The following is a 142,653-nucleotide window of genomic DNA, read 5'->3' as shown; positions in this document are numbered from 1 at the left end:
GAGTCTGGTCATGAGAAACAACCAACTTGGATTTTGTGTTCATGTCTTTCCAGTCTCCTCCAATCTGGAATGAATTCTCATTATTTCCCTACCTTTCATGTCCTCAACAAATCTGTAGGATGACCCTCCACCCAGCCCATCTGATGTGTATATTGACAGGATGTCCATATGTTCAGCCTCAGTAGAAATCACCTGGGAGTTTTCCAAAAAGGTTATATTTGATATGCACTCCTGCTAGGAGTCACTGCACATCCTTATCAACACTTGTTATTTTCTGTTTTGTTTCATTTTAGCCACTCTGGGTGGGGGGTAGTAGAATCTCAACTAGTTTGAATTTGCATTTCCCTGATGACTAATGATGTTGAACACCTTTTCATGTACTTATTGGCCATTTGGATGTCCTCTTTTGAAAATCCTATTCGATAATTTTACTCATTTAAAAAATAGGTTTGCATGGGGGCGTCTGGCTGGTTCAGTGGGTAGAACATGTGACTTTTGATCTCAGGGTTTTGAGTTTGAGCCCCATGTTGGGTGTAGAGATTACTTAAACATAATATCTTTAAAAAAAATTTTTTTTTAAATGTTTGTCTTTTTCTTATTGATTTGTGTGAGTTCATTAAATATGTTCAAGACGAGTTCTTAAATGTTAAAAATCATACAATAAAGCATGCAAAGAAAACATAGGGGAATATCTTTATGATTTTTGCATAAGCAAAGATTTCTTTAACTGAATACAAAGAACACTAACTACAAAGAAAAAGACTGATAAATTGGATTTTATTAAAATCAAGAACTTCCGGTCACCAAAAGACACTTTAAAAAGCACCAAAAGGCAAGCCATAAAGTGGGAGACCCTTGTAGTACATATGTCCAATAATCACGTTTTTTGGCGATATCTACTAAAGTAGACTATACAAACATCTAATGAATATATATATACATGTTCCTGGGTATGTATCTAACAGAAATGCTTACATATGTGTGTCAAAAAACATGAAAAAAATATTATTAGTAGGATTTTTATTAATAGCCTTAAGCTGGAAACTACTTAAATGTCCATTAATAATAAAATGGATAAAAAAATTAAGTAATAGTATATAATGGCATGCTATATAGTGATGGGGGAAAAAAGAACCTAATTGCTACATGTAAGGATATGGATGATTCTCCCAGACAAGTTTGATCAAAAGAAGACAGGCACAAAGAAATATATACTGTCTAATTCCATTTATATACAGTTCAAAATAGGCAAAACTCACATTTCACTGTAAACATTTATCACTCGTGTATACTGAATTTTTGTGTACTTTATTGTATGCAATATACTTTGATGATTAAAATTAAAATAAAGATAAATAGCTCCCCGGTGGCTTCTCATCACACTCATTAGTCCAAATTCTTATCAAGGCCATATATGATATAGCCCTGCCCGGGTCGTTGACCTCAAATCCTACCTCTCTGCTCTTCGTTCATTCTAGCCACACTGGCCTATGGCTGATACTCAAACACACAAAGCTGGTTCCCATCTGTTCCCAGTTCTTCACCCTTCCCTCTCTGTACTTGGCAGGTGCACCCACTAGAGGTAGAGTCTACTTCTCTGCCCCATTGGTGTTAAGCTTGACCATGTGATGTGCTTTGGTCCATGAAGTATGGATAGAAGCCCCATTGTGCTAGCTCCAAGCCTAAGCTCTTAGAGAGCTCCCCTCTTTCTGCTTGTCCTATTCTCTCCTGCCTCCAAATTGAGAACATATCCTCCCTAGCATGCTGATCCAAAGAGGATGAGAGACACAGGTTTACAGCATGGAGCCAAGCCTGGCTGAGGCCACCCTAGATCAGCCAACCATTGACTGATCTGCAAAAGCATCTTCAAGAGTAAGTAATTGTTGTCTTAAGCCACTGAGTTTGGGGATGTTTGTTACACGACATTATTGTGACAATAGCTGACCAGTTCCTCATCTCTGGATCATTACCTTCTGCCAGAAAAGCTTTCCCCCCAAATACTCACATGGTTCACATCCGCATTCTCTTCTTGGTTCCAGTGTCACTTCTTCAGAGAGTCCTTGCCTAGCCACTCTATCCACAGAGCCCCATCCCATCCCCTCATTCCGCTTTACCCCCTTACTCTACTTTATATTTCTTCATGGTTCTTATTGCCACCGACATTTTATTAACTCTGTATGCATTTGTTCATGCTGCCTTCCACAAGAGAATATAAGCCCCGTGAGAGCAGGATCTTCATCTTTCCATTACTGGATCTCCAGTGTCTAGCACAGTGTTTAGCACTAACTAGGAACTCAGTAAATATTTGCTGTGACCTTGCCCTTGTCCCCACACACAACATTGCTGGCACATGGAGGAAAAGACGGACTCAAAGGTCATATCCTTTGTGGGGCTAACCCAGAAACACAAAGTGACCAGCCACTGGTTTGGTGGAGGGGGAAAAAAAAAATGGAAGCAGAGAATCTGCAAGATCCACAAGCTGCCACACCAGCCCCTGGGAAAACTTCTCCATCGTGACGGTGATTGGGTGTGAGCTCGCGGGGCCCGTAAGAGCACACTTGCTCACTTCATCCCTGGGGAGGCCTTTCTGGGGCCTCGCTGCAGGAGAACATACCCCAGGCAGGAAGCAGCCACCCATCGGCGTGGCGCTGGGCGTCTGTCAAACGCCACCCCCACACCTGATGTTTCCAGAGTCTCCCCACAGTCCACAGAGGGGGCTCAGGGCCAACTATGTGTCCGGCTCTGTGCTCCACCCTTTGTGGGCTTTATGACATCAATCCTTCCAAGCCCAGGCCAGGGAAACATCATCCTCATTACTATTTACCAAGGAAACTGCAGCTAGGGCAATTAAGAAGTTTGCCCAAGGAGCTGACGGCGCAGGGTTTGAATCCCAAGCCTGCTGATGCTGAAGCCCTTACTGTTTCCACCACGTTACTGGGTGCCCCTGCCCAGAGAGGGGGCCCCGGGGCCACAGTGGACCCCCACGGCACCGTCAACACATTGAGTTTCACCACATGTGCCTGGGTCTGGAATGTGATTTTGCGGAAGCATCCCGTTGAACCTGCTGGCTGTGAATTATTTTGGGGGTTACTTAGGTGGATAAACAGACAGCCCTTGCTTGGAGCTTTAGATCCCTGCCTCCTCCTGAAATGCTGAAATAAAGGCAGGAGCAGAGTACCTACATTCCACTATAAATATGGGTGCAGATGTAGTTATAAAGACATATCATTATAAAAAAAAAAAAAAGGAAGGAGGAAGTGGCCACAGAAATATTTAGAGGGAATTGAAATAGAAGGAGGAAGAGGAATAAAAATTGCTTAGCCTTCTACAAGGAAACAGCATAGCAGAATTTGCAGAATTATGTATGCAGAAGCCTCTGGCAGGAGAGAAAGAAAGATGCAGAAAGTTTCTCATTAAATAACTTTTCCATCTGCAGTGCAAAGGTCTCAGGGTGTGTGCCTGGCAGCCGGGATGGCAGCAACAGGCAGGGCAGGGGGAGGGGGGCAAGGGCAGGACAAACCCATGGGAACGAGCCCTTCAGCTCAGTGTGGTGCTCACCCACCTAAAACACCTAGAAGATGAGAGGCGGTGTGGGTCCTGAATCAGCCCTGGGAGAATTAAATCCACGCGTGATCTCTTGGCAGCTCTGCAAGCCTCCCAGGTTGGTGGCCCGGTGTCATGGCTGAAAGCAGGTACTCGGGTGATAAGGAGATCTGGTATGAATCTTGGGACTGCCCTTAGCTGGCTGGGACACTAAGCAAGTGGCTTCACCCCGCCCCCGCCGGGCCTGGAAAATGTAGACAATAGTATGTACCTTGCAGGACCACACAGGGAAGGAGTGATATCTTCACATAACACTCATGGGACTCAGAGCCCCAGAAAGCCGAGGGTGGTTAGGGCTGAGCTGCTGCTGATTTGGATCTCTTGCAGTTGGAGCAGACCTTCGTTAGTTCAAGCCAATATTAAAAATGATTTGCATCTTTTGGGCTTGCACAGGTGGATCAGGAAGAAACTGGTGCAGATATTTATTTTTGCATACTAAATAATAACACTCTTTCCACTGCTCCCCAAGAGCCTTCTCATTTGCATACTTGCTAATTATCTGTCGACCCTGCTGGAATATGTTTCATAAAGGGAGCAAGGATGTTGAGCCCTAAGAACCTGCCCAGGGTCAGCACACCGGAAGGAGCACGAGAGAGATTTGACGGTGTGAACGTGTGCACACCCGGAAGCTGGGTTAGACCCTTTGGTGGGATCAGCCTTCAGGGGACCCTCACCAGTGTGCCGCCGGCAGGCAGTGCTCTGCCAGTCCATGACGGCACCCTAGATGGATTCAGGGTTCAAAGCTTAGCAAGCAATGACACCTCCTCCTGGAAGCCTTCCTATACCCCAGACAGAATCGATCCCCCTACCCTGTGATTCCACGGCCCACGCTATAGGCCTTTTTCATTCCACTGATGGTGGCGGTCCCTTTGCAGGGATGCCAGGCATTATGTCAATGAACCCCAGCGCATCCCCATGGGGGAGTGAGGAGCGGCAGGACGGTTGGAGCAGAAAAGCAACATTATCTGAATTATTTGCAGGATCCATCCAGCTGCTGGGCTGAGCCTGCCGTGCAGTGGGGGAGCAAGGGACAGATGGCGGGGGATTAGTCAGGACGAGATTGCAATAATCTCCGCCAGAGGTGATGGTGGCCGGGAAGGTGGGGTGAAATTGTTGGACTGCAGACTTTTTTTTCTAAGGTAACACTGACAGGATGTCCCAGAGAACCCAAACATGAAGATCTGGAAGACCGCAGGCGGAGCTGGTTTGGGGTAACCCGAGGACGTCAGTTTGGGACGTAGTGAATCGGAGGTGTCTATTAGACATCCAGTGGAGACATCACATAGGCAGTTGGATGTATGTGACAGAAACATGGGAGGTGTCAGGCTATACATGATATCTCAAAGCCAGGAGTCTGGATGACATCCCTGAGAAGGGAATGTGAGAGAAAAAAGAAGACAAGGGACTCATCCCCACGTCGACTCCACTAGGCTGAGCGTTTGCACCGTGGTGGGCTCTGTGGGGGAGGCACGGATTCAAATGAGACCCGATCCCTGTCCTCAGGGAGCTCCAAGCCTGGTGGGGAAGAGGGAGCCTGCATCTCGCCCACAGGTCCAAGGAGCTGGGCAATGTGGAAAGTCTCTGACCAGAGCCAGGCAGGCCTGGGCTGGACCCCCGCCGCCACCCCCACCCACCAGCCACGGCTTTTCTCTGAGCCTCAGCGTCCTCCTCTGTAAAATGGGGATAATTATACGTCCTGGCAGAGGCCACGCTGAGAGCTTTAGAGGGAAGAGATGTGCTTGGCACAGAGGTGCTTGGGAACCTGTGCTCTTTATTATTTGCTAGCACGTTCCACACCCCTCCACCCCCGCACCCTCTGCCCTGGGGTCCCCCTGTCACACAATGTCCGCTGGGCTTTCCAGGAAGGGAGCTGGGGACTTCCCTCCCCTACCACCCAGCCTCCCTCCTCCAAGGCTACTGTTGCCTTGTGCAGGCTGGGGACGAGCCATGGCAAGGTCAAGGCCATGCTACCCCTTGCAGAAATTGGACATGACAACAGCATTTTGTCTCTCCAGCAGACGGGCAGAGATCAAAGCCGGCATGAAGGAGCGGCTGCGACAGGCAGGAATGCCCCCGCAAATGTCACCAATTACCGAAAATTGGCTGCAGTTAAGACTATTACCATTAAGGGCTGCCTGGCTTCCCCCCTTCTGCCCCAGCAGCGCATTCCTGACGGCAGGGCTGAGAGCATCCCACGGGGCTGGTGGGAGGGCAGGCAGAATGCCAAGGGTTTCCACTGACCACGACTCAGGCTTCAGGACGGATTACTGGCCAGGAGACAGGCAAAAGGGGAGTCTGGGAATGTTCCCCGGGCAAAGAGGAAGCGGGGGTCCTAGAGAAGTATGTGGGGAGAGAAAGTGAGCTCTAGAGACCAGTGAGGAGTAGACCCGTGGGCTCTGGGCTCTCTAACCCCAGCTACTGCTGTGCTTGGCAGAGAGGTGGGCATCAGCCCTCTGCCCTCCGGGTCCTGAGCACAGGGTACAGCTGTGTGGCGTGCCAGCCAAAGGCCTTCCTTGGGCATGAGAACAAAGCAAAGACAGGAAGCAGGACCCTGAGCCAAACTCCAGGGCCCTGCTGATGTCTGATGCCCACTCACTGCCTTCTTGTTCCAGCAACAACTTTGGGGAGAGAGTCCTGAGGACGATGGGCAGCCAGACAGTGACCCCCGGAACAACACAGGGCACACGGGAGAATTCCAGCAGTTTCCAGGGACGAGAGGAGGAAGCCGTGAAGGAACCAGTTATCCCTTCAAGAGAGACTGATATGGAGTGGAAAGACCGTTCATTGTCTTTCTAGCTGGGAAATATGGATCTGATCTCTGCCTCCAGCACTTAGGAGCTGTGTGACCTTAAACAAATGACTTAACCTCTCCGAGCCTCAAAGTCCACGTCTGAAAAGTGAGGAAAGTAATCCTGACATCAGAATCGTATAAAATGGCACTTCGAAATGAGTCATGACATTATTTTTGCTGTTAATAAAAAGTCCAAGGCTAACCGCTGCTTGGCGATGTGCGTGGGTACACGGCCGTCTCGTGCACGATCACCCAGCTCCTCAGTGGGGCCCTAAAGCATCATCCTGAGAGTAAAAAAATAAAACAACTCTGCGTTAGGATGCTTTTGGCAGCAAGTAACAAGGTGTCCACCTGACAGCGGCTTCAACAATGAAGAGAATCATCTCGACCAACAGCTGCGGGGGGCTCTTGCAGGTTTGGTTTAACAGTTCACCTAATCGAGAATCCAGTTTCTTTCTCTCCTTTGTCTCTGCCACGGCGCCAACCTGTCCTCTCAGCCTGCAAGGCCCAGTGTAACAAAAACAAAGGGCCCGTGGTTTAAAAAGCGGGATAAAAGTGCTGTGAAATGTGCTAAAATATAAAACATTTTCTTTTTTGCTCTTGTCTCTTTCTCGACCTGTCACAGGTTTTTTGTTTTTTTTTTTGCTATTTAATGATACACAGGTGGCCAGGGGCGTCCCACCCTGCAATCGGGCACGCTGGTGGCTGGTCCCCTCTCGCGCCGATCGCGGGACTGACATGCGGTGGCCCTGCTGGGGTCTAGAGCGCCAGGAGGTGGGGAGCAGGCAGCCGAGCCCCCTCAGGGGTGGTGGGGAGGCGGCGGGAGGCAGGACCACGGGTGAACGAAGGGAGGCTCTGTGTCTCCAACACATGCTCCGTTGTCCCATCAGACTTCACTTACAAAACACAAATTCATAGATAAAATTAATGTCATTTATTTAAATAATTTTAAGACGGTGACCCCAGAGCGTTAGATCCCAAGCGCGGGGCACTTCCGAGCGCCTGCACTGGCCGCCCCCCGCCCCCGCCCCCGCCGGCCGGCCCTGCTTCTGCTCTACATCGCACAGCCTGGTGGTCACAGGGATGACACCAGCAGGTGGGAGGAAAGGGGCTTTACCCACAGCGCCTCACCCCTTTTATAGGGGCCAGTGGGACACTTCGACTGTCATCTCTTTGGTCAGGGCCGGGCATGAGGCCACTGATAGCCACAAAGGAGTCTGGGAAAGTGAGGATCTAGAACTTGGACTTTCCGCAGGACGAGACCGGCCAGGCAGAAGGAGGCCGGCCATAGCTGCTGCAGACAATCAGCATCGTGGGCCCCAGGCTGGCATGGGAAGGGTTCCGAGCTGGTTCCTGTGACCTTGAGCCGCACTGGACTGTTGGATGACCAGCTGTTAGGAGTTCAGACCCATCGACCTGCAGAGGGACAGCATGGGAGACCGGATGGCGGCCACGCAAACAGGCTCCTGGACACAGAGCATCCCCTCTCACCCCAGCCTACAGGAAGGGGGTGTTAATCCCACTTTCCGAAGATTAGGAGCCTGACACCATTTTCGGTACATTGTCCTGTGTCACACAGGAAGTGAGTTCAATGAAAGGGTGAGAATGTGAACCCGAGCGTACCCAGCTGTGAAAACTCTGTCCCAGCCCTGGCCGGGCCCAGTGCTCTCTGCGGATGAGGGCATGGGGGCGACTTGCCCAGGGTGGGGCAGGGGCTGGACTGCAAACCAGGCAGGCGCCTGCTGTACTCTGGACTGCCTCAGGTCCTTGCAGGTGGGCTGCGAGGGAGTGGTCCTCTCCCAGAAGGTCACGGCTGAGTCCGTTTCGAACCGTTAGTAAGGAAAATGAGGAAACCCAGTTGAGGAAGGTCTCCACATTGCCTGTGACAATACCCGGTGAACTGGGGGCTTGAAGAGCAGACCAGTTTGCTTGACAGGAGCGGCAAAGACATCCCATTAAATATGACTAAAGAGGGTGAGTGGCCACCCTGTGCGCATGGATATAGAGGCTCTCGGGCTTCACAGGATGCTTTCAGAGCTCCGCTCCAGCACCTGAGCCTCCCAGCCAGCTCCACCGGCACGAGGCTGCACGAGTCTGGCTAATTTGTGCAGAAAAGGCCAGGCCCAAGAGGGAAAGTGAAGGACCAGACTCTGAACGTAGAATAAGGCTGCCTGGGGGTGGCAATGGGGCAAAGGAGGTGGCTAGGCAGCAGGAACCAACGAGGGAGGGGGTCTCTTCCCACACTCCCCCACCCTCTTCCCTGGGACAAATCGGCCTCAGCTGTCTTTAGTGCTTCCATCCTTGTGCATGAGATCGAAACTCCAGAGATGAGAGACAGAGCCTCTGAGGGGCTGAGCTAGGTCCCAGACCCACTCCTTGGCCAGAGGATGCGGGCCCCTCGATTGAGAATCCCACCAGCCAGCCCATCGGGAGGAGGCAATTCCCCTCAAGGAAGTCAGGGCAGTATTTATCAGAAGGAGCGGGGATCAGTGTTGGACAGGAAAAATGAACACATTTCTACTACACTGCCCCTTCCGAGGGCTCAGGTTCCTCTTGCATAAAATGGAAACGGTGATATCCATCTGACGTGAAGGTGGTGCTGATTCCATGCAGCTGTGTGTGCTGACCCAGGGCACCCAGCGGCTGTGTTCCTCTCACAGCCCACGGGCCTCCCACGCGATCAAGACCATCCCTCGTGTCAACTGCATGGTCGTGCCGTTGGAACTGATGAAGGACTAGATGTTCATGGCTGCTCCTGGGAGTCCGGAAGGTGTTTCCTCCACCAGGGAAAGGGGCGGGCCATGCAGGCGTCCAGGCTCATTTAATCCCCCAGCCAGCCCATTTTCCGGATGGGAGCCGAGCCTCGGGGAAGCTAGATAGCTTGCTAGTGGTGGGCACCGCTGAGTCTGGCTCAGGTGTCTATGCGGCTCTGAAGTCATGATGGCGGTCACAGTTCGGGGTCTGATTCACAGGCACTCACCGGGGACAATGTCTTCCCTCCGGGAGGGCCTTGTATGAAATCCCTCCATGAGTTTTAGGCCCCCTGAGCTCCGCAGATGGTTCTGCTTTGCCTCTGAAAGAGTATTACGTGGATTCACTTGAAGTCACTTTTGGGGTGAACGAGGTACCAGATGCTGGCATACGACTGCCCCCTCACTCTTCTTGAGAGGTATGAAGCTTTAATTTTTGCTTTTCTTAAGAAATAATGGTTCTGGGGGCAGGAGGACACGTAAAATGAATAGGAAATTATAGGCAACGTGCAGACAATTCTTAGTTTCCAGATGCATGTCAAGCAACGTCAGAAAATAGGCCCTCCTCACAGGTATGGGCTGCCAGAAACCCTCTCCCACTTCTGAACATCCCGCCGGAGAGTTAGCAAGAACTCTACCTTCTCATCTGGGACCCGTCACTATAGTTAGCAGCATTTAAGAAACAATCCCCCCCCCCCCCCATCACTGCTGATTAAGAGGAACATCAATTCTAATGGAGAGGTGTTCCCAAAGCCTGGTCATATGCCCTAACTGGAAAGGCCACCTTTCTCAGAGTGTCTGCCCTCCATTCCTTCCCAAATTAGGCACGGGTATGTGGGAGGGGGCCGGCCTTTTCTACTGAGTGCCTGGCCTCTATCACCTCCCAGGACCAGGGATCCTCCCAGCAAAGATATCGGGTGGCAAGTAGAGTCCACTTGTTTATACAAGGTTGTGGGTCAGGAGTGGGGTTACAGATTTTTTCTGGTACTGAGGCCCCACCTAGAAACTCTGGGAAACATGATCATCCCACCCCGAGCCATCTTCTTCTGTGTGCTATTTCATGCCTGTGTGCATTTCCAGCAACCCAGCAAATTAGGTACACACAAATTGCAACTTGTAAAAGCAGAGAAGTTGGGCATTTGCAAGGAGGCCCACTTCCCTTGGGCTGCAGGGTCTCTGCCCAGCCTCTTTCCCAAAGATTCCCTGAGGCTGGGGGGGTGGGGAGACTGGATGGGCTTCTAGCGAGCAAGGAATGGAGGAGAAAGGTCATAAGGTGCCTATCAGTCTTGCTTAAGTTCCATGGAAAGCTCTGTGCAAGTTGATCTGATGCATTGGTTATACTATTATATCTTATAGAGCAAAAAACAAGGTATCGATAAGATTCATTCTACAGTCATTCTTGAGTCTACACCCATGCAGGCCATGGAGCCAAGCTGGCGGGGGGGGGGGGGGGGTGAGGAGATTGAAGAGTAAGTCCAATGCAGGAGATGCACCTGGATTCTTTTGTTCACTCATTTTCCCCAACCAATTTTAATCAGGGGCCTCCCAAGTGCCGGGCAGCATTCTAAATGTTGAAATCCAGCAATGAGCAGGACGGACCAGATCCCTGCCTCCAGGGAGCCATGCCTCAGGGTGCAGCAACAGGGAAGGGAGGGGAGAGAAGGAACAGAAGCAAGTAAACAATACCAGCTTGTGAGAAGTGCTAATAAGGAAAGGCCAAGACTCATGGAGAGTAGCTGAGGCTTCTTAAAATTGCAGGTCAACGCGCATGGACGTTATAGGGACAGAGGTACGTGTGTATAGGGTCCAGTGTTACTGAGGAAATGGGGCAGGAAGAGCTCCCCGAAAATAAGTACCATTTTTTGAACTCCTATTACGTGGCAGAAGCTATATCAGGTGACTGGTGTGTGTTTTCTCTAACCCATACGACAACCAGGAGGAAAACTTGATTGTCCTACTGCGTAGATGGGGAAAACGGAGGTTTCAGAGAAGTTGAGTCACTTGTTCAAGGTCACACAGCAAAGTGAGGCCAAGCGAGGATGGACCCCAAGCTGGTCTGTCACAAAGGGTTGTCCAGTCTCACTGTCTTTGTAGAGGTGGTGAGGTCTGAGTGGAGTCATTTTAAGATTTATTTATTTATTTTGAGAGAGGGAGAGAGAGAGAGAGAGGATGAGCCGGAGAAACAGAGGAAGCGGGTGAGAGAATCCCAAGCAGACTCTGTGCTCAGCATGGAGCCCAATGTGGGACTCGATCTCAGGATCCTGAGATCACCACCTGAGCCAAAACCAAGAGCTGGATGCTTAACCAGCTGTGCCACCGAGGTGCCCCCTCTGAGTGGGGTCCTGAGAGAGAAGTCAGGGTTTACCTGGACAGGGGTGGCGGAGGGGGAGGGAAGGGCAGCAGAGGGCGAGCCAGGTGAGCCAAGAGGCTGAGTGTGAAGCCACCCGGTGTGACCGGGAGCAGAAGCTCGGTGTCGCCGGGGAACAGGGAGGTAAGGCTAGAGGGTCCAGCCTGGTCTTCCTGGTCCCGAGCAAGAGCCATGGAGGGTACAAAGCAAGGGGGGGGGACATGTGTAGGCCCCTCCCAGGGATCTCAGCCACTTGTACCCGATTTCCCACTGGCCAGCAGTTCCCCACCATAGGACGTTTTGCCGCCCAGGCCCTGCACTCAGACAACCTGGGTTCAAATCCCAGCCCTACCCCTTCCTCCCTGTGAGGCCTTGGTGAAGGGACTTACCCACTCTGTGCCATAGGGTCCCAGTGAGGTTTTTTTTTTTTTAATAGACTGCATTTTAGAGTAGTTTTAGGTTCACAGCAAAATGAAGCAGGGAGCAGAGATCTCCCATACGCCCCCTGTTGCCCCCTAACACAGCCTCCCCACAATCAACGTCCCCCACCAGAGGGGTGCATTTGTTACACTTAGTGAAACTGCACGGACACCTCATTGTCACCCAAAGTCCATACTTTATATTTGGGCCCATCCGTGGCCTGGTACATTCTGTGTTTTGACAAAGGTGTCATGATGCATGTCCACCATCGTGGTGGCAAACAGAATGATGTCACTGTCCTGACCATCCTCAGTGCTCTGCCTGTTCATCCCTCCCCACCACAAACCCTCAGCAACCGCTCTTCTTTTTACTGTCTGTGTAGTTTTGCCTTTTCTAGAATGTTACACAGTTAAAACGTACAGTATGCAGTCTTTCCTGATCTAAGTTTCCCCCATGGCTTTTTATGGCTTGATACCACCTTCCTTTTCTTTTCTTTCTTTCCACTGAATACTATTCCTTGTATGGGTATACCACAGTCGATTCATTCACTGACCACGGTAAGTTTTCAACAAGGTAATATATGAACGGCATCAAGAACTGTCCCTACCATATAGAAGGCTCGCAGCAAGGACCACTCGCTGTCCTTCGGGGCATCTGATAAGCACCTTGAAGGCCCATGTTGCTCTAAGGCAAGGGCAGCCCTCTTCCAAAATCAAGACCCCTTATGAAGGCAGGACCCCCGGTGAAGACAAGGTCCCCAGGTTTCTAGTGGTCTCAGAGTCCCCATTCAGTGGTGACAAGGGCCCCGTTGGAGCTGTGGTGTGAGGTGTGAGGCTCCGGGGCTCCCAGGATCCTTGAACTTGGTTCACAGAGAGAGAAAGGGCTTGTGTGGCCTTGGTCGTGGACCACATTTCCTGCACACGGCTCCTTTTACCAGTGAGAAAGCATTTGTAACATCTCCTCTGCTATTTAGCCAAGCCCTTTGGTGCCAATTTAGCAAAGCCGTATCTGAAGCTCTGTGTGCCATGGAGCGGCATTCACGACTGTGTTACTTCAAACACCAGCGCCGAGGGTTAAAGTGAACTAGCGCACCCACACTCACCAGCAGCTTCTACGGAAGCCCGCTTCTAAAGATGGTCACCGACGTGTGACAAAGGCGTATCATGGGTTGCATCTCAGCCACTCCCCTTCTGTCCTGGGCCTCCGGAACTGGCCTTCTCGGTAACTAGTCTCATTCCCTTGGGTTGGTCACAGACCCGGCTGGAAGCTGGGGGTGGAGGGGGGAAGAGGGGCTGGGAAGGCAGTAAGGAAGGACAGGCTGCGACAGAAAGATCGCTGGCCTCAATTGGAAGCCCCAGGCTGCCCTAATTTGCGGTGTAGGATTGGAAGTCCCTTTGCCTCTTGAGAATCGGGCTTATCTTTTCTCTGAGCAAGTGGGTTGGGCTGGTCCTGACCTTCCTTGGAAAATGTGGCCGCGCGCTGCCATGCTGATCATTCCAGGACAGCCCCGTGCTAGCCCGGAGAAGGCGGCTTCCTCCTCGTCCTCTTGGCTCCCCTCCATCTGCTATTGCCCAGAGGTCAGAACCCCGGATCCTCCAGCTCCAGCATCCATGAGGGCAAACTGCTTGTGCCCCAAGCCCCCCAGCTCCAAGACCTCTTTCAGCTCCCATTACCCTCCCACACTCCCCAAAGCCACTCCCATCCGGACAAAATTCTCATCCCTTTAATGGAAACATTGGTATACCCATCCCAGATTTTGCATGGGACTGGTGGGGTGTTCAGTTGAAATTATGAAGAAACATGTGTTCACCACACTGTGGGCATCGAATGTCAGGGATGCAGATACCCAGGAGGAGGGGATGGAGGGGAAGTTTACAGGAGTGGGATGGGTAGACGTTGAGCTGCCCACTGAAGGATCCAAGGCCTGGGCAAGCAGAAGAAAGAAGGTAGGAGGGCAGCCCAGTGGAAGGAACAGGGAGAGCTAAGTTGCAAAAGCTAAAATAGGAATAGGGCATTTGGGGGGGGGTGGAGGATATGTGGGTACTTAGCCTCCCAGAGATTGCCTAGTCTGTTCTCTGCCAAGGAAGTGCCTCCATTTTTCTAGGACTTCTCCCACCTTCCTTCTTTTCCTTCCTGCCCCCCCCCTTTTTTCTTTTCTTCTTTTGACTTTCTTCATCAAATATTTATTAGTACGCATCCTGTGTCAGCCACTGTTCTGGGCATGAGGTGCACACACCAGCCCTTGTGCACAGAGTTATAGGGATGTGAGGGAGGAAGATAATGAACTAGCCACTCTACAAATAGTCAGTTATGGGGGGGTGAGTGCCATGGAGGGAAATCTCGGGCGGGGGTAACAGGGAAGTTGTTCTCTGCAAGGAGTTGGGGAAGGCAGCAGTGGTGGGATGTTTAGAAGACATAGCCATAAGGCCATAAGAATTCCTCCTATCCAGAGGTGGAGCTCTTTGCTTTAGCTCTTGAATCTGGGCTTGGCTCTGTCGTTTTGGCCAATGAACATTAGCAAATGTGACACAAGCAGAGGCTTAAGAAGAGCTTGTGCATTGAGGCTGGCCCTCTTTGATGGGGGCCTTGGAATCCTGAGCCCATCATGTGACAAGCCCAACTAGCCCACTGGAGAAGCCACGTGGAGGAGGATTGAGGTGCCCCCACCAACACTGGGCCAGCCGTCACACATGTGAGCCCATCCTAGAGCCATCCGGCCCAGCCGAGGTGCAGAGACATGAGCAAACCCAGATGAGACTCACACAAACCCCCCCAAACTGGCAACCATAGAGTCACCAGCTAATTAACGACTGTTGCTGTAAGTCACTATGTTTCCGGGTGGTTTGTTACACAGCCAAGACTGACTGATACAACAGGAAAAGGATTCCCCAAGGAAGGAAGATCTAAGCTGGATCTGAACAACGGGCAGGAATTCACCAGAGAAAGGCTAACAGAGGGTGGAGAATTCCAGGTGGAGCAAAGACCATGTGCTGTTTGGCAGGAGGCAGAACTGTGCTTTTATTTTGTAACACTTCATTAAACATACGAGAAAAATGTACAAATTGGTAGACTATCATGTAATGAGTAAACACAGTGTAACCAGACCCATATAAGAAACAAAACATGACCCGCAGTCCAGAGGACCCCCTTCTGCCCTTTCCCAGGACCGCCTCCCTCCCAGGCTGACCACTACCCTGACTTGTATCACCACCGAGAAGAGTGGTTTTGAACTTCATAGATTGTTCTTGAACTTTTTACTGGTGGAATCCTATAGGACACATTCTTCTCTCTCTGGTTGCTTCTGCGCCACGTCATGGTTCTGAGACTCATCCGTGTTGTTCTTTCATCCTCATTGATGAATTCCATTATTCATCCATTCTCCTCCTGGCCGACATTTGGGTTATTTTAGCTACTAAGAGAAAACCTGCTATGAATGCTTTTGGACACGAATTTTGAGCAATCTGTGTGCATTTGTGTTTAGTATAGACCAGAAATGGAATTGTTGGGCCATGAAGCTTGCATATAGAGCAATTCTTTTGAGGAAGTGAAAGGGACAGGTGGATTGCACGGGGCGGGGTTGCTTAGGGGAGGAGTGAGACCCTGCAGAGCACTGCGGACATAGGAAAGTGAACATCGGACACTGGCTACAAGCATGGATTTGGGGAGATCACAGAAAATTGACAGACCTGTTGCTGGCTTGGATAAGACTTCTTCCCTTTCTCCTTTGGAATCTGCATGTTCAAATCCATGTGGATAGCCTGAAATACTTTTCCAGCAGAGCCACACTGAGGGATCTTTACAAAGGTAAGTTGCCATTAGAGATGCGCAGGGGTTGGAAGTGAAAATGCCTGCCAGCATTTCACATAAACCCAAGAATCGTCCCTACAGAGGGCAAAGGAGAGAGTATTTTTATTCCTGACCTACTAGGGAAAACATGTTCCTGGTGGTCTTGTTTCCTTAAGGACAAAAATTGGCTGGATTTTTTTTTTTTTTTTTTTACAGTGAATCTCCAACATGAAGGGCTCCACTTAGTGACCTGGGCTCCTTCCAAAAGGTCAACAGTTGCTGACATGGAGCAGAAAGATCAGACTTGGTTTCTGCATAATATTTGGGGTCAAGTCCCTTCTCTGTTAACCTACGACCTGTGTGACCTTGGGGATATTGCTGAACTTCTTTTTATCCTTAGTTTCCATCACTAAAGAGGATGATAGGACCTCCTTCAAAGGGTTGTTGGATTAAATGAGATAATGCAAAACGCTTGACACAGCCCTTGGCAAATAGTGAGCTCTGGGCAACTGTTAGCTGCCCTGCAGAGCAAAGATACACAGTAACTTTGTTGAGCTTCACTTGCTTGTGCTGGGAACATGGGCGTGAGGGGCTGGCCCAGGGATTTTATTGGCACCAAGCTTTGGCTTTTAAATCCCCCTCCTGGGTGGCTCAGTCGTTAAGCATCTGCCTCTGGCTCGGGTCATAATCCCAGGGTCCTGGGATCGAGCCCCACATCGGGCTCCCTGCTCTGCGGGAAGCCTGCTTCTCCCTCTCCCGCTCCCCCTGCTTGTGTTCCTGCTCTCACTGTGTCTCTCTCTGTCAAATAAATAAATAAAATCTTAAAAATAAAATAAAATAAATCCCCCTTCTTGGGATTATCATCAACAAAGTTTGCCTTTGATTCCAAAATGTTAAAAAATTATATATATTTCTGCAGTATCGTTGCAAACAACAATCCGGGGTGTTTTTGCTCTGTCCATAACAACCCCTCTCTCCCCACATCTTCGCATGGCCAACACCTTACATGTTCCATTTGCTTTACTGGAAAATCTACTGTCCTTAAATAGTGTTCTAATGCCTGCAAAAAAAAAAAAAAAAAAAAATTAGCAACACTGTCTCCAGGGAAGCAGCCTTTGACTATTCAAACCTGGAAGAAATGAAGGGTTTTATTTGTGGAAATTGGGACATCCGGTGCTGTCTACTTAGGGAAGCAGGTTTTTTTGTTTTTTTTTTTTAAACCACCCATCAACACCTACACATACCCCAAAAAATTAATAAAATCCCAGAGAACACATTAATATTTTACATTATAGGTAATCTCCCAAGTTCAGGGGCAATTTTTCTTCTGAGTGTGGTTCATTTTATGCCATAGAAATGATCTGAATCTTACTGAAGAATCTTACTGAAAAATCTTACTGAAGCATCTCTTCTCTATATGCATATCTTGGATCTCACAACAATCCTGCCCAGGTAGGGACTCTGGGCCCCCTCTTACAGATGAAAGCACAGAGGCCCAGAGAGGTTAAGAGCTTGCCTGAGGTCACACAGATCAGACCATTACTCTCTGCCCACTATCCACCTTCCCTCCTTTTTGCTTGAGCCTGATTCCTTCCATTTCTCAGCATCTCTCTCTGCCACCAGCCTTTGCATCATGTCCTGCAGGATTCCTGGGGGCAGGTAGCAATCAATGGGGAATATTTAGCAGGAAAAAATTGGCAGACGGGTAGACACCTGGCATTCCTAAGGCACAGAGGAGACCCTTCTTGGGGGAGCCCAGGGCTCAAAAAGTTTTAAGAATTACTGCTTGGTGGAGTTTCAGTATAATTTGTTTACTCACACACACCACTAACCCTTACTGAGCACCTACTACATGCCCAGCACACGGACAGGTGCTGCATTAGTCTGTGCCCGCCGCAAGTGCTGTCAATCCCACCGTCCGAACGGCTGGAGAATCTGCCTTCACGGCCACCACCCCCTCACACCTGCCTCACTGAGACAGACCCCGAGCTCCTGCCCACACCTCTCACCCTCCCTCCACTCCACAACAAAAGGGACAGGCTGACCCGTTTTAGTCCTCCGAAGGCTCCTCTTACAACCAAGTCCAAACCTCTGAACAGGGACCCTGTCCTCGCAGGCAGATTCTGGGTCTTGTCCATTGTTGGGTCCTGGCACAGGGCCAGGCCATGGGTAGGTACTCGACCAACGTTTGTTAAGTGAATAAATGAGGCTGGGGTTGTTCACACTACAGGGCAGCCTTGTGACATCATAATGCAGACCCCCGTGCCCAGGAAGTGGTCTTGGGCTTTTTGAAGAATCATTATCGGTGAATCTAGCTAGAATCCACTACAGCCTCTTAACTGGACTTAATGAAATCCAATAGTTTTTTTTTTTTTTTAAGATTTTATTTATTTATTTGAGAGGGAGAGAAAGAGACACAGAGAGAAAGCACGAGTGGGGAGCAGAGGGAGAAGCAGGCTCCCCGCTGAGCAGGGAGCCCGACGCGGGGCTCGATCCCAGGACCCTGGGATCATGACCTGAGCAGAAGGCAGACGCTTAACCGACTGAGCCACCCAGGCGCCCCTCCCCAAGTTTTTACATGCTGATGAGCTAAGTCTTTTTAAAAATGTCAAGTAAACACGACAGTACATAAGTACACATGACTAATACCAAATTGCTAAGTGTTTGTCTGGTCCACAGCATAAGTCCAGCCGTACTTGGGATGGATGTGGGCAGGCAGTGAGAAGTACAGTTCGAACTCTGTGACCTCGGGCAGGTATCTGAGCAGCTTTAAGCCCCACCTAAAAATGAGCCTGCTTTGTTGGCCTCATGATGTTATTGTGAAGACGGGCTGAGGACTAGCCGGAGGGCTGTCCAAACCTCAAGTGCCGTGCACAAATACAGGATCGTGACAATGACCAGAGAAGGCAACTTCCCACTGGCTGGAGCCCTCATCACTCCCCTCTCCTACAAGAGGCTGGGGGTAACACTGGGGTTATCTCAGTTGTCCTTATTCTTTTCCAAAGGGGGTCTAGGATGTGGACATGCAAACCTGCTGTCCAGATCATCTGCCTGAAGTCATCTGTCCCCATAAACAGAGGCAAGAAGATGACTGGGCCAGATGTTTTAGAACTCCTTACATAGGGAGGGATGTTGGACTTGATCTCTGAGGTCCTATCCAGGGACTCTTTGAGATTCTCTGACTCCACGTCCTTTCCCTTGGCAGAAGTCAGCTTTAAACAATGGCACAGATTCTAGTGAAATTGGGTAATTTCTAGAAAATCCGTTTCTGGAAACTCCCGGGAAGCCAAGCCTTCAGGCTGAGTACTTTTCCTTCCCAAAAATAAAAATGCAAAAGAAAAATAGTACTGTTAATTCAGGCAAGAGGGCAAATAGCCTAACCCCCATGGAAGTCACATGCCCTTCTCTCCCCAATGGACTTCCAGAACCGGGAGGCTGGATCCACCCAAAGAAGGTACAGTGTGGTCCTTGCCTGGGGCCCAGCTTTGCCCATTGCCAGTATGTGAACACTTTTTTTGACTGCCTCTTGGGCCCAGGACATGGGAATCAACTATTTGTCATTTGGTCCTTGCTTTGTGAGTTCAGGCCCTCTAATGAGCCATTCATTCATCCATCCACTCAATATTGAGAACTCTCTCTGTGCCAGGCACTGTGCTAAGTGCTCAGATAGACACATTCATGAGACAGCCTTGTTCTCAAGTACTTCAGCTTCTGTGGGAAACCATCAAGTAAATAATTATAATGTAACATGTTAAGATAGGGGTTCATGGGATACCATGAGCTTGTACTGGATATTATGGGAATTGTAGAAGATGGGCACTCAGCTGGGCTTAGGGGTTTTGGAGGAGCTTCTCTTGAGACGAACATGAGTTAGCAGTGGTGTGCTAGGTAAAGGGGAAGTGCAGGGAACAGGGGAGGGGAAGGGCATTTCAAAGGGAACAGAATGAGCAAAGGCCTAGAGGTGACCCGGATGCAGCCAGGACCTGTATTTCCACATTTGGGGTAGAAAAGCGTAAAACCAGGATTGATGGGCAAGGAGGTGGCACAGGGATCAGTCTGGGAGGGCCAGAGTTCAGGAAGAATGAAGGAAAGAGAAGTGATAGTGACACAGTAGCTCAGTGAATATTCGAGTACCTGTTAGGGGCTAGCCTTATGATTAGTGCCAGCTCAAGTTCCTACAACATCTTGGAAACCTCCCTAAAATTCTCTATACCTTGGTACAAAGAATTTCTGTCCACCAACATTTAGTACACAGTTGGTGCTCAATCAATGGTGATCGCAGCCCCTCTCTGCCAGGGAGTTGTTATTGCCTACACAATGTTCCTCGAACGACACAGCCTTCCATTCACAGGACAGTCATCTTTGTGTCCTGAAAAAGGGCCCATCCCTGCAGCTGACATCCGCGTGCCACATCGTTTAAAGCCTTCTGCTCCCTGAGACCCGCCTGAGGAAGGCTGATTCTCTCTTGGCTCTTTGCTTTGTGAAGAAAGTGATTTTCAGGCTCACTCCCCTATCCACAGCAATTATGGAAAATAAATTGAAGTGTAAAAACGGGAGATGGCTAGCAGATGGGCCAAAATGAAGTGATGCCTGGCTACTAGCACCCAGCTCCCTGGAGTGTGAAATGAACGCGTGTGTTCAGACCCAGGCAGAGAGGAGGGAGGTCCTGCCTCAAGCCGGGGGGGGGGGGGGGGGGGGGGGGGGGGGGGGGGGGGGGCTGCACCCAGGCACCCAGGATCCCTCGGTGGCTCCACTGGCCTCCACCAGGCGTCTCAACCCGCAGATGAGGAGAGCTTGGAAATACAGGACCTTGAGAGGTTAAAGGAGAACTTGTTGGTTTTCTGCCTGATTATAAAAATATGTGCTCATGGTGAGAAACTTGGCCAACAGAACAAGAAGAAAGAAAAGCAATCCAGAGCTTTGCACCTTGACATTATAGTCCTGTTTATCCTCCAGTTAAATTTCCCCACTGTTATGGTCAGCTCAGTGGGCTGCAATGTCCGGTCCCTGATTATGCCTCTGGCATCTAGAAAGGGGCAGCGCACAGGACGCCACCCCGGGCCTGCATCCATGGCCCCTGCCCAAGTTGCTTACCCAGTGGTGGCTCCCTTCATCCTCTGGGTTCAGCTCCAAGGTCAGTCCTCCTGATCTTCCTGGACCCCTACCCCATCCCTGCTACCTACCCCAGTGGATTTTCTCTGTTCTGGAAGCGACTTCCATCTGTATTATTTTGTTTCTTGGTTGCTGTTCCCCCTCCCCCCAGGAGTCTGAGTCTGAGGGTAGCTTCACTCACCTTAAGGCCCTGCCTCAAGAGCACAGGATCTGTTAACCAGTAGGGGCTGCATAGTTATGAGTTAATGAGGAAGTAGCCCATCCATCTGGGTTTCTAGTAGTTCTGTAGCATGAACATGGCAATGAGGAACACAACCTATATTTAAATGCTCAGGGAGACCTGCCTACCATTTTTTTCTTGGAATACCCCATATATAAGCCATTCTGTGTGTGTGTGTGTGTGTGTGTGTTGTGTGTGTGTGTGTGTGTGTGGCAAGCCTGTCCCAGCACTCCGGAAAGGGTCAAAGTACTGAGCGAGGGGCTTGGATCTCATGCCCCTAACTCATTCTTCAGCCTTGGGTAAATTCCAAGATCCCAGGACCTCACTTTTTCCGTGTTTGTGAAACCAGTTAAGAACTTTACTTGATGTGGTAATGAGCCCCAAACAAGATAAGATCCTGCAACTCTTCAAGAGTTAAAAGAAATAGTGAAGAACCATCACCCGCCCCCTCCCCAACACACACACAGCGCCCCCCCACCACCCGGAAGGGCCACACTCATTTTCAGTAAAGCCCCAGAGAGGGTCACTTGGAGATTCAGTGGCCCCGGACTGCACAGGGTGGGAGTGGGGCTCGGGCTGCTTTTCCTTCCCTCCCAGAATCTGGAGTCATCTCTGGACGGGATCCCCAGGGAAAAGGTTTCCAATATCAAAACCCAGGAAATAAGTCCTTCCTGCTACGGCTCGCCAATCTGGAGGCAGACGAAAGAGACTCCCCCTAACTCCATCTCTGCATTCTTTCGCCCCCTACCCAGGTCCTCGCCGCTCCCCCAGATGCCCCCAGGGGCGCCTGGCCTCAGCCCGGGTCCCTCCCCTCTGCAGGGGTGGCCTCTCAGAATCGTGCGGAGCCAGGGGACCTGAGGTGGAGGGGTGTCTGCGGGGGTCGTACCCCGCTCGGGGGTGCGCGGAGGCGCCGGCAGCTGGGTGGGAGGGGGACCCGGCGCTGGGACCCGCGGGCTCTCCCCGGCTGGCGTCGCCCCGCCCACCGCCCCCTGAGACATCACAATCTGGGGGCCGGGACCCCTTGCCTCATCACCGGCCGTTTGCAACCAAACAATCCACCCAACAAACACCCCCGGGGGGGAAGAAAAAAAAAAGAAACCGGCCCGAGCCCAGCCTCCCTACCCCCCCCTCCGCCCCGCCCCTCGCCCCCCGGGGCCCCCGCCTCCGGATGGGGGAGTGAGCGCCAGCCGGGCGCCCCGCACCCGCCGCCCCGCGCCCGCCCGCTGCCCGCCCGCGGCGGGGGCGGCCCGACCGCGCGCCCGCCCCGCCCGCCGCCGCCCGCTGCCGCCGCCGCCGCCGCTCCGGCTCCGCGGCGCCCTCGCCCGCCAGGCTCTCCGCCCGCCGCCCGCGCCCGGCCCCGGCGCCCCGGCCCGCCGCCCGCGCTTCATGGCTGCGCACGAGTGGGACTGGTTCCAACGCGAGGAGCTCATCGGGCAGATCAGCGACATCCGCGTCCAGAACCTGCAAGGTAAGGCGCCCCAGCGCCCCCCAGCCCCCTCCGGGGGGGACGCCCGGTCGGGTGGCCCCGGGAGCCCCGGCGCCGCTCCCGCCCGGGACAGCGCCGCCCCGCGCCGCCCCCTGGCCCCGCCTGACCCCGCTCAGGTCGCCCGCTGGGGGGGGGAGGGGGCTGAGACGGCCGCCCCCCCACCACCACCCCGAGCCCCCAGCGGGGCCTCCCGGCCAGATTCGCGGTCGCCCAGGGGGTGGGGCGGCACACGTGCGTGTGTGTGTGTTGGGGGGGTCCCGCTTTCTTTGGGGGGGACGTCACGACTCCCCTGCAGCCACTGCTGCGAGTTTGGCCAAGTTTGAACGTGTGGGCTCTTAGGGGCAGTGGCCCAGGTCAGGGAGGGAGGAGAAAGTGCGACTGCGTGTGTGTGTGTGTGTGTGTGTGTGTGTGCGCGCGCGCGCGTGTGAGCTTGCACACCTCCCAAGTACCTCTGAGGCTAGGGGATTGGAGCGCGGGGCGGCGCATGAGGGGGTGGGCTGGGGAGCAGCGCCCAGGGGCGCGGATCCGGGGGCTGGGCGGCTCAGCCACTGGCCACAGGGAGCGGCCCCTCCTGTGGCCCCCGGCTCCACTGGGGAGGGGGCGACAGGCCCCGCCCCCTGGACGCCGGACGCTGGGACCGGCGCCTACCTTGACACAAGGTGAAAGAGAAACTCGGGAGGCCCGCGCGTCCGACCAGGGCTAGGGGTGGCTCCCGCCACACACGAAGTGTATTAACCTTTCAAGAGTTTATTCATTGTGGAAACTTGGAAAGCACAACCATGTTTAAAGGGAAAAAGTCACCCACAACCACCGTCAAGCCCACCCACCCAAAGAAAGCTGCTTTTCCTGGAGGTGTATTTCTCGTCTCTCTCTTTGCGTACGTGGGCTTTGCAGAACTAGACAGAGTTCCACTTCCGGCCTCTCTTCAGGCACAGAGACCTGGCTGGGTTGGGCTGGGGAAGTTTCTTTAGTTTCCTGGGCAGGCTTGGGTTTCTAGAGATTCCAAGGTGGGGGGCGCTGCAGAGAGAGCTGGGAGCCCTGGACGGAGAGATGATGGGGTGGTGGGTGCCCTCCTACTGGGTACCTGCCTTTACTGCTGGAGGGTAGGGAGTCCCAGCGTGGAGGGTGCAGGGGGGAGGGGTGCGGGGGGGGTGGGGATGGCCAGGCAGTCAAGTTTAAACATTATACCTGAGAGACTGTTTCCTGGCAGTCCATGTGGACCTGCTCCACCCCTAGGCTATGCAAGGACAGTGCAAGCAAAGGTGACCTCACATGGGGTGGGGGAGCCTGGTGCAGTGGGCACTGGAAACTGAGTTTGCGCTGGGCTCCCTGATCTCTTCTGGCTGTGATTTGTATAAAAGGAGGAGGATCAGGCTGGAGATGTTGCAAATGATCCCTTTTGATAATAAGCCTCGTATCTGGATCCTGTTGCCCCAGAACTGGCATCCTATTTGGGGGTGGGAATTAGCATCTCTTGCCGAGATGGCATGTGGTTTGGGCTGTCATGGTGTGTGTGTGTGTGTGTGTGTGTATGTGTGTTAGGCAATCAGTGGGTATTTAATAAACACTTGCTAACCAATCCTTACTGCAGCAACTGCCTGCATTCCTCAGAGCCCAGCTCCCAGTGTAAAGGGGATCGACTTTTGTGAAAGGGATGCTCAGCAATATGAGCAGTTACACCTGGAACTCTGAGAGAAGGCTTCACTACATGGGGACCATTTGAGATGGGTCCTGAAGGTTGGGTAGGAGTTCACTGAATGGGTTCTCCCCTCAGCTCCCAGTGAACTGTCCTCACTTTTAGGCAATGCCAGTTGAGCATCAATGGGCTTTGCCATTTAAAAAGATAAGCTTTTAAATTTGTGTCGATATATTATGTATACATCACATGTATGGTTATATATGTGTAGAAAATGTGCATTAATCTTTGGTGCCAGCCCAACAAATTTTTACCTATGGATAACCCAGGTAACCACCATCCAGATCAAGATGTAGATGATTTCCAGTGCCCTGGATGGATGCCTCGTCTCCCTTCCCAGGCAGTGACTCCCTCCCCTGATACACACACAAACACACACACACACACACAGCAACTACTATTCTGAGCTTTATCACTATAGTTTTACCTCTAGAACATCCTATAAAATGGAAGAGTACAATACATACTCTTTTGAACTGACTTGCTTTGCTCCGCATGATGTTGGTGCAATTCATCCATGTCCTTGCCTATATTTTTTAAGAGGTTTTGTAGACTGCTTTATTAAAGTATAATTTACATATCATAAAGTCCACCTGATTTAAGTTTACAATGCAATGATTTTTAGCAAGTCGACAGAATTGGGCAAACCTCCCAACCATCTAGTTTTGGAACATTTTCACCACTTGAAAAAGCTACCTGGTAGTTGGCGTATATGCATCTCTCAGCCCTGGGCCCAGGCAACATGCAGTTCCTTGTTCCTGTGAAGACAGTTCTGTTCGGTGGATGCACCCCTCTTTGTGGGGCTGCTCATCGGCGAGGGACATTTGGGTTGTTTGCAGTTCGGGGCTATTGTGCGGCTGTTTGTCCTTGCGGTGGTGGGAAGGCATTTGCACTGTGGAGGTTCCTGTCGTGGCTTTGTGGCTGTTGGGGCAGGAATCCATCTTCTGTCCATTTCTCCTTTGGCTTCCCTGTCTTTGGACTGGATGCTTCACGGAGATTTTCTCTCCTCATCTCCGTGGTCCTCAGAAAGTCCCAACCGAAGGGTCAAGTCTAGAAGGCGCTGCTCACCGTGCTTTGAGCGTCTGCCCAGACCAGCTGGTCAGTGTCGCTGGGCCTGGACATGGGTGGATGACCAGCTCTTCAGGCCATAGGCAGGGGATGGGGGACCTTGCTCCTCCAAACTCCGCGTGGGTGGTAGTCAAGGAAGCAGGAAGAGCCCAGGCAGAAGGGTTGTTTTTTGAATAAAGCTGTGTGCTTGCTTAGAGCACAGGTAGTCAGCAGTTGTCGTGGTGATGGGAGGCTGCATACGGCGGGATTTCATGAATCTGTAATCCTAGGGACCAAGGAGGACGCCCAGCCTCCCATCTGCAGGTGGTGGTTGCTGTTCCGGTCAGGCAGTCCTGTTCTGTTCACAAAGCTTTGACTCTTGTGGTCCTGGGACCAGGCGCTTGCCCCAAAATGTCAGTCTGGAGGACACTGCATTTCAGGGAAGAATAGCTCAGTGGCATGCCCGTGTGTTTACATCTTTCTCCATATGTGTATTTCTTAGTTGACTTGGAGGTATGGTGGCTTCTGCTCATTTGCTCCTTGAAGCCTTTATCTATGGCCCTGAACTGTGGGGTTCTGGAGTCCAAGCAGATACGATTGTGATGTCACCCGATCATCCCCCGCAGACCCCTGGAACGAAGACTTACTTCCTGGCCTGTCTTTGGAGACCAGGGTGAGCCAGGCAGAAAGCATGGTTTCTCCCAGGAGGCCTGTCCCTCAGCTTGCTGTAGCTGCCACAGGGGCAGATGAAGTCCTCATTGACTCTGATGGCTCATAAAGCATTTGTTAATGAAGGGCAAGCTGGTAGAGAGCACGGGTGTCCCTCTGGGCCAAGGCTGCCAGTGCCACCCTCACGGGGTCCCTTTCAGGGAAATGGAGGTGGCCCAAGCAGTCGACCAGAGAGGAGAGAGCAGAGTTGCAGGATGTTGGCAGCCTCCACCTGGTGGCCCCACTTCCCTGGAGCTTTGTGGGGTAGCCCTGAGGTCAGAGGTGGTCAGTAAACTGTCTGTGCCTTAGTTCTTGGCCTGGCTGCGGGTGGCAGGGGCTCCCGGTGCCTTTCCCATGACAAGTCTACTTTGGCTGTCCCCTGTCCCTCTTTGACTTGGCCTCAGGGTCCAGCTGAGTGCTCCAGCGGGTCTGACTGTTGGTCAAAGGGGAGGGTGGGTGTTGGGAGTCTGGTAGGAAGCCTCCACCATCCTCAGAATTCCCCGTACTTTTCTGTTCTGTATAACAAATGTGTGCAGACAACAAGAAATGCAGTTGGTCCTTGTTCCTGCCTTTAAAGCAGCATGAAGCTAGACTGGGGCTCAAATGTCCTCCTTCCGGCCGTCTCCTACTGCTCCGGCGCCCTGTTCCGCCTGATGCGGTGAACCTTGACCTGTGAAGCTTGGCCAAGACCCAGTCCCCAGAGCTCAAGGTGGATCCGGGCAGGCAGGAGACCATCCCCACTGCTGCTCTGGGTGTGTGGGGGGGGGCGCCCACCACTGCCAGCTGGCCCTGCTGGCTGGTCCTCCCTGAGCTGTGTCCTCACCCCTGCTTCAGTGTCTCCCTCCGTCAGAACGCGTTGGGAAGCCATACTGCCCAGGGTTGACACACACAAATTGCGATTTGGGGCCCTTGGACTTGACTGCTAGACAGCGGTGGTGCCGGGCACGGTGCTAACTGCCTCCTTAAGGTTTCCCACAGGCCTTTGAGGTGGGGTGCTTGTTTCGGAAATGGAGAAGTCAAATGACCTGCCCACGGTCATGGGCTTCTGAGTGGAGCTGGGATGTGAACCCAGGTCCCACTGAGCCCATGCGTCCTGTCGCACTAGCTCCTCGGATCGAGTGTGATGGGCGTCCCCGGGAGGAGAGGAGCTGGGCAGGCCTCTCAGAGGAGGGGCCGTTGGAGTCAGGCCTCGAGGGCTGAGCAGAATGTGACTGCGTGAAATCCCCATTTCACAGCATCAGAAGCAGGACCGTGGTGAGGAGAACCTGAAGGCAGGCTCCGGGTGGGACGGTGCCCGTGTGGTTAAAAAGATCAGCCCTTGCCGTGTTCTCCACCTCCTCCTCTGATTCCCCTGGCTCAGCTCCAGGAGCAGTCCTCCCCGTGCTTGCCTGGACTCTGTGGTCACCTCTTTATGGCTCTGGGCCTTGGGTCACTTCTTCCCATCTATCTGCCACTCAGCCACGCCTCACGAGTCCCTGCTAATCTCTTCGGTGGGTCTCCACGACCAACCTGTGGGCTGAGGGCGGCCCCTGGGTCCATCATGGTCCACGGACATCACGATGTGAAAAATGCTGGGCCGCACTGGCTTATGGGATCAAGTCCAAGCCCCTTAGCCTGGCACGCGAGATCCTCTGTGGTCTGGTTTGAGATGCCAGCCAGCCTCCCCTCGCTCCCAGCCCCCAGCACCCTCCCCTCCTGGCTCGTGTCCGCATACCTGGAGACCTCCTGTGCATAAAGCAGAGGGCTCAGGGATGTCACTGTGGTCCAGGTTACCCAGCAGCGAGGAGGAATCATTCCCCCAGCTCCTGGAGGGCGCAGCAGATGTGCTGGAGGTTTCTGTATGAAAACAAAGAAAATCAAATGCAGAGGTTTCCTGGCCTATAGAAACTTGCTGCCCGTAAGGCCCCAGCCCAGGTCTGTCTGTGTGCCTGGTTCTAAAGGGTAAATCCTCCCGTAAAACATTTTTTCCAGGCTCCCTGCCGGAGTCAGTACACAGGCTTTGAGTTAACTCTGGATTTTGCCCCCCAGCGACCACCCTGCAGTCGAGGCTCCATCCCTAACTTGGGGTGTGGATTCTTCTCCAGGGGCTTTCTGGGTGGAGCATTTTGTGCAGCTTGAGAAGCCATAGCCAGGACCCGGAGGCTGACGCCCTGGGTCTGAGTCCTGGCTCTGTCGCTCCCTTGCTGTGCGATCCTGGGAAATCTCTTGCCCTGGCTGTGCCTCAGTTTTCTCGCTGCAAAACAAGAGGGCTGGACTGTCGGGTTCCAATGGGCCCCCTGGAAGGTGGCGTGAGGAGTGGCATGGCCTGGACAGAGCGTGCCCACATAAAGGCACCTGAGTTCCAGTCCCTGGCACGCTTGGGCGGCCAGCATGCGACAGCTGGACACACTCCTGGACTATTTTCACTGTTAAGTGCTAGACACTCAGCCCCACTGAGGAGCCCCCATAGGAAAGGTTGCAGTTGGTAAGTTTGTTATAGAAGTACACCGCAGTAAATGGTGTGCATTCTTGGTCTGTTCTGGGCTGATCAGTTATGGCTTGTATGAAAAGCCCAGGGAAGGTCTGGGACGCCTGCTCTGAACCAGCTGGGCAGAGTTGGAGGTGGCCCGGTGGGTGTGGTGACCCGCCCACAGTCAGGGCAAACGAGGGGATCCTGCCTTCACCCATGTTACATTTGTGCTGAGGAACAAGAGCGGTCAGGGGCCAAGTAGAATGGAGGTCAGTACCGAGGGGGGGCCCCCCGGTCAGTTGGCCACAGACCTAGGACGAGGTGTCGCCAAAGGGTTACTTATTAGTGGCCCCAGCTCCTGGTTGGCCTTGACTCCAGCCCAGCAGCCTCACGGGAGAGGCAGAACTTCTGACTCGATTGAGCGCTCCGGGGAAGCGGCCAAAGAGGCCCAGATTGCATTAACTGCCCTCCCTGACCTGTGGAACACTCTGGCATTTAATTTTTGACTGGAACAGCTGAGGCCCAGGGCACAGTCCTCCCGCCCGCCCGACCAGCCGGAGGTCCCGCCTGCCCTGCTTCAGAGGGGAAGTGAGAAAAATAAAGTAATTGTCTTTTTAGTGATTGAACCATTAAAAGTGAACTCCCTGTTCCCATAGAAACCTTTTCTGATTTCTCCCACCCCCTCCCTGCGTGTCTTTTTTTTTTTTTTTCTTCCGGTGGTAGATTGTGTCAGTCACAGAAGGAATTAGAGGCAACATCAAAAATCACAAGTGTGGCTTTAAAGAATCCTCGGTGGGCTTTTTTTACCTCACCGGCCTGTGTCCTTTTCTTTCAATAATTGTTTTTATCAGGGCGGGGAGTGGCAGACTCTGGTTTGCAGGCTGAATCTCTCCCACTGCCTGTTTTTGTGAATAAAGTTTTATTGGAACACAGCTGTGCTTGTAATTTGCATATTGTCCAGGCCTACTTCTGCACTCCAAGGGCAATTGAGTAGTTGTGTCAAAGAAGTACCCACGAAACTGGGAATATTTACTGTTTGGTTATTTACTCTTTGGGGCGTGGGAATTCAGAGGGCTTTCTGTGGGATGGCAGCGGCCTTAAACCCAGACTCGGCACTTGACCGGTAGGAGATGCTCCTGATGACCTCAGTGGAAGATGCTTGTTCCATGTGTAATAGGCCCAGCCTTGTTTCTGGAAGGTCGATGCGCGCCGAGGTGGGTTCTGGCCCTGCCTTACAAAAACCACTTGCCCTCCGGGAGCCTGGCCATTCAGCCAAATAGCAGTTGTTGAGTCCTCCTGAAATCCTGGGAGCTGGTGTGGAGTGGTGAAGGGGCCACTGCAGGAGTCCCCAGGGCATAGAGGACTTGCATAGCATGAGGCTAAGATGAAACATGTTAGGACTGAGGGTGCTCAGAGTGGGTGCTGCAGGAGTATGGGGGTGAGGGAAGGTCCCATCCGACCTTAAGGGTGGGGACATCCTGGGGGGACGGGGAAAAGATCTGTAATTGCAAATCTCCATCTGTAGTGTGAAACCAGGGAGTAGGGGAGTGTATGGTGGTGGGCAGGTGGGGGCTCTTGGGGAGGATTGTGGCCAGGGTTGGGGTGCAGGGCATACAGGGAGGTGGGTTCCAGAAGTAGCCTGTGCACCTGACAATTTCCTTTTCATCTTGCCCTCCTGGAGCACTGTGATCCACTGCTTCCGGGAGATTATAGCCCCAAGCCCCCAGGACGAGGACAAGGATGAGGACGAGCCAGGGAGGATCTGGGGAATTTGCAGAAGCCCTAGAGTCATTTGTCCAGTCTTGGAGAACTAGAGGTCTCATTGGAAGGACCTTTAGGGCTCTGATGATGTCATGCCCCACTCCTGCCTCCCTCTCCTAGGGGCTCTCCATGCAGGCAGGAACCTTTGCGGTATTTATATCCCTCTCCTCTTTTAAACTATTTTCAATCCTCTAGGGTATGACATACTTAAAAAGCAGGGTTCTGAGGCCTTCTAGCTGGGAACTGGGACGGGGCGGGGGGGAGGGCACGGCGATGACCTGCCCGTTTGGCAGTGCAGTAGCTTGGCCCGCCCAGGGCATCCTCCACTCACCCTCCCTCCCCTCCCGCGTCAGTCCCGGTCCCGAAGTGGCTCTCCCCTCTTGCCTTTCTGTTCTTGCCTGCTTTTGCCAGGACCACTGTTTTCCTGCCTCCAGCACCTCTGACCCCATTTCATCCCTGCAACCCCAGAGATCTTTCTCTGTCTTGGTAGAAGACACCTCTTTGCCCTCAGGAAGAAGCTGTGCTGTGTGCTCTCACTCCCTCACTTCTCCTGTCCTTCCTGGAATGAACCAGACCCAGCTGCACCCACCCCTTGACCCTGTACCTCTGTGTGCATGACTCCTGCAGAGAATGACCACGACCCAACCTAGAGCAGCCTCCCTGAACCCCACCTGCACCTGCCCAGGGGAAAAATCACAGCCGCCTCTTCTGGACTCCCAGGGGCCCCCACGAGTAAGTCCCTGAGAAGAGTGCATGTATCTTTGTCCCATGAGCCCCTCCTATGGACTGGGTCTTCAGAACCGTCCGCTGAATTGTTGGAGGCTGAGCCCTGGACCCTCAAAGATGGCCACGTCCTGATCTCCAGAACCTGCAGTTGGTTATGTTACTTTGCGTGGTCAAGGGACTTTGCAGATGTGATTACATGAAAGATGTTGAGATGGGAGATTATCCTGGATTATCCAGCTGGGTCCAGTCAATTCCAAGCATCCTTAGGGAAGGAGGAGGCTTAGAGAGAGAGGAGAGGTGACAGGGGAAGCCGAGGTCATAGTGATGCCGTTGCTGGAAGGGGCCGTGAGCTGAAGAGTGCAAGTGGCTTCTGGAAGCTGGGGAAGAGAAGGAGATGGCTTCTCCCCTGAGCATCTCCAGAAGGAGCACAGTCCTGCTGATAACTTCGATTTTAGCCCATCAAACCCATCTCGGGCTTCTGACCCCCAGAAATGAAAGATAATTAATTTGTGGTGTTTTCAGCCACGAAGTATGTGGTAACTTGTAACAACAACAATAGGAAATGAACACACAAATGAATTACAAGTGGGTATCAAGCCTGGTAGACATCCAGGTGGTGGCATGGAACCCGAACTGGGAGTGCAGAGACCAGGGCTCTGGCCACAGGGCTGCCACCACTTGGCTCTGGAACCTGGAGAGGCTACCTGGCAGAGGGAAGGAGAGCAGGGTTTGAGGGGACAGGAGAGGGGGCTGGCCTGGGCCTGCAGGGACTCCCCCCAGGAGTCCACAGGCAGTGGTGTGATCTGAGATACACGCTGTGGACTGTGAGTGACCCCAGGGATGACATCATGGAGCCTGATCTCTGCTCTGGGGCCTGGGCGGTGTGGATGGCTGTGGCATGAAGAGGGTGACATCACAGTGGCCTCTAGGTACCAACCCTGTTGGGTGGGCCCTGGGATTCAACACCTTCTGGCAACTGTAACACCTCCCTTCTAATCCTCATGTTCTTTTAGGATCAAGATACACAAACCCTGGAAATGCTGTTAACCGAGAGCAGGTCCAGTCCCAGGTGTTTGAAACGGTCTTCTATTTCATGTGAAATATTAGTCTGTTTAGAAACCAAGAGAACAGGGGCGCCTGGGTGGCTCAGTCAGTTAAGTGTCTGCCTTCGGCTCAGGTCATGATCCCAGGGTCCTGGGATTGAGCCCCGCATTGGGCTCCCTGCTCGGCGGGAAGCCTGCTTCTCCCTCTCTCACTCCCCCTGCTTGTGTTCCCTCTCTTGCTGTGTCTCTCTTTGTCAAATAAATAAATAAAATCTTAAAAAAAAAAAAAAAAGAAAGAAACCAAGAGAACATTCTTAGGGTATTGGCTTATGGGTAGTTCTCAACTTCTGGTAGCATTAAAAGTCCAAGGCTAGACATACAAGTTATGAGAAAGTTAAATTCCCAGAGAATGGAAGAAAAATCCTAATCAAGCCTCATGATTGGAGCATGGTCGAATGCCTCCATATTGTATTCTACCATTTTACCCATTTTCCCCTTCCTTCTTAGTTGAAGGGCACCCTCCAACTTAAATTGCTCTGGTTCCATCATCTTTGTGGTATTAAGTATGAAACCAATAGTAATCACTGATAATGACACTTTTTTTTCTGATTCTACTATTTTTATAAAACAAGGATGAAATGCAATCAGATGTTCCGGTAATTTCTGAAATGTGGTACCGTAAAGAAGGCAGTGTAGCTAAAGGGCTCCCCTGTGCTGTGGCTCAGCCCCTTCATTGTCAGGCTGACTTCGAGAAGACCTGACTTGAGTAACAGAAAATAATTTGGCATGTCATTGTTGTAAAGTGTGTAATATAGAGTACAGGTTGTGTAAAATCAACTAAGTCAAGGATTGTCTTAATTGGTTATAGGGCATTGATGTTGTGATTATGGGGAATATGGGGGGAAGTGGCCACTTGCTGGACACTATACATGTCTTCCAAACAGCCCCCATAGTGGGCATTATTATCTGTCCCCCAAGCACTAAGGCTGAGCAAGAATGCCGAGTGACTGAGCTAACAAGTGGTAGAAACCAGGAATCAGAAGTAAGTCTGAGAGGATGGAATGAGTTGGGGGGACAGGGTATGAAGAAGGGGTGCTGGTGAGACTTGAGTTTGGGGTGGGGGAGAGACTTGGTGAACACTGGCTCCAGGCCCAGTTGGCTATGGAGGGTGCAGTTGGCTTGGAACCCAGGAAGAGAGCTGGACCAGGCTGAAGGATGTTGGGCAAGAAGTCAGCCAGCCTTGGGTATTGAGCCTTATCCGAGGGGACTCAGCAACTCAGCTGTTTATGGTCACGTACCTACCAGGTTCTTCACACTGTGACAAAATCAAGTCTAAATTCCTAACTGATGATTCCTGACTAGTGATTCCCAGGGGCAGAGCTGAGAAGAATAGGGACAGGTCCCATTTTAAGAGGTTGACAAAATGAAATCCCTGTGACCTTGAATTATGGCAGAACTGACTGGAGGCAGCCATGGGAAACCATCCTGTCATCCCCATCATGGGTTGTGATAAGGGCAGTGTCAGATTATAAAGCATGGTTACCTTCACAGTATCATTTAATTCTACTGTAACCCCTGAGATTAGTGTTATATCCCCTCTACAGATGCAGACACTGAGGCCCAGAGGAGGTCAGCATAGCTAGAAAGCTCATGCCTGGGCTTTCATGTCATACTGTGGCATCTGAGACGTTCCCCTGGCCCTCCAGACCCACCAGCGCTTGCTGAGAGCCAGTCTAAACAAGGGATTCACTTTCCTTTCATGTACACAAGGGACTGTGTGGAACTCTCCCTTGGAGAGCTGGTCTGGCCTTTGAGCTTGACTCTGTCCTAAAACAAAACAAAAAGTGATACTTTCCAAATCAAAGCTGAGGGCCTTGGGCCCCAGTGGCAGGGTGTTGGCAGACCTGGACAATGGCCTGTCAAGTTCCCAGAATTGCTGTGGGCAAGTGCCACGAAATGGCATGTGATGGCTTACCTGTGGAGGGAATGTGGGGGAGAAGGCGCCATGTTGCCACAGGACTGATGATGGGCGAGCAGAGGAGGAGGCCAGGAATCAGTCAAGAGTTGCCCTTGATAGACTGTGTTTGCCAGGGTTGGGCACTGCTCTACTGGGATTTGTTATTAGTGAGCCCTGGTGAACCAGAAGGCTCATTGAGTTGGGCACTGGGGTCCATCCTGGCCACCACTGTGTCCCAGGGCTTAGCTTTCTGTTCCAGGCTCAGCATGTGCTCAGTGTATATCTTAGATATATGAATGTAGACTCGAAAGTGTAGATTCCAGGATCTGGCAGAGCTGGGTTTTTAGTTTTAGTCTCTTTTCTATTGACTAGCTGTAGCTATCTGAGCCTTACAACATCTTTTTGGTGAAAAATCCCACCTTCTCTTGGTTGTTAGAACATTCGGTGGCATCACATGTCTTTAACATGTTTCCCTGTACCTTGCTTTTTCTAAATCATACATAACTATAGTTTTCTAAGGTTTGTATGAAAAACAGTGGTTGCCCCCTTTCCCAGAAGCAATCGCTTGCAAATTTTTTTAGCTGATGATTTTGGTATTTTCCTCATCTCTGAATAACATGCATGTATTCCTTTGTCTTGATGTTTTTGTTCAAGGCTCTGACTTCCGACCCTAGAAAGTAAGGCTATAGATCTCCTCTTTATCTCTTCTAACCTCAGATCTTTCCCTTCCTCCCAACTGCCTGATATGTTTTCATTATACTTTTGGAAGATTAGTAATTGGGGTTAACATCATTATGACTAGGCCAGCACTGTTCAGAGCTAAGTCATGTAGTAACTTATGATCACTCTTCCTTTCCTGTTCTACTTTTTGTTTCCTTGGAGTAGAACTGTCCATTGTTATTGGCACATGTGCTTATTAATTCATCCCCAAACTCTATTCGTGTTCTGGATATCCCCTCAACTTGTTTGGTTGCATCAGATAAATTCTCTGTTTCCTCTTCTTGAGCACATCAGGGTCCTTTGATCTACTCCAGTCTGGACTCATTACCCTCCATACTTGGGGCCTGGCTGTCACTTGGGCCCTCTGTCACAGTCACGTGTGCCCCCCCTCACCTCTCTCCTGGGTTCAATCTCCCATTCCTGTCTCTTGAAGTCTCTTTAGTCTCTTGAATACAGGGGCACATCCTTCCTGAGAAAGTGTGCCTGAGTGGCCAATTTTCTGAGAACTTGCCCAATGGAAAATGAATTTATTCTCTTCTGACTTTTGATTGCTAGTTTAGCTGGGTATCAAATTCAAGGTTGGAAATCATTTTCCTTTGGAAATGGAGCCTTGCTCCATTGTCTTCTAGCTCCCAGGGTGGCAGTTGAGAAGTGTGAAGCCATTCTCGATCCTTTGTGTGACCTGTTTTGATCTCTCTGGAAGCTTATAGGATCCTCTTTTTGTCCCCAGTGCCCTGAGACTTCAGGGTGGCCTGCCTGGGTGCTGGTCTCTCCATGCTGATCATTTAGGGAGGCATTTCCCTCTGGAACTGTGTCCTTCTGTTCTGGGAAATTTTCTTGTGTTTTTTTTTTTAAATCATGATTTCTGCTAATGGTTTTCTCTAATCTTCTAGAACTCCTTTTATTTGGATATTGGTCCTTTTGGACTAATCCTCTAATTTTCTATTTTCCATCCCCATTGCTTTTTGCTCTACTTTCTGGGAGATTTCCTCAATTTTATATTCTGTATTTTAATCTGCCACATTCTTAATTTACGGGAGCTCTTTCTTATTCTTTAGAGAAGTCCTATTTCAGGCCTGTGGTACCTTCTCCTACACGCTGGGAATATTAATGATGGACAGTGACAGCTGAGGTGGTGCTTTGAAAGGCAACAGCAAGAGCACAGAGGCAGACGGCCTGGTTCGAATCCCAGCTCTGCCACTCACTTGCTTTGTGAGCTTGGGCAAGTTACTCAACCTTGTTATTCCTCGAACACCTTGTCTGTAAAATGAAAGTGATAATATTGAGACCTGCCTCAAGACTTGTGATGATGGCATGAGCTGCTGGAGGCAAAGGGCACAGAGCCATTGGATGTGCCATGTGGTCTATGTTATATCTGCCGTTTTCTTTGTTTACATGGGTTGGTTTGGTCTGGAGCTTTCGCATTAGAGGCTTCTTTGTTTAGCTGGCTCATAGTCCTTGATTGTTTTCTCATATTTAAGAGCTGGGGACTGAAAGGTGTTCTATGAGCTCGGAGCACAGGGGGCGGGGCTTCTTGAGGGGAGTCTCTCTGATGGGCACCCTGCTGGGTTGTGTCACGGGGAACCCCTATGTCAGTATCCTGAGGTCTTTCCTCCTGGCTGGTCAGATTAAGAGAGTCTTACAGTCTTCTGTCCGGAGGGCCAGGGTGCTGGGGGTGAGGGGTGGGGGGTCTGGGAGCTGGAGGAAGGGAGAGGCATTAGGGGTGAGGAGTTCCTCTGCATCCAGTGTGTAGAAATCACTTACTGTGCCGTTTTTCAGCTCAATTCACACTCAGACCTTCTGTTTTATCTTCTTTATAAAACAGACTCCCAGTCTTGTGCCTGATGGAGGGTGGGACCGTCACCTGCGAGGAGACATGGGGGAAGGGATAAAGGGACTCATCATCATCTTATTGCCTTTCCCCGCCCCAGCCTCATGTCCAGAGATACCTGTCACCACTAATTCCCGAGAACCTTTGAGACTTCTGGGTTGTAAATTGGGCTGTTTTTTCCCTTCCTCGCCGCCACATTAAGGTGTGGATTTCTCGAGATGCTAATCAGTTACTACAGGTCTGTCTTCTCTCCACCCTTTGGGATTTTCTGCTGTTTTTCCTCCTTCTGTTCTCTCCGTCCTTGTGGATTTATATTCTAAATACATAGCGCATGTCATAAACAAGGCCCCTTTACTCTAGGTTTTAGTAGGATTCCGAGATGGACTAAAATCAGAAGCCCGTGCTGAGTAAAAAGCCGACTTCTGTTCTGCAGGAAGTCACTCCCTCGCCTCTCCAAGTGTCTCAGAGTAGCTGGGGAGGAAGCCAGCGCGTGCCGCGTCCACCCCAGCCTTGAAGGTTTGAAGTGTGAGTATACTTGCCTGGCTGTGTTCCCTTCCATTTTGACTGTTTTCCAGAGACTGCTGCTGAATACTGGTTACCAGCAGAGATCAGGGAAATTGCAGAGGGGTTTGGTCACCCTTGGTGGCTATTTTCCCAGCCGCACACTTGGTTACCTGGAGTTTCGAGGCCTGGGGATCAGGGATCCAGGTAGGGGTGCAGCTCTAGGAACAGAGGGACCTCCTCTAACAAACTTGCCCCTGATGTCCTCCCAGGTCTCAAATCCCCAGCCAGCAGGCTAAAGGCTCCTCTCGGCTGGGCGGGTGGGGTTTTCACTGCCCCCCCCCCCCAGTGCTAATCATCATACACATGCTGTGGGGCGTAATGCAGAACTGTAGCCTGTGCCATCCACGGGGTGCACTGGCCCCTCAGGAGAGAAAAACCAACCAGGGAAGGAACGGGTTGTTTGGTTTTTACATTGTTTGATGTTGGAGCCCTGCCTGCTTTTATAAAACATCCCAAGCCCAAAGCCACAGGCTACCTAGGGGAGAATTGGCTGGTGCCAAGCTTTGAAAGTTAAGCTATTCTTCTTGGCAAGATTAAAGATTATCCTGCCTGAGCCTCCATGAGACACTGGCAGGACGACTGTACTTGATCTTCTAGATTTTTGAGTGGGTTGTATTACCCAGGAGGTGGAACACCATGGAAGCACCTTGGAGATAACCAGGAAAGGCAGAATCAACACATGACCCTCCAGGCCCCCTGATGCTTTTTTATCCTACAGCCCTGATGGAGGAAACAGAGTTGGTGAATAAGAACAAAACCAGAGAAAGGAGAGCCTGCCTGATCTCCAGTGGAAAGAAGTGTTTGAGGCCAGGTGTGAACTTGAATTTTAGCTCCTTCGCTTTGTGCCTGTGGAACTTTAGTCAAGTTATGGGTCCCTGTGGAATTTTGATCTTTTCTATCTGTAATGTGACTTTAATAATAGGAATGCCCTCCCAGGGTTGTTTGGAGGACTCAGTGAAGTCATGAATGCCCAGTGCCCAACGCTCATCAGGACATTTTAAGTAAATGTTTCTTTCTTTAGACGAGCAATTTCTTTTTTGGTATGGTGATGGAGATTTTGATAGGGGTCCACCTGAACCGTGTGAATGAATCGATTGCTTAGTCCATATTTCAAGGTCAGATTGGTGTCTATACTTGGGATGATACTGTGAAGACCACAGGGCACTAGCTGACTCTAAGTCAGTGGTCTGGTTGGAGGCCTGGCATCCTTTGGGGATGGGAGAGCTGATTGGGGTTGAGCCATCCAGCAAGATGCAGAGAGTAGCACCTTGTGTTGGGAAGGGATTTAGGATGGGTAGGTGGAGATGAGCCGGGATGACCCTCTAGGTGAGTGAGGAAGTTGGTGTGAGCCAAGGTGCAGAGGCAGGAATGTGCCCGAGTGTTCAGAAGGTGAGTGGTCCAGCCTGGGTGAGAAAGGGGACCAGAGTGGAGCAGTGTTTGTGGGTGCTCATTAATAATCAAGTGACCTTTTTGACTCATTTCCTCCCCCCACCACCATTTCACCCTGGGGACATGACCTAGGCTGGCTTGTGGCCAGCATTCCTCGGTGAGTGAGTAGTAGGGGGGACGCTATTGGTTTTTGGAGCAAGATGGTCTTCCTTGGATGGGATGTTCCAAATGTTGCAGGTGGTTTAGTATCCTCGAGTGAGCCTGCAAAATGCTAATCAGGCAACAATCAAAATCTCCCTCCACATTTCTCCCCGGGAGTGGTAACCACCCATTTGAGACTAATAGGGTACCGTGGATGCAAATGAAGGGGGAAACTGTACTTCTCCAGAGCTGTCTCCACTTGTGTACACACAAGAGTCATAGCTACATGTGCCCCTCACTCAAAAGACTCTTTGATATGAAGCTCCAGCTCTGGGGCTCTTGGAAAATCAGTAGTTGATGTAATAGTCATTCTGTGAATTGTGTCCATTATAACCAAGTACTCTCCAGCTGTCGGAAGAATCCAGCAGAGTGATGCAATAATGCATGACCCTTTTGGATTATTCCATGGAAAATTACTTACTGCATCAGGTGCAGAAGCTGCAATTTTTATTTCTGTTTTCTAAAATGTTGGCCTGTTTTCTCTCCGTGTCAGACCAAGTGGAGCCCTTCTGGTTCCTGAGTTAACTTCATGCAAGGACAACGTCCAGCAGGTAGTTATGGAGTATCTGCTTGGTGTCGGGCGGCCTCCCAGGCGCCAGGGAGATCCAGGCCTGCCTCTGTCCGGTGGCAGGTAGTCAGTCCCCAGGGTCCCATTGGGATATAACGATGACCGTGATGGGGAACTATTGTGAGCGCCTAACAAGGGAGCCCTGTATAGGCGTCATGAAGGACTTTTGGGACGAGGTGACATTTTCAGTTGAGATGAGAAGAATAAATGGAAATTAGCCAGATGGAAGGGGGAGAGGAACATTCCATGCTGAGGGGTCAACTCATCCAGAAGCTGAGGTGGGCAGGAGCATGGCTCAAAGACGCAGGTCTACCGACCGGGGCCCACAGAGATTGGCACAGGGGCTGTGTTGGATCCGGGCACCTGTCGTGCAGAGCCCTTGGGCCCCGCCCTGGGTGAAGATGGGCGTGTCTTTGGAGTTGGAGGTAGAGCCTCTGGGTTTTTTCCGTGCAACGAAGCTCATGGGCCTTTGGGCCATTATCAGAGGGATCAAAAGGTCTGTGATTCACTTCCTTTCAATAGGCTCAGCTCTGAAGACCTGCTCCCCACCACTGACAGTGCACCAGTTGGCTTTGGGCCACAGAGCTGGGGTGGCTTTTGTCTTATTCCTCGGTGTGCTTTGGGGCGCAGCGAGCCCTGAGGGTCTAGTGCCCTGGGGGTGTGTCCTCTCCTCTCCCCATGTCATCTCATTTCCTCTTTCTGCCCCTGTCCCAGGCCACACAGATCTGTCCCCCAGCCAGGAGGGGCTGCTCTGTTCAAGCACCATTTTTCTGTGTTGGGAAGGATTAAAATGTAGATGGTGATGGCCATACAGTCATCGTCTATATCACATTATGTCCCCGTATTGACTTCTTACTGTGTGCCAAGAAACTCTGTTGGGTATTTTATATTTAATTCTCCATAAACTGTGTGAGGAGGGGAAGTGCTCGTTTTTTTATATAGGATATTGAGGCTCAGAGAGGTCCAACACACAGCTCATGGTCACACAGCTGGTTAGAGTTGCAGGTTCAGAAATTGGCTTTGGATATTTCTTGCTCCAAAACCTGTGCTCTTTCCACTAAGCCACACCAGGCCCCCACCAAAGCTGAGTTTACAGCGTGGTTTACAAGCCTGTGGCTCTGGCCGCATTGAGTCCCCCGTTTTGACCTCAGTATGTGCAGTGAACCCTGAGCACCTCGATGTGCGCTGTCCTCTGTGGTCGCCACCACTCACCTGAGGCTCCCGGGGACTTGCGTCTAATCCAAGTTGAGATGTGCTAGGAGTGGGAAGCATGCGCCACATTTGAAGACCCGCCATGAAAAAAGGATGTAAACATCTCATTAGTGGTCTTTAAATATTGCTTGCATGTTGAAATGAAAATGCTTTGGATATAGTCGGTTAAATAAGGTACATTGTTAAAGTGAATTTCACCCACGTCACCTGACATCCTACAATATGGCTCCTAGAAATTTGCAGCATAACTTGTGTGGCTCGCATTATATTTTGACTCAGCAGGACTTCGGTGAGACTGTGATTTCTAAGGACCTTTTAATGCTTCCATCTGCATTTCTCCTCTTCCCGTGCAATGTCCTTGAGCCCCAAGCCCCCTTCTGAATTACTTGCCCCATGTGTGTCCCTGAGACTCTCCAGGGGGACTCCTCTCCTACCTGACCTCTGACCCCATCACAGGAAATGCTGTTCCAGCATCACCTGCCACCCTGGACAAGTCAGTCCACCTTTCTGAGTCTCAAATGCCTCGTCTATAAACTGGAAGTGACTCTTGCCCTCCTCGTGGGGTTGTTCAGATACGAGGATATCCATCAGGCCCCCACACCTAGTAGGGACCTTCTGTAGATGACACCTGTCACCCTCATGACAGACAGCAGGTGATGGAATGCTGCAGGGCAGATAGGGTGGTGCTGTCCCGTCCTGTGTCCTGGAGGCCAGGCCCGTGGGTTGGAGGCCTAGCTTTGACGTTGTGCACCTGGCGCAGGGAAATCAGAGAGAGGCCTCTGAGCAAATCGGTCAAGTACCCACCCATAATCCTGTCTCTAGTGGCCTTAGGTCCCTCACTGGTCCGTCTGTTCCCTCACCTGGGCTCGGATCTAGAGACCCTGGGGTCAAAGAGTTAAAGCTAAGGTGATTCACGGTGCTGGTGGGGCCATCCTGGCTGGTGGCGGTGACGAGGGGCCGGGTAGAACAGAGGGCAGGGCAGAAGGGAGGGAAGGCTCACCTGCCCTTAGAGAGTGTTCTCTCTGAAAACAGAGCCCTCGTAGGCCGTGAAAGCCGCCGACTCCAGAGCGAGCCCCTGACCGCCCTGGCCCATTTCCTCGTCTGTACTTGGAGGAAAGCAGTGCCTTGACTTACCAGTACTGCACGGGGTGCCCGCGGTGTGGTCTGCAGGGGTGTCCCCTGGGGTACTAGTCTGTAGCAATTGCTGGTTTTGTTTTCACGTGGTTATACAAGTCCTGTAACCACATTTGGGGCCCCCACCCTCACACTTCCGCCACCCAGATTTCTGTATCGTCCCTCCAGTCTTTTTCCTGAGTTCCTATTTCCACACTTGTATCCATTACCCCTTTGAGCCCTGCTCTGTGCTTTTCCGTGTCACGAGTGAGCGAGTGGGAGCCAGGAATAAAGATGAAACAGAACAGTCTAACTGAATCTTGGGCTCCTCCCAGCCCCTCCCCATCTGGCAGAGGTCGGGCAGGGGGGTGATTTAGGGTGGTCCCGGGAGAGCTGGGCATGAAAGCAACCCCCCCCCCCCAGGGTGGCCTGCCTGGACGGAGCCTCACGGGTCAGCTCTCTGAGGAAGGGGGTTGTCCAGAGGGGAGAGGGAAGGAGGGGAGATAGTCAGCGAGTGCTGTGGGATAAGGAGGATCACAGCACAGAGCCCGGGGGCGTGGGCCGAACCCTGTACTGCTCCTCAGATCAATTCCCCTGGAAGTTCCTGGAGGGAGGGTATCGGCCTCGTGCTCTGGAGAACAGCGGTTCTCAAACCTGAGGTCCCTTGTCCTCAGCGCAGGGCGATTTTGCCCCCAGGAGACATCTGACAAGGTCTGGAGACATTTCTGGTTGTCACAGCTGCGAGGATGCTTCTGGCATCTGGTGGGGGGAGCCCAGGGATGCTGTTAACATCCTATGATGCACAGGACGGCCTTCAGCACAGAGAATGACTCAGCCCAGAATGTGCACCCTGCTGGGGCTGAGAAACCCTGCCTTAGGCCCATCAGAATTGCTTGGAGGGCTTGCTGAATCACAGCTGTCCGGCCCCACCCCAGTAGGTCTGGTTGGGGCTGAGAATTTGCATGCCTAGCCAGTCCCCAGGTACTACTGGTCCCTCAAGATGGATCGATGACCCCTGGGCACATTCATCCCCTCTGCTCCTGCCTAAGGCTGTTTTCAGTGCTTGCGAGAACTTGCCAGGCACTTTGTGAACAGATTACCTGCATATCACAACTATCCTGGGAGAGGGCTACTTTTGTCATCTCCCCCATTTTCCGGAGGAAGAAACTGAGGCTCACAAAATATGATTCGCACTAAGTACCTGCATGCATCAGCCCCCAGCGGGGTGAGCTCCCCCTCGGGAAGGACACAGGCCAGCCCAGCGGCAGCGTCCTGGTCCAGCGCTGCTGGGAGTTGAGATCAGCGTGCTCCTTCCCCTTTCTCCCTTCCCAGTCCAAGTTCTGCTCATTAGCTTCACAGGGTGGGAGGGAAGGGTCCCTGGGCTTTGGTCCGCTGTCCTAGAGAAGAGTAGCGAGGGCAGGCTGCCCAGGACTGCCAGCTCTGGGGACCTGTCTCCCGCCCAGAAGTGGATGGACAGGACCTTGGAACTCGGCGGGGGTGGGGCGTTAAGCCCCCTCCTGCCCCTTCCTGCCTGTGGGACTTGGTGTGGGAGCTGAGGCCTGACGGGCCCGTGGAGGGCAGGGGGAGACCCAGGTCTGTGGGATGGCCATGCTGGGTGTTGGGCCCCCACCCTCCTGAAGCCAGGCCTTGAATCTTGGCTCCTCCCCTGACTTTGCACAAGGCCCTTTTTCACGAGAAATGGGGGAAATTCTCCTACCCCAGTCAGAACTGTGGTGCTGATGCCCGCCGTGCGTGTAACCAGACCCAATGCACAGCAGCCCTTCTAGAACCAGCAGCTGTTGGTTCTAGGCTGCCGAGGAGCCACCAGACCCTGACCGGCCTCCCGGTCTCGGTCTCCTCAGCTGAGAAGGAGGTTTGAACTGCTTGGCCTATCTTCCTCACAGTGCCAGAGAGGGCCCCATGAAGCCTGGGTGAGGAATGTTGCTCCCTCCACGCCCCGTCTGTCTACCTTTGCCGCTCACCACCTCTAGGCAGCCTTCCTTGATTCTCCACCTCCTGTTTCCAGCACCCCAGCACTTAGCCCTCTGCCCCCTAACGAGTCTTGACAGCTCTGCTCTGTGAGGTGTGAGTCCCCCCGGGCAGGGGCTCTGTTGTGGTCCCCTGTGTCCCCAGTGCCTGGTGCAGAGTGGGTGCTCAGCAAACACCGGAACGAATGCACGGAATGGCGTGTGCTCGGGGAGCACTGTCGCTCCCGCTTTCAGAGCACTTCCCCTCTGATGTGGATCTCAATGGGGCTGGGCACCAGGAAACCCAGAATATTCTCTACGGGCTCTGGGTTTCCCTGGCTGTTCACTCCTGACTTGGGCGAGCCTCTTTGGGTTGGGAGAGAACCCAAAGGGGGAACCACGGGGAGGACCCCGGGCAGCCCAGGTCTCCCAGGGGGCTCCACCCACTGGCTCATTAGACCATAAGTTCTGCCAAGGCAGGATTTGGTCTAGTTCATTCATGGATGTGTCCCAAGTGTCTGGAACGGCTTCTGGCACAGAGAGGGCACTCAATAAACATTTGCATGAATGAATGAATGAATTCTAGAAGGTGCTGGAAGGCTTTTTGTGAGGCATTAAAATACCTGGAACCTGGTGGTAACATAGGAGCTTTTAAAATAAGCTTCCTTCCAAAGATATGTTGGAGTCGGGAAAGCTGAGATGGACTCGCAAACTGGCCACTCGGGCTGTGTGACCCAAGCAGGTTATTGTGTGTCTCTGGGCTCTCTTTCCTCTTCTGCAAAGTGAGGATGATGACACCCAAGTCACGGGGCGGGGGGGTTAGGTCGGATATGCTTCTCTGTGTGCATCCTGTTCCGTTTTATGTTAGCGTGCGCCAAGCCTGCTGCCCCGCCCTGCAGGTATAAATGCACCTTTTATTTTTTAAACATTTATTTATTTGAGAGAGAGAGCATGCACGTGAGCACAAGGGGGAGGAGGGGCAGAGGGAGAGAGAGAACCTCAAGCAGACTCCCCGCTGAGCACGGGCCCCCCCCCCCCCCCCCAGTGCAGGGCTGGATCTCATGACCCTGAGATCGTGACCTGAGCTGAAATCAAGAGTCGGACGCTCATCTGACGGAGCCCCCCAGGCGCCCCTTAAATGCACCTTTCTGAGTGGAACAGTGCCTGCTCACCAGGGATCCTCCTGGTTCACACTTGGCCCGGTGTTCAGGCCCAAGATCTCCTTAGCCTGGGTGGAAAGCTTCTTTCTCCCTCATACAGATGGTGTGTTTTTGGGGAGGGGGCTGACAAGTTGGGGAGACACATTGCTTTCGCCGAGGTTACCATCTCTTTGCACGAGTGACCCTCCCTTGTCAGGGGCCCCTGGGCCGGCAGCCGTGTGGCCCCATGAGCAATCTCTGATTCCATGGCCCGGCCTGACTCCAGGGGTGGCAGACAAGATGGCGGGAGAAGGTCCTGATGGCTAGAGGGGGGCTCCTGTGATGCAGCGGGTGGGGGGGCTGCCTGGTGCAGGCTGAACAGAATCCATCAGCTAGCTCTGCCTCAGGCAGGTCTTTCTGTCCATGATGACAAGAGAGAGGCAGGCTTCGTGCTCTGTGGTCAGCTGGGGTACCAAACCCGTTGCGGGGGGTGGTGGGAGAGGAGAGCGAGCTGCAGGCGGGTCCCAGTCGGGAGCTGGGCACAGTGGTGGTGGTGGTCAGGTGGGCTGGGGCAGGGATGATCACTGGCGTCTACAACACTCTGACTTTACGGTAGTTCTCAGCAAGGGCTGGTGAGGCGGGGAGCACCCGGAACGCCCTCACTGCTGGCAGGCATGCAGGATGGTCCCGCTCCTTCGGAAGACTTCGGTGGTTTCTTATAAAGCGATACACACACTCCAGTTCGCCTCCGTCGTTCCCCTTCTGGGTATTTCCCAGGAGAAATGGAAACATGTTCACACACACAACACTGTCTCTCTCTATATATAGTCTCACATTGTTGTGTGTGCTCTATTCCCAGTAGTCAAAAAGTGGAAACAAGCCACATGTCCCCGGGCTGGTGAATGGCTTCCCAGACCGTGGTGCTTCCCACAGAGGAGTCCTGCTCAGCCATGAGAAAGGGCATAAGACCCAGGGTGGATCGCCCAAACGTGCTAAGTGGGGGAAGCCAGATTCTGAAGGCTCTACGTGGGATTCCATTTATAGAACATTCTGGAAAAGCGGAAATTATAGGACAAAAAAAATGGACCTGTGGTTGTCAGGGGCCGAGGAGTGGGGAAGGGAATTGACTACAGTGGGGGCACAAAGGAACTTTTTTGGGGGATACACTATTCTGTATCTTGAATGTGGTGGTTACTCAATTTTATTCATCACAACTCATAGAACTGTATACAAGAAAGGGTGAATTTTACTATATGTAAGTCAGGCCTCAATAAATCTGACTTTAAAAGTGGGGGGAGGGAGGGAGAGAGAGAGACCACTAACAAGCGGAGTCTCTTTATCACAGTTGTTTTCATGTTTATCACAGTTGTTTTCAGGATGCTGGCATGTCTGTTGAAACGGGACACTGCACAACAGTGGCCTTTCTTGGTCCTGGGACCATTGATGTAAGTTAGCACTTTCTAAACTGATCTTTGAAATCTCTTCCTCGTAAAAGCCACGGGAACCCCACTGAGCCCCGGGCATAGATTTCCCTTGTAAATGAGACTTTGCAGACTTCTTTCAAGCCTAGTGAAGTGAGACCTGCAGGGAGAGCCACAGGTAGGAGTCTGGCAACCACCCTTTCACTCTGGCCCCAGCAGGCACCAAGCCCAGAGCCGTCTCTGGGAGCACACTAACCGGACTGCCTTTGCCTTCTCCACTTCCAAGAGAGGCCGACTGAGGGGCGATTCTGGATCAGTCTTCATTAGGTTTGGCTGTGCATTACAGAGAGCCCCAAATAATAGTGTCATAAACAGGTGTGCATTTCTGCACAGGCAATCCAAAGCTGGTAGGGCAACTGTGCACCACAAAATCTGAGGGACCCAGGCTTCCTTTAGCTCACCATGCTGCCATCTCCTGGTCTAGCTCTTGGCCTCATGATCCAGCGTGGCTGCTAGAGCTCCAGCCATTACCTTTAGTGTTTCAGGCAGCAGGGTGGAGGGAGGGACAATAAATAAGGGTCAAGCAAGGGGTGAGTGCTAGATCTCTGTTAGCAGAAGTTTCAAGAAGCTGTTTCTTGGCATTTCTGCTGACATCTCATTGGCCAGCACTTGGTCACATAGTTGCAGTGTACTTTGAGGCAGGCCGGGAAGTAGAACCTGTGGTGCCCACCTAAGAATGGGGCTCTAGTTCTATGGAGAGAAGAGAGAATGGATATTTGGGATGGAAAAGGCAACCCCTGGTTTCCACCACAGCTCCCAGCTCTGCCATGGTTTTGCTGTGGGGCCCTGGACCAGTGTCAAAGCTCTTTAGGTCTTATTTTCCTTCTGTAAAGTGAGCACAAGTCCTTCTGCTCTTGCTTGTTACGGGAATTAAACAAGATGATTATAATACCCGCGCCCCCCCCCCCGCCCCGGGGCACTCAGTTTCCCCATGGTAACCATATTTATTACTCCTACTGTGTTTTCTCTAAGTGGCCTCTGGTCACTAAGGGGACACTTCAGGGAATACCATACAGAGAGCACACACTTTGAAGATACCCAGAATCCAGCCATCCAAACCTATTTACCCAGCAGTTAACTCTAATAGGCCCGCAGGACCAAGCCCCTAGCTTCTGGTATCACCGCGAGCTTTCCTCTGTAGCGCCCCGAGCTCAGTGCCTTTTGGTGAGCTGGAGTGATGCTGCTGTCATTCCTGTTTAGCCCGAGGCACTGAGAGGCTCAGAGACCTGCCCGAGGTGGCACGGTCAGTGAGAGGCAGGCTGAGATTTGAGCCCAGGCAGCGTGGGGCCGAGCCTGGGCTCCCTCGCTGAACCGCAGGTACCCACGGCTCCGTGCAGGGACTGACTGTGCGCACTGGGGCAGGATGGGCAGACATGTTACAGGGGGCCATGGGCTCCCCGAAATTGATGCCCCCTTGAAAGCATAGCAGTGCAGTAGAGATGGAGGGAGGGGACCATGCCAGGCAGAGGGAAATGCTGCTGAAGGTGGAGAGTGGGCTGTGTCCATCGGGAATGATCTAGATGAGGTCATGGTGGGATTTATTCCATTTGCCATTGAACTGTTGGTCTTCAGAATAAGTCCTGCACGTGCGGGGCTGGGGGGCGGGGGGCTGCCGTTGACCCTGAGTTTACAGGGTGATGTGAATCCCAGCTGTGTAACCTCTCTGAGCTTCTGCTTTGTTTTTCCCCATATCACGGGCCTGACGCCAGGCCTGCCTGAGGAGACTGGACATATCCACTCAGGAAGTGCCTGGCACCTGTCTGCAGCGGCCTGTCCTCCCCTTGACCCGTCCTGACCGTGGCCTTCACAGGCTCTGTGGCCTCCACTCACCCTGGCTGAGGGTCTGCTCTGCAGAGCAGCCCCCCTTCAATGTCAGGATCTGTCATGCCCTCTTCCTTGGGAGTGGAAGGAACCCCCTGTCCTGCCTCCGAACAAGGCTGCCGTGCTTGGGGGAGGGGTGGTCAGCGCCCCGGTGGTCACGGTGGGAGGAGGGGCCCGAGCCGCTCATGGTCACATCTGATTGCCACAGGTGCCTTTTCTCTGTGACTCGTGCACGCAGCAGAGGGGAGGGGAGCAGGTTGCCGCCTTGAAAAGCCCCTGGCTGGACCTCAGGCTGGGAACAGAGGCGCTCTCCCCGTGGCAGACCAGTGGGCGTCTGATGTTTTCCTCTCTTGGCTTTGCGTAGTCCCTAATTTTTCTACAAACAATATGTTGAGTTTTACTAATCAGAAAACCGGTTTTTAAAGAATGAGCTTCCAAGCCTTCCACCTGGTGCATGGGCGGCACCCAGACGGGCTTCCCAGACCTGCCCCCAGCCCTGCCTTCCCTGCAGACACATCCACCCCGCTCGCGCTTTCTTTGTCTCCATCTCAACCTACTCAACAATGAGAAGTAGCAGCTTTACAAAGCTTTTTAGTGAAAAGTACCTTGGAAAGAGGAAACAGCAAGTGCAAGGGTCCTGGGGCAAGGATTTGTTTGCCGGTTGCTCTTCTGTTGTGGCCAGATGTCACTTTCAATGACCTGGTCCTTTGGGTAACACGAGAAGCTGACTTTTGTCCCCCTGAGGCCTCTCCTCTCCTTGTCTTTGCTCACGTTTTCCCCTCTGCCCTGAGTGCTCCTTCAGCCCCGCAAACTCCTACACATGCAAAGAGGCCCAGCCCAGTGTCACTTCTGAGAAGCCTCTCCTGATTACCACCCCAATGCAGACTAACAGCCCCGCCCCTTGCAGTCCCCGGCTCTGCTCATACTTAGCCCATTGTGCAACGGACATTTGTTTACCCATGTGTCGCCTCTGCTGGGCCATTTCTCAGGAGTAGAGGCTCTTAGTCACCCACCCGTCTTCAGCACCTGGCCCAGTGCCGGCCTGCAGGACTGCAGTGTTTGTCGAGATAGCTCTGACCTCAGAACGGATTGTAGCCTCCTGCTTAGCCTTTCCAGCTACCAACTCCTTAGATGAGACTGAACTAACCAGCTTGTGAGCCTTGCAGCCTGAACACATTTCCCGCCCCCACCATGTCCTCCACCCTCCCATCATGACCAGATGGATCGAGCTTGTCACAGGGCTTGATCAGGCAGGAGCCCAGCAGGGGACTCACAGAAGTGAGTGCAGGGTTGGAAGAAGGGCTGTTTCTGAGGTGGGGGCAGGAGGAGGGCCCCTGCAGGGAGCGTGCAGCACTGGGAGGGGAGGGGGGCTCATAGCAGTGGGGAGTCATTGTGGGCACAGAGAGGGGGTGAGGGGTCCCCTGGCAGGAACTAGGGGCCAGGGTGGTTGAATGCAGCCCTGGCCAGAACCACAGCTGGGGAGGTGAGGGTGGCAGCAGTGGGATCAATCCTCTGCCCCCTCTGCCCAGCGGTCCTGCCAGCATCGCCCATGGGCTGAACCCAGTGGGTGGCCAGAGGATGAGGGTGCCCAGTGATGCAGCCTATGGAGGGACTGGCCTCCCGGACGGGGGGGTGAATTGGTGGGAGGGAATGTGCAAGTGGAGACTGAGCCCTACAGGGACTTACATTCTCCTCCTCAACAGGGCACTTGAAAATGAGTGTCTTTCTGTGTGTTTTTATAGACCATGAAGTAACTTACAAGCTCACGCTGCTCGGAAGGGACTGGTGAGGGAGAGGGAGCTGGGACGTGGATGCAGGTCTGTCTCCAGGCTCTTTCTGCTCTCCTGATCCTTCCGTCCAAAAGCTGGTGGGCTTGCGTCAACTTCCCATAGGTCCCTGAGCGCTGGCTGTGTGCAGGGCCCACCCCGTGCATGCCAGCCAAGCACCCCATCCCTTCTCCTTCCAGAGGCATGCTGGGCTTTCATCCCCAGGAGCCTAGCTTTCTTCTCCTTTATTGCAACCATCACAGTAATTCCGTGGTTGGGTTTCTTGATTCATACCTGCTTCCCCATGGCAAGCAGGGGGCCATGCATCTTAACTTATCACTGTAGCCTAGTCCGGGGCCCGGAACATTTGCTTAGCAGATACCTCTAGAAATATGGGTGACTCCTACCTGTTCATTTTCAGTTCTTCAGCAGGCAGGCTGACCACTCTCCTGGCCATTTGGGGAAGGGGTTGCCTGGAGAGTTGCCTCCCCCCGCCCCCTCAGCATCCCATCCCTCTGTCTCCATGCAGGGTGCAGAGAGCACCTGCTTTCTGGTCTGTGGCCCACACCCCCCACACCCCCCCCCCCCCAGCCAGGATGGGACTGGCTCCTTCCCTGCCTGCATTCTGCAAGCTGTAGCTGCAGCTTTGGGGGAGAGACCGAGGAGGGAGTGGGCTTTTTCCTTTCTCTCTTTCCGCTGCCTCCTTTCTAGCCATTTCCAACACCAGGCCCGGTTTCTAGAGCCCGTAGGTTGGTCTCACGGCCCCAAGGAGGGAGGGAGGGGCCTGGAGCCCACTCTCAGCCTCACAGGGAAAGCTCAGCCAGGCGATTTGTTGTTGCCACAGATTTATGTCTTCATTTCACAAACCAGACGGGGCCCCGTCGGGGGCAGCGCACCGGCTTGGTTCTGCCGTTGTGCGCTGGTGCCGGGGTTTGTATGGTCTCCTCCTGCCTGCAAGGTCAGGCACTCAGAACCCACTGGAGACTGCTCCTGGCCTCGGGTCCAAAGAGGACAGTGAAGACTGGATCCTGGCAGACTTCCCAGGAGGGCTTCAGAAACATGTATGTTTATTTGATCTGATTTAAAGACAAATTAGAGAAAACGTGGGAGTATAGGGTAGGGGTAGAGAAAGAAAAGTATCTTCCAGAGCATTCACTGTGACGTCCTTATTGTCGTGTTATGTATTTGTTTATTTTGATCATCTCTCAAATACATTTATGTTCATTCTCACAGCCATGAGAGGCTACTTGCAAAACTGCCTTCTGCTCTGTGTCACTTACCTACCCCTTTTCCTGCTGCTTGCTTGCCCCTGTTGGGTCACGTTCAGTCGCTGGCTGGCGGCCCTGGGGTTGAATTAACCATGTCCTTGGAGGTGCACAGACTCCGGACCTCCTGTTCCCCACGCCCCCGCTGGTATCCTGTGCTCCCACAGGCCTGTCCTTTCCCAGCCTTATCTAGCCCTCCCAAGCTTGCTTGTGTTAATCCTTGATGCTTTCTCTCTAGCTCCCAGAGAAAATCCTGGCTCCTGGGAAAGCTGGTGTTTTTAGTGGGGGACACAAGCTCGGTGACCCCCACCTCCTGCCCTGCCACCAGCCCAGGAATCCAGAGAGCAGGTGCAGAGGGTCCCCCGTACCCCCTGAGAAGGCGGAAGGGGAGAGCTGTTCTCAGGCTCTTGACCTGAAGCTATTTAAAGTCAAGGGCATGGTTTCCCAGGAAGGAAAATCAATGTGTAAGACAGTACGGTTATTGCTCCTCCTGCCCAGGGGTAGGGGGTAGGGGGAGCCCTGGGAGGGCAGATCTCCTCGCATTACTGGTCTTTGTTTGTGTTGTTATTTAAACCATTCTAGGGAAGGTTATGAAATCTCTGGAGCCTTATAAAAATAGCATGGTTTCTGGTTTTAAAAGTAGTCCTTGTGCCCTGGATAAAATATGGAAAATACCCAACATATAAAGAACTTTGAAAATAAAAATCATCTCACATGGCACCACCCAGAGATGACTACCATTAACGTTTTGATACATTGACTCTTCAGGCTGTTTTTTTCCTTTAAATGTGTTGATGGCTTTAACATAAATGTCATCACACGCTGTATTCTGGACCTGCAAACTGGTCCCAAAGTCACTGCTTAGTGATCTTAGGGCCTAGTGCTGTCGAGCTAATGTATTCTCTCCGTGCCTCCACCCCTTCATCTGTGAAATGGGCCTGAGGTTAGACCTTTCTCACAGGCTTGCGGCAAGGCTAGACGCAGCCCAGCCCCAGGCACGGGTACCCAGTGAGCTCACGATAAATGCTCCTAGTCACCATTCGCGATTTCAGTTGGTCGCATGTACAATTTGGGACCCTACTCTTTTTCATGTTATATTAGGCTCTCAGAATTTTCCCAGGTCTGAAATGTCGGGTGAACATCGTCCTGTGGCTATGGGAGAATTCTCCTTACGATGTCTTTAGCCACTGTCTACAATTCAGTTCTCTGCTTTTCCATTCCTTCCTATAGATCCTGTGATGATGCATTTCCCTGCACGTTGCCTCTCATCCCCGTTTCTGATGACCTTTTAGGACAGACACCGAGAGGGAGACATACTGGGTCACAGGCTATGGGAATTGATTTCTGGGGCTCCGGACAGAGACCAGATTGCTCTGCAGAAGGGTGATAGCCCCTCGTGTTCCCCCCCGCACCGGATTCACCCGGGCTGCCTCACCCCTCCCTCGCCCACATTCTGGTTGGGTTGATGTTTATTTGCAAAAGTGATCAGCCCTGGCCATGCCTGTAACCAGGAGCCTCTGGGATGAAAGGCGGCTACTCTGGCCAGTGACATTTCCAGGGAGGACGTGGGTGGCCGGGTTTTGTGTTTCTGGCGTGGGCAGCCCGCAGTCCTAGTTGTCAGGCAGCTCTGAGAAGGGAAGGAGCTGTAGCATGCAGATTGGTGTGGGCAGGAAGAGGAATCTGTTTACAGAGCCATTGCTAGGCTGCTGGGTTCCCGCTGAACATGGGCCTGCAGCAGGTGGTTTCCTGGATGGCGAGCCAAGCCCCAGGCAGACAGGAAAGCGCCACGCCTCCCGCTCAACTTGGAAATGTTTCGTCAGTAACCAGGGACACCTTCGTCACTCTGGTTCTGCTCCAGCCAGTTAAAGCCTTTGCCACGGCCGTTTTTCTTTTAATTGTCTTGGTTCTTTGGGGGAGGAAGAAAGTCCGAATGTGACCCCAGAGCTCGGTCAGGTCAGAGCCTAGCAGGTGGCTAGGAGGATGGTCATACTGATGAGGATAATAACTACGGCCTCGGTAACTGGTGGTGTTCAGAGAGCCATGCTCTTGCCATGCACCTGCTCATGTGACTCCGGCGACATCCAGGTGGGTTCCCCACCTTGTTTCTCTGCACCCCTGTTCCTGGGCCGCCCGGAGGAGGTACCTAGAGGAGAAAGGGGTCCTCCCCCTCCAGACTCTTCATCTTCACACGTTTAGCTCCTGCGTATTTTATTATGATTTTTTTTATTTGGGAAAGCAAATTTTTTTATTTTGGGGCAAACCCTTTTTTTAAACAAAGTGCATAAATCAACCACTTTAAAGTGTAGAAATCAGGGGCGCCTGGGTGGCTCAGTCGGTTAAGGGTCTGACTCTTGGTTTCAGCTCAGGTCATGATCTCGGGGTCATGGGGTCGAGACCCTGTTTTGGGCTCCGCGCTCAGCGTGGAGTTTCCTTGCAATTCTCTCTCTCCCTCCCTCTTTGCCCCTACCCCTGCTCGCGTGCACGTGCTGTCTCTCAAATAAATAAATCTTAAAGTCTACAAATCAGTGGCATTTAACATGTTCAAAGTGTTGTCCATCTGTCACCTCTCTCTAGTTCCAAAAAGGAGATCCCCATGCCCGGTAGCAGTTTGTCCCCGTGCCTCCCCCAACCCTAATCCCAGTAAGCACTAATCTGCTTTCCGTCTCTATGGATTACCGTTCTGGATACTTCATTTAAATGGAATCATACAATATGTGGCCTTTGTGTCTGGCTTTTTTCATTTTGCAGGATGTTGTCTGGGTTCATCCATGTTGTAGGGTGGGTCAGCACTTCATTCCTTTTTTATGGACAAATAATGCTCTGTGACATGGATATTACCCATGTGACAGATATTACCTTTTCCCCCTCTTGATTCTCCCGCCTCCCTCTCTGGGACTTAGTATTTTATTTTATTTTTTAATTTTTTATATTTTTATTTATTTATTTGAGAGAGAGCACAAGCAGGGGGAGAGGCAGAAGAAAAAGGAGAAGCAGACTCACTGCTGAGCAGGGAGCCCGATGCGGGGCTCGATCCCAGGACCTTGGGATCATGACCTGAGCCGAAGGCAGACGCTTAGCCGATTGGGCCACCCAGGCGACCCTGGGACTTAGTATTTTAAAGTGAATTTCAGACATTGCACTGGTCCATCCATAAATATTTTAGTATGTTTCTTTACGAGATAAGGACTCTTTTAAAAAGCGTGGCCACACTTAAACCAATGAATGATAGTTTCTGAATATCGCCAAACAGCCGGAAGAAGAAGTTTCTCAGCCTGGCCCTTGGCACCCAGACCTGCCTCGTCTTCTCTCCTCCTCCTCCCGCAGATCGGAGAGCTCACGAGACTTGATCACATGGTCCCACGTGGATCGATTGTTAGTGGCTGTCTGGAGCACTTGGCAAAAAAGAATTTGGAGGTCAAGTGCGGGATGGGTGGGAAGGCAGGCCGTGGTTCATTAGCAGTGCCCACCGTGGGCACGGAGGGGGCCTCTGCCTTAGGTGCAGAGTCCAGCGATTGTCTCTGCATTCATTCAGGAACCCAGTCACCTGTGCGCTCTCCCTGACATTCCACCTGCGCACCCCTCCTCCACGTCCCCCCGCCCCCCCCCCAGATCTCGTCCTGTTGAGTACCCGGCGCAGATGTGCATTCTTCCAAAAGACCTTCCCAGTTCGTCCGGTCGTTGTTAATCTTTCCCTCTGTTGCACTTCGTGGTCCTGTCGTGTGTCTCCAGAGGAGGAAGGCACATTTTACAGCTCACTCCGTGTTTACCAGGCACTGTGTCCACCACACAGAAGTGGCCTTCCTGTTTCCCAGCAGCCCCAGCATTCCGACGTGGGCCCTGCCTTCCCGGGCTGATTCATTCTCTCTCTCTCTCTCTCTCTCTCTCTCTCTCTCTCTCTCACACACACACACACACACAAACATACTTGAATTTCATGCTCTCATTTCCTGGAGAGGAATTCAGTGCCCTGAAGGAGTGATTCGAATGGGTGTAGTTTCAGGCACCCATGAAGGATGGCTGGTGTTAGGGCTTGATTCTCCACCCAGGTCAAAATCAAACTCGGAAAGCCATGGCATCCTGCAACAGAAAACAGCCCTGGAGCCGAAGCCGCAAGCATTGCTGCAGCTCAGCTCCGCTCCGGGACCTTGGGTGACCTTGGGTGGGTCGTTGTCCCTCCCCTGGTCCTGCGCTGTCCTGCGTACACCAGGGCCGTGGGCTCCATCATGGCTGATCCCTCTGCCGGCCTGGCGTCTGACGGCCGCACTCCTGTTCCAGCCAGACCTGCTGAAGAGAGGACTTGAAGCAGAGAGGAAGCAGGAATTGCCGCTGTTGTTCCTCTCGGGGCCCTGTTCTGGCCTCTGCTCAGGACAGTAACCCTGCCAGTGCCCAGGTGGGAAGTGCCTTGGGAGTCGGCTCTCGGCTCTGCCCTGGGGTGGGATCTTGCCCGGTGCCTGCAACCTGGACTCCGCTGCGTGTGTAAACCTGGCCCCACCTTACTCCCTGCTGCCTCATGGTCAGCTCCGAATGAATCATCGGCTCTTTCCTCAGATCTGAGCCTTCCCACCTCACCCCCAGCTCCTGCCCTCGTTCAAGCCCCCAGCACTGGTGTCTGGATTAATCTTGCTTCCTAAATGGCTCCTGTTCAATCTCCTCTCCATATGCTGCCAGAATAACATTCGTAAAAATTAAGTCTGATCTAGCCATTTGGTTCTCTAGAAGTCCAGATCTTAGTGCAAGAAAAACCATTCAAGATCTGGTATTTGTCCTCTGCTCCTGGAGAACCAAACTGTTCGTGCTTTTTTGCACATGCTGTTTCCTGGAGATTCTCTTCTCCAGCAACTGTGCCTGGTGAACTCCTATTCATCCTTCAGAACCCAGTTCACATCTTCTCACCTCCCATACAGCTGATGCTCTGAGGAAAACCACTAACCATGATCAGGGAGGGACACACAGCCAAACCCAGAAGGTCTGGCCCACAGCAGATGAGAATGGAGCCATTCTTTGGCAAATTGGGGGATGGTGGAGCAGGTGCCTACCCGCTTCTCTCTCTCCCTTCATCTGCCAGTGTTGGAGTGGCCCATCTCTGTGCAAGAATAGCACGTTGTCACAAAGGATCATGGGCGGTCGCCAGTCAGATTTTCTTAAACTTGCTTCCAACTTTCCATACGTAGATGGCCTCGATGGGACCATCTTCATCTCAAGCCAGGAAGTGTTGTCATAACAGATTACAAGAAATGTCAAAACTGTTTCCCAGTGATAGACTTGATTCTGGCTCTGGGTACTAGTAGATTACACCTGTGGAAGCATGAAGTATCTGGCACCGTCTTTCCCCCCAGTCCTGATGGAGTACCTCTGAGCAGAGAGACCACTTTGCCTTTGCAAGGCCAAGGGATCCCAGCATACAAAGGTCTCCTATCGATGCCGGCAGTTCCACGCTGCCCCGGAACTCTGTCCAGGGAAGTACGTACATATCCATAGCGCCACCAGGCATCACCTCCTCAGGGAGCCCTCCTTGATACCCCCAGTCAAGGGGGTTAGGAGCTTACTGCTAACCAGAGTTTGTAGCTGGGGCTTATTTGCCTCTAGACCACAAGCTCCTGGAGGGCAGGGATGGTGCATTTCCATCCTGTTTTTTCCTGTGTCTAACACAGTGCTGGGTGCAGAGGTGATGCTCAGGGTTTGTTGAATGAATGAGTGAATGATCACTCACTGATTGATCATTCTGGATTTGGGGGAGACCGCCTGACTGTCCACCACAACCTGGTTCTCTGGGTTTTGCTCTCATTTCCCTATTTCAGTTTTTCCTTTGTTTCTCTTCTCTCAATTAGCCTAACCTTCTCTAGGCCCGGCCCTGAACAGCTGTTCCATGGTGTCTGCCTGCATTATATTTGAAACATCAAAGGGAAGTGTGTTTACAGAGGTTTCCATCAAAAGGAGTTTGTTTGGATCATGAAGAGATAAGTTTTGGTCATCTAGAATCTTCTCTGCCCCAGCGACCACCTAAATGAAGTGCCGTGCCTTGAAATGATTCATAGGGGTCACAGGTGGGCCATGAGCTTGCACCCAAGTCTTTGGCTCCTGATATGTTTGCATTGCCAGAATGTAAACTAATCAGGAGTCTGATAGCTTGGCTTGGTTATTCTTCTTTGGCCTGGCCGAGGTCCCCGTCTGTAAGTTGTTCACGGTGGCGTGGGATGGGGAGAGGTTTCTGGGCACTTGGCAAAGGCTTCTTGGCACAAAGTCCATTTTATTCCGAGGCCACCTTGAGATGGGCTGCCCGAACAGCCAGCCCATGGTGAAGGACTTGCTCAGCCGGGAAGGGAATGAAGGGTCCCAGTGGCAGGGGCCTCAGCACTGTGACAAGCCCCCCCTCCTGTGTCCCTGTATTTATGGCACCAGAAGGACCAGGTCAGGACCCTGGGGTCGATGCCCTCACCGACTTCCACCTGCCAGAGGGGACGGTAAAATTAGGGCTACTATATACCTTAAATCCTATTCATTTTAAAAACATGGTGATGGACTATCTCAAGCATTCAGCAACATAGAGAGAACGGGACAGTGACCCCCCCTGCCTCCTTCACGCTTCAGCGGTAACGGAGTTGTGACCACTCTTGTGTCACCGGTGACCCGCCCGCCCACCTGGGCTATTTTGCAGCAGATCTTGGACATTATATCATTTTATCCACACGTATAGAGGAGAAACACTTTTAAAACTTTAACTACAACAACATCATCACACCTGAAAACCAAACCAAAACCCTTTAGTTAATTATCAGATACCATGAGCGTGCGCATTTCCCTGCGGCCTCAGCATTGGGTTTTGGTTTTGCTTTTTGCCCTTGTTGCTCACGTGGGGATCCAAACAAGGGCTGCACCTTATACTCGGTTGCTCTGTCTTCCAGGTCTTTTTAAGTTAGAGGTGTTTTGCGAGGGGGCTTGGAAATTCTCAGAGGGTTTTGAGCGACAGGGTCCCTGCCCACGCCCCCCCCCCAACCTCCACGCCCCCCCCAACCTCCTAGAGCTTCTGCTTCCGTCTGTCCTTCCACCCTCCACGCTTCCATATTCCTGTGTTTATTTTAGTGTGTCCTAAATGTCCCCCGCCCCTCAAGGTTTGTGGTCTGAGCTAGACACAAGGATGAGTCTCACCAAAAAGACATGGGTGAGGTGCCCAGTATCAGAGTCTGTTCACCTGTGTGTGCGTGTGCATGTGCGTGTGTGATCACATAAATCTGGTGCTCCTTGTTTCCCTCGGGTCTTTACCCTGATGCTACCTTCTCAGTAAGGCCCTCCCAAGACACTGTATTTAAATCAGGGTTTCTCGACCTCAGTGCCGAGGACGTGTTGGCTGGGGGATTCCATGTCGTGGGGGTGCTGCCCTGTGCATTGCAGGATGTTGAGCAGCCTTCCTGGCTTGTCCCCCCTGGATGCCGGTAGCTCCCTCCTCTCCATTGTGACCATCAAAACCACGTCTAGGAATTGCCAAATTAGTTCTCAGATTGAGAACTAATTTAAATATAAATTGGGGAAAATAAAAATCACCTGTTGCCCACCCATTTCCACCCATTGCCCTGCCTCCATCCATAATCTCTGTCTCCTCTTCCCTGTTTTTTTTTTTTTAAATGTTCTCTTTAGCCCTTATTCCCTCCTAACAGAGTAGACATTTTACATATTCATGCAATGGATCGTTGGCTTCTCCATACCAGACTGTGAGTGCCACGCGCCTGGGACTTTTGTCTGTGTCGTCTGTAAGATACCCATCTTTATGGTCTCCTAGACCACCGCCTGGCCCGTGGGAGGGATCATAAATGTTGCATCAACCAGGGACCGTTCAGTAATACTGCAGGACACACGCAGAAAGAAGCAGGCAGGCAGAGTCTCCCCTGCAAGGAGCCACACGAGGTTTGGAGCCTTCCTTCCCAGGCAGCGTGCTAAGGCTGACCAGCTCCCTGGGGCTCAGGACATGCCTCCCCCCCAGGCAGTGGCCTGGGCCATGTGCCCGAGGTGCCCAGGAAGTGACAGGAAAGGCGCCAGACAGCCGCTGCTGGGCAGGGGTGAGTGTGCTACTGATCACATGATGACATGGTGACGGCTAATCACGAGGCCACGAGTGCAAGGTGTGGGCAGGGGTGGCAATTAAAATACCAGCTGACTTCATGGTCCTGGGTGCCATGTAGCCCTGGGAAGTTTATCAGGTGCAGTTAGTGCAGTGTGGGGTCTCATGGGGAGAAAGAAAGAAAACAGACATTGCCAAGCAGAGCAGGGGAAAGAAAGAGCAGAGGAGGGAGGGAGAGTTCTGGGTGTGCAGATATCCAATGGCTAACAGGCCAGGAGGAAGCGAGTTGGAGCAAAAAAATCGCAACGGGGCAGGGGCTGGACAGCAAAATCAGGGAAGAAAAATGATAGCAGCGGGAAATATAAGACGGGCAATGAAGGATAGCATGAAACTGATCGGTAAGCCAGAGCCCAAATGATGAAACCTAGAGGTAAAAGGGCAAGGCTCTTCCTTGACTTCGTTTGTCACAAACACACAGCAAAGAAGTAAAAAACAGCTCCCGAACCACGTGGGTCAGCCGCGTGTTCTCGAACACCCAAAGCAGGTGGAGGGTTCCTGGTTGGACGACTGAGTTCAGAATGAGCCGGCGTCGTGAGACTCTTGATTGGAGACGTGCGTCCTGGTGGCAGATCATTGAGAGGTTCGGGAGGATCGCTCACGGTCATTGTATTGTAGGACCCGTTCTGGGGAACAGTGAGGACTCGAGAGATTGTAGCTGTTTTATTGCTATTGACCTAAGGTGTGTGTCTGAGTGGAGATCACGTAGGCGAGGGCGGAGGCAATATGTGCAGAACCAGAGGTCAAATACACGTGCACATTTATCTGCCCTCCCTTCTCCGCCTCCCCTGGTGGCAGGCTAAGTCATTCAAGGTCATGACATTCCCGAGATGCAGCCATGGGTGTAGGGGGTGCGGGACAAAGGTGATTGTTACTGATCTGTCACAAAGACCCCTGAGCTTGTCGGGTCTGTTCCTGAATATGGCTCATTGCATTGGGAGTATTACTTGTCTAGGGGTGAGCCAACTTCAGATTGCGGATGTCAGGCCTATCGGAAGACAAACCTGACCACGGGCAGCTCCTGGTTATAGGTGAACTATAGTCTCATGAATGCTGCATCCTCCTCTCTGATAAGCACATGGCCCAACACCAGAGGAGGAATCCTCCCACGCAGGGGTGAGTAATGGAGAAGCTCGCCCAGATGTCCACAGGCTCTGGACGTCCTCTGGGGCTTTCCACTGCTGCTCCCTCTTTCTGGAATGTTCTTCCCACTACTCTCTGCAGGACTGACTCCTCACCCTTCAGGGTCCAGTCCTTTAGAGTCTGCTGAATTGGGGGGGTGGGGGGGGAGGCAATGTGTATATATACATTTGTTTATAAAAGTCTAAAATATTTCCAGAAGAAATCACACACACCACGACTAAATTATTTGCTTTGGGGAAAGGAAATTGACTGGCTGGAGGGAGAGGGAGGTCAGGTTTATTATCTTATTATTATTTATTATTTTATTATTCACTTTTGTTACACGTTTTAAATTTTGAACCATGTGAATGTTTATTCAAATTTATATTGAAACAAATAATGGAAGAGTTTCAATACTTTGGCCCCCCAGGGTTTTACCTCTGGAGCCCTGTAGACAATGTATAGTTATTTTATTGATTAGCTTGAGTTTGGCTTTTCATCTCTCCCTCTAGAATATGAACCCCACGCAGGCAGGGCCGTGTTGGCCTAGTTCCTTAGAACTGGGCACAGGGCTGGGCACACAGCCTGACTTAACCATTTTGTAAATGGAGAAAGAATGCACTAACTCAGGACATATGGCTGGTGACTGTAGTAATGAACTGGAATTTGTATCCACCAAATTCCACACTTTGAATGCTGCTGTAGACGTCAGGGAGCACACAGAGGCTGGTGAGTTTAGTGCTGAAATGCCTGAGTTTCCTGGCCCCCCAGCACAGGGCCTGGCACATAGTAGGTGGGCAGGAGAGATCTGTTGAGTGATGCACAGATGGCTGACTGTGGTGGACTGAGTACCTCGCTCTACCCAAGGATGATCCCCGTTTGACATTGTGGCATTTTCTTTTCCATACCTTTTTCCATTCAAATATTTATATTTTTCTTTAAGAGAAGACAGGGTTAATGCCTATCAGCAAGAGAACGGATAAACACATCGTGCATTAGTTATACAATAAAATAATACACAGCAGTAATAATTTTTTTAAAAGACCACAGTATTGGGGCGCCTGGGTGGCTCAGTCGGTTGGGCTGCTGCCTTCGGCTCAGGTCATGATCCCAGGGTCCTGGGATCGAGCCCCACATCGGGCTCCCTGCTCCGCAGGAAGCCTGCTTCTCCCTCTCCCACTCCACTTGCTTGTGTTCCCTCTCTCGCTGTGTCTCTCTCTGTCAAATAAATAAAATCTTTAAAAAAAATAAAAAAATAAAAGACCACAGTATTTTTTTTTTTTTTTTTTAAGATTTTATTTATTTATTTGAGAGAGAGAGAGCATGAGAGGGGGGAGGGTCAGGGAGAAGCAGACTCCCTGCCGAGCAGGAAGCCCGATGCGGGACTCGATCCTGTGACTCCAGGATCATGACCTGAGCCGAAGGCAGTCGCTTAACCAACTGAGCCACCCAGGCGCCCAAGACCACAGTATTGATACACACAGTAACATAGATGAATATAGGCAACATTAATGGAACAACAACAACAAAAAAGACACAAAAACCAGGTACTATGTGATTCATGTATCTGAAGTTCAAGAATGAGCAAATTTAATCTATGGTGATGAAAGTCAGAAGAGTACCTACCTTTGTTCAGGGCCAGGTGGATAAGGACCGAGAAGGGACACAGGAGAGCTCTCGGGGTAATGGAAATATTCTGTATTCTTAATCTGGGTGGTGGTTTTGTTGAGCTATATGCACTTAATTTTTGCATTTTGGGAGAAATTAAGAAGAGGTTTGTGCTTTGCATCCTGCTCTGTTCCCTGATAATTGACCTTGGTTTTTGAAGCATTCTGCCATGCTGTAGATCTGCATCATGATTTTAGTGGCTGCGTGGTATTCCATTGCGTGGATGTCATTCGTATCTTCAGACCAGCTTTGTTCCCAGGTAGAACATCCTTTTGCAATGATGCAAGAGGAGAGGGGGTGCCCAGCATCTGTGGTATTGTCCTTGTGCTTCTTGGGGATGTGGTCTCTGCAGACAGGGTGGAAGACACGGCTATTGGTCTGGGATTGGATGTCCAGAATAATTTAGTTCATCAGGAAGAACTTATAAAAAGGGAACAGGGGGTCATCAAAATTAAAAACTTTTGTGCTTCAGAGGACACCATCAAGAGAGCAAAAAGACAACCCACAAAATGGAGAAAATATTTGCAAATCATGTATCTGATAAGGGACTTGCATCCAGAATGTATCAAGAACTTTTATAACTCAATAATAAAAAGACAAACAGCCCAATTTTAAAAAATGGGCAAAGGATTTGAATAGACAGTTCTCCAAAGAAAATGTGCAAATGGTCAATAAGCACACGAAAAGATGTTCAGCATCATTAGTTATTAGGGAAATGGCATAGAAACCACAGTGAAATACCACAGTGAAATACCACATCACCCCCACTAGCTGGCTAAAATTAAAAAAAAGACAAAAAACAAAACAGACAATAGCAAGTGTTGGCAAGAATGTGGAGAAATTGGAGCCCTCATACACTGCTGGTGGGAATGTAGGATGGGGCAGCTTGCTTTAGAAAACAGCCTAGCAGTTGCTCAGAATTTCATTTACCATAAAAAATCCAGCAATTCCACTCCTGGGTATCTACCCAAAAGAAATGAAATCATACATCCACAGAAAACTTGCACATGCGTGTTCACAGCAGCAGAGCAGCATTATCCAAAAATGAAAACCACCCAGATGTCCTTCAACAGACAGATGGATAAACAACATGATGTCTGTGGGATATTATTCAGCACTAAAGAGGAATGAAGCCCTGATTCATGCTACAATGTGGATGAACCTTGAAAACGTTATGTGGAATGAAAGAAGCAAGTCACAAAAGGCCATCTGTGAGGACTCCATTAAGATGAAATGTCTTAAATCAAGGGAGAGAGTATGTTAGTGTCTGCCTGGGGCTGGGGAGGGGGTGGGGATCAGGGGTGGGGATCGGGGAATGACTGCTAACGGGTGTAGAATTTTTGTTGCGTATTCTAAATTAGATCGTGGAGATGTTTGCAGGACTTTATGTTCGTACTAAAAACCACTGACCTGTACTTTAAATAGGTAATGGCATGTGAATTATATTTTTAAGAAATGAGGAAGGCACTTGGCAGATATAATGGGGAATTAATTATTTTTTATTAAAAACCTTGAATTAGGTGATGATGATGGGAAGATGGCCAGTATAAACAGTGCTAACTGGACTGTGGCTTGACAAAGAGATGGGGGCACGTCACGTGGGGAGGGTCCCGTGGGCAGCCTGCATCCTGGGCTCGGCCCTCCCCCGTGCTGGGTGTTTGACCCTGGCCAAGTCATTCTACCTCCTTGGGTTTTGTTTATTTATTCATAACACAGAAATCCTGTGTTAGGGGAAATGTCGCTGCTGTAACAGATAAACCTACACATCGCAGTGGTTTAACATAGCAAAAGTTAAAAGTTAGTTTTTTTTATTATTGAAGTATAATCGACATTCAATTTTAAATTAGTTTCAAGTGTAAAACCTACTGATTTGACAGTTCTGTGCATTACACAGTGCTCACCGTGGTAAGTGTAGCTACTGCTGTTTGTCACCATGCGACGTTATTACATTATTGACTCTATTCCCTATGCTGTACTTTCATCTCCGTGACTTATTTTATAACTGGAAGTTTGTCCTTCTTAATCCCTTTAATCTATTTCTCCCCTCCCCCATTCCCCCCTCTCTGGCAACCACCCAGTTTTCTCTGTAATTAAGAGTCTGTCTGGTTTTGTTCACTTTGTTTTTTAGATCCCACATATAAGTGAAATCATATGGTATTTGTCTTTCTCTGTCTGACTGATTTCATTTAGCATAATACCCTCTAGGTCCACTCATGTTGTCACAAACGGTAAGATCTCATTCTTTTTTAGGCTCAGTAATATTCCATTGTATGAATATACCACATCTTCTTTATCCATTCATTTATCGACACTTGGGTTGCTTCCATATCTTGGCTATTGTAAATAATGCTGCAGTAAACACAGGGGTGTATATATCTTTTTGAATTAGTGTTTTTGTTTTCTTTTGGTAAATATTCAGTAGTGGAATTACTAGATCTATGGTATTTCTATTTTTAATTTTTTGGGGAACCTCCATACTGTTTTCCACAGTAGCTGCACCAATTTGCATTCCCACCAACAGTGCAAGAGGGTTCCTTTGTTTCCACATCCCTGCCAACACTTGTTATTCTTTGTCTTTTTGATACTAGCCATTCTGACAGGTACGATATGTCATTGTGGTTTTGATTTGCATTTCCCTGATGATGAGTGATATGGAGCATCTTTTCATGTGTCTCTTGGCTGTCTGTATGTCTTTGGGAAAATGTCTGTTCAGGTCTTCTGCCCATTTTTAATCAGATTATTTCTTTTGTTTGATGTATAGTTGTATACGTTCTTTATATATTTTGGCTACTAACCCCTTGTCAGGTATACCATTTGCAAATACCTTCTCACGTTCACTAGGCTGCCTTTGCACAAGTTAATTTCTCACTCATGCGAAGTCCACCTTATAGCCAGTAGATGGATGGGAGAGCATGTGGGAGGGTGTTATGGCCAAGGTAGAAGTGATGCACATCCTTCCACCCCATCCCATTGACCAGAATTCTATCACATGACCCTAGTTGGATGCAGGGGCCCGGAGATACCGTTGGCCTCCTGGGAATGTCTCCACAGTTTGGAGGGAAAACATGAACCTTTGTGGGCAGGCGGCCAGGCTTGTGGATCCAGGAGGGGAGCCTGGCAGAGGCTCAGGCTGACAGAGCCTTTTGACCAGTCAGGAGGCCACATTATTGTTCAGTTGGACCATGAGGATAAGCCCTTTGATGAGTTGGAAAGCAAGATGTGAACACAAAGCACTCTAACCTTAATCACAGGTCATGAGCTGGGATAAAATCCTTTGGGTTCTGAGGGTCAGACCATCTGACCACCTTTCAGATCTACCAATCAGAGGGGAAGCAAGTTTTTAAAAGAACATCTATAAAGTGCCAAACCAAAGGCCCGTAGCAGCTGGCCTACAGCCCCTTCACTCTGGGCTACAGCTGAGGCCTTGATGTGACTGCATGCATGGCTCTGGTGTCTCGTGTGCTGGTGGCAGCTTCTCCCGTGGCCTGCGTGTGAGATGCATTTCACCGGGAGTTGGCTGCTCGCTGCTTGCAGCTGCTAGGAGGCTTGTGTTGTGGGGCTGTTGCTAGAGAGAAAATCTGATTATATTCAAACTCAAATTCATTAAATCAGAATGTTCTTTTTCCTCGAGGCTGGAGAATGTCACAGGGAGGCCCTTCCTCCTTCTGCCTACCCCAGGCTATTGGAGAGTATACGTTCAACAGTGTGTGTCTGAGAATGAAAAGAAGGCCTTGTTCCTTCTGATCCCAGCCATCCGCTCGAAGGATGATTCACTGAGAGGTGAAAATGAAATGTGATGATTGCAAATTATTGCAGATAGGAGGGCTGATACACAGATAGTGCCTTTCTCCTCCCCTTTCCCGTATTCCACATGCCACAGTTCATACCTGTGTGTATTAGTCAGGGTTCTCCAGAGGAAAAAGAACCAACAGGGCGTGCATATATATATAGAGAGAGATTTATTTTTAAAAATTGACTAACACGGGCGCCTGGGTGGCTCAGTCGTTAAGCGTCTGCCTTCGGCTCAGGTCATGATCTCAGGGTCCTGGGATCGAGCCCCACATCGGGCTCCCTGCTCAGCGGGAAGCCTGCTTCTCCCTCTCCCTCACTTGTATTCCCTCTCTCGCTGTGTCTCTCTCTGTCAAATAAATAAATAAAATCTTTAAAAAAAATAAATAAATAAAAAAAAATAAAAATTGACTAACACGATTATGGAGACAGGGGAGTCCAAATCTTCAGGGTGGGCTGGCAGGTCAGATCAGGGAAGAGCTACAGGTCCAGTCCAGAGGCCATCTGCTGACACCATCCCTTCTTGCTCAGAGGAGCTCAGTTTTTATTCTATTAAGGCCTTCAACTGATTGGGTGAGGCCCACCCACATCATAAAGCGTCGTCTGCTTTACTGAGTCTGCTAATTTAAATACCAATCTCATTCAGAAAACACCTTCACAGAAAACAATCCAACTTAACCTTTGACTAGACATGTGGGTGCATGGCCTAATCAAGTCGGCACATAAAATTAACCATCATGCTGTGTTTAATCCAAACAGGCTCACAGAAGCAGCAGGCTGACCCACAAAGTGCATGGATGCTGGGAAGCCAGGGTGTGAATCTTTCCAGCCGAACTTTCTAGGGATGTAACTTTAACCTCTCGGAGCCTCTGCAGCTTTGGAAAATCCCGGCCATTTATGGAGCCTGAGCGCCGTGGATTCGTGATTCTTCCCAAGTTTAAAGACAGGGCATCTTAAGAGACTGTCCTAACGCTATACTGCTTGGGGTTGGAAGAGTGGGGTGTGGAATCCAGGTCTGGCCTCGGGGTCCTGGTCGTCCCACCGCCACACACCAGCCCGGGTGAGGATTAGCTCAGTAAGATGCAGGTGCGTGGATAGAATACCAAGCAAATGCTGCCGTCTGCCTGGCTCAGTCGATAACAGGTTTCTTCTCCAAGGGGCCCCACTGGGAATGGTGGACTTGCAGAGTCTAGGGCCAGTTGCTGATGGTGACAAGGACAGTGACAGCCATCCTTCACTGGGCGTTTGCTGTGGCAGCCGTTTGAGCTCTTCACGCACTAGCTCACTGAGTCATCATGGCAGCCCCATGAGGTGGGGGCGCCGCTTTCCTCATCTTCCAGGAGATCGAGGCTCAGCTTACGTGACTTGCTGGAAGTCTCCTCCTTCGCCCAGCACAGCCACCTCGTCGCCCATGGCTCCGCCAGGCTCTGCAGAGTCTGTCTCAGTCAGCCCGGGCTGCTGCGATGTGGTACCACGGGCTGGCTGGCTTATAAACGACAGGAACTCATTTCTCCCAGTTCTGGATGCTGGAAGGCGACAGTCACAGTGTCTGGGGAGAGCTCGTTTCCGGTTCACAGACGGCGCCTTCTTGCTATGTCCTCATGAGGAAGCTCTCTGGGGTCCCTTCTAGAAGAGCACTAATCCCATTCATGAGGAGTCCACCCTCATGACCTAATCACCCCCCAGGCCCCACCTCCTAATACCATCACATTAGGGGTTAGGTTTCAACATATGAATTCTGGGGAGACACAAACGTTCAGTCCTTCACACTGCCCCCCCCACCAGCCATCCAACTCAGATATGCAGTTATTCTAAATGCGAGGCCCCATTGCAGATGAATGTTACGGCTTCATCGCTGAAATTCTGCAGTTGGGGTGAAGTGAGCAGATCTTCCATCCTCCTCCTCCTGGGCCACACCAGAGCCCTTTTTCTGGATGTCTGCGGCTGCACCCTCCTGTATCTGGGTCGCCCGGGCCTGCTCAGTGCCTGGCCCCAACGAGCCACATGTCCACCGGGCTGTTGGTTTAGCTGCCAGAAGCCGGGCCTGGGGTGGCCCCCACTGCTCGATGATTAAGGGCTTTGCATTCTACCTCCCAAAGGGCAAGTTGTGTGGGCTGGGGCGCATTCCCAGACTCCCTGGGCCTGACCTCCTCATCTGGAAAAGGGAGGAAAGAGTAGCACCTACCTCGAACTTAGCAAGATTGGGGCAAGTACTATCTCTAAAGCACGTAGCACAGTGCCTTGCCTGACACACAGCAAGAGCTCAAGAAATGGTTGTCTATTTTTATTAGGCATTTAGTAAATACCCAGCGGATATCTCTTGGCTGACCCCCCGCTTGGTCCCGATTATTTTTGAGGCCATAGCTTGCTGAGCTGTCCTCTGGTCGCTGGAATGTATTTGTTTGTCTTTTGTGGAGGGAGGTGGGGTTGGCCTTCTGGTGAGCGAAACACCTGGAGAAAAGCTACATGTCGAGTAGCCAGGCCCAAACCCCAGTTAACCATGGGGCGGGTACAGGGCCCTGAGAAATGTCGACTTCCAGAGAGTCCCCCAGAGCCCGACTCTGAGATTGGCTTTAATGCCTTTGAACAGGCGATGACACTTGATGGCTGGCGCCCCACGCGACTCGGAGTCACGTGACAAGTGCATGTTGACTCTCCAGGATGTTTGGGGACGCAGACGCTGGCCCAGCCTCAGCACCTGTCATCCGGGCTTTTGATGCCAGCTCTCCTGCTCCGAGGAGAAATTCCCAGAAAAGGCCTCTGGGGGTGGGAGCTGCTTGCAGGTTGTCGGGATTCATTCCTTCCCAGAATGAAGTTGATGGGTGCCCTCGGAGGCCAGGGCCGTGAGGCTTCCGGGTCCTTGTTGCAGGTGGGATCCTCGCAGGCCTCCGCGGGGGCGGTGGGGAGGAGCCAGCACCCCTGGAGACGGCCATGGATGGCCAGGGTTGGAAGAGCCACCCGGCCCAGCGGCCACTGTGTGCGCTGCTGGGTCCCCCTGCAGAGACACAGGTCTCCGGGACCTTGGCGACTCGAACGTTTGAGAACGAGAAAGGGGATGCCGTTCATTCTAGTTGATGCTCCTTATTCACACATCCCACATTTGCAGTTCACTCGCTCGCTGAGACTATTTGTAACCCTAAAATCAATAGCTGTGGCTTTCCTGGTCACGTGCAGACATGCGCACAGTGGCAAAAAAAATTTGCGTCCTCTGGGGCACGGGGCCCCAGCTGAGTCAGAACAAAGCGACGGTCTGTCTTCTGTCTTCTCATCTCTGCTCTCGTCGGGTAGACGGGTGTCTTTTTTGAGGTCTAGTTAGTGTCACATTTGTAGCATTTTTGTGCTTTCCGTTGGTGATTTTGCTGTTTAAAGTGCCCCCCCCCATAGTGCTAAAGTGCAAGAAGGCTGTGACCTACCTTATGGGAAAAATGCTCACGTTACGTAAGCTTTGTTCAGGCCAGAGTTATAGTGCTGGTGGCCATGAGTTCAGGGTTAGTGAACAATATACAGTTGACCCTTGCGCAACCCAGGAGTTAGGGGGGCGGACACCTCCTAAAGTAAAAATTCCCGTATAACTTTTGACTCCCCCCGCCAACTTAACTACTAATAGCCTGCTGTTAACCGGAAGCCTTACCAGCCACATAAACCGTCGAATAACACATATATTGTATGTTATATGTATTATGTACCGTAACCTTATAATAAAGTAAGCTAGAGAGAAAACGTTATTCAGACAATCATAAGGAAAATACTTTTTCAGTAGGTACTGGATTGGTTGAAAAAATCTGCGCATAAGTGGGCCCCTGCAATTCAAACTTTCTAGAGCATGACTACTGTGAACAAGGAGAACCAACAGTATTATCTTTGGTCAGTAGGGATAAACTGGATCATGCAGTCACTCAAGACCTGACGCAAAGCCACCTCCTCCAGGAAGCCTCCCGTGGTCTCTCCAGCCTCCAGAGATATTTCCCCTAGCCGGTTTCACCCCCCAATATGTTTATCATTGATTTAGCACATGACAGACTGCAAGGTGTTAGTCATTATCCCCATACATTCATCTTACTGTGTGACAATAGCATGAGCTCCCTGAAGGCTGGGGACATGTCCTTTATAATTCTTTGGCCCCTGCGCATAGTAGGCAGTATAATGTGTTTGATTCTTTCGGCAAATATTCGATTCATTCGTTTGACTTGTGTGTTCGATTCCTTCTTTGAACGAAAGACTGCCTGCAGGACTGACGGAAGGAAGGAAGGAATGATGCGCTCACCGAATGCCCGGTACCCGTGGGAGGCAGTGAGGCGGTAGGGATGGGGAAGCCATTAGTCACAGAATCTTGGGTGCTGCCGTAGTGGAGAGCGGAGAGGAGGCGCCCTCCCATCTAAGGAGGGAAACGGACAGCTAGGGGGAGAAGTGCAGGGACGGTGTTTCAGGCAGCAGGAACAGCACGTGCAAAGGCCCAGAGGCATGGCAAGCAGATATGTTAGGAAGCTGCAAAGACGTGCAGCAGCGAAGCGCATATGGTCTGGGGTTGGTGGGGAGGAGTTGGGAGCAGTGGGGCCGGGCCCCAGGGGCCGTGTGTTTGCACCGGAGCAGCCCTGAGTGACCAAGGAAGAGCCTTTGAGGGGTTGAAGCCCTCAGTGGTTTGCGGTCGGACAATAATCAGCTCAGCAGCACATGTGCATAATGTGGAGCAGGGATCTGTCCTGTGCTGGCCAGGAGAGGGCTCAAAGGCACGTGGCACCCTGTGGTCCCTCCTGGGGTCCCTCCGGGGGCGCCCACCCAGGAGAGGGGCGAGACGCAAACTTCTTTCCCAGCCCCTCCAGCGAGGCATAAAAACAGGATCCCCAAACAGATCCAGATCTCGTTTTGCTGGCCGGCTCCCAGCCGTTCTGTGGGAACCACAGCCATCGCTTCCTCTCCAGTGTTTCTTGAAAGCCCAGGAGGGCCCGGTAGGGCTGGGGGCGGGGTGTCCTTCCCAGTCCCCGTCCCGGTCCCCGTCCCCGTCCCTGTCCTCCCTGTCCTCGTGAAGTACACGTCCTGGCACCTGCCAGGCTTTTCCAAGCAGCATTTCCTCCCTGCTCCTGTGCCTGAGGTCAAGCCCGGGGTGGAGGCAGCTGGTGGGCGGCCAGCGAGGGGGGGGAGTCCAGCCGGCCCAGGAGCCCCCCCAGCCCTGCCCTGCGTCGCCTCACCCCCTCCTGCCCACAGGAGCCGCTCCCTCGCCTTTGCCAGCCCTGGCCGGCCCTCCTGGCGCTAGCTTCCGGGCCCCCCAGCTTCCCTGAACACACACTGCACACCCCCCCACACACTACACACACTACACACCACACACAACACACACACACTACACACCCACACACACAACATACACACACACAACACACACATACCACACACACCCACACACATACCACACACACAACACACACATACCACACACACCCACACACACAACACACACAACACACTACACAACACACACGACCCACACACACAACACACACAACACACTACACAACACACACGACCCACACACACAACACACACATACCACACACAACACACACATACTACACACACAACACCCCCCCACACACACTACACAACACACTACACAACACACATGACACACACAACACACACATACCACACACACTACACAACACACACGACACACACACAACACACACATACCACACACACCCACACACACAACACACACATACCACACCCACACCACACCCACACACACCCACACACACAACACACACATTACCACACACACCCACACACAACACACACATACTACACACACAACACCCCCACACACACACACTACACAACACACTACACAACACACATGACACAACACACACATACCACACACTACACACCACACACAACACACACATACCACACACTACACACCCCCACACACAACACACAAAACACACACAACACACACACACAACACACACACCCCACACACGTACTACACAGCTCCCCACACACATACCATACACACAACACACAATACAAACACAACACACATGTAGTACACACCTCCCCACACACCCCACACAGACATGCCATACACATACCACACACGTATCACACATGTACTACACACACCCCACACACACTCCACATATTACACATATATCACACACACACACACACACACACACACACACAAGGTACGCTGTGTTACCTGTGAGTGCCAGCTCCCATATGCTCCCTGTTTCCTCAGAGGTATTTCCTATCAGCACTTTCTTTTCCGGGGCTCGCTGTGTTTATAGGGGTCGCCTAAGGATTCTGGCCAGGACCTGTTAATGTCAGCCACACGGACACCCCCTTGCGCTGGAGATCGCCCTTCCCTCCACATTGGGCTCCTTGGGGCATCCAGTGAACCATGCACACTTCCGCTCCCTCTTCTCTTGGGATGAGCCAATACCTGGAAGTTTCTTTGTCCCTTGTGCGTAGAGACCCAGTTGGCTTTACTACAAGCCCTTCAGATTAGAGCAGTCTTTTCAGGAAAGATGGAAACCTGTCAACTCCTTTGGACATTGTTGTCAAGGAAATAATGGGATTCCTTGCAGAGAAACTTCTGCCGCTCCTGGGGCAGCATCATCCTTAGAACATAAGTAACCACCCCTGAAGGCATGCTGATGCTGCTGATGTCCACTTTTTAATTCTTACCATCACCACCACCACCACCAACAACCCCCCCCCCAGCAACACAGGGCCAAAGGTATTGTTTTAGTGATTCCATAGGTGGAAAGGATGAATCTTGAAGAGTCTATTAGTTCTCTAGGGCTGCTGTATCGAAGTGCCACACACTGGAGCTTTACCTGTAGACGTTTATCTTCTCACAGGTCTGGAGGCCAGAGTCCAAGGTCAAGGTGCCATCAGGGTTGGTTCCCTCTGAGGACCGTGAGGGCTGAATCTGTTCCAGGCCTCTCTCCTTGGATTGTAGATGGCTGTGTTCTCCCTTTGTCTTCACTGGGTCTTCCCTCTGTGTGTATTTCAGGACACCAGTTCTACTAGATGAGGGCCTCCCTTTAATGACCTCATTTTAACATAACTACCTCTGTAAAGACCTCATCTCCTGTAGGGTCAGTTATGAGGTTCTGGGGGTTAGGACTTCAACATACAGATTTTTGAGAGGACATAATTCAGCCCATCATAGAGAGTTTACCCCTGACCACATAGCTGGGTGGCGGTGCTAAGAGAAGAACCAACTTCTGCCATACCCCAAAGGACACCCAATGGCAGCCATCTTGGAGAGGGCTTTGGGGGGTGGTTGGGGTTGGGGGGACTTGATGGGAAAGGATGGAGGAGAGCTGAGCCTGCCCATCCCTGCAGATGCCTTTATATCCTTGACTCTGGGGATACCCCACCCTCCAGCCAGAATGACCCGTAATGTCAGTCATGGAGACCTGTTCCCTCTGTTGCACATACCCAAAGGTATGTTGAAAATAGACATTCGGGGGTCAGATTCTGGTTCGGAAACTCTCTCGCAGCATGGCCTTGGGCATACATCCCAAGTCTCATTTCTTCATTGGTGAGATGGTGATGATGGTGCCTGTCTGTCAGGACTCATGTTGGCAAGTGACAGAAACCTAACTAGAACTCACCGAAGCATGAAAGGGAGTAAATCTGCTTACGGATTTCAAGGAGGAGATACTGATTAAGCCACTAGCCAGGCAGGGATGTAGCGGGGGCCCAGAAGTAAAGGAAACCAGGACTTGGGCATCGACAACTGTTTCATTCCTCTCTGCATTTTGTCAAATTCCCTCTTATTCTTGGGGCGCCTGGGTGGCTCGGTCAGTTGGGCACCCGACTCTTGATTTCTGCTCAGGCCGTGATCTTGGAGTCATGGGATCGAGCCGTGTATGACCGCCATTAACCCCCAAGTTCAAATCACAGCTCCAGTCATGAGAGAGAGACATCCCTGGTGGTCTCTGTAGTCGCAAGTCCGAAGCTCCCAGGGAAGGAGCTCATTGGCTCAGCTGGGGGACCGTGTCCTCCAAGGCAATCTGTGAGTGCAAGGGGCCAGGTTGTGACATGTGGTGGGGTCATGGCCTAGGCTGTGAGTTCCCAGTAGAACATGGTAGCTCCATACCCCTCAGGGCCACGGGGCAGCGGCAAGGGAGCAAGAAGGCAGCATCCAAAACAGGGAGCCCACAGACACTGGTGCTACAAGAATGAAACAGGATGGTGGTCATGAGCACTCTTAGCCAACTGCCTGCTTCTGGAAATGTTAGCGCCCTTCTCCCTACCCACCGCTTACGTAACGCAAGTGAACGGAAGGAGATTAATTTGAATTAATGAGGTGCAGTTGAAATATTTTTAACATTGAAGCACATAGTTATTCTATTAACAAAATATTTTAAATGGCCGGTGCTGGGTCTTTGTCGATGAATAGACACCTTCATCTACTGTTGGCATCCTTCACATCCGAGAGAATGACTTAAAATCCGTTCTTTAGAGAGGATGAAGACAGAAAATGAATAAAAACAGTAGCGAATAGTTCCTCGTCTAGACGCAATTGGCAGCAGGTACTCGACAATTGTTTAATTGGATGAACAAAGTATAAATCATTCCCTTTTACTCTTGCCTCCTTTGCCTTTGGTTTACTTCTCAAATTCTAACTAGTGTAAACTGCAACCCAGAATGAAAGATTGCACATTCTAATTTAAGGAACCCAGATGAAGAATGGCCTCATTGTATATTTGGTCCAAAGGAAGCCCTTGGGTGGCATTCAAGGCTCTCACGGAGCACCCCTCCTCCCCTACCTGCCACAGAGCTGGGCTTAGCACATCTCAGAAGCCGCCATTCATTATTGTTATTATTGTCATTACTATTCTGCTCAGGTGCCCCAGGACCTGCGAGTCCCTATCTGCTCAGGTGCCCCAGGACCTGCGAGTCCCTTCTCCAGCCTCATTTCCCACCGGGGACGTTCCTGAGGCTGGTGACCCGGTCCCCCAGCAGAGCCCTTCTCCTGCCATCCACATTTTACCAGGGTCTCTGACCAGCAGTGTATTTGGCAGTGTTTCTCCCAGACCAGCAAAAGGCACACGTTGTGGCCAGTGCATTGTTCAGCTTCACCTCTAAATGAGTAAATGAAGGGACATTTAGCCCCTGGTCCTTTAAGTGTCTTGAGTGAATGTTTAAGAGATGGTTGAGAAAGAGAGGTGTTGGGGGGCTTGTGGAGGATTCGGCCAGCACAGGGCAAACGCCCGCCCCTGGGCCCAGCAGGTGGGGTGTGCTCGCCAAGGCAGCCTATTCTCAGGGAACAAAACGGTGTTCATAAAGACAGTGCTTTCTAAATCATAAGCGCTGCAGTTATCTGGTAAGTCACAAAGCCACAGGTTGCCATTTCCTCTGGCAAGAGTCATTGTCTTACAACACAACCCAGAGTTCCTTCCCACGAGACATGCGTAAGCCTGATCAAATTATGCCGTTTTGTGAATAAGAGCGGGTTGAAAATGATGTAGGGAGCATCACGCAGTCCTTCCCAACTGGTGGCGGAGACTCGGTGGTGGGTGAGCTGCGGGAGGAAAGTGTGGGGCATTGTCCCCTGTGTCCCCCACCCCATACAACCACCGAACATCCTGGTGTCGGGACCCTGGGCTCCGGAGAGCCTGACCGCCTGGGCTCAGACCACAGCAGTGCCCACTCCTAGGGGTACAACTCCAGGCAAGTTACTTGACCTCTCTGTGCCTCAGGTTTCTCATTTGTAATATGGGATAATAACGTATTTGCTTCACAGGGGGAAAAGAATTAAGATTAAAAGTATTAATTTAGGCAAAGTGCTTAGAATAGTCCAAACAGAACTGGCTATATAACATGACCTATGAGCTCCCCCAAATCACCCCACTCGTATAAACATGAGAATAAGGGAAAATAGGCTGGAGTCATGTGTTAGTGTGTCTGGCTGCTAGAATAAAATGCCACAGACTGGGTGGCTCGTAAATAACAGAAATTTATTTCTCATGGTTCGGGAGGCTGGAAATCCAAGGTTGAGGTGCTGGCAGATTTGGGGGCTGGCGAGAGCCTGCTTCTGGTTCACTGTTGGCCGTCTTCTTGTTGAGCGCTCACCTGATGGAAGGGGCATGCGAGGGAGCTTTCTGGGGTTCCTTTTATCAGGGCACTAATTCCATTCACAGGGGCGTCACCCTCTTGACTTAATCACCTCCCGGGGGCCCCACCTCCAACACCATCCCATTGGCAGTGAGGATTGCACCATGGGAATTTGAGGGGACACAGCATCCAGTCTAGATTAGAGCACAAAACTCAAGAACTTGGCAGGGACACAGAGAAAAAAGAGGTAGGAACCTCATAAAAACAACAGCCCAGTTTTATACCTGGGAAATGGTTGCAAAAGACCTGCAGCAGGTATGGGAGGCCTGCAGCTTGCTCGTGGGAGTGGGCACGGCACACGTGTGGCTCGTGAGAGATGGCCAGCTGGTGGGAGGAGGGTGACCCGAGATTGGATGGAAAGCTGTGTGTCCGTCTACTCCAGCCGCCGTCACAAAACACCTCGGGCTGCATGGGATGAATAGCAGACATTCTTCGTCCCCCAGGCTGGAGGCTGGAAGTCCAGGATCAAGGTGTTGGCTGCGTTGTTTCTCCTGAAACCTCTTTCCTGGGCCTGCAGACAGACGGCCACCTTCTTGCTGGGTCCCCCCATGGTCTTCCTTCCGCACGGACGCTGCCCTGGTGTCTGTGTGTCCGAATCTCCTCTTTTTATAAGGACACCGGTCATGTTGGATTAGGGCCCAAGCTAATGGCCTCATTTTTTATTCAATCATTTCTTTAAAGACCCCGCCACCCATCTCCAACTACAGTCACATGCTGAGGCCCTGGGGGTTAGGACTCCAACAGAGGAATTCGGGGAGGATGCTAGTCAGCCCATGGTAACCTGTAACACGAGGTGTGGATGGCTGTGGCCCAGAACACGGGCGGGGAACACAGCGGGTAGATGTTTGCGGTGTGCACACGTGAGAGTGTGTGTGTGTGTCTTTTATATATTCCTGGGTGGATCTGTTCAGCTCCGAGCAGCTGGGTGTTGCTGTCTGTGTACATCTAGCATTTCTCAAAGACAAAACTGTGCATCAGCAAATGCAAACTTCATGTCGTACTTAAATTGGCCCCTAACATGCCACTTGCGCCAGCAGGAGTTTGTGTTTTTAGCAAGGGTTGTAGTGGGCCTGGCTGTACGTGCTGGACTGTGCACTGAGGGCTGTGGGCTGCCTCTCCCCAGGGCTGACCGTAGCTCCCAGGCCACGGCGCCGGGCCCGTCCCAAGCATGTCATCCCCACCGCCGTGCCCCGAGTGCGAAAGAACAGCCATAACCCCCACCCCCATTTGCACAAGTGGGGACACAAAGGCCCGGGACCTGAGAAGCTTGCCCAGCAGCAGTGCTACCTGGGGTTTGGGGGGGCGGGACCCAGGCCCTTTTGATCTTGATGGTGGTTCTCAGATCTGCCCCTGCAAGAGGTTCGGCCAACAGGGCATATTGAACATGCAGATTCCCAGGCTCCTCTGCTGGCATGTGGATCCCATCAGGGCCTGGGCCTAGGAGGCTCCCAGGTGATCGTCATGACGTGACCAGGCAATGTTAGGTGATGCTGTCCTCCGTCTCCCAGCGTGTCTGCGACACTTGATCCGTGTTTGTAACTGTGATGATTCAGATGTTTGAAACGACATTTTCCATGTGAGCGAGACCTGCTCCTGAGGTTGGGTCCCCCGCCCCCCCCCCCCCCCGGAGCTGACCTCAGCCCAGAGAGGTAGCGAAGCTGAGTGCGAAGTACTGAGGCCGTGGAGGTGACCCATGTGCTCTATCTCCCTAGCTGTGAGACCCCAGGCAAGTCCCAACCTGGAGAGGCGAGCACGGTGGGTCCCATTTTACAGATGTGTAGACTGCGGCGCCCAGGAGTCGGCGTCCGGAAAGCAGGTCGCTTAGTGCCCGCCCAAGCTCCCGCTGTCCCCTCATCCTTTCCAGTTTGGGTGGTTGCAGGCGACAGCAGGCAGGAAGCTCAGGAGGGTTCGTGTTGTAGAAATTGCCCTGGAGTCACCAGACTACAGAGGTCATGAAAACAGTCTCCCCATAAGACGGCTCATATTTCCGACACCAATTGCAAGTTCAAGGGGTTCCAGAAATCACACTCTGGTTTGAGAATTCATTAGAGAGACACATACTCACTGAAGGCCATTACCCTCATGTTACCCTCGCATTACATTAGGGAAGCCCACTGAGCTGCGGTGCCCAGCGTTTTCACTGAGGCACGATGACTGACTGACAGATTGCCCTCCTTGTTGAACTCGGTCTCCAGGCCAGCTGATACTGGGTGACCAGCCTAAGTCCACGGTTGGTCTTCCTGGCATGGCCAGCCCTACACTAAGATCCCGTGTGGTCAGCCCCTGCCCTAACCAGACATGCTCCTATTGCCTATGACATAGATCGCCTCCCAGAAGCCCAGCACGGACAAGGCCAAAGTCAGCCCTGCTCTGAAAGTCATGGTGCGAACTGGCTTTGGCTGATCTGGTGAATGTAAATACGCTCATGGGGGGTGGGGAGGCACGGCCATGGGTCCAGTCCAAGCACTTTGCAAACACCATTTCTCATTTCAGCCTCATGCCAACCACACGGTGCCGTAGACAACTCCCCCCACCCTACACACACACACACACACACACACACACACACACACACACACACACACACACGTTGCAGATGGGGACAGCGAGGGGAGGCCCCTTGCCCCCATCACAGAACCAGTAAGCTGTAGAGCCAGAATGCCTTGACCCCTGATAGTTGGCTATTAGTTTTTGAACTTTTAAAAAACATTAGTAAGTTGCTGCCCCACTTCAGATGGCCTGTCTAGCACCCCCTGGCGTTCCTTTGGTAATTTCCGGCCCCCTGGAGAAGGAAAGACCACCCCGAGTCCACCGGTCTTGGGGCCAGACCCAGCGGGAGCTGGAAGAGGTGCAAAGCCATAAAGCAGCCTGGAGGGAAGTTATTTTTCAATCAAGTTGGGCTTTGCCTCGCTAATCCTTCCCTTCTGCAGGGACCGAGGGCAGAAAACTCTTCTCTGCGTGACGAGACCCCGGGCCTGGTTCTGGCCCTCGGACCCGAGTGTAGAACCTGGGTCTAAAAGTAAAGGAATGCGTCTCAGAAAGCCACGTGGCCGGGAGGGTCCAGCTGCTCCTTCTGAAGGAAAAGATTGAATGTGGGAGGGGGGGTGTCCAACAAAGTCCCAACGATCCTCTGCGATTCCACCGCTCTGGAATCGGGGGAACTTGCTCCCTACATTTAGCGTTTCTCTTTCTTCCTGGGTGATCCTGAGCACGAAACTCCCTCACCTCTCTTTCCTGGTCTGTAAAGTGGAGGTCGCAACACCCACCTGCCGAGTGCCCAGCACGGTGTGCACAACTTAATACATTGAGGTGCCTGGTTTCCGCAAGCAAGGGTAATAGATGACCTTTGTGATTCGGACACCAGGCCCTCCTTGCTCTATAGCAAACGAGTTCAGTTGATAAACTGAAGACGTTCCGAAGGGCCCAAGGAGGGAACCAGTGTGTTTGAAAGATTGCAAAGACCGCCTGACTGGGAGATGAGCTGATTTAGTGGATTCCGTTGGCCAAGTGAACATCAGGTGCAAGGCAGCAAAGCTCTGGCAGCATGCAAGATGGCGGGTGGAGGTCTTAGCGCCGCCATCTAAGAACTAGGAAGATGGACATTGCCTTTGGCTCTTCAGCAACACCCCCCCTGACACACACACACACACACACACACGTGGGATCACTTGGTGCAGACGCCGAGTGCACATACCACATGGGAAATAAAAGAGTGCGCGCAGGAAACCCAGAGGTTAGAGGGGGTGATGTTTGGTTCCAGGTGGTCCCCCGAGCAGATTTCCTGTATTGTTGTTAAAAGCCTAATGCCTTTTCAAGATCTCACAGTCTTTGCCACCTTTTTGAATACCTGCCCTTCCCAGTTTCCCCCAACTCCGCCAGCTCACCCCCCAACACACAGAAACATTTGGTTCATCATCTCTGAGACTTTTGTCCGATCCCGCCCCACCACCACCATGTTGTTCAGAGGCCCCGGGCAATATCCAGTATTTACAAATCCTTCCTCATGCCTCAAACTCTTGCATTCATTCATTCTTTGCACCCTGCAGTGAGAGGCTTCCTGGCTTGGCAGGGTGACCCCCAGTAAGGCTTATCTGCAAGGACAACACATCCCTTAGCTCTTCGCCATTTGTAATTGTTTCTCGTTTCTCGCATAGACTCAGCAGCCATGATTCACTGAAGTTGGATGGCTTTTTGAGCACAGCTCAGATGGGGGAGGGACATAAAGGAGAGAAAAGACATCGTGGAGATCCCATTGCCTATCATGTGGCTGCTGAGCCGTTCTGCCGTGAATCATTTTCCGCTGCGGCGCTGGGGATGGGGTGTGTGCGAAACAGGTTTGCAGGTTGTGAAGTGATGTAGAAGAGCCCACCAGCGCTTAGGCATAGTAGTACTCATTACCGAAGTATTTTTAGCGGCCCAAAACATCACAGCTAGCCTAACTACCAACAACGGGGATGTGGCTGAGTCCACACCGATGGGTTTCTGATGGGTTTCGAAAAACAAGAGAACGTGTCTTGTACCAGTCAGGATTGTGTTTAGCTGCAAGTAACAAAAACCCAACTTACGGGACTTCATCCAAGAGGGTTCATCTAGCTCATACAACAGGAAGCCCAGAGCTAGGCAGCCTATGGCCCGTTCAGGACCCAGTGGGGCCATCAGGGAACCAGCTACTTCCATCCACTGCTCAACCATCCTTAGCACTGGCTCTTGTGTTTCTAGCTCCATGGCTCCATTCCGGGAAGCCAGAGGGTTAGAAGAAGGGCAAAGAGGGCACAGTCCAGCATCCTCCGCTCCCTTCTACAGAGCACTCCTGGAAACCCCACCCCTAACTCCCTAATTTCCACCCCCACTTCATCAGCCAGGCTCTGTCACATGACTACCCCTAACTGCCCAGGAAACTAGGCAGATTGCTGACTCAAAATTAGGATCCTGGGAGTTGAGAAGAGCAAAATAGTTATAGGGGAGGCATCCAGCAGTGTCTGCTCAGCCCACCCTAAGCCACCCGGCATCCATACACGCCTTCTTCCAAGGAGAGAGCCACAAGGTTTCATCCTGTTGTTGCAGCCGGGGCTCAAAATCCAGGATCGTGAAGGGCTGTGCCAGGTTCCCCACCAGGTCTGAACGTGTCTGGTTCCTTGTGCCTATAAACGAAAAGACAGGTGGTCTGCCCGCCTCCCCTCACCCAGCCCCAGTGTACAATGATGGAGAAGAGAAGCAAGATAGTAAGAATGACAACAATAACCACCATTCGGGAAAGGTGAGGAGAGATCCCTACTCGGCACCCAGCAGCGCCCACAACGCAGATAACACGCTGCACACATAATAGGGTCAAAAGTATGTTAAAACAAGCGAGCAAAATTAAAATGTATGCAGAAGGCAAAATGGAAGGAAAGAAGCAATCTGGGAATAATTCAACCCATATGACTTTTTTCTATTGACTTTTCCAGTTTTTTCTGTTCTAGGTAACTTTTTTGAACAAAATCCTTTTGTCAAATACTACATTTGTAAATATTTCCCCCAGTGGTCTGGAGGACAGAAGATCAGAAACATTGCGCTCTGCACAGGGTTGAGTACATGGAAGTTTTTTTTTTTTTTAAGTAAAATTTAAAATTTCTCCCAAATATAGGCACATGGTTAAAAAGATAAAATACACAGACAAGCTTATAATGAAAGCAGGGTCCTTCTCCATCAGCTTTCTCCACCTGCTGGCCTGTCCCCACGGGGAAGCCCTTTTGTAGCTTTTAGACTTTTTCACATAGGGTTCTTCCCTTGCCCGAGGTATGGTTCTTTGCAGAACAACTGAGTAAAATATGTGAACTTGAAAATAACACAACCCCGAAAATATGCATCCATCTGCAGAGGGATCCGCCAGGGTGGCAGGCAATGTGGTAGGAAGTAGTGACCTAAATTGGAAGGACTTAGAATATTCTACTAATGATCTCCGTCCTGGTTTACTGGGAAGTCTGAGTCAGTCAGGGGCAAGGTCGGGAGGCAGTTCCATAGGACCACAGGCTTTGGGGTCAGACCTGGGTGTGAAACCCGGCTCCGTTTCTTGCCAGATGGGGTGACCTCGCTTGTCCCTGCCTTGGTAGGTGCATCTGTGAAATGGGAATCAGGGATGTTCGCCTTAAGGGCTCTTTGTTGTTTTTTTTAACTTCTGTTGATTCTATTTAAAGTTTCTATTTCTTCCTGCTCTCATTTTGGCAGTCTCTGGTTTTCCAAGGATTTATTTTAGTTATGTTTTTGAACTTTCAGAACAGTTATTTTATTTTATTTTAAAAGTTTGTTTGGGGGCATCTGGGTGGCTCAGTCAGTTAGGCCTCTGCCTTTGGTTCAGGTCATGATCCCAGGGTGCTGGGATCAAGCCCCACATAGGGCTTCCTGCTCCACGGGAAGCCTGCTTCTCCCTCTCCCACTCCCCCTGCTTGTGTTCCCACTCTCGCTGTGTCTCTCTCTGTCAAAGAAATAAATAAAATCTTAAAAAAATAATAAAAGTTTGTTTGAATCGGGATCCAGAGAAAGGCCCTACATTGCAATGGGCTGGTGTCTCCTAAGCCTTTAAACCTTTCTTAATCCGTAGGTTTTCCTTCTTCTCTTTCTTCTTTGTACTTTGTTGAAGAAACTAGTGAGGGACTTTTAACTGTAACCAACAGAAACCCATGAGAACGTGACGAAGCTATAAAGTTGCATTAAGAAAACTACAGCGGTCCCACTGAATCCAAAGGCCCGGGTGTAGCAGGGCCTCAGGTAAAGGCTGGAACAGGACTGCCCTTTGCACACTTTGCCCCGCTCCATCTTTTTCCTGATTGTTCTTTTTTGCCCTCCAGTCGACACAGCAGCTGATGGCCTCCATACCACCCGCTGCATTCAGAGACCAGCCGGACGGAGGCTGCATTCAGTCCCCATCTGAGTTCCCAAGAAGGGGCTCTGATCCAGTGGCCAAGTCGTTGGCCTCCGGGGTCCCACTGCCCTTACCACTCAAATCTACGGGCAGAACACTCACGGGGTACACACCACAATGAGAGTACCCATCTCATAGGGTAGCTGGGTCAGAGGAAAGAGACAAGGCATGCACAGTGTGAGCCCCAAATACACCGCACCTTCAGCCATAAAAAACAGACCACCGAAAACGTGTAGGAGTCATGAAGTTTCCTTTAAGCACAATGAGGCTACACGGCACAGCACCCCACTTCTTCCTGAGAGTCAGTCAGACCTAGCTTCGTCATTGGCCATTCATTTAAGCCAAGTGCCAAATGCTAACGTGGGCCAGATGTGGCCCTTGGCCACTGTGTGCAGGTGGTGGGCGGTTACGCAGTCAGGCTTGTCCTCTTGGTTCCTGAACCCATGCACCAAAAATGCTGGCCTGGGAGAAATCCCTTCATGGGAACAACCCTGTGGACTTGGATTCCAGGTCAGACCCCCACTGACAGAACCACAGTGATCTACCCCATCAGGGCCAGCACACTGCTGAGCTGGTCCCCACGCTGTTTCCCAGGAATCTTCCCCGAAGCTTTCTGGGTTCTGTCCCGTTGGATCCGCCTGAGGTTGTGGCTCCCAGAAACAGCCAGAGCAATACTGTGAGCAGAGACTGTGGGAGTCGCAGGGGGCAGGTACAAAACAGGAGAAGATCTGGATTTTTTCCTAGAGCCATGCTGGGGAGGTTAGACAACAGGCTAGAGGTCAAGGTTGCAGTTGGAGAGTGATCCAGGCTGTATCAGAATGGGCGTGGTGGTTTCGGAGGTCAGATGCAAGGAGCAGACTGGTAGGTGGGTTTCCACTCACTCGACAAGCATCTGCACTCACGTACCAGGGGCAACAGTGACGTACAAGACACTTTCTACTAATGGAGTTACTCATTCACGTGTTGGTGCATTCACTGAGGATACCCTCCCTTCTTGAACCAAAACATCTCAGGTGGCTTACCTGATCCATAAAACAGTTAAAAAGAAAATCAACAAGAGTCCGTATCAGGTAATATCTTTGTAAAAATTGGGTGAAAGTGAGTATCCAGATTAGATTGGGCCATGGTCCCATTCATCTGTGAAACTCGGACATCAGGTTTCATAAAGAATTTCCCGGCAGCAGAGCAATAAAGGAAATGCATCTGGCTATGAGATTTTTGTTGCCCCCAATGAGGAAAACGTGAGTATTTGCAGAACCCCTGCACCTTTGTGTAAGAAGCTGTTCGTGATAGGCTCTGTCCCTGCTTTGGGTAGACTCCTGTGTTTTCGTCTCCTGCATAAATGCACAGATTCATTTTCAAATACACATTCCTCCCGAAGAAATCTGGGACAAGGAGAGTCGTCATAGCATATCCGGATGGAGGAATGATAATAGTTTTCAAGAGCAGTAACAAAACCTTCTTCCAGCTCACCAGCTTTTTCGGCAGCCTGAAAACCACTTAACAGGCTTTCTATCAGAATCAGCTGCTGGAGAGTATCGGTGTGTTTTTAGTTTCTTTCTAAAATGCTAAGGTTTGAAGGACTGGAAGCGTTTGGCCTCTCCAGGTAGCCCTCTCCAGCTTGGTCACCTCTGATGGCCTGCCTTCCTGATGTCAGACTGAGGCCCGTTTATTTCCTCTCGCTTCCCTAACTGTTGTACCCCTACTGGATTTGCCCTTTTCCAAAAGACAGCTCTAAGATCATGGGAGCCTGATTTTGGAGAAGTGCTGAGCACCTCGTCCTGTGAGGCATTCAAGTAGACTCTGGATGACTGCCTTAATGCCAGTGCTGGATGGGAAGCTACCCTCAGTAATCTTATTTAAGAACCTCTCCAACCAAAACACCAGATTCCCAAATGGTCTGATGAGCAGAGTAAATCTGGGTTCCTCGTGGGGCTCAGAAAATGGGGAAAAAGATTACTCTCCTTGAACAAAATTTAATCTACTGAGAAGTTTTGCCTACAAGTAGGAGGTAGCCTATTTGATTTTTTTTTTTTTTTACTCGTTTCTATTTAAACATTACAGAAGAAGAGGAAAAAAGTCAATGATGATTGTTTGGGGTGGTTTTTCCTCTTGCTCCCTTGGGTTCCTCAGACAAAGGGTATGTTTAGCAGGGGTGAGGCGAGGAAGGAGTAGGTGCTCTGACCGACTTGTCTTGGAAAAGGCCGGTTTGCTGAACAAGGAAAGCAAAGGTAAGAATCATGTCAAAGCCTGGTTGCCCAAATGTTATTTTTCTTACTGGTTTTGGTGACGGGAGGAGAGAAGGCATTCTCTGATCTGCAGGCACCAAACCTCAGCTTTTCTGCTTCTCTTTAAGATTTTATTTATTTGAGGGGGGAGAGGGGCGGAGGGAGGAAGAATCGGAAGCAGACTCCCTACTGAGCATGGAACCAATGCGGAGCTCGATCCCTCGAGATCATGACCTGAGCCGAAACCAAGAGTTGGATGGCTCAACCGGCTGAGCCCCCCAGGCACCCCTGTTTTTCTGCTTTTCTTTCCTCCATGCCTGCCACTCCACCCACCCCACATACCCCACCGCTGCTATTTTATTTTCCTATGACAGTAAATAGAATGCAAACAAAGCCCCGCTCCAGAAGCCCTAAAGCGAATTTTTTAAGAAGTTGGGCCGTGAGGTCGGGCCACCAGTTAGACTTGGGATGGCTGCTTAAATCAGGCGGTGGGGCCTGTGGAGTCTAGAGCAGGGCTTGGCAAACTGCAGCCCACTGCCTGTTCATATAAATAAAGTTTTATTGGAACACAGCCATGCCCATTTATGTACTGTCTTGGCTGCTTTCCCACCAGGACCGCAGAGTTGACTAGTCGCTGGAGACCATGTGGCCTGCGAAGTCTAAAACATTTACTATCTGGCCCTTGACAGGAAAAATGGCCAACTCCTGGCCCAGAGCAGTGGTGCTCAGCTCTGGCTCTGTGTCAGAATCACCTGGGGAGCTTTGAAAATGCAGATGCCTGGGCCCCGCACCCAGGGACTTGGATTCAATTAGCCTGGAGTGGAGCCCAGACATCCCTATATTTTTTTTTTTTTTTTTTTTTTTTTTTTTTTTTTTTTTTTTTTTTTTTTTTTTTTTTTTTTTTTTTAATTTTTTTATTGTTATGTTAATCCCCATACATTACATCATTAGTTTTAGATATAGTGTTCCATGATTCATTGTTTATGCATAACACCCAGTGCTCCATGCAGAACGTGCCCTCCTCAATACCCATCACCAGGCTAACCCATCCTCCCAACCCCCTCCCCTCTAGAACCCTCAGTTTGTTTTTCAGAGTCCATTGTCTCTCATGGTTCTTCTCCCCCTCCGATTTCCCCCCCTTCATTCTTCCCCTCCTGCTACATTCTTCTTCTTCTTTTTTTCTTTCTTAACATATATTGCATTATTTGTTTCAGAGGTACAGATCTGAGATTCAACAGTCCTGCACAATTCACAGCGCTTACCAGAACACATACCCTCCCCAGTGTCCATCACCCAGTCACCCCATCCCTCCCACTCCACCCCCCACTCCAGCAACCCTCAGTTTGTTTCCTGAGATTAAGAATTCCTCATATCAGTGAGGTCATATGATACATGTCTTTCTCTGTTTGACTTATTTCGCTCAGCATAATACCCTCCAGTTCCATCCACGTCGTTGCAAATGGCAAGATCTTATTCCTTTTGATGGCTGCATAATATTCCATTGTATATATATACCACATCTTCTTTATCCAGTCATCTGTTGATGGACATCTTGGCTCTTTCCACAGTTTGGCTATTGTGGACATTGCTGCTATAAACATCGGGGTGCACGTAGCCTTTCGGGTCCCTACTTTTGTATCTTTGGGGTAAATACCCAGTAGTGCAATTGCTGGATCATATGGTAGCTCTATTTTCAACTTTTTGAGGAACCTCCATACTGTTTTCCAGAGTGGCTGCACCAGCTTGCATTCCCACCAACAGTGTAGGAGGGTTCTCCTTTCTCCGCATCCCCGCCAACATCTGTCATTTCCTGACTTGTTAATTTTAGCCATTCTGACTGGTGTGAGGTGGTATCTCATTGAGGTTTTGATTTGGATTTCCCTGATGCCGAGCGATATTGAACACTTTTTCATGTGTCTGTTGGCCATTTGGATGTCTTCTTTGGAGAAATGTCTGTTCATGTCTTCTGCCCATTTCTTGATTGGATTATTTGTTCTTTTGGTGTTGAGTTTGATGAGTTCTTTATAGATTTTGGATACTAGCCCTTTATCTGATATGTCATTTGCAAATATCTTCTCCCATTCTGTCAGTTGTCTTTTGGTTTTGTTGACTGTTTCCTTTGCTTTGCAAAAGCTTTTTATCTTGATGAAGTCCCAATAGTTCATTTTTGCCCTTGCTTCCCTTGCCTTTGGCGATGTTTCTAGGAAGAAGTTGCTGCGGCTGAGGTCGAAGAGGTTGCTGCCTGTGTTCTCCTTTAGGATTTTGATGGACTCCTGTCTCACATTGAGGTCTTTCAACCATTTGGAGTCTATTTTTGTGTGTGGTGTAAGGAAATGGTCCAGTTTCATTCTTCTGCATGTGGCTGTCCAATTTTCCCAACACCATTTGTTGAAGAGACTGTCTTTTTTCCATTGGACATTCTTTCCTGCTTTGTCGAAGATTAGTTGACCATAGAGTTGAGGGTCCATTTCTGGGCTCTCTATTCTGTTCCATTGATCTATGTGCCTGTTTTTGTGCCAGTACCATACTGTCTTAATGATGACAGCTTTGTAGTAGAGCTGGAAGTCTGGAATTGTGATGCCGCCAGCTTTGCTTTTCTTTTTCAACATTCCTCTGGCTATGCGGGGTCTTTTCTGGTTCCATACAAATTTTAGGATTATTTGTTCCATTTCTTTGAAGAAAGTGGATGGTATTTTGATGGGGATTGCATTGAATGTGTAGATTGCTCTAGGTAGGATTGACATCTTCACAATATTTGTTCTTCCAATCCATGAGCATGGAACGTTTTTCCATTTCTTTGTGTCTTCCTCAATTTCTTTCATGAGTATTTTATAGTTTTCTGAGTACAGATCCTTTGCCTCTTTGGTTAGATTTATTCCTAGGTATCTTATGCAGACATCCCTATATTTTAGAGCTTCCCCAGGTGACTGTCATGTGCGGCCACGGTTGAGAATCACGTGTCTAGTCTCAGTGGGGTTTTTTTTGTTTTTTTTTTTTTAAGATTACAGACCTGGAATTTGCCATTCTGCATTTGTACCCAGTGACAATGATCCAACCTTGACCTCAATGTCAGAGTGCAGCCCTTCGGTCCGAACCATGTGTCTGTGGCATCAGGGAGACCTTGTAATGATAAAAATCCCTCCAGTGCCCCTGGGACTAAATGTGCCTGAAGAGGGTCAGAGGTGAACTGCATTACGGTGAGGGGCACGCCTGCACGCGCACACAGATGTGCACGAATGTGTCCGTTTGGATGGCCCGTGTGAGTAGGCAACTTTTGTCTGCTTTCAGACAAAGCATTTTTTTTTTTTAGGTTTTAAAAAATTTATTTTTTAATGGAAACCAGTGTCGTGTGAAGCGTTTGTATTTGTCACTTTGGCGCAGCTCGGTCCCTGGACCCCGGCACGGGCAGCCTGTCCTCTCTCCTGCTAATTAATGTGAAATGTTGGTGACACCTCCAGCCTAAGGAGAATCTGACACCTCCTGCCTCCCCTGACCACAGGTTCCAGCCCTCCCTCTCCTGCTCAGAGTAGGAATTTAGAGTCATGCTGGTGTCACTTTTTTTGGCAGGCAAAAGCGGTAAATGGGGGTTTCACAGTTTGCTTTATCCCTTGCATTTAAAGCAAATATTAACCACCTTGCTTCTCGCTGTCTGTGTCACCCACGGGGGGATCCCAGTGCCTTCCGCCCTCCCGGCCGCTGTCCCTGGCCGCAGCACCGTGTCTACCAGCCAGAATGACCAACTCCTCCTAGTGTGCCGGAAACTTTCCCAGTTTTAGCACTGAACATCCCGAATCCTGGGGTTCCCCCCTCGGTCCTGGGTGAACTGGGACAGTTGGTCACCCTAATACTCGAGATTCCCGCGGCTGATTGGCCTTTGTACTTGAAAACATTGGTATGTGGAGGGCAGGTGCGAGGTTTATTAAAGACAGATGTGCTTAAAAATGCAAATTAAGGTCATTTGTATGCAGTGGAATGTTTTTAATCTCCTTTAAAAAAAAAAATAGCTGAACCCAAGCGGTCGAGTTAATTCTTATTAGGCCTGTTAAGATCTGTTTTGGGATAAAATACCAGGTCAGCTGTTATTCCGCAGTTGAGCTAACCTGGGCATGAAACAGGTTTTTCATCAAGGTTCTTCAGTAAAGTGTTAATTTTGAAGGGGTTCGACCAGCCCAGCGCCGTGCTGCGGGGAGAGTCTTGGCTTACAGCAACCACGCTAGAGTCTTCTCCCGGTTCTACCGCCAAGTCTCCGAGACTTGGTGTCCTCGTCCACGCAGGAAGTACTTGTCGCTAACCTGGGGGGGGCGGTGGCTGGGACAAATGAATGGCGGGTGTCAGGTGATTCTCACTGTGCCGGGAACAGACTTAGTTAATGTTGGCTTCCTCCCTTCCTTCCCGGGGAGCCTGGTTCTCACTCAGGACACGTGTTAGCTAGGGCAGGCAATGCCCCAGCAACAACCCCAAGATGCCTGTGGCTTAACTCAGGGACGACGTGTTTCTGACTCACTCGGTGGTCCAACAGTGCTATTCCTCATCAGGTTGCGCCGCCCGGTGATCCTTGTCCAAGGGGAGACTCGGGAGTCTGGGCTCCTTCCCTCCTGTGGCTCTGTCATCCTCTGTGTCCTTGGAATGGTCCCTGTGTAGTGGTCACAAAGCACGGTGGATTGTTCAGGCCTTGTCTGAAAGTGGCAGGTGGGTTCATACCTTGGACCCACCTCCATGCCACCGTCCAGGTCTCAGTTGTGAGGCCCCCGCCACCTGCAAGGGGGGGCTGGGAAGTATAGTTTGGCTGTGTGCCCAAGAGGAAAAGGATGCAGGGCTTGGCAAACACGTGGTAGTCTCTGTCACAGGAAGTGTGGCTCCCCAGTTCACTGGCTGTGAGGACCCAGTGGAGACATCCCTCGTTAATGAACATCTCTCTGTATTTGCAAAACAGGCTCCTACAAGGAAGTTGTGATCAGTTTTACACAGAAGAGGGGTCTGGCTTCAAAGGAGCTTGGTTTAGACCAAGTTAAAGAAAGTTTTTTTTTTATTGCAGGACTTATCAGAACCTTTAATATACTGCTATTTCCCAGACTTCCTGGACTCCTCTTTTGAGAGGCCTTTGAGAACTAGTCGTCTACAGAATGTGGTTCAGAAAACACTGCTTTAGAAGTTACTCAGTATTCAGAAGACAGAATACTTTCATGAAAGCACTCGTATAAAAAAATCACCAAAATTTGTGGAGAGTTCAGTCCCCCAAGGATCTCTGCGTTAGGGGTTCATGAGGTGAGCCTTCATGCTGTGTGAAGAGAATATTTTTCTACCTTTCCTTCCTTTTTTCTTTCTTCCTTCCTTCCTTCTCTCCCTCTCTCCATCCGTCCTTGTAGAACCTATCAGGACAGGGTCCCCATCTTCTTATCCACAGCTGAGTGTAGTCAGTACTGTCTGCTGTCTGGATGGGGATGTGAATGATCTGTGCGGGGCCACTTAAATCCCCATCTCTCTTTCACCTGGACACGTCAGGGCAGTCCGCCTGGATTGGTCATGTCACCCAGGTCTGCCCATCTGGGTGGATGTGAAAAATCCCTTTTCCTAAGCTTGGGTTTTTATGGCTGGCTGGCGTCATCTGTCATCATAAAAGTGAACTGAGGTTTAGCGCTGAGGTTAGACAGAATCACTCACAGAAAAAACTAGAGCGGGTTTATTTTTTATTTCTGTTACAGGCACCAGCCTAAATATATATATAGCTTAAAACTTAATTTGGTGTGTAATTGGGACTAGCTCTTTGGAGCCCTGGGTTATGTGTTTTGGAGCAGCTGAGAAGCAGGGGCACGGCGGGGCAGGCCGTGGTATGTTAATTGGTGGCCTCTGGGACCTGTGAGAGAATTGGATTTGAGTCCCCAGTTAGAATGAGCTTGGCAGTTTTATTTGCATCTCTATGGGTGCATACTGGGGAGACCACCGGTTTGTGCTGGCTCGAGCAGGTCACCCCTAGTCTCTGTCCACGATGCCCCTGGGCGCATCCCTGGCCTGCACGAGGGACAGAGGAGAGCAGGCACGAGCCAGAGAGGGTGACCGAGCTCGGCCAGCTCTGGCCTGCCACTTCTCCGCACACTTAGGCGAAGTAAGTTGCGTGCTGCTTGGCCTGTGGTCCCAAGGAGGGTTTTGCATTTTATTACCAAAGTCTTGATAAAAGGGACTCAGGTCAGAGCAAACATTCAGGGAGGAAAAACAAAGGAAATTAAATGCAAAATCACTGCGGGTGCAAACCACATGGAGGCCTTGGCTTTAATACCACCAGAGCTGGTGGGGGGAAGTGGCCCCCAGGAGTCGGAACCAGGGAGCGCTGGCCTGGGATTCCTGAAGCCTGGCCCCTCTCCTCTTTAAAAAGAAATTGCCGTTTAATTTGTTTCTGAGTTTTATTTCTCAAGTGAACCAGCATGGGGCCATGTAATGAGCTTGTGTTTCTGGGAGGTGTTGAAAGATGGGAAAGGAGCAAAACCACGGCCAGACGGGGTGGCCAAGGGCTCCCGGGGCTCCAGGAGCGGCAGGACTGGAGGGGCAGGCGGGGGTTGCCCGAGCGCTGGCTTCTCTGGGTGTTGTCTGGGGGGGGCAGGAGGTGCCCTTGCGTGGGCCGCTGCCTGTCCACCGGGAGACCAGAGCGAGGGAGCGGTCTCTCCATCTCTGTTTAAAGATCCCCGGGGCCAGCCCGAGCCGCCGGAGGAGGGTGGCACGGCCGACATGAGCCTAGGACACTTCAGATGAGAGTGGGTCTGAGCCGTGGAGAAAAAGATTTGGCAAGAACGGGAGAGTATATGTAAGCCTCTCAGGAGGCTGCTGGTAAAAGGATGGGCAAAGGCTTTCTGGACCAGGTTATTATCAGAGGAAGCCCTAGAGATTGTCACCAGTGGGGGCTGCGACTGTCCCCTGGAACTGAGATGGCCGTCTGTCCGGTGCCTGGCGGATGGGAGCAGGTGCATGCCAGGAGCTTGCCTCTGCACAAAACAGAAGTAGCTGTGGAAAAGTGTGGGTCCCCCCACCACCACCCTGCCTGCCCTACCCTCCCTCCTGGACAGAGAGGGGTGGGTGACTCTCCCCCTGGGGACAGGCACAGCCCACCAGCCGTAGCCAGGGTAGCAACGCCCCTGCCCCAGCTGACCTTGCTGTCCCAGTCCTGGGTATGTGACCCCTCCTCCCCTGCCGCCACTGCTGTCCCCTCCCAAACGCTGACCCGACCCAAAGGAGCTTGTGTCCAGGAGGACTTGCTAAAGGACCGAAAGGCGCAGGGCCACGTGTGTGCCCATGAAGGGCCGTGAACGGTGAGGACGAGTAGGTCCGGCTCCTGAGCTGCGTCACGCACCTGCACGCAGGGGCGCCACCGTCTCTGATTTACAGGAAGGGCCGCTGCGAGCCTGGGAAACGTTCGGTAGCCGGGCGGAGGTGAGCAGTAACGGTGACAGCTGTGTTCCCACAGCGCCGCGTGCCCTGCTCTGTGCTGAGCTCTGTGGATGCTTTGCCCCACGGAAGGCCCATCATCACCACCGCTGCCCCCGCTCTGTCCCCTCCTGCACCCTCTCCCCAGCTGCCTAGTGACCTGAAGAGTAACTGCCGTGCATCACCCACTCCCCGCGCCGTGGGGAAGCCCTCCTGTGATGGCGAAGGCCAGCCCGACTGCGTCCGACCCTCACAACCCCATGACGTGGGTGCTCTGATCCCCATTGTACAGATGGGTAAACAGAGTCCCTCAGGGAAGATAACGGCAGACCTCTCGTTTGCTGGAGCTCTTCTCTGTATTCTGTGGCGGGAAGGCTGAGATGGGGGCCGCCTGGGTGGTCCCATAGCCACACCCCCACCCGGGGCTTCTCACCCCGGGCGCTGCTGACATTCCAGGCCGGATAAATCTGTTCTCTGGTGGGGGCCGTCCTGTGCACGCTAGGGTGTGGAGCCGCATCCCTGGCCTCAAGCTGTAGATGCCAGTCGAACCCTCTGCTCCGTGACGATCAAAACTCCCCAGATGCTGCCAGGTGTCCCGTGGGGGCAGAGGCACCCCTGCTTGAGCACCACTGGCTGGGAGCCAGGCCTTGAGGAGACTCCAGCCCGTGCAGGGCCTGCCCAGCATGGGGAGTGGGCCCAGGGCCGCCAGAAAGCCGGAGGACTTCCTGGAGGTGGGGTTGGAGCAGGGAGACCAGCAGCCCGGCCGAGGAGGAGAGCAATGAGGCCTCAGCCTGCCCATCTGCCTCCCACCTCGGACCAGGCAATGCCTCGGAAGCTGGGAAGAAACGCTCCCAGCTGACCGTCTGAATGGACATTGCAGAATGAAGGCCCCCTGCGGGCATTCTGGTCTGCGGTACTTCTAGTAAATTCTGGTTCATCTCTCAGGGAGTCAGAGAGATGTACGAATTCAGTGACTAAAGCCACTCTCAGGAAGAGCCCTTTGGACGATGAAGGAACAAGAAATGGCATTTTTCTTGCCCGTGGGCAGTAGGCAAGCTGGGAGCCGTACCTGTGTCCCCATCTTTGGTCTCTGGTACAACCTGTGTACCGGGCTCTGGACGGCCTGTTCCTTCTATGCCAGGTGACAGGCCCGGTGCACCCCACACGCTGCCTGAACATAACCAAGGGATTGTGCCAGTTGTCTCCCCCCAGTTAGATGCAGGTTCTCAAAGTGTGCCGCATTGCCACCCAGCAGGCTGATTAAATGCAAGTTCCCAGGCCTTGGCCCCAGAAAGAGTGAGTCTGTAGGTCTTGGATCGGGTCCAGGAATTAGCATGTTAACTGTCACCCCGGAAGCTCTTGGTGTGAGTGATCTGTGGGCCATACTTTGAGAAACACCGAGGCACTTGCTGATCGCATTAAAGTTGTGTACATGAGTATCTTCGTGCTTTAGCTGTGTGTGTGCGTGAGTGTGCACACATGGAGAGTTCTAGAAGGACAATCAGCAAATTATCAATAGTGGTGATCTCTGGGTGTAATGAGATTTTAACAGATTTTAGATCTATTTCTCTGTGCTTTCCTGTATTTTAATTTTTTTATTATAAGCACATATTTATAGACAGATAAGCCATCAAGGCTTTCTCATGGGTGGGGAAGAGCAGAAATATAATAGAGGAAATGTTATAGAGGAAGTAGGTTTAAGGGAAGTGTGGCCATAGGGAAAGAAGGCCACTGTGTAAATCAATCTATTTTAACTCTCAAGCCAGCGTCCCTCTCTCTGTGGCTCCCGACTCCTGAGCTGGCCACCGGTGGCCTGAGAAGGGAGGAAGGTCACATTTTGAAATTGCCTATTCTTTTTTTTTTTTTTTGAGAGAGAGAGAAAGAGACTGTCCATGCGTGCACGTGAGTGGGTGGGGGGCAGAAGGAGAGAGAGAGAATCGCAAGCAGGCTCTGCTCAGTCTCATAACCCCGAAATTATGACCTGAGCCGAAATCAAGAGTCGGACACTTAACCAACTGAGCCACCCAGGCGCCCCTCTTCTTGGCCAGAGTCATGCAGGGGGATTCAGGATGGTGGCTTTGTGCCAAAAGCTTGGGCCTCCCTTTCCGCCTGCATCCAGTGGGTCCCAGGCCTGGCGAGCTCCCCATCCTCCACCCCGCCCCGCACTTGGATGGTGCTTTTACAACATTGTTATTGCTCTGCTGTTGCCCAGCACACCCACTCAAGGCCCCACAGGCACTCCGTGAAAAGGCCAGACCCTTCCAGAGAAATAGCTCCCTACACCTTTACAATGTGATAGGTGCGGAGGAAAAAAGGGGCCACTGAATTTATGGAAACTATATAAAGTTTATGGAGTCTTGGCAGGCCAGAAGTAGAAAGAGCCTGCAGGGTGGGGGTGGGTATTTCGAAATGGTGAAGGTCATGAAAGAATGTCAGACCTTTGTGCCGAGACAGCAGACAGAATACTGCAGGCCCAGGGCGCCCTGTGTGCCTGGGAGGCTAGGGAAGGTGGTCTTCCCTGAGCAGCTTTCGGGGAACCCTTGTGGGGTGATGCCTTTGAACCTTCACCACATGCCTCTGAGGAAGGCACAGTTATCCTCCCTTCTGCACAGGGGAGACTGAGGCAAGGGTATGTTGGCAGTTGTGAACTTGCCCAAGGTCGCACAGCTAGTGGTATGTGGCTCTCAGGTGGATATTCTGGGGCAGGCTAAATTCTCACAGTCTCTCTTTCTCTCTCTCCTGTGTATTGAGCGATGCGTCCCAGTTTCAGGTCCAGAAATTATGGTCTCCATACCCTATTTCAGTTTGGGACTCATCTGATATTTGCGATTTAGTCTCATGGTCCCCTGGTGTCTTCAGTCATCACGGTGCCCTCCCGTGGGTCAGCTTTGCTGTCAGAGCTAATCTGTGCTCAGATTCACCCACAGGCCGTGGCTGGAAGGGAAATGAAGCCTTCTGCCTTCTACTTCTACCCCCCTGGAGTAGCCTTCCACTTCTGCCCCCCTGGGGTAGCCTTCTACTTCTACCCCCCTGGGGTAGCCTTCTACTTCTGCCCCCCGGGGTAGCTTCTACTTCTGCCCCCCGGGGTAGCTTCTACTTCTTCCCCCCGGGGTAGCCTTCTACTTTTGCTCCCCTGGAGTAGCCTTCTACTTCTACGCCCCTGGGGTCTGAAATTACCTCCTCTCATCCCCGTCAGCCCTGGAAATTTGTAATTTATTTTGCCATGCATAGTGCCTTGTAGCATCCATGTCTTCTCTCCTGCTTGGCTGTGAATTCTTGGGGTGCAGATTCCGTGAATGTGTTTTTTTTTTTTTAAGATTTCATTTATTTATTTGTCAGAGAGAGAGAGAGAGAGAGGGAGGGAGAGCAAGTACAAGCAGGGGGAACGGCAGGCAGAGGGAGAAGCAGGCTCCCTGCCGAGCAAGGAGCCCGATGCAGGACTTGATCCCAGGACGCTGGGATCATGACCTGAGCCGAAGGCAGACACTTAACCTTCTGAGCCACCGAGGCATCCCACCATGAATGTGTTATTTATCTCTGATTTTGCCCATAGGGTCTGGCATAGTTCCTGGCATGTAATGATCACTGACTAAATATCAGCTGGGAGGATGGAAATGGATGGATGGATGGATACATGGTGGGTGGATGCATGGATGGATGGAAGGATGGATAGATGCATGGATGGAAGGATAGAAGGATGGATGGATACATGGTTGGGTGGAAGGATGGATGGTAGGATGGATGGATACATGGTTGTATGGATGGATGAATGCAAGGATTGATGGATGCATGCATGGTTGGATGGAAGGAAGAATGGATGCATGCATGCATGCATAGGGAGAAGGATGCATGGGTGCATGGATGAGTGCATGGATGGATGGATACATGGTTGGATGGAAGGAAGAATGGATGGATGGATGCATGCATAGGTAGAAGGATGCATGGGTGCATGGATGAATGCGTGGATGGATGGATACATGGTTGGGTGGAAGGATAGATGGATGGTTGGATGGATGGATGAATGCAAGGATGGATGGATGGACAGACAGATGGGTGGCTGGATGGATACATGAGGCATATATAGACTAACAGACACCCACTTCTTCTTTTGTACCCTTCTGCATGCATAGTTAAACCAACAGTCCAAACCAGGTTCTCTCAGGCTTTCACTGAATGCACTTCTGTTTCAGGGATGTACTTCACTCTCTCTGAAGCCATATGGAGAAACCAGCCTGAGTGTTTGAATGTGTGTGTAAATACTTTACAATCCCATAAACTTGTTTAAAGACAGGTGGGGGTGAACGTATAAACCGGGGCAGCCTTTTGGGAGGGCAATTTTGAAGTAGCTATTAAAATTTTAAATGTGCCTACCACTAAGACCCTGCAGTTCCACTTTCAGTTGTCAGGCATGAGACATATATTCATACGTTTGTGCACAAAGAACCACTCAGCAGGGCACTTACACAAGGATGCGCACTGCCATACTGCTTGTGACCGTGAAACACCGGAAACTGCCAAGTGCCATCCACAGAGGGGTGGCCGCTGAGCTACGGGACACCCATACTATGGCAAACACTGCAGAAGCAGAAAGGTCCCAAGTGGGGCTGGCAGCAGGGTGTTCTCCAGTCTTCTGGAAACTCCGAGCCTCTGTAGCTCATGGCCCTCAGCAAATGCCCCGCTCCCTCCTCCCACATTTCTATCAACTTCTTTTCCTTTCCTCCTCTTCTACCCACAAAACACAGTTTACTGGAACTAGATCTTTAATTCCTACGCCTGCTTACTAAGTGACCTTTCCTTACAGAAAAGGAGGAAAATGAGAAAAAAGCAGTTAAGTGCATAATTACTGTCTGCCGGCTCTTCAATTAAAAAGATTGAAAGCCGTAATATTAAAATTTGATTTATGGGCACCACTATCTACCTAATAATGAGGCTGAGAGGGAAAAAGAACCATAGTCGTTACAGAAAACCGTAGCCCCTTGGCTCCCCCAGGAGATAAATTGCCTCCCATTTTCTTATTGCTAAAGAAATGTGGAATGGTTTTAAGCATATGTGACATGTTCTTCCTATATGTTGAAATCCAGAACTTAGTAATTCAGGAGTCATCTGGCTCAGACATTTCAAGGAAGCTTCCTGAGGGGCGGAGCAGCCTGAGCTTCGGGGTGCGGTGGGGGGCTGCTGCCACAGGCCAGTGAGCACACCGACCCGGGCACTGGCACTGCCCGTGGTCCGGGTCCCAGGGCACCAAGCCAGCTAATGCCGCAGAGCTCAGGAGCCAGCAGGAAACGCACGGAATCCAGCTCCCAAGTCCCAGCTTGGCTGCGTCTTAGCTGTTTGTCCCTCCGTTTCTTCATCTGTAAGATGGGAATAACCTTACTGATTGTGTGATGTTGGGCAGGTGCCCCCGTTTTCCTATCGGAAAGAACACGTTGTTCTGTGTGTCTGAATTCATGGTTATTTATTGCCATTAAGAGGCTGTGGGGTTGGGCTGGGGAAAATGGATTCTAGGTGCCGCACAAGCCGTTGTGGACCCCGTCCTGGGAAGGGCTTCGCTTAATACAGGGGACCCGCCGGGGTCTGTCTGCCATCCACCTGGAATCCCCCTGGGGAAGAGGAGAGCCGCATTTTGCATGTATTCCGTTTCATCCAGCTAATGGCATTTCTTTGTTTTCAGTCGAGAGGGAAAATGTGCAGAAGAGGACCTTTACGCGATGGGTAAACCTACATCTAGAGAAGGTAAGCGGGGGCACTTGGGTTTTTGTTAAGTGATCGATTCGCCCGTGGCAGTGTGCAATGCAGGAGTGTGGCGAGGGGGGCGGGGTAGCTCAGTGTTTCGGCTGTTACTTTTTTCATGCATTCATTTAAACATCCACTGAGTACATTCCACTGCCAAGTGCCCAGCTCTGTGTCGGGAACACGATGTTAAGAAAGGGTTCTGCCCTCATGCGGTGATCAGTCCAGGTGGGGAAGGAGAGGGTCTATCTTTAAAAAGGAATCAATGAGCAAATATTAGAAGACATTCATTGTTGAACACTCCAAATGCTTCCGCGGACACAGGGACCCGTGGGGGGATAGGGCTGGGCTTCCAGTCCTGGGGGGATGGCAGGGGACTCTCCGTGTGAGAACCATTTGTAGGTATTGGATTGAGTTATGCAAGAACTCAACACCTTTTAACAAAGCCAGATTCTCTTGTTAATCACAGAACGTTGCTACTGACCAATGATATTACCTGCCCCTTTGGGTGCATCACACATCTTCAATCCCCATGACAACTCTCATTACCCCTCCTGTTACCAGTGAGGGAAGAGGCTTTGAGACCAAAAGGGTTTTCCTGCAACCAAGAAGGAAGCTCTTCCGTGGCTTCCCCTGTGTATTCAACTTCTTCTCCCCACTTTTCTTTCTTTCTGACACTCTGGGGCCAGGCAATTTGGAATTGCATTTTTGTCTGCAGGCTTCTTCCGCACACTCACCATAAAATGAAAGCGGCTGACCTGGCTCCTGAGAAGCAGACAGAAGGATGAGCAGCAGAGGAGAGGATGGGTTGCAGAGTGGATAAACAGCCCAGCCTGGAGCGAGCAGAAATCTGAGCCCTCAAGCCCTCCACTCACACCAGTTAGCCCCCAAGACAGGGAACATTCTACCTTGCCACGGGCAGGGGGAGGAGAGATGATTTGTCTCTTTAGAAGTCAGCTGGTTCATCAGGCTTCATTTCCCTCCCATCATTTCTTCTTAAATTCCACTTTGTGGTCCCCCCGATAGATGCAGCCCACCACACATTTCCTTATAAAGCTGCTAGTGTTCAAGTCTCCCACTTTAGTGAGGTTAGGTGTGTGGATTTTCTTCTCTCCTGTCCTTCTAGAAGGTATAAAACCAACTACTCACTGCCCATAGCATTAACCCAGAAGAAAGGGTCATAGAGGAAATCTCTGAGATTGCCAAGAAAATAATTGTGGTTCCTTGGAAGGGCAGCTCTTGACCAAAATTCTAATTTCTGCCATTTGCCTTGGGGCCGGTAATATTTCCCCGAGCAGCCCCTGACCACCCACACCTCTATTCCGCACCTGCACAATGGGGTCCCTTGGACCCAGGAGGGCTCCCGAACTGCCCGGGATACAGCGTTATAAATCACTTGCCAGTTGTTTTGACTCTTGCTGCATTTTCGGCAGGGCTCATAAAGCGAAGTGTTATTTTTGGAAAAAAGGAAAACCGTTCCCCCAATCTGAGTTCGTGGAACTCCTAAATTAATGCCTGATGTGGGTCAGGGTAGCTGGAAATTCCTCCTGGTGGATGGAGTGTAGCCATGGCAGATCTTTCTTTCTTTTTTTTTTTTAATTGAAAAATAAATACAGAAAAGGACAGAGGGTAATGTAGCAAATAGCCGTGCACTCACTCACCAGCCTCAGGGAGCCCCTGTTTGTGCCTGTGGGATCAGGGATGGCCTCCTTGGCCAAGGCCCCTGTCCCTTCTTTGGGGCAGGTGGGTCGCCCCGCTCTGAGAATAAATCAGATAGCACCTGAAACCGATGCCTAATAAACAGGGCGAAATTAACAGCCATATTTCCAACCTGGAGACTTTCAAGACCAACCTTTCATGTCAAGGAAACCCGGGAACCGCTCAGGGACTTGGGCTTAACTACAATTTGAAGGCTGTCAGAGATATTTACAGAGCCTCGGGCTTCTGGAAAAATTCCTTCATTTACCAAAGGAGTTAGATCATGAAGAAAGCCCTGGGGGTGCTGTTTACTCGGCCATACCGATCCCATGAAGCCCGTGGAACATTTGGGGCCCCAGCCGTGTTTTCGCTGGAGCAGGTTCAATGTCTCCCGCTGCCGCCCCGCCGCGTGGACTCTGGCCAAGGCCCCATTTGCTGCTCCTGAGGCTCTTCCAACACTGTCGGTGGAAGTTATTCTCCGGGTTCAATGCCCAAGCAAGGCTTGGCCACGGCCGGGGCGGGTACCTGGGAATTTTGTTAGTCCATCTATCAGGGGGTGTTTTGTTCGGGCGTCACGTTTTTCTGCGTCGAGTTAGCAGGAATAACATCCCGTGAGAGGCTTGGTAACCTGATGCCATCATGTTCTGAGTGGAATGTGCCCAGGGAGCTGTGGGGGTTTGCAAAGAAAATAATGTGCCTTTTGGTTCAAAGGCATTGTTGCCCTAGAAGCAGATCCCTTTTCTGTGCACCTGTGGGAGGAATTGGCCTGTATTTGGACTAACAGGGGGTCAGGGGTCTCGTATAAGGGGTAAGGAAATGCCACCTTCCTTCATAAAAAAAGAACACACGGACCCTCCAAAGCTTTCACAGGAAGGAGGCCTGCCCGGAGGGAAAGGGTGCCCCGACCACAGCTCCTCCGTGTTTCCGAGACTCTCCTCGGACCCCTGAGTCTCTGGCTGGTTTACATCTGCCACCCCCTCCCTCTCCCAATCCTGTCTCCTATGTGAACACCCCATCCATTGTACCCAGGAGCAGAGCCCACCTGTTCCAGTGTAGCCAAAAGCCCCACTACCAAAAGGTAAACTGAGAATTCATGCTGGGGTGAGGGCGTATTACAAGTGCACATGTCTGGAGCCCGTTCCCTAAGATTCTGCACCGTAAGTTCTAATCATCCCGCATTGAAGGAGCTATTACCAAGCTGGTTTGGTCAACAGCGACCTTTCTTCGGGCAAAGTGTTACTTCAAACCCGAAAGGCCAGTAAGAGCTGAGCCTCTCTGATCAAAGGGGGCTGTGGGGGATCAGACTCCTTCTCAGCACCCCTGGGTCCCCATAGGACACCCTGAAGCTGCTCTGCTCCAGTCTAGGGCTCCAGGAAACACAGTCTGGAGATCCGTGTGCTGGAGCATCTGACTGACAGGTTCCAGGCAGCCCCGGGAGCTCCAGGCCACACGTCCAGCCAGACTCCTGGTGGACACAGGTCACCTAGACAGTCGATCTCTCTGCATCCAGGCCCAGAGAAGAAACCCTGGGCAGCCTCCAGCTTTTCCCACCCAGGCCTCCTTCACGCTGCCGATCATGGGAGCCGAGTTGCCTCTTCCCCCAGGGAGAGGCAGGTGCTGAGGTGCACTGGAGTTGACCCAGGAAACCCAGAAAGAGAAGCCAGTAAGGGGAGGAGAGAGAGTGATTCAGGGCCGTTCCCTGTGCAGAGGTACGGGCGAAGGACATCTTTTTACCACTTACGGCCGTGGGACGTACACCCCCTGGCTGAAATGCCTTTCTACACAGAGCACCCGAAGACTCTGCAGGAAAGAAGTCACTTCCTGGGCTGGTTTACTGATGCACTGACCTGGGAAGGCAGGTGCAGTACCAGGCGCTTTCCCTGAACGATCTCATCTCATTTTAGCCCCAATGCTCTGAGACCTTGCAGACCAGGACACTCAGGCCCAGGGAGGTTAAGGAAAATGCCCAAGGCCCAGTGCCTGTTGAGGGTAGGGCCTGGATTTGAACTCGGGTAGGTCTAACTCCCTTGATTCTTAGTGGAACAGGCAAAAGGTGCATCTTGAGATAACGCTGGTTATCCAGAAGTCTGGCTTTTGTGGAGGAACCGAGGGATTGGTGTTCAGAATGCTGATTAACTTTTTTATACAATTTTAATTAGCTTGATTTGTAATAATGAGCATGGATTACTTTTGTAGCTAAACATATAAATATACAATAGAACATCTATGGATAAATCGGCCTCCCAACCTTTGAGTCCTTAACGGGCCTACAAACTTGGTGGGGGGAGAGGATTCTCCCCCTCGGCCAGCAGTCTGTCCATCCAGCCCCTCCTTGCCACAACTGAGCCACACACTGGCCACCTTCCTGGCTCCCTCTGCCAAGGGTGCCTTCAGAATTGGACCGAATAGTGATGAAGTGTCAGCTGGCATGTCGGGTCGGTCACATACGGAGATGGAGCAGTGTGGGAGGCGGGGAATCCCTGCTGACATCAGCACTGAGGCCCAGAGGGTCACTGACTCAGGGTCATGCCATCGTGGCGTGGGTCTGGACAGCGCCCGTGGGCTGCCAGTGTGTCCTGATGAAGAAACAGGACTGATGGTACGAAAGAGCTGATCTGACCAAACACTGGGTGTGTCGCCTAGCCTCTTTGAGCCTCAGTTTCCCCAAATCTAAAGGAAAGGGCTTATACTAGGTAATTTCCTGGGAGTCCTGCTGGAATCATTTTTATTCTATGGAGGGCTGTAATTGAGACATGTCTTTTCTTTCTCCCCTTAGGGAGAAGTGTGGATGTAATGTAATTTGGGGGGGTTCTCAGATCTCAGGGTCCCAGGGATCTCCAGGACCCTGGAGTGTGATTGGCCCTTTGGTGCCGAGTCTCCTCCACGGCTCATCAGCACACTTTCTGCCTGGGTGTTTCCCCCCGCCCTGCCAGAGGCTACCTGTAGACAGATCTGGACGTATGCAAGTCTCCTCCTGGGGGAGTCCTGCAGCTCGGGCACAGTTTGATGGACTACACAGGCCACTAATCAGCTTCTTTCTTCCCCTTCTTCCACAGTGCAACCCACCTCTAGAAGTTAAAGATTTATTCATTGATATACAAGATGGCAAAATCCTAATGGCTTTGTTAGAAGTCCTGTCTGGGCGAAATCTGGTACGTATGTCACAGAAGGGTCAGGGAGACATAAGATGCAAAGGAAACCACTGCTGGTTTCTGTTCAGTACACACCTACACATATGTACCCATATCGGGCCACACGTGATCTTGTGACGAGAAACTTAGAAGGGTGACATTCCTTTCTCAGGGACCAAGAGTGATATAATCATGTATAACTAAGCAGTATCCTTTTTTTTTTAAAGTAAATATACTTTAGTAAGTAAATAAATAAATGCTCAGTGTTTTCCAGGAGTCTGTTAAAGATTGAAACTAGATCATTAAACTTTAGCTCTCCAGCCGTTATATTAACTAGAACAATAGCCAAGAATCAGGAAGATTGAGGAGAAAGGCAGCTTGCCAACCAGATTCCATTATCCACCTGAGGCTAAAACTACAACTGCTGGCTTCTAGAACCTTCTCATAAGTCTAGTCATTGCCCCTTATCTGCGGAGCATACGTGCCAAGACCCCCAGCGGAGCCTGAAACTGCGGACAGTACTGAGCCATGTCTATGCTATGTTTTTTTCTATACACACGTCCCCGTGATGAAGTTTAATTTAGAAATTAGGTGCAGTAAGAGATTAACAAGGATGAATAATAATAAAATAGAACAATTATATCACCGTATACGGTCATAAAAATTTTGTGAATATGAAAAAATTAAATTAAAAATAAATAAATTATGTGAATGTGGACTCTCCCTCTCTCAAAATGCCTTACTGTCCTGTCCTCACCCCTCTTCTTGTGATGATGTGACATGATATCAAGCCCACATGGTGAGAGGAAGTGAGGGGAGTGACGCTGGCACGTGATGTAGCATGAGGCCACTATGACCCTCTGACCACATGTCAGAAGGAGGGTCGTCTGCTTCTGGACCACAGTTGACTGCGGTCGCAGAAAGTGAAACCACGTAGAAGGGGCGACCACACTGAGCTGCACCAGCTGAGCTGGAGGCTCCTTCCACTTTGGATCTCCCCCTACGTCTCCATGTTGTGTGTGTCTGCTGTGCGCAGGTTGGTCGTCTCTCTCCCCTTCCCAGAGCAGGGCTTCTCAACCCCGACACTGTTGACATTTTGGATCCATAGTTCTTTGTCGTGGAGGCTGTCCTGGGCATTGCAGGATACGTAACAGCAGCCTTGGTCTCTACCCACTGGATGCCAGTAGCACCCCCACATGGGACAGCCAAAAATGTCACTCGACGTTGCCAGATGTCCACTGAGGGGGCACAGTGACCTGGTCAAAATGCCCGTGGTGTTGATGTTGAGAAGCCACACTCTAGAGTCTAGTGTTTGATGTGGCCTCCGTGCCCCATTGCGGCTCAGGAGAAGGTGCTGCCATGGGTCACAACTGCCAGCCCATAGCTTGGCCATTGTGGACCTCTCGAGATCTATTTTTAATTGTAGGTTTAAAGTCAAGAGCCCATCCTGCTTTCAGATCTAATGTAGCTGGAATCTCGTCATGCCCCTTAACCGTTCCCATCTTCACATCCCAAAAGCAAAATGGGAGATTCCTGTTCACTGCTCCAGGGGGGCTGTGCAGTCTCATAACGAACTCTCACAAATGCTGGACCCACTGTGGTAAAAACAGTATTTGGTTCCTTAGCTGACAGTATTTGGTTCCCTAGGGCTGATAATGAGCCAGCAGCACAGTCCCCATAGGCTTCCTGAAAAAGTGTATCCTGCTTCCTTGTTCTGTGATCCCAGCGACACAAGCTCCCACCTGGTGGTCAGGCCACTGGTTGATAGATACAATGTCCTTGGTGGGCCTCTGTTGGGAGTCTTTGATTCTGGAGCCCAGCCAAGAACAGGCCTCTGCCTGCCCACTAGCCTGGCTGGCAGTTCTCAGCTGGTAGAGCTGACACCCGCTGGTTTGCCGTGTAATGTAGACCCCCCATTCCGTGAGCTTCAGATCAGGAGGAGCTTCCTTGGGATATTCAACTACCATTGTCAGAGTTGTAGCTTCTGCAAGTGTATCTTTCTCTCGCTGTCTCCATCTCTCTCTCTGTGTCTGTCTCTTGTCTCTCTCTCTCTCTCTCCATCTTTCTCTGTCTCTCTCTGTGTCTCCATCTCTCTCTCTGTCTCAGTCTCTCTCTCCCTGCCTGTCTGTCTGTCTGCTTCTCTCTCCGACCTGGGACAACCGTCCACAAGGCTCCTGGCAGAAAACAGAAACATCTGCTGTTCGCAGGAGGGACTTGCCGGATGATTTAGCAGCTGTGGGGACGCCCCAGCTGATGCTCCCTGCCTGTCAAAACCATCAGCGTGGCGAGGAGAACGCGTCCCTGGAGGTCTCGGGAGGGGGAGGAATATCAAAGCCAGGAGCCGGGTCAGAGAGAACAATTTGACAAATCTGTCCCCTGTTTAACCTGCCTGGGTCCCCCCATTCACCAACTCGAGTGAGTTAAGTCCCAAGGACCATAAATAAGGAGTGGGTTTCAGCTGTGAGCCCCTAACTTTCTCTTGGGATTAATGAGAAAGAGGTAAAGACAAAGGCCCGCCCCACAGCACCCCTGCGCCTGGAGCGCCTCTGTTGGATTCACTTCTTGTTTGCTCTGTTCTGTGTTACAGTTGCACGAATACAAATCCTCATCCCATCGTATTTTCCGGTTGAACAACATAGCGAAAGCACTTAAGTTTTTGGAAGATAGCAACGTAAGTATTTGAAACACATCTTGTTAACACAAGCTTTTCTTGTGACGAGAAGGACGAGTGCCGGTCACAGGCGAAGCGTGAAAAGGGGACCCTGCTAAAATGGCAAAATTTCAGTTTAAATGTAATGGGACTCCCTCCGGTCATCCTTCAGCTGGAGAGATGGTCCCTGCCTCCCTGCCCGCCGCGCCCTGTCCATCCGATTCCATCTCCGTCGGACACGCGGCCGTGGGAAGGGCAGAGCAGCAGGCTGGCTCTCCGGCCCTTAGCATTTCACATTTCCTTCTTTATCCCTTTGAAGCATGGTGCCCCGAACGTGCCACAGTGGGACACTTTCTCTTAGCAAGGAACTTTCTAGATTGAAGTTAGCTTTTTCTGTGTTTTGAGCTCTGCTTCATGTCCTTCGAAAGTGGGGAGGGACAGTCCTGGAGGGATGAAATTTCCAGAGCTCCTCTTCCATTAAAGCTTCATCAGTTAACCTGGATAGAAAGCCCGCGGCTTGCCCGATGTGTCTGCACGTGCAATAAAACTTCAAGCGTGGGGTTCTTAATGGTAAGCAATGGAAGCTGACCTTGGCAGGGAAAGGAATTTGTTGAAGGGATACCGAGTAGCGCACAGAATGCCTCGCTAGACTGAGGAGTCAGGCAGTCCAGGGATGCGAGGTGCCAGGACCATTGCAGAGCCTGCCTCCCCACAATGTAAGCACCCGTGTGCACATGACCCACTGCCTGTGAGTGAGAGAGGACATTCCTGCCCCCACCACAGCCCCTGGAATGAACTCTTAGTGTCCCACATTCAGGTTTGAAGGCCTGGGCCGCTGTGCCTGGATCCCGCCCACATCTCTGCTGCCATGGGGGAGGGAAAGCATTTTCGGCTTTTGAAGAAGGAGGTGGGCTCCACCTCCCATACTGTGGGGAAAGCTCCAGATACAGGAGTGATTTCAGATGGTGGCAGCTAAAAAGCACAGTACACTTTACACCAGCATCATTAACAGCAGCCAAACGGTGGAGGCAACTCGGGGTGCCTGGGGGGCTCAGTCGGTTAAGCGGCCGACTCTTGATTTCAGCTCAGGGTCATGGGATCGAGCCCCGAGTCAGGCTCCACGCTCAGTGTGGAGTCTGCTTGGAATTCTTTCCCCCTGCCCCTTCCACCCCCCTGTTCTCTCTCTCTCGCTCTCTCTTTCTCTAATAAATAAATAAAATATTTAAAAAAAAAAAAAGGCAGAGACAACCCAAGTGTCTATGAGCAGATGAGTGGATGAACAAAATGGGGTCTGTCCATACCGTGGAATATTATTCACCCATGAAAAAGAATGAAGTACAGCGTGGTTGAATCTTGAAACCATTATGCCATGTGAAGGAAGTCAGACACAAAGGACATTACTCTTTGATTCCATTCCTATGAAAAGTCCAACACTGGGAAATCTTTCAAGACAGAAAATAGAGGCGCCTGGGTGGCTCAGTCGGTTAAGCGTCTGCCTTCGGCTCAGGTCATGATCCCGGGGTCCTGGGATCGAGCCCCACATGGCATCTGGCTGCCTGCTCATCAAGGAGCCTGCCTCTCCCTCTGTGTCTCCCTTTGTCTGCCGCTTCCCCTGCTTGTGCTCTCTCTCTCTCTCTCAAATAAATAAAATCTTTAAAAAAATAAAAAAGACAGAAAATAGATTCATGGCTGCTTAGGGTTGTAGCGGGGGGTGATAGTTAAAGGGTACAGGGTCTCTTTTTGAGGTGATGAAAATGTTCTAAAATTGTGGTGACAGGTGTGTATATCCATCAATACGCCAAAAACCATTGACTGATATACCTTAAATGGGTGAATGGAATAGAATGTGAGTTATATCTCAATAAAGCTGTTTTTTTTTTAAAGACTTACTTATTTTAGAGAGAAAAGGAGAGATAAAGACTGCACACAAGTTCCGGGGAAGGGCAGAGGGAGAGAAAGAGAAACGCAAGCAGACTCCCCACTGAGCACAGAGCCTGACGCGGGGCTCGATCTCACGACCCTGAGATCATGACCTGAGCCGAAATCAAGAGTTAGACGCTCAACCAACTGAGCCTCCCAGGTGCCCCAAGCTGTTTTCATAAAAAGCACATCACATTCTCATGAAAACGGCTGGCCTGTCTGTGGCGTTGGCCTCACCTTGGTGTCCGCGCTCGTGGGGTGGCTCAGAGCACGGGTCCTGGGGCACACCTGCCGGGCTTCCAACCCGGGAAAATTCGGCAGACTCTCTGAGCCTCGGTTCCCACATCTGTAAAATGAAAGTGATAAAAGCCCAGAACCTTGTTGAGGATGGAGTGTGCCCGGCCCGGTGGAGGCCAGCCAAGTGCTGGCCCTGGGTGAGGGCACCCTGCCCCCCTGCACCTCAGCTCCTGGAAGGCAGCGCTGGGCATGGCTCTTCTGAGCAGTGTCTCCCCCATTCCCAAAGGGGCGTGGTTTTTGTTGTAACTGAGAGCCTTGGAGTGACTGCCTGGGAGATTCATTGCTCTTCCTTCCTGCTGGTCGACCCCTAAGCACGTTCCTGCCCTGTCAGTTGCCCACGTTGATGGGCCTGGAATATAGGCAACGGAGATGGTGGGTCTGCCCCAGTGGCCCTTCAGGGCTCATTGAGCAAGTGTCTTCTGTGGACCTGGGTTTGTGCTCAGCGATGGGACACACAGCGGCATGAGAAGCACATCTGCGCCTTCAGGGAGCTTAGAGTCCGGCGGAAGAGGCCTCGTGTGGCCGGCAAGCCGCGTGTTGCACCAGGGGCATCCTGGGGAGCCATGCTCCCTTAGTGGCCTGCAGGGAGCAGCCGGGGTGGCCGGCCATGCAGGTAGGCCCGGGCAAGCCCACAGCTAAGGCAGGAAGGCTTGACCTCTGTCACCCTCCGAGGCTGGTCCACCAGCCTACTCAGTGTCTCCCGACAAGGCTGCTCTGGCATTTTCTGGCTTTGGAGGGTTTCCCATAAAGCTCAGCTCAGAGGGCCGCGCTTGGCTTCCTCGAGGTGGGAGTGAAGGCCGAGACAGGCCCGTGGACCGCTTTGATCCCCTGCACAGGGGTGAGTGCATGGAGGGGGCTGTCAGAGCAGAGGGGTCAGGAGATAGCAGGCCGTGTGTGGCCAGCGACTCATCCCGTGGGACGGGGCTGCCCCTGACGAGCATGCAGGGAATACTGGACCTGAATTTCATCAGCTGTTTTATTCACCACATTGACATCTTCCTTCCTGGCTCCAGCCTGCCCGTGATGAGCTCGTGCTGCTTAAGTTATATGCTCTCTGTGAGACAGACCTGAGCCAGAGACCTCGGGGGTCTCTCCCCCTTTAGGAAAGCCCGGCCCTACCGCCTGCGGTTGTCAGAAACCCCTGACCCGCTGATAGGATCTGAGACCCCGGGTGAACAGTTTTAAAAGGCCCCAGGGAAAGGGGAGAAAGGAGTATTTGTGCGAGAATGCTCTCCTCGTGCTTGCTTTCCAGCGTCCCCTGGCAGAATTTTGCAGGAGACCTTGACTGACTTTACTTCTCCTCTCTGCCCCCAAAGAATGGTTTTTACTTTTGTAGAGGAGTTGGGAAGAAAGAAGAAGCAAATGTGTCAGAGGCCGGTGTGGCCTGCAAACCCTTGTGGTTATCTCCCACCCTTTACAGAAGTGTGCAGACGCCTGATCTGTGCACTCAGATTCTGTTCGCAGGTTAAAGTGATGTCCTCAAACCTGAGTGTGCGTCAGAATCGCCTGGAGCGCTGGTTCAAGTGCAGGTGGCTGGGCCCTGTTCTCGGACTTCCTGATTCAGGAGGACGAGGAGAGAATTTGCATTCTAACCAAATTGCAGGTGATGCTGTTGTCCCTGGCCCAGGGAACACACTTTGAAAACCTGCCTTAGGGATTCACCAAAAGCATCACCCTGCGGTCAGAACATAGTGAAATAAATAGGTTAGTTCCCCTAAGGGTTTCTATAATAGATGCGTTTTAACCAGGATATTTGGTAATGATGCAGACACTCAGGGTATAAGCCTTATTCCAACACACTCTTTCTTTCTTTCTTTTTTTTCCAGAGAGAGGGAAGAGAGAGAGAGAGGCAGGGAGGGGATGAGGGGGCTGAGGGAGAGAGAATCTTGAGCAGACTCCACACCCAGTGAGGAGCCTGACGCGGGGCTTGATCTCACGACCCTGAGATCATGACCTGAGCTGAAATGAAGAGTTGTAGCTCAACCGACTGAGCCACCCAGGCGTCCCCGAAACATGCTATTTCTACTTAGCAGTGGATAACTATCTTATCCATTGGTGGTCCATGATTGCTGATGTTGGTGCTCTGTGTTTGTCCAAAACCGTGTTAAGCCTGGAGGTTTGGTGGTGTTAGTGTAGCATACACACAGACCAGCCGGCACTTACCATCTCTCCTCGAAAAGAATGACCAAGGCCTTTCCTGGCTGCGTGTCCCAGGCACGTTACATTTGGCCTCGGTGAGATTTCCTCACCTGACACATGGGGATAATAGAAGTACCTACATCGTGGGGTTGTTGTGAGGTCAAACTGAGTTACTCCTTACAAGTTGCTTAGAATAGCGTCTACCCCTGGTAAGTACTATGGACACGTTTATTAAACTCATTTGCGTATGTTTTTGCACGTGGGGGTCCCTGAGGTGGCCTTGGGCAGCACTGAATGATACAGATGAGAAAGAGCGACAGGCCCACGAGGGCATCCGGAAATAACAGGTTGCAACCTTCTTGAACGCCCCGTGTTCAGCTCATAAATTGCTTCTTTCCAGGTAAAACTGGTTAGCATCGACGCAGCGGAAATAGCAGATGGCAACCCCTCTTTGGTTCTTGGGCTGATATGGAACATAATCCTCTTCTTCCAGGTAAAGTGATTTCTGTGACGCACAGTAATGATCTCCTTGAGCCTGCTTAGTGCCCTCAGAACAGAGGGAGGGCCACGTTGGGGGAGACTGTGAGATCTTGTTTCTGACAGATTGTGACTTTTCTGTGTCTTGAAAAAGAACCAGAGGCCATCTGGTTGCTGACGATGTGGGTCCCTGTGATTTTAATAGGGACGTGAGCGCCGTTCTCCAGAAGGGTAGAGCCATCCCCTTGGGACTTCGAGAGTTACATATTCAGAAAATCATTTTATTGTAAAGTGTTACGAGAACTGGGGAAATACTGCTAACCAAAAATTGAGTTTGGAGTTACTTTCCAAACATGACTGGCGCACAGCAGACCATTAAGGAGCCGGTCTGAAAGATGGCTGTGGGAAGGGGCATGCGTGAGAGGTGAGACTCTGCTCTCCACCCTTGGCGACTTCAGCCTGTATTTGGAAACGTGGATTTTATAGGGAAGGACAGGATCCATGGCTGGAGTCTGAAGGCGGCATTTAAAACAAGCTCAAGTTTGTGAAATAAGTCAATCAGAGAAAGACATGTATCATCTGACCTCACTGATATGAGGAATTCTTAATCTCAGGAAACAAACTGAGAGTTGCTGGGGGTGGGGAGGGATGGGGTAGCTGGGTGATAGACACTGGGGAGGGTATGTACTATGGTGAGCGCTGTGAATTGTACAAGACTGTTGAATCTCAGATCTGTACCTCTGAAACAAATAATGCAATATATGTTAAGAAAAAAAAAAAGAAGATAGCAGGAGGGGAAGAATGAAGGGGGGAAATCGGAGGGGGAGATGCACCATGAGAGACGATGGACTCTGAAAAACAAATTGAGGGTTCTAGAGGGGAGGGGGGCGGGGGGATGGGTTAGCCTGGTGATGGGTATTGGGGAGGGCACGTTCTGCATGGAGTACTGGGTGTTATGCACAAACAATGAATCATGGAACACTACATCAAAAACTAATGATGTAATTTATGGTGATTAACATAACAATAAAAAATTAAAAAAAAAAACAAACAAGCTCAAGTTCTTACCCCCGAATAGGAGGGACTAAGCTGACGTTTTGTCCTCTAAAATCCCCTCTTCTGAAATAGGAAGTCGTGGCTCGTAATTGAATTGCCCTGCCAAGAGTAACAGTGACCTGCCCGGAGGTGATTTACCGGGGCTTTTGTCTCAGTGCTTGTGTTGCTGAGAGGAATGTGCACAAACAAGGTTTACGGACAACAGACCCAGTTCTGTGTGAGCCTTGAACTTAAAGAAACAAACACTGTCTCTCTGAGCCTCAGTTTCCACATCTGTGAAATGGGAACAGTGGTCAGCTATGTGGGAAAGCCCTTTGTCAACTGTACAGTGTTACATACAGGCTTCAGTTACTAATGTCTCTTACTAAGCTCTCCGATCAATGCTGGAAACATCCTGAAAACGTGTCCAAAGTCAAGGCCTTAAATCTACCCCCGATCTTCATTCATTCATTCAGTAAATGTCTATCGAGTTTCTCCTATGTGCCAGGCTCTGCACACACTAAGTCCTGCCCTCATGACACTCTGGGACCTCAGACAAGGCAGTCCCATGTTATAGAGCTGTGTGGTGCAGGTTCTGATCAAGGTATGAGCAGAGTGTTGTTAGAATGCTGAGCAGGAGCAACTGTCTCAGAGTGGGAAGGGAGTGAGGAAAACTTTCTGGAGGAAGTGATGCCAGAGCTGGGTTTTGAAGGATGAGTAGGAGTACGTTAGACTTTGCTGTGCATACAGATGGCCTAGAGAAGGTGTTGAAATGCAGATTCTGATTCTGTAGGTCTGGGGAAGAGCCTGGGGTTCTGTATTTCTTGCAAGAGTTGCATGATAGGGGCCCTATTTCGAGTAGCCAGGAATTTGGTGATGGAGGAAAGGAACATCTAGGCAGCAGGACCGGGATGAACATAGGCATGGGGCTTGAAACAGTATCATGCATCCTAGGGCTGATAGGCCATGAGGGGAAAGGGGTAAGCGGAAGCAGGTCAGGAAGACCTTGCAGGCATGCATGGCCAAAGTACCAAGAGAGACTCCAGGAAGAGATGAGCTTCCCTGGGAAGTGTCTGCATGCACCGCAAGCCACATAAAACAGTCTGGCCATCATGGGTACTTTAGGAAGCGGCTTCTCCTTATGTAGAGAACCAATTGTGCATGAGCTGGTCCCTCCAGCCAGGCTCCTTGTGGCCTGGGGTCAGAGAAGGGTTTGCCCTGGGACTCTCTCCGGGGCCTGAAATGCCGTTTTCCCTCCAGATTAAGGAGCTCACGGGCAATCTCAGCAGAAAGTCTCCATCTTCCAGCCTGTCACCTGGCTCGGGGGGCACGGACTCAGACTCTTCCTTCCCGCCCACGCCCACCGCAGAGAGGAGCCTGGTGGTATCCGTGAAAGATCAGAGGAAGGCTATCCGGACCCTGCTGGCATGGGTGCAGAGGAAGACAAGGAAGTAAGCCATCGTGCCCTGTCCCCACCCCCCACGACATGCTGTTGTCAGGCGGGGGGAGCGTGGCGGGGGGCTTCCCTGGGTGGGGTGGGGCAGAAGAAGGGGGCACCAGCATGTATTAAGTTATGCACCTGTCGCTCCCTAGAGGCTCTGAGAGCAGACAGCGCTGTACATTTTCAGTCTCTGCACACGCAGAGCTGTGTTTGCAGAATGTTTGGTTTGCAGAAAACCGATAGGGAGATTGGAATACAAATCAAAGGGGCTTGGATCCTCCTAACAGGTACATATTCATTGGCAAGCTTCAGGGGAGCTTTCAGAGTCTGTACCCACTTAAACACTAGGAACAATAAAGGCTGTATCGTGCTCAGTTAGGTCCAGCCTTTCCAAAACGGAGACAGGTGACTCAGAGCAAAGGTCCCAGGCTGCTGGGTGAGCCCATGCCAGCAGGCCAGGGCTCTCTGCAATTTTGTGTCAGGTCTTTTACTGGCAGCCAGATGACAGCCCCTGGGACCTGTGGGCCGTGGGCCGTGGGCCGGGATGGCTGGAAAGTTAGGCCACGTGTGATGAGAGCCACACCACCGCGGGGCCACCCAGCTCTGCGGCGCACAGACGGGGGGCCTTCCTGGCACATCACAGGATGGTAACTTATTCTTGGCTGCTTTCCGGGACAGTCAGGATTAAGTGAAGCAAGCTCGTGAAAGCGCCTTGCACAGTCCCAGCACTTAATAAGCGCTTACTCATCGGGTCCCTTGTCCCTGCTCTATGGAAATGAAAGATAAAAGAAGAGGGGAGAGAGTTGGCTCTTTGGGTTTGGACCAAAGGGTCGAGCATGATAGAGCTGATGAACGTAAACACCCCTCAGATGTGGTTTAAAAATAAATCAACCGAAAGAGAGCTCAGTGCCAGGAGGTAGGGCAACCGTCTAGAAGAAGACGTGTCCGGGGGATGGTGGCCCGATTCAGTATCTCCCTCGTGGCGGCGGCTGCAGGCCTGTACTTGACCGAGTGGCGTGGTACCCTACACCACCCCCACGGGAATGCCAGTGGAGAAATCCGGACGAGGTCTGTGGCTCAGTAGTCACCCACCAATGTCAGGGTCCTCCTTTTGGTGATACGCTCAGCTGACAGAGGAGGCGCGAGGGAAGCTGGACAAAGGTATCGGAGGTCTCTGCACCTGCTTTTCCAGCTTCTGAGGAATCTCAAGCGATTTCTAAATAAAACTGTCTTTTCAGGGAGGTCAGTGACCACAGTTGGAAGATGGGTGACGTCTCTGGGGATGGATCCCAGAGGAAATTAGTGCCTGGCAGGATTATGTATCTTTGTCCCTCACTTGTAAATTGTTAAGGTTATTGATATGAATAATGACATTGGCGGCCACTTAGTTGGTGGCTTGTGTGTGCACGTGGGCAAAACCTCACACTTCCCCCCAATAGCCACCAAGAGGTCGTAGTGAGACGGTCCTCATTATATACAACTGAGGAGGTTGAGGGCCAGAGAAGATACGGGGCTTGCCTCAGCGGGGCCGCAGCCCTGGGAACGCACAAGGGCCGGCCAGGATGTGACCTTGAGTTTTGACCCTCACTGCGACGTGCACGGTGTGGAGAGTCGCTCCTTTGTGTGTCTGGGAATCTGGGAGCATAAGCTCCTATCTGCCTCTGGGCGCAAATTACACCTTTCTGTTCTATGATTCTAGATTATTCTGACATTATTCTGTTTCTTTGGAAATGGAGATCTGGGTGGTTTGGCACTGCTCTCCCGGGACCCAGGGCCTTGCGAGTCAGCAGCTCAGGGCCCGCGAGGCTGCCGCGTACGGGCTCCTCCCTGGGGAGGGGCGTGCGCTTCCTGACCCGCGGTGTGGCCGCCGTGGCCACTTCGCTGCAGGTATGGTGTGGCGGTGCAGGACTTTGCGGGCAGCTGGAGAAGTGGGATGGCCTTCCTGGCCGTGATCAAGGCCATCGACCCCAGCCTGGTTGACATGAAGCAGGCCCTGGAAGACTCCATGCGGGAGAACCTAGAGAAGGCTTTCAGCATCGCACACGAGGCCCTTCACATCCCCAGGCTCCTGGAGCCGGAAGGTAGCGCTCATTCTCTCTCTTTCTCTTGCTTGCTTGTTAATAATTTTGGTGACATAGGGAACATGCTGTGCATGTAGAAAAATTTGGAAAATACAGAAAAATCTAATGAAGACATGTTTATATTTCCTATATCCCTACCCCTTAGTATTTGTCTATGCATCTCATGACAGTTTTTTTACGTCATTGAGATCATTGGTGCACCAGTGATCTGTGCATCTCATGACAATTTTTTTTACATAATTGAGATCATTGGTGCACCTATATAGTTGACCCTTGAGCAACGCAGGGGTTAGGGGTGCTGATCGCCCACCGCACTTGGAAATCCACGTATAACTTCTGCCCCCCTAGAAACTTAACTACCAGTAGCCTACTTTTGACTAAAAGCCTTACTGGTAACATGAAGTTAATTAACACATTCTGTGTGTATGTCATATGTATTATACACTGTGTTCTTACAGTAAAGTAAAAGAAACAAAAACGTTAATAAAACATAAGGAAGAGAAAATACACTTACAGGACTGTACCGTATTTTTTGAAGAAAAAAAAAATCGTATGAGTGGACCTGCCCAGTTCAAACCCGCGTCACTCAAGGGTCAGCTGTGGTTTTGTATTTTACTTTTTTTAATTAAGTTTTTTATTTTATTTTATTTTTTTAAAGATTTTAGTTATTTGACAGAGAGAGACACAGTGAGAGAGGGAACACAAGCAGGGGGAGTGGGAGAGGGAGAAGCAGGCTTCCCGCAGAGCAGGGAGCCCGATGCGGGGCTCGATCCCAGGACGCCGGGATCATGACCTGAGCCGAAGGCAGATGCTTAATGACTGAGCCACCCAGGCGCCCCAATTAAGTTTTTTATTTTAATTCCAGTGTGGTTACTATACAGTGTCGTATTAGTTTCAGGTGTACGATCTAGTGATTGGCAATCCTGTGCACTGCTCAGTGCCCATCGTGATACCTGTGCTCTTCTTCCCCATCTCCTGTCTGTCTTTTGCTTTTTTGACTTAGCATTGTAATTACGACAGCAGCTCTGAGCCTGTTGCTCTCATGTCTTTGTTACATATTTTTAATGGCTGCACAATGGCCCATCTCATGGGCATACCAAAATTCACTTAGGTCTCCTACCCCTGGTGGACACCGAGGTTGTTTTGGAAACAGTCATGTTTATATACAACATGCAGTGGCCATCTTACTGGAAAGCTCAGCGTGCATCCCACATGACGTCCTCTGGGACCAGATGCCATCCGTGGAATACCAGAGTGGGAAAGTGCACACCTTTTTAAGGTGCTTGGCTATCTGTCCGATTGCTTTCCACGTGGCTTGGGCTGATATGGGACTCCCTCCAGCAGTGAAGAAGGGTCCTGATCAGCAGACTCGCTGATGGGGCCGGCAGTGAGCTGGCTGCTCCTGGGGGGGTGGGGGGGTGGGGGGGTGGGAGGGTATTCAGCAGGGAATAATGGACAGCCTTGGGAATGAGGAATTCTGGATTCTGCATCCCAGCTCCGCTCTTCAGCCAGATGTGAGACTCTAGTCAAGTGATTCATCCCGTCTGGGTCTAAATTTCCTCAAATACAAAACAAAGAGAAAAAACATCAAAGGTCTGTGGGACTCTTCACCATCAAGCAGCCCTTGATCCTGTTTAAAAATCGCATGTTCCTCATCCTTCTAACTCCTGTGTCTCTCTTGACAGACATCATGGTTGACACGCCAGATGAGCAGTCTATCGTGACTTACGTGGCACAGTTTCTGGAACATTTCCCGGAGTTGGAAGCCGTATGTTTGTTTCCCTTACCTTTAATGCAGAAAGTGTACATTTCCATCTGCCAGCCATCACACAAAGCTGGGGTTCGGGCCGTGCTGCTCCGTGCAACAAGCAGTAATAATCAAAACCAGATCTCAGATCCCTTGAGCGTTGCCTTGGCACATTTTAATTTCAGAATCATAGATAAGGTACTTTACATTTAAAAGCAGGATGGCAAGTTGGCCAGCCGTATCTCTTGCAAATATTTTCCCATACCAAACTTCACTGAGATTGTCAAAGATGCTCGCTTGTCATATGGATGGGCTACCTGATCCTCTAGGTGTCCGATGGAACATTTGGGCAGTTTAGCAGATTTTATCAAAGTGTGCAAAATGATAAAAGACAATGACCGTTCAGAAGCTCGCCCTCTTATTTTCAGAATCCCAGACTGTACTTGGAGCAGAATCAGATCTTTCAGAAGTTGTCACGGCTCCACTGAACTTGCACCCGCCCCGTGCCCAACCTTGAGATGATAATAGTGATAGCAACAATGTAACAGTAGATCTCTATTGAATTCATTGGTAATTTACCAAACACCTGCCACTTGCTCAGGGGGACTCAGCCGTAAGCTGGATGGATGAGGTCCCTGACTTCATAGAGCTTTGTTCTAATAGACAAAACAGTTAACAAGTGAGCAAACACATTCTAGACGTTCAGATGGTGGTAAGTACTAGACAGAAGCAAAATTAGCATGAAGAGCTAATGCTCACAGGGGGAGAGGAGCTGCCCTTGGAGCTGGAGGCTGGTCAGGTGAGTGCTGTGTGTATCTCCAGACTGACTGCCCCTCCAGTCCGACATGGCTCCATGTCATTATCCTCGTGTTATAGATGAAGATACGGACGGTCAGAAAAGCTTAAAAACCACCCCAGGATCACAGCTACTGAGAGACCCCAGGTCTCTGTGACTCCTCAGTTCTGGCTCTTAGATCCCTTACAACATGTGGCTGAAACTGAGGCCCCATTCTGTGTGGCTCTGAAGAGCCAGATGGGGTCCTCCTATGCTGTGGCTTTCATTCTATTCCCCTCGTGTGTGTGTGTGTGTGTGTGTGTGTGTGTGTGTGTGTGTGTGTGTGTGTTTCCCGTCTGTCCCTACACCATAGATCACTTCCCAGGGTGCTTTAAAAGCAGAATTCTCTGGGCTGGAATGGCAGTTCTGCCACTTAAAGCTGTGTGACCCTGAGCTGCTTACTTAACATCTCTGATATGTATCATCTGTGAAATGGAAATACTACCCACATTTCAGTGTTGTGTGAAGAATAAATCGATGATGTCAAGTACCCAGTCTTCTGCCTGCCACGACAGTTGATGCTCAGCAAAGGGTGGTGATTATGATTGTTTTGTAATTCAGTTTTCTCTGCCCATCACTAAATTCTGAGACGCTAAGCACGAGGGCCTTTATTAGCCCTGAGCTCTTAAGCTGTAGGCAGAGTTTGAAATCAACTGAATCTTAAGGTATCTGTGTGAGTCAAGGTCATAAACAGGATTCGGCAGATCTGACACTTGGACCTCCCCAGCGCTGGGGTCAGAGACTGGGGCTGGGAGGAGAGAGATTGAATGAGATAAGCTACCTGGAAACAGTGGTCCTGAATCACAGAACACAGTGCATCACTGCAGAACTGACCATATACCTCCTCAAGGAAATACAGATGGGAAGTCCCAGCTAATCTAGACACCCACTCAACTGTTCTTAACAATTCAGCTGAATTTAGTTCATTTTACTAAACCTTTGGTAAGCCCTGGTCAGCCATGTGCCAGACACCATGCCTAGCTTTATGGCCCAACATATGGTTTTATTTGGGTAAATGGATCACATACACTTGGAAAGAATGTGTCTTAGGCAGTGAAAGAATTGACATTTTTAAAATACTGATTAGATCTAGTTGGTTAATATGCTCTTCTAGTATTCTGTACACCTACTGATTTTTTTTCTACTTTCCCTATCATTTAGTGTGAGGGGAAAATGATAAAAATCTCCAACTTAGTGGTTGTGGATGTGTTTCTCCTCTTAGTTCTGTTAGTTTTCACTTTCTGATGTTGACGCTATGCTATAAATGCATACACATTTAGGATTGTCATATCTTCCCGATGTCTCAATCGTTGTATTTTTCTGCAGTTTCAGTCTTTGTCTCAAAGTATACTTTGTCTGATAGGAATATGACCATACCAGCTTTCTTATGATTAGTGTTTACATGATGTATCTTTTTCCATCTTTTCCTTCCAGGGTATGTGTGCTTATATTTAAAGAAAGTCTCTTGTAAACAGTATACAGTTAGGTCTTGTTTTTTATCCATTCTGACAAGAATTAGTACGTCATCTTATTAGTGTATTTCTCAACTATTGACATAGATTTAATATACCATCCTGATTTTTGTTTTTCATTTGTCCTATCTGTTCTGTGATCCTTTGTCCTTCCTTTTTTTTTTTTTTTTTTGATTATTGATTATTTTTATTTCCATTTTATCTCCTCCATTGGCTTTTTGGCCACATCTCCTTGTTTTATCTTTGCAGTAGCTTCAATAGGGATTATAATACTCATCTTGAACCTACTTTAGTCTACCTTGATTTGTTATACTGCTTTAAGTAAAATGCATAGTGTATGCATTTTTATGTATGTAACAATGTAATTCCATTCTCTTCTCTGTTCCTTTGTGCTATTATTGTCATTTATTTTACTTCTATATGTATTTTAACCTCCAGTGCTTTGTTATTATTATTGCTTTAAATAGTCAGGAGACTTTTTAAGAAAAGTTTTTAAATAATCTTTTATATTGCCCATATATTTACCATTTGGGGTACTTTTCATTCCCTCCTTCAGATCCATGCTTTTGTCTGTGGTCATTTCCCTTCAGCCTGAAGAGCTACCTTTGTATTTCTTGTAGTCTTGGTTACTTTTGGAGTCTTTTATTTGCTAGTGCTAACCCTGGGTCATATTTGAGTCTACTTCTAATTTTGTTGTTTCTCTTGATTATGGGTCTCATTTTCCTGCTTCTCTATGTCTTAAAATGTTTTATTTTATGCCAGACCTGGTATATGAAAGAATAGTAGAGATTGAGATAGCCAATATTTTTATCCCAGAGAATGTAGCCTTTTTCCAAACTAGGACCTGATTGAGGAGCTGATTGTTTTGACCTTCCCAGGAGTCGATAACAGCTACACTGCAGTTTTATTTAATGTCAACCGCCTCGTTTCAAATGATTTTAGGATGAGGTCAGTCGACTCTCTCCACCAGTACACTGGGAGCCTAGCATTGCAACACCACCAAGATTGCTCTCTGCTTTTCAGCCCTGCTCTCAGCTGCTCTTACTTAACAGAAGTCCCAGTGTGGGAGAATTAGTATATGAAGACAACTGGTTTTGCATTTGGGGCCCTTCCATATTTAATCTCTCACACTTGCCCATGCAATCAATAAAGATTCGGCTAATCTTTCTTTAGCTTGGGTAGGTTCGCTCTCCTATCCATACTCAGACTAGGCAATGGCCTGCCAGTCTGAAGTAGCTGACACTCACTTAGGAAGGGCTCATCATTCTCTAGAGTTCAGTTCATTGAGATTTCTTTGCATCCATAGCTTTTAAAAACACATTTTTAATTTATCTGGTGTTTTCACATTTCAGCAGGAGCAACCATCTGTATCTCTTAATTAGAACACTTTGCATTAGTTCTGAAGTGGCTTTTTCCACACTGGTTTTTGGTTTATGAGAGGGGAATATACATCGTACTTCAACACTCCTCTGATTTTGTGTTGCCCTATGTTTCTTTGCAGGAGGATTTCGTGGATTCCGATAAAGAAGCCCCTATCGAATCCACCTTTGTCCACATCAAAGAAACTCCTTCTGAACAGGAGAGCACAGTCTTCCTTCTGACTGAAAACGGGGAGCGGGCCTACACCATTAACCATGAAGCCAGCCAACCACCACCCTCCAAAGTCTTTGTCTGTGACAAGCCCGAGAGTATGAAAGAATGCTTCCCCAGTGCTGTGTCCAGCTATGCGCTGTCAGACAGCTCCACTGAATTCACGCACCAGATCGTCGACCAGGCCCTCCAAGGGGTCCCAGGTAAGGCCAGCAGCGCCAACGACCCATCTCCAGAATCTTCCATTTTATCATCCAGAAAGGACAGCCAGAGGTCCAACTCTTTGCCAATCAAGAAAACTGTGCACTTTGAGGCTGACACCTACAAGGACGCTTCCTACAGTAAGGACCCTTTCTACAGCCAAGAACTTCGCTTTGAAGGGAGCCCGAGAGGGACAAAGGACTCACTGCTGAAGCAGGGTGGGTACATCCTGGCAATTGAGACTGCCGAGGAAAAGCCAAAACAGGAGGCTGCAAAGATTTCAGAAGCAGCCTCTGATGAGTCCCCAAGTGACATCTCTTTGGTAGAAGGTAAGATCAATCATTCACAGACTGCCCAGGGTTCTCCCTCCTGGAATGGGGAGCCGGAGGGTGCAGCCAGCCCTGGGGAGGAGAGTCGTCCCCTTTCACATCTCGGGGACAACACTGTTATGGCCGATTCCTTGGAGATCAAGGTCGAGCTGCTGACCGTAGAAGCTATGGGTAAGGAAGACTATTTTGAAGGCATTCCTTTAACGGCCTCTAAATTTAGCAACAACCTAATCGATTTTGCCTCGACCAGCCAGACTTTCAAGGAGGTTCCTTCGCCTCATGAGAAAAAACCAGTGGAGAATGAGGTTTTGGAGGATCAGGCTGAGAAACCGGGGAAGAGGAGAAGTAAATCTGCTCACCAGAGGAAAGATTCGGATGAGTCCCCAGAGAGGCCCAACAAGCTTGAACTTCACAAGGACCCCAGGCAAGAAGACCACGGCTATTCTCTGGCTCCAGGGCAGGCGCCTGTGGATAAGAAGCCAGAGGTGTACGAGAAGCCCAAGCGTAAGTCCGCGCGCCGCCATCGGGGCGAGGACAAAGGGGAGCCTGCGGGGCCGCAGGGGCCAGAAGGAGAGGTGCCCTCCCAGCCGCCGAGCAACAGCGTCAGCCTGGAGACCCTGCGCAGTCGCAGTGAGGAGGGCCTGGACTTCAGGCCCTCCCCGCCGCTGTCCAAGGTCTCTGTCATTCCCCACGACCTATTCTACTACCCGCACTACGAGGTGCCCCTGGCTGCGGTTTTGGAGGCTTATGCGGAGGGCGCAGAGGATTTGAAAAATGAAGCCCTGGATCTCGAGGAGCCGGAGGGCTATCTGTGTGACGTGGGGGCCAGGGACGAAGCCGAGGAGGTCGAGGTGTCTCGGAGCACCTGCAGCTTCTCGGGGCTGGGCGAGGACGTCCCCGAGGCCAGCGACCCTGCGGCGCCTTGTCCCGAGGGGCGTGCGGAGAATGCCAGACCGGCCTCGGGACCCGCTGACCCGTCCCCACCAGAGGACCACCAGCAAGGGGAGGCCGAAGACAGTTCCTCTGTGGAGAGCCAGCAGGTACTTGATCGTGAGTTTGGGAACCCTGGGCCCTGCACGGGGACGCTGCTCTTCTCCCTCCATAAAATAGGGAAGCAGAAGCTTCCCTCGCAGGCAGCCCGGGGCCAGAATTTAAGGCAGCACTCACTCGGGTTCGGGCAAGGACAGGGCTGGCACCCTTCGACACTCCTGAAATTTTGTACCTCGGGTGCCTCCCTGCCTCCCCGCAGCCCTGGCCCTCCCCACAAGGGGGCCAAGAGGATGGAATGAGGTCATGTTTGAGGGCCGGGGTAGTAGCAGTAATCACTGTCCGTGCTACTCGTAGCTACATCTAGTGCACACTCTGCGAGCCTTAGCCCCGCCTCCTGCAGCAGCCTGAGCAAACCAGTGAGCTCACATTTGACTCTGGCCTTGATTTTTGAAGGTTGCCTGTTGATACAGTTATCTGGCTCCTGTGCTTAGAAGTGGGGGACACGCACTTCTGTGTTCTAGCAGCTGGGCACACACTTAGCCACCACTTGGTGTTCCCGTCTGCCTGGCCCAGCAGCTCGACCTCCTCCTTCGCTCCCCTCCAGCCAAGCCAGCTTCCCCCTGGTTCTCTGGCATGCCACATTCTGCTCCACCCGCCTCGTGCTTCACTTGGCAAACGCTGACGCCCCTGCAAAGCCCACTGCCAATGACACCTCCTCCCAGGAGCCTTCCCAGCATCTCCCCAGGCAGAACAGTTGCTTTCTCCTTGATAGCCCACCGTCACACGTGACAGCTCGCTACCCTTCCGCTAGCCTGGTGTGGTGGGTTGTGATTTTCCCTCCCAGCAGAAGAGTGAGCATTTATTTGTGTATGAATCTTCGGACTCTGGAGAGCAGCCTGGCAAGGCTTGCGGTGGAGAAACAAAGGTGGCTGGATTGCATGATGGCTTGGGGGTGTAAGGCGAACACCTTAGAGTAAATTCAAACACCAAGATCAAGAGGATGCTCTGGCTCACAGCAGGGGAGAGTCAAGCCTGAGGGAGGGGCTGAAGGTGCTCAGGGCAATGAGAAATCCTTGCACCTGGAGGGCTGCAAGAGCAAGGGACACTCTCAGTAGCCTTAAAAGATATGTAGGATTGAGGGGCGCCTGGGTGGCTCAGTCGGTTAAGTGTCTGCCTCCGGCTCAGGTCATGATCCCAGCTGGGGTCCTGGGATCAAGCCCCGCATTGGGCTCCCTGCTCAGCAGTGAGTCTGCTTCTTCCTCTTCCTCTCCCTCTCTGCCTGCTTCTTCTCTTTTTCTCTCTCTCTCTCAAATAAATAAATAAAATCTTAAAAAAAAAAAAAAAAAGACATGTAGGATTTAGATAGGCCGGAAGTGGTGGCTTGGTCTGATGGGTTCACCGACCCCAGAGAACGCACTGGGTGGAGCAGAATTCTCAGACAGTGGCGGCCTAGAAGTCAGTGTGGCAGGACCAATGCTCTGTCCGTCTTTGGATGGAGAAGAGGGTGGGGTAGCTTTGCAGGTGCCATGACCCACTGGCCCTCTGCCCCTTTTGCCCCCAGAAAGAAGAACCCAGTCCCGGCCCCCACCCCCTCCCACCTGCTGTCTACCGACTTGCTGGAAGCCAGCCCAGCCAAGCAGGCTCTTCCAGCAGGGGACCCCAAGATCCAGCGGGGTACATATGGCCCTCAGCTCAGGTCTTGGGGTCCCCAGGTTGGGGGACCATGACAACAGCTACAGCAATTCTCAGCACTGTTAAGGGACAGAAGATCTTTTAGGACAAAAGAAAGGGGACTGAGTAAGTAACAGGAAGAAAGACTAAGTTGCATCTCTGCCCATCTGTACTATTTAAAATGGCTTATTAGCAGCTCACTTCCTCTCCCTGGGGCAGACTGAATGCTCCATGCAGAAATGCAGACATGTCACTTTATTCTTCTCTGCTTTACAAAGAGAAAAGTCATTTGCCACAAGCAGGTGGTGTGGGTTTGTGTGCCCAGCCTGTGGACAGGTGATCTGGGGTGTAGCTGGAAGAGTCCTGGGCTGGGAATGGAATTGGGAGATGTAGATTTGAATCTACCTTACACCGAGCTAAGCATGAGCCCTTGGGGAGAGAGCTTCCATTCCTGGGTAGAGTGTGCCACCATTTGCATCTCAGCTCTGACCTGTCTCCCCCGGCTCTCAGCCATCCAATGAGCAGCCACCCCCCACTCCTAAGCACACCTGGTCATCAGCCCCCACGTGTAGCCCTGGTAGTCCTGCGGGGGGGGCTGGCTTGTGGCCCAGGATGACAGGTGAGGTCTCAGAGTTTTGCCTCCTGGCATTCAAGACGACACGGGAACATTTCTCCAATACCCGGCCCTCCTTTAAAAAAAAGTAAAGAAAAGAAACGGAAAGAAAAGTCTTCCAACAAGACTAGAACATGGAACGTTTCTTCTTCTAGTCTTTAAAAACAAGTCCTCTTCTCTTTTCACGTTTCAGAAAAGGTAGCATTGGCCCATGGATGACGGGGGAAGGACTGGCATTTCAAATTGCTAGGAGCATTTTTAGTTCCTGCAAGGACCTTTGTTCTCCTGGGGTGCATGGGACTGGCCGCTCTAATCCCCATATTCCGACACCTGTTGAGCAGGTTCTTTCAGCCCCTGAAGGGACTCTTGAGGGGTGGCTCCAACAATCCCCATGCTTCTTGGCTTCTTTTTCTTTTTTTTTTTTTTAAGATTTTATTTATTTATTTGACAGAGAGAGACACAGCAAGAGAGGGAACACAAGCAGGGGGAGTGGGAGAGGGAGAAGCAGGCTTCCCTCGGAGCAGGGACCCTGAGATCATGACCTGAGCCGAAGGCAGACGCTTAAAGACTGAGCCACCCAGGAGCCCCTGCTTCTCGGCTTCTTAATTTCACTCGGGAGTATTGCCAATGGGCTTCACAGTGCCCGGTGTGGACAGTGGTCCAAGAATCTTCCTCGTCAAGTAAATGCTAGATATGTTGCCCTGTGAGCCACCAAAGTACAGTGAAGCTGTCATCCCAAAGCTATAGGTTTGCATATGTGGGTACCTCTCCCAGCTCAGGGGCCCCCTTTGCACCTGGTGGCCCACCTGGCTTCCAGGATTCACTCCTCTGTTTAAACTGGATGATGGTTGTGTGAAGGGTCCCACCATTGCCCACTGTACAGGGCATCCTTCATGGGAATCACTGTGGAGTAGTGAGAAAAGACCGATGATTATTATACCCATTGAACAGACAAGGAGAAGAGGGTTTGAGAAATAAAGTCGGTTAGGTAAGGTAACTAACGCAGCCAGGCTTTGAAAGCAGATCTCAGTGACTCTGACACCCATGCTGTTCTTACAGTCTGTGGCCTTTGCACTCTGCCCAGGGAGCCCGAGTGCGGGTGGGCTTGTCTTCCACGGCAGGCCGTGCTGGAAGGACTCCCCGGGAGGGGCAGAACTGGAGGGGAAGCCCTAGCTTCCTGGACTGCAGGTGGAGTGGAGCGCTGCTGGGGGGGCGTCACGCACTGGGCCTCGCGGTATGAAATGCTGACTTGTATTCGGTTGTCTTGTCCTTAAGTCCCAGGAATTCGGAAACTTGGGAAACTTAGCAAACTCTTTAGAAGAAAAGGTAATGGAAGAATCAATCAGCAGTAAAAAAAAGGAGAAAAGGAAGCATGTGGACCACGTAGGAAGTTCAATATTTGTAGCACCCGGCACCATCCGATCCTCAGATGACCTAGAAGAAGACACTGGTGACCACAAAGTCCTCTCCAGGTATTTTGTTACTATCTTCTTACCCTAGGGACCGAGCTAGAGAGTTACTCCCTGAACTCATACCATTCTTGGTTTCTGATTTGGGGCGGGGGGTACACAGAGGAGTGGAACCAGACAGCAAGGGAAACAGGTTCATACAAAATTTATCTGGCCGATGGGTCATTTGCCAGAATCAGAAACAGATTCATCCTCCTCCCCTACACCTGCGCTCCCCCGCCCTGCCCAGACCCGCTCACACACCGAGAGCTAGAAGGACATGAGGCCTGCCTTCTCCCCGCTCCGAGGACCTTTGGGCGGAAGCTGGAAGTGGGCAGCAGAAGCAGGGTAGGTGTGGGACATGGAACGTTACAGACTCGGAAGCTCTGCGGCCGCCCCAGCCCCCCGATAGCCACTGGGTCGAGAGCACGCCCAGCTGTTTACGAGCAGCTCACCGAATTCGAAGGAATGTGCTACGTATGACCTGTCATCACCGTCACACAGAAGCTGGGCATTAATAATGCGGCTTCACCCATGAGTCAGGGTCCAAGGGAGTAAGGATGGTTGATCTATCTCAGAGGAGGAGGAAGTGGGGAGGATGACGGGCTTTAACTGATGTCCAGGAAGCTTGTCGTACACATCGGCTCTGTCACTCCCAAGGGCTCCGCGTGAGCCAGATTTGTCCCAGGGAGAACATTTAGCTGCTGAATGGCAGATCCTGGTTTCTCCTCCTCATCCCTCACCGCCACGGTGATCACTGTTTAACCTGCCCTCATGCATTCAAGCGTTTCCCGTACGTTCCCTCTTTGATGCGCGCGGCAGCCCCCGAGGCAGGTAGGAGGGACTGTGCATCAGGACGGTGGGCACAGAGGCTCAGGGGGCGCCTCCCAGCCTGGGGGACGGCAGAGCTGGGGTCTCGGACTCAGGTCTGTCAGACGCCATGACCCACATTCTCCCCATGACCCCTCCTTGCCTGCGGTGGGCCACACCGGCTGCAAAAGGGAAATTGTTGAGATCAGCACTTGGGGAGCGAGCGGGGAGAAGCCAGTGCAGGGGGACCTGGAGGAAGGGCTGGCGGAGGTCCTGCTTTCCATCTCCCCCTGCTCTGTTTCTGCACCTGCACTACAGGGGACAAAAGGAGACTTTTGGGGGGGCCCAGGTGAGGGGCAAGGCACGATGGAACACTGCTGCCCACTTTGCCCTTGACTCCAGAGTCCCTCTCCCTGCAGAGACCTGGTCGTGACCGTCCAGCAGACATCCATGGCTTAGCAGGCAGGTGCCCAGACCCCGTCTCCTCCACCCCAGCCCAGGCAGGGGCCTCTGGTCGTTTAGTTAAGCTGGCAGTGCTCCGTGACCAGTCACTCTGGGAAGAGGTCAGCCGCAGTGGTGACGCAGGCACAGTCCCGGCCCCCAGGGGCTCGGGCAAGCGGAGGGAAGGCACACCGTGTCGTTTGAGCTCCGCACGGAGGGATCACAGGGTTTGGATTTGGGAGCGGGAGAGAAGGCAACCCGGGTGGAAGGGACAGCCTGAGCAAACAGCAGGCAGACAGGACACGTTGGCCAGATGTGAGGGGGTCGGGGAGAAGCAGGGGGAGCGTTGGGGGATCGAGCATCTTGGACGCCAGCTGCATCCAGCCGGCCGTGCCCGCCAAACCCGTCCCAATGAAGATGAGACAAAGCCGGTAAATGTTGAAAAGGGAGCGTCATCTTGGTGTGTGTGGGAAGGAGGCCCGGTTGACTTTCCCCGTCCGACTGATCTGCACAGGGATCTGCGGGAAGCGGGCAGCATCACCCCTCTCGCGGCTCCTTTCCAGGCTCATCCATGTCCACTCTTGGTCACCTCTGCCCTCCTCCCTAGCCTGCCAAGCCCCTTGGCCTTCATTGAGATCCCTGAATGCCCCCCAAGCTCCTTTGCCTTTGAGGACCCTCTGTCCCCTGCCCGTTCCCTGTCTTGCTTCCCTGGGTTTTAGCTCCACTCCCACTTCCTCCAGGCAACCTTCTTAGATTCCTCTGGGCTATTTTTAATCCCCCTTTGTATGTTCTCACAGTCCTACTCTTTTCTTCACAGCATTTCTCAAAACAGTTCATTTCTCTGATCATTTGTGTAAGGCTGTCTTTATCATTTGCTGTCCCCCAAGTTGGTGAGGCAGCTCCCTGGAGGCAGGGAGGGCACAGCCCTGACTTTTAGCACCACCCCCGGCTCGCAGCCGGCCTTTAATAAAAACTCTTCGGGTGGATGAATAAACGAATGAAGTGCTCTCTCAGGCTGCGGTGGGTGGGCTCCTGAGGAGCCGGGCCCTCAGCGCCGAGCCCAGTGCCTGGCACACAATCTCAAAGAATGAGATTCAGGAGGGAAACCTGGATAAGTCTCCTACAGATGGTTCTAGAACACAAAAACCACCTACAGGAAAGTACGCCGAGAAAGAGAGGGTGGGAGAAGAACAGGAGCCCTTCCTGATGCGGATGTGCTTTTTACTAGAAAGTACTATAAGCAGGTGGGGCTTACCTGTGTCTCCAGGTACTCCCAGGTACTCCCGTGAATTGGGACAGTGTTGGTCCCACACGCCTGAGGCTCTTTTTCCTTTATGGTGCATTTTGTTTTGTTTCTGTGCTGTGATACCCGCCAGGAAAACTAGCCCAGGCTTTGGACTGAGGGCAAGGACTGACGTTTCCCTGGGCCGCACCCAGCGCCTAGCACATAGTAGGTGCTCAATACCTATTAGCTGGAAACATGCCCAGTGCACGCACGGGAAGAGGTTGGTGAAGTTTCGGGACAGCAGCGGGCAGGAATACCAAGGCTGCCAAGGATGAATTCCCTGGGAATAAACTCTTGGGTTAGATGCCTTTTTCTTGGATCCCCAGATGCCCATGGTTAGGTTTGCCTTAAGGAAACTGAGATGACTATCTCTGACGCCCAACACCTAGTTCTCCTGTTGAGCAACAAGATGGGGCCCTTGGGACCTGAAGTATACTGTTCTTCCCACCAGCGCCACAGCTCCATGAAGTAGTTGGGGTAGGAAGGATGACCCATTTTACAGATGAGGAAAACTGATCAGAGACATAAAATAAGTGGCTAAGGTGGCCAGTTAATCAGGAGCCCAGGTATTTTTGCCTCAGCCCTACGTGAACCAGCTTTAGTAGATGACCAGGGATACATTCCCCATCAGCCTCAAAGGTATGGTCAGAAAATTAGCCTCCTCATGCAGGAAAGGAAAAGAGGTGCCACACCCAAGAGACAGACAGCAGCATCGTGCACAGAAAGGAGCACTAGAAAGGGAGTCTGGATAGCCAGTCTTAGCCCAGATCTGATATTAGCGTGCAGAGGACCTCCAGCAATTACCAGATCTTGGGATGCTTGGAGAAGGACCTCCCTTCCTTCCCTGAAACCTGAGACTTTGAAAAATATGTGGTCTGCTTTCTATTTAAAATTCTTTCTCAGTTTTTTTTTTTTTTTCCCTTGTAGACGAGGCCATAGTGTGTCTCTAATACCCATCCCATTATTTGTAAGCACACCCCAACCCAACGGGGCATACTGAATAAAAATTCTCCTTTCCGTTGCTGGGTCTGAAATCATAGCTTGCCTGGATCCACATGTGGAGGACTCGGGATGGGGGTGAATGTAGAGCTGAGCCACAAAGGGCTCTTGGTGGCAACCAGTTCAAAACGTGTTTGTTTTTCAGGACTAGTCACAGTGACTCCAGCATTTACATTCGACGACATACTAACAGGTCTTTGGAATCGGTTAGTATGTGAATTTCTTCTTCTTCTGCATGGCCCCTGCTAATCAATTCATTTCCATCCTTCCTCCTCCTCAGCCCAGAGCTTTGAAATTACTGATGTGCAACAAATATACTTTTGGATAGAAGACAAGCAAATTCAAACCTTGTCGTTAAGCATAGTCCAATTGGATGTCCAATTTGGGCAGTAGGGGATGTAAATAAATAAAGTGATGATCATAAAGCCCGAAGGCCTCTTTGTCGTAAAAAAAAATGCACCAAGACCCCCAACCCCACCTCGGCGCACACACCCAGAAAGACCGCCCTCAAAGACAACAGTGCAATACTTAAATTAGCAGCTACTTAAGTAGCGCTGGGTGTGTTGGGACCCAAAGCACCGTGGTCCGTAACCCGATTCGGGTGGTGGGTGGTGGCGCCTCTCTGGTTCACTAGGCGGGGGTTGGGGGAGAGGGTAGAATACTGTAGATTATTAGTTTGCAGTTTGATTTGGGAAACTAAATGTTTGCAATGTTGAGAAAAGCGCGGCATGCTCGGCTTTGTATGTTTAAAATCAAAATTTTATTTTCTGTTTCAGAGATTTCATCTTTACTAATTGGGTTGCGGGGGTTTTGTTTATAAATTTCACTGTAGGATCATTTTAGCTATGTTCAATTGAGGAACGCAGCAGATCTGGATGACAGAAGAAACCGAACGTTAACCAGGTCGGTGGCTTTCCTCCCAGGTTTTATGGGGTTTATATATATATATATTTTTTTTTCTTTTTTAATTATGCAGTCTTACAGGGGTGGCTCTTCTCCAACTCTCCTTGGTTGATGGCCGTAGTAATTGTCTGAGATCATGCAAGGAGATCCCTGCTCCAGAGCAAATGCATGGAAACTGAATATAAGCAGGAGGGAGAGTGGAAATTGATGGACGGGGGAGGGTGGGGGGCTGGGGAGGCATGGTTCAGAAAATGCTTCCGTTTAAAGCCGGATCCGGGTCATGAGCCGGCAGCTGCCTTTTACACCATGTGGGGGTAGAGGCGGGAGGGAGAGATGTGATGCTGGGTGTGGTCTTCATGCGGTCACCCCTGACCCCACGTTCATTCTGTGTCACCACTGCAGGTACAATACTCAGAAGCTCACTGAGCTGATTTTACAGTTTTATGGCATCAGAGCAGACATGAAGAGGGAGTGCAAACATGCCAGGATGTCCATGAAAGTATTTCTTGCTGTTCGAGAACTAGATGGCCTAGTCTGATCTTGCCAAATCACTATATTGCTGAATCGCAGCCCATGTAGAACACAGGAGCCCAGAGAAATCCCACAAACTGACAATCCTGAGATGCCCCTATCCCTGTTAAAGTTACCGCATCCCTTAATTGTTTTGATTTTTTTGTTTTTTAAATATTTGCCACGGATTTCAGTTGGCTTGGAAGGACTTAGATTATTGGAGTGGAAAAGGCTCTCCGAATATCGCCCAACACCCGCGAGTGGGATCCTTAGAAGCCCGCCCCTCTGGCTTTTAAGAAAGGGGCAAGACCTGTTTCCCTCCCCTGCCATAAAATGGAAATATTAATTCACGTTGTCCACCAGGTGTGACGGACTCCCTAGGAAAGTAGCGCTTTTCGCTTTTATGAGATTGAGACTTTGACAATTTAAACTAGAAGGTGGAGAAATGCAGTCATGCTCTATAAAAAGCAGAGTTTAAATTTTAAAAAGGAAGTTTTCAGAAAGAAAAATTCTGTCCTTTGTCATACGCGAGTGAGTCTCTAGACCAAAAGGCAAACGTTTAACCCCCTGTTGGCCTGGCCTCTGTCTGCATTAGGAGACGGTTCAGGGATGAGCTCGTCTCCACCGCACACCGCACACCAGATAACCCTAAGAAGCTTACACTCTAGGCTCCTATAAATGCAGCTCTAAGCAGAGGCCCGCAGCCCCTTTCCAATCAGATGATGCCCCCAACCCTTTCCTTGGTGGGAATTGGGAGCTGAGGTTGGTCACCACCACGCGGACCCTTCTGGGCTTTCTCCACCAAGCCCAAGCAAACGTCACCTTGACACCAGCTTCTGTAACACAAAAGAAGAAAGAGAAGTCTGACCAAAGTCAAATCTAGTCATTATCTTCAAGGTTCTGTTCCAAAGCCAAAAGACAGAAGCTTGGGGGTGGGGGGCGGGGCATGCCTTTGTCTCTGTTTTTAAATGATCTGTAATCAGGGAACTCTGTTCCTTCAGATGACTTATGACGTCCCCTCTGTTAGTGACAGATAGCAGAGTGCCGTCAGTATCCAGCTCTGCGTTAAGGACACTGTGGCATAAAGGAAGGTGTCCTGGACCGGGGATGGGGGGGCGGGGTTAGTCATTGTGTGGCCTTGAGCGAGCAAGCCACTGCACCCCGTGAGTCTCAGTATGCCCATCTGCGGAATGGGGCTGACCGCTTTGCCCTCCTAGGGTTGTGCGGATGAACTGAGCTTCTATGAAAGCGCAGAGCTCTCCCGGGACCCCGGCCGTCCCCTTGGGTCGGCACATGCCCTGCAGGGCCTCTTGACCGGCCGGCTGGGAAGCCCTCAGCTCTCCAGTTGGGCAGTGAGGTTACAGGCTGGGGAGGCGGGGGGGGCCCATCCGCCCGGGGGACCTGCTTCTAACTGCCTTGCCTGTGTCTTCCCTCCTGCAGGAAGGCCAACAACTCTGGTGAAGCCATGTTGCTGGAGAGCCAGAGCCCCCAGAGCGACTCTCTGACACAGTTTGTCCAGCAGCCGGATATGATGTATTTTATTCTCTTCCTCTGGCTCCTGGTTTACTGCCTGTTGCTGTTCCCGCAGCTGGACGTCAACAGACTCTGAGGCGCGTGTCTGCATAATAAAAACGACAGGCCCCTGACCAGGGGGCGGGAGCTCTTTCTACTTCACTTTATTCGGGTGTGGAGGGGGGCACCTCTGCAGACGGTGGGGGGCCTCAGGGAAACAGCCCCCTCTCCCCGCTTCACCTTTCCTTTCTGTCCTGTAAGTGCTGAGCATGCTTTTCTCTTCGGCTGTGTCCTCGACACTCAGGTGTGTGTTTGGCTGGATCGTTAGGTGGAGTTTATTCCTGCGGGCCTTGCTTTGTCAGGTATGAAGCACCCTTGCTAATATTTAGCCATAATCTGGCTCGTAGCTCGTCCCCCGTGCAGGCTTTTAAGGTCCAGATGGACTCGAGTGAGCTGCCTCTCGGAGGAGGGTCCTCCTGATGAGGAAGAGGGGCGATGCCCCACGCAGGACCCCCACTGGGAAGAAAGCTGCCCCATGTTCCTCCCCGAGGGGGGTTTGAGTGAAGGTGCCGGGTGTCCGTGCACCTGTCGTGTGGTCCGCGGTTGGTTATATCTGAGGGGCGCAGAGCTGCCGGCTCCAGGAGCCTGCGTCCCAGAACGGCAAACCCGAGGAGGAAAGTGGGGGCTGTGTAGTGAGCTGCTGTGCACTTTCTGTCACCCTAGTTTTGGGGGAAGAGCAAGGGAGGGGAGGATGGAAATTCAGTTTTGTGTTGATTGGATTGAGGTTAAAGCTGTGATTTTCAAATGTTTTCCACCCATGTCTTAGCCAGGGGAGAATCTAGATGGTACAGTAAAAGCCTCTGTGCTGATCTCCAGGGCTCCAGAGGGCACTGCCCAAGGCTCCTTAAAAGCCAGGAGGAGGAGTGCAGGAGTGGCTGGGCTCAGAATAAGTTCCGGCTCACGCTGGTGCTGGGACATCAGCATGGCCATCCTTCGTGGTCGGTCATAATGGGATTCTTTTTTTTTTTTAAGATTTATTTATTTGAGAGAGAATGAGAGAGAGCATGATGGGGGGAGGGTCAGAGGGAGAAGCAGACTCCCCGCTGAGCAGGGAGCCCGATGCGGGACTCGATCCTGGGACTCCAGGATCATGACCTGAGCCGAAGGCAGACCCTTAACCAACTGAGCCACCCAGGTGCCCCCATAATGGGATTCTTGAATAGACTTTTCTGGGAGGTACCCCGAGAAGTAGACCAGAGCAGACAGTTTGTGAGGAGACCTCCAGCCACCCTCCCATCTTCCTTCTGCCCTGTGCCGCCCCCAGCCCCCGTTTCGACCAAGATGCAGGCCCTGGGGCCCCGGTATTGCTTCTAACTCCCATTGCCCTGCCCCTCCAAGCCTTACTCAGAAAATCACAAACCAGTAGGTCAGGAGGGGCCCTCAGACAGTCTCTTCTCTGCCGAACCCAGAGAGGCAGAGCGGGTGGACCAAGGTCACAGCCAACCAGGAGCGGACTTGCAAAGGCACCTGTGCTGCCGGATGCCTGGTCCAGAGCTGTCCCCTCATTAACGAAACTTGTGTTGGGCCCATGAGTGTCCTGGAAAAAAAAAAAAAAAGGTTAAATGATTAGATTAAAATGTCCTCACTGAAACAAAACCAAAATTTGGGAGCCAGCTACAACCTTTGCGCTCGTAAAGCATTCGCTTTCACTCTCGTCCCCTGTGACCTCTGGAGTGCCCTTGACCGCTGGGACAGCTCGGCCGCTGGTAATTGCTTCTGCTCCAGAACTCACGGCTCTCTCTGAGCAAGGCGAGAGGCGTGCTTATTTCAGGCAGTGGGTTTCAAGTTTACAGAATTCCAGCATGGCCAAAAGAATTAACATAGCACATTTGAGTCGATGACAGCCAAAATCCCACTCTGGTTTATAGCCTGCCTTCTCTCCTTCGTGGTTCTTAGAACAAATCTGAGCTTTCCAAGTGGAAAGCTGTCGGGAGCTTGGAGCGGTTCCATCTTGAAGGCCAAACGTCCCGGGGAGAATGGGCTAATTAGTGAGCTCCCTGGCATCATTGAAAGCTCAGAGGTACAGATAGTAAAGATGACATGTGTGATATTTTATAACCCCGGACACCACGTGGTCCTTGCCTAAACTAGATGCTGGAAGAGCCAGGGAGGAGCCAACCCAAACACGCATCATCTCATTTTACGGGGCTAGACCTTGTTCAGAAAAATCTCTGCAGGCTGTTTCTCTCACCCGTTACAACATGTAATATTGTTTAAAACCACCCAGTGGCAAGATGCCTAAAAATCGTTTGGTTCCGGTTGGCTGTAAACAGATTTCTTCTTTAAAGGCAAAAAAAATTCCCAGTGGAGTATAGGCTTCTATGGAAGAGGAAGTTGAATATAAAAGGTGGATGGAGAAGCCTACAGGACAGACCACCCAATGGCTTTGAATTTTTTTTTTTTAAGAATTGATTTTTAATTCTTATCCAAGTAATACATATTCATAGTTTATGAAGAAACAAGTACCATATGGCTTTTAATGAAAATTAGCAGTCCCCTAAGTCTGGTTTCCCTAGAAGCAACACTTTCAATCCCTTTAGCTATTGCTTATTTACCTTTGCATTGCAACATAACATGCTTACACTTATTTTCCTTTTTTAAATTAGAAACACCTGGAACTTGCTATTCTGGTAGATGGGGGTCTCGCCCTTCTCCATCCTCCACTTCTTTTCCCTGGTGTGTTTACATCACATTATTTCATGCATGTCTATTCAGTGTAGGTGCAGAAGGACCGTTCACGCCTGAGCCAAGTAATGTGCTATGGTAACACACCCTTTCTTGCCAAAAATTTCCCCTTGGTTTGATAATCTTTGTTTGTTTTTTGGGGTTGTTTTATTTTTTTTATTTTTATTTTTTGGTGTGGCACGTTCTTTAGTAACTTCCTGATGAAAGTAACATGGGAAGTAAATCTTAGAAATTTCTTGAGATTTTTGCATGCCTTAAAATGTCTCCATTCTGCCCGTCCCCGAGTATAGCTGGGTATAGGATTGCTGGTGGAGAGTAACTCCCTCCTACTGCCCCCCAGCTTAGTTGTTGAGACTTCTGGCACCACCCAGATTCCCAAGCCTCTAGATGTGACTTGGGTTTCTCCCTACCTCCCCCGAAGCATTCAAGATCCCTTTCTTCTTAGTGTTCCAAGCTGTCCTGATGGTAGCGTGTCCTCCGTGGTGTGAAGGTCATGCTGGGTTCTCATGGGAAACTTCGTAAATGTTCTTATGATGGTTCACATCCTTTCTTTCTGAGCTGCCTGTTACTTCAGTGTTGCACCTTCCAGCCTACAATCCTTTAATATTTTTTTTATCTTTTCTATGTGTAATCTTTTTATTTTGGGGATCAGATCTCAGGGAGAGGTCTTCAGCTTTATCTTCTCGCATACCTGATGGATGTTTAATGCTTAATTTCCAGAATAGGTTGTTGCTGTTCTCTTGTTCCTGTTTTATCATGTCCTGTTCCTGTTTCATGGATGCAGCTCTTCTCTCCCTGTGGATGTTCATGAGAGTGGCTTCGGGGAAGTTCTTTTCTGCTCCCTGTACTGGCTTTGTCTCCTCTAAGTGTCCTTTCTCTTGGTTAGTCTCAGGCTCTGTCTTTCACGTTGCAGGCTGGTGGTTCTGTGGGTCTGTTCATATTGAAGAGTGATCCATCAGAGCACAAATTGAAAGCTCTGTGTATCAACCAGTGGGCGTTTCTGTAGGGTCACGGGGTTGGCACCTGGACTCTCCATGGGAGGACCCCACGTATCAATTGCAGGTCTTTTCTCTAGGACTCATTGTGTTTCTTTCGAGATATTTTCACTTCTCTCCTGCCTGGGAAGGAGGGACATCCATAGAGCTGCTACTGGCCGATGCAGTGTCCTCATGCAATTTCAAAAAAAGGCATTCGCTCTGGGTGGCTGACTTAGAGAAAGATACCACCTCTGGGCAGAAGCCACCCATAGGCACTTGGCTTGATTGGCAGATGGCATCTCCTGCCCCTTTCTCCAGCGAGATGTAGACCTGAGCTAGGGCAAGGCTTGAGGAGCAGAGCAAGGACTAGATTTTTGCTCCCGACCATTCCCTTAGCCAAGCACCTTTGTGCAGCGCGCAGACCGTAGAGCCAGACCCGGAGATCCTAGCACGCGTGAATGCTCGTGTCCCGGCCCGAGCAGGCAGGTTCATCACGGTCAGCACTTAGACTCGTTGAATTGCTCCTGCCTTGCCGTGCCCAGCGTCCCCGGGGTGGAGCTCCTCTGATTCCCCCGTGGAGTAGGACCGCAGCTGCTCAGTGGCGTGCCCCCTGCCAGTGTGCACGGTGGTCGGGTCCTCTGCCCGCTCACTTCTCCAGCACCTCTGCCCCGCTACGCATGGGCTGGCATCTCTCACCTACTCTCATCCCCTCCTACCCCGTTGTCTTCCTTCCTTTGCTCCTATCTTCATGGGCTTTCACGAGAGCTGAAAGGAGCCCTTGTGGTCAGCACACCATTTGAACCGCAGATCCCACTTGAGCCTCCTCACCACTTGGCTGGGTGGCTCGCTGCTCTGTGCACCTGTCTGTGAGCCCGCCCTGAGTCTAGCTGGGGCCATGGCAGCAACCATCCTGCCGAGCTGGGGCCGGGTGCCCTCGCATCATTCCGAGCCAGCTGCCGGAGAGGGTTGAAAGGCATGCGGAAGCTCGGCTGGAAGGCCCCATGTACGAAGTGATCCTCCTTCCTCTCCTCTGTGTTCACCCCCTGCCCCCAGACAGTTGCATCTCCCACCTCCCCACAAGCTCTAGTCTGAGGTGTCCGGCAGTTTCCAGGTTTCCCTCACCACCCTCGATTCATGTAGAAAATAAACAGTCCACACTCGTGTCTGCCAACCAACAGGGTCTTCTCTCTCTGCTGGGCAGCTTCGTGGAACTTGGTGAGGATCGCTTCCTGTGCTGGCCAGAGCTGGCATCTGTAGGGGGACGGGTTCCCGCCAGGACTTGGAGCCCTCACTGCCCAGGACAGCCACCCGGACACATGGTGCTGCTCCATTTTTGGGGTGCAGCAAATTTCCACCAGCCCTCTCCCCCCGCACAGTGCGTGCCTGCTCCTTGCAAGGCCAGAGCGTATTAGAAAGCAGAAGCGTTTAGCGGCTGCCTCTTCCAGCAATCTTTATAAGTCATAGAATATTCGATAGCCTTAGGGATCTCATAAGGGTCTATCACTTTGAGCAACAAGAACACTGAAGGTCAGGAAGGGGACGTGACTCGTCACACTGCTAGTGAGTGACCCCAGGGTGGTCATCTTGATTCCCAATGACATTTTCTACAAAACTCCATCCTCCAGCCCCTGAAGCTTCCCTGCTCCTCCCTCCTTGCCAAGAACTCAGAACGTCACGAAGCTAATCTCTCAAACACAAATCGGAATAAACAAGTAAAGAAGGTATCTTACTGAATATCAGAAAGCATCAAAGCTTCTTCGGTAAGAACTATTCTCTTTCCGTGGTGACGTCACTGGAGTGCAGTCCCATGACAGGACGCTTTTCACGCAAGCTCAGTTTTTCTTGGATCTTGGAGGCCTGCTGGAGTTTTGAGATGTGGCCTCTCTCTCTTTCTGCCTAGAGACCTTCCTCAGGGGTCTGTGCCGAATTCCCTACCTGTACTCAGCTTCACATCCTGAAGTCCCCAAAGTGGGTTGCACTGAATTTCAGGCCAGCGTGGCTTCTCAGAACCTTCTCGGCGATGCTCTTGCCAGGAAGCGAGCCCATAAAGCTCTCCAGGTCCAGCTGTGTTCTTTCTCTTTCCCCGACATTGCATAATCGCTGCTGAAACCGCCTTTAGGGGAAGATTTAAGATCCTGGGCCTGCAGCTGCCGTGCGGAGCCCCCGCAGAATAGCAGGTTATTCGTCCGGCCCTGCAGCCGGTGAGCGGGGCAGCTCTGATGACGAGGGCCAGGAGCCCGGGCGAGACACTGAGGCTGAGAGCTGGAGGGGCGATATCGTGCTTATTTGCTGAAAATTACTGCAGAGTTTGCCTTCCCAGTTAGCCAAGGGAGGGAGCCAAGAAAGGAGACGTAGCTTCTTTGCTGGACGCTGAGTCCACAGATCTTTCGAGTCGGCCTTGTCAGTCATTTCCTTGAGGAACGACAGCAGTTCAGGGAAGTGAGCCTGGTGCCTGAGAAGCACGGGCTTGGGCTGAGTTGGGCCCCAGATCTTCCATTTCTGTCGTGTGCAGACTCAACGTGAGCGCTCAGCCCGCCTTGCTGTGATTTTTCGGAGCTCCCCACTGACCGTCAGGCCTTGTCATTTCTCCTGCGTGGGCTTGGGGTGAGCTTGGTCGAGTAATTGGGCAAAGGCTTAGAGACTCAGAGCTCCCGCTTCTCTGAGAGCCGGCAGAGGACCATTCGAGTTCCTGTGCGCCCCGGCCCGTCCAGCGGTCAGCAGACCCCGCAGAGCCAGGGAGACTGACTTATAATTTGCTCTGAGAACCTTGATGAAAACACATCAGGCAAGCAGTTCTCACCAGCCCAGGGCTGTTGCATCAACAAGCCAGGAAACATCTTTGGGTATGGGGAGGAGACAACCAGTATTTTGTGCTGTTTGACCACGTTCTTCTTAAATACAACACTACTCAGCCATCCGGGGGCTGATCCCACTGCGAACTTTTTAAATTCCTGACACCCAGAAGCCAAGTCTAGCTTTCATCCCGCAGGGGTCTGCGTAACTGAAACCATTTTCCTTACATCACAATTCCCTTTCCTCCTCCTCCGAGAGGTGTCCTGGGCTCCAGAAAGCGCAGGTTTGGGAATCAGCCAGATCTAGGTCTGAGTCCCTGCTCTGTCACCTGGTATCTGGATGATCATTAAGCTCTCTGAATGTCTTCTGCGCAGAGCAGACCCTGCGTACATCCTCGTTGAATGAATAATGCTTCCTTGCAAGTTTGCCTCGAAGCTGTAAAGTGTCCGGCAGCTCCTTGCTCTGAATTCCCCTCCTCTCTGAGCTTTGCAGACACCTCCTTTCCTTATGTTCCATTGACCAAAGCTTCTTGAAGCCTCTCCAGCCCACCTCCATCCCACCAACTGCTCTGTCTCATATCTAACCCAAACCTTTTAAAGAGGAAGTTGAGGAGCGCCTGGGGGGGCTCAGGCAGTGGAGTGTCCAGCTCTTGGTCTCAGCTCGGGTCTTGATCTCAGGGTCATGAGTTCAGGCCCCATGTTGGGCTCCACGCTGATTTCAAATGCTGATTTTCATCCTGGACTTCACTGCTTAGAAGATAGTTACACCCTAAGGATGTTCTGATTCTTGATGGCTTTGGCCAAGTTGGCATCTGTGGGTGGAGATTCCCAGAGCTGGGAAGGTGGGAACTTGGTTAGTCAGGTTGCAGTTCCCCACCACATGTCCTTCTCCCCCCTCCCAAATTTCTGCACACCACTCCCAACCCCATACCAAAACCACTCAGATGTCTCCTTCATGCTTGCATAAAAATGACTGAAGATGACCCAGATTCATGTTTTCGCCTATGGTTGCAAATTTGCAACCAAAATGACTGCCTCTAAAGAACAGCCAGCAGTAAAATCTCGGCGTCTAACCTCAAAAACTTCAGCCACCAGTTAACTAGCCATCCTGCCTGAGCTAATCACCTTTCCAACCCAAACACATGCTTTTTTTTTTTTTTTTTAAGATTTATTTATTTATTAGAGCAAGTACGAGTTGGGGGAAAGGCAGAGGGAGAGAGAGAATCTCAAGCAAACTCCATGCTGAGTTCGAAGCCTGATATGGGGCTTGATCTCATGATCCTGAGGTCATGACCTGAACTGAAACCAAGAGTCAGATGCCCAACTGACTGAGCCACCCAGGCGCCCTCCAACACACGCTTTTTCAGAGCAGGAAATTAGGCTCTCTCCTTCAAAACACAAACACACTTCATTGGGCTGGGCAGAGCACAATTAAAATAAGGATGGAGGATTTGAATTACTTGGATGAAGCCATAATTGGTTGGTCTGTGAGATAGGAATACTTATTTTTCCTTTGTTTTAAGTTTAAAAGTTGTGATTTTTACACTGTTGCAAAAACAGAAATATCTTTTGATTGGTTTATTGCATTTGCAGTGGCTCGGACTTCTTTTAGCCCCACCCAAAGTCAATAAGAGCATATCCTCTGCAAGACTGTGCTATAAGGAAGAACAGCCGCAAAGGCCTGTATTCTTAAATGTCATGCGAGGATTGAACCAAAGGAAGACGCTGGGCGTTTCTGTAACCTGGGAGTTGACATTGTTCCAAAGTAGGACAACACCGGCCTGAGCATCAGGAACCTACATCCGGACTCTGACTCACCTGCTGTGACACCTTGAATAATTCATTTACCATTCTGGGTCGGAAGTTGGAAAATCTTTTAAAAATTCCTTCCTAGGTTTAAAAATCCAAAGGTTAACAAGGTAGATTTTTTAAAAAATCTCAGTAAGTGACCTATTTGCTTAAAATAAATGCATCTCTGTATTTCTAAGTGAAATCCAAAGCTTAGAACATTGCTTCTGGGTTTTGTATCTGATAAAGGTGCCTTCAGAAAGGGTTTGGTAAAACAAAGCTTAGTCTGTTAAGGTGTGGGAATGAAAGTTGGAGTAGAATGAAGGAGATCTGCTTCCTAGGGCTCCCAGACCTAAACTGGTCTCCCTAAATTAAGTCCACGTCGGAGGCAGTTTGCCAGGGAAATCTGTCCCAGATGCCAAAGTTCAGCAGTAGGAACAAAGAACTATAAACAGGACCTTCCTACCCTTCCCATCTTTTCCCCCTTCCCCTGGTGGACTCAAAATTAACCGGTGCAAAAATCCCACTCGTGTCGGGCTGTTTGCATTGTAACATTGGATCCTTCAGCCGAAGGCTGGCACGTTAGTGGAGAATGTTCCAGAGTGGGCCCGCACCTGTGGGGCAGGGTGCCGTGAGGAGGAGGCCTGCCTTTTGCGCTTGAAATCACACCATAAGACAGTGCCTGCATCACTTGCCTTGCAGCCAAAGACAAATAGGAACCATGGTTGTTCCCTCCCGTGTGTCGTGTGTCGTTTGGACAGATGACTAAGCCTGGCAACAGTTTCCTCTGAGCCTGTTCTCGAGGATGGTGACAGGAGTTTGCTTCAAGGTCTGTAATATGTTTAACAGATTCAATACTACTGTTTCTTTTAACGTCATGGCAAAGCTTCAGGGACAATGTCTGAACATTTTTATGGAGAGCGCTAAGAGAACTATGGAGAAAAAAGTGAGATGTTATTTTGTAGAACAAGGATTATTTTGTCTATTGAGTATATATATATATAGTCGTAGCTTTGTAAAAAGGGATCTTTGTAAAAAAAAAAAGATTGTATGAATGTGCCCTCTTATTTATTGATTATTGTAAATGAAGATATAAATGACTATTTGCATAATTTGTACCTGTAGGAAGTTAACTGGAGTATTTGCTATTTGACCGTTTTCTATTAAGGAATAGTAGGCTCGGTGCTATGATGAATGGTCTTGGAAAATCCCATGTATTCTTAAAATTTTTAAGTATAAATTTCACGAACTGTCCATTTCCTTGATAACTTTTATTTCCCTGCGTGTCGGTGTCTTTGCCAGTCAGAAATTGCACCGTCTTTCCAGTGTCCCACCCACGAGGACTGTGGCCAGGGTCAAAGTGAAGCCAGTTGGCTTTCGAGCTGTAGAGATTGTTGGGAATGTGCCCCTTCTGACCATGAACTCGCCTTGAGCCTTGGCGCGGGAAGCTCCCAGAAGACCCCTCGGTAGTAAGCAGCATAACAATAGCTACAGGCTCTGTAGTTACACTGCCTGGACCTGATCTGTCTCTTACCAGCCCTCCGGCCCACAGCAAGGGACGCTGGTAGCCCAGGCTCCCCCAGAAAACAGAGCCCAAGTAAAGCTTATGTGCAAATGCACCGTGGAGGGGGTGAGTGTAGTCCCAGGGCAGCAAGAGTGAGGCAAGGAAAAGAGGGAAAGCAAATTAAAGGCAGGGCACCGTATTTGTTGCTCATTTGCTAGGAGTCAGGCGCTGTTCTGGCTGCTGAGAATCCAGCAGTAAATGAGACCAAAGTCTTGTGCTCATGGGGCTTGTCCTCATGGAGCTTACATTCTTTTTTTTTTTTTTTAAGACTTATTTATTTTAGAGAGAGCGAGCGAGCAAGCAGGGGGAGGGACAGAGGGAGAGAGAGAGAATCCTGAAGCAGACTCTCTGCTGAGGGCAGAACCCGACACGGGGCTCGATCCCAGGACCCTGAGATCATGACCTGAGCCAAAATCCAAAGTCAGCCGCTTAACCGACTGAGCCACACAGATGCCCCTGGAGCTTCCATTCTAAGTCAGGGGGAGAGAGACCTGAACAAAATAAGTAAAATATACAGCATGT

At 50.9% G+C, this 142,653-nt stretch overlaps 1 protein-coding gene across 4 annotated transcripts; it reads left to right on the top strand.

The window, feature by feature from the left end:
* The first annotated feature begins 22,328 nt into the window (after positions 1–22,328).
* CLMN (calmin) lies at positions 22,329–141,821 on the top strand. Of its 4 annotated transcripts, none has more exons than XM_078054162.1 (15): positions 22,329–22,497; positions 97,982–98,043; positions 102,795–102,890; positions 105,457–105,540; positions 110,276–110,368; positions 112,648–112,838; positions 114,716–114,909; positions 116,595–116,677; positions 120,465–122,123; positions 125,633–125,829; positions 129,486–129,546; positions 130,173–130,243; positions 130,646–130,742; positions 132,198–132,363; positions 140,373–141,821. In XM_078054162.1, the coding sequence occupies exons 1-14, from the start codon at positions 22,416–22,418 to the stop codon at positions 132,360–132,362; spliced, it is 3,135 nt and encodes a 1,044-aa protein (XP_077910288.1). In that variant the 5' UTR covers positions 22,329–22,415; the 3' UTR covers position 132,363; positions 140,373–141,821. The 4 variants fall into 4 exon arrangements, with proteins under 4 accessions (XP_077910288.1, XP_077910287.1, XP_077910289.1 ...); XM_078054164.1 differs by lacking the exon at positions 140,373–141,821 and adding an exon at positions 66,388–66,714 and having other exon boundaries at positions 22,436–22,497; positions 132,198–132,418; XM_078054161.1 differs by lacking the exon at positions 140,373–141,821 and having other exon boundaries at positions 132,198–132,418.
* The last annotated feature ends 832 nt before the right edge of the window (positions 141,822–142,653 follow it).

This window comes from Halichoerus grypus, chromosome 8 (genome assembly GCF_964656455.1).
Source record: "Halichoerus grypus chromosome 8, mHalGry1.hap1.1, whole genome shotgun sequence".
Taxonomy (NCBI): Eukaryota; Metazoa; Chordata; class Mammalia; order Carnivora; family Phocidae; genus Halichoerus; species Halichoerus grypus.
Note: the sequence above shows the minus strand (reverse complement) of the source record. Positions and strands in the feature narration are given on the sequence as shown.

Coding starts and splice junctions, on each gene's coding strand:
- CLMN (XM_078054162.1), top strand. CDS start 22,416: ATGGCTGCGCACGAGTGGGACTGGTTCCAACGCGAGGAGCTCATCGGG. Junction 110,369..112,647: donor ACATAATCCTCTTCTTCCAG/GTAAAGTGATTT, acceptor TTTTCCCTCCAG/ATTAAGGAGCTCACGGGCAA. Junction 130,244..130,645: donor AGAAACCGAACGTTAACCAG/GTCGGTGGCTTT, acceptor TCACCACTGCAG/GTACAATACTCAGAAGCTCA.